This window comes from Siniperca chuatsi, linkage group LG23 (genome assembly GCF_020085105.1).
Source record: "Siniperca chuatsi isolate FFG_IHB_CAS linkage group LG23, ASM2008510v1, whole genome shotgun sequence".
Lineage (NCBI taxonomy): Eukaryota > Metazoa > Chordata > Actinopteri > Centrarchiformes > Sinipercidae > Siniperca > Siniperca chuatsi.
In genome coordinates this window covers 17,474,453-17,618,631 of record NC_058064.1, presented here as the reverse complement: position 1 = coordinate 17,618,631, position 144,179 = coordinate 17,474,453, and the positions used below count along the sequence as shown (strand labels likewise).

The 144,179-nt window shown below is 40.6% G+C and overlaps 4 protein-coding genes across 21 annotated transcripts in view; 3 read left to right on the top strand and 1 right to left on the bottom strand.

Annotated features, from left to right (window-relative positions):
- The window catches only part of ptprz1b (protein tyrosine phosphatase receptor type Z1b), a 62,576-nt gene extending 29,029 nt beyond the window's left edge, over positions 1-33,547 (top strand). Inside the window, exons 3-33 of one of the 4 annotated variants that reach the window (XM_044186818.1) lie at positions 8,086-8,265; positions 11,370-11,521; positions 11,637-11,732; positions 11,875-11,941; positions 12,789-12,946; positions 14,027-14,177; positions 17,287-17,471; positions 19,260-19,386; positions 19,508-19,560; positions 20,132-20,635; positions 20,830-21,016; positions 21,968-22,195; positions 23,103-24,767; positions 26,136-26,280; positions 26,375-26,466; positions 26,594-26,679; positions 27,792-27,812; positions 28,775-28,871; positions 28,960-29,042; positions 29,241-29,375; positions 30,217-30,348; positions 30,511-30,668; positions 30,762-30,897; positions 31,062-31,208; positions 31,369-31,462; positions 32,045-32,118; positions 32,239-32,367; positions 32,475-32,627; positions 32,780-32,922; positions 33,024-33,159; positions 33,378-33,547. In XM_044186818.1, the coding sequence (XP_044042753.1) occupies positions 8,086-8,265; positions 11,370-11,521; positions 11,637-11,732; positions 11,875-11,941; positions 12,789-12,946; positions 14,027-14,177; positions 17,287-17,471; positions 19,260-19,386; positions 19,508-19,560; positions 20,132-20,635; positions 20,830-21,016; positions 21,968-22,195; positions 23,103-24,767; positions 26,136-26,280; positions 26,375-26,466; positions 26,594-26,679; positions 27,792-27,812; positions 28,775-28,871; positions 28,960-29,042; positions 29,241-29,375; positions 30,217-30,348; positions 30,511-30,668; positions 30,762-30,897; positions 31,062-31,208; positions 31,369-31,462; positions 32,045-32,118; positions 32,239-32,367; positions 32,475-32,627; positions 32,780-32,922; positions 33,024-33,159; positions 33,378-33,521 (5,858 nt within the window). In that variant the 3' untranslated portion in view covers positions 33,522-33,547. The remainder of the gene's footprint in view (positions 1-8,085; positions 8,266-11,369; positions 11,522-11,636; positions 11,733-11,874; positions 11,942-12,788; positions 12,947-14,026; positions 14,178-17,286; positions 17,472-19,259; positions 19,387-19,507; positions 19,561-20,131; positions 20,636-20,829; positions 21,017-21,967; positions 22,196-23,102; positions 24,768-26,135; positions 26,281-26,374; positions 26,467-26,593; positions 26,680-27,791; positions 27,813-28,774; positions 28,872-28,959; positions 29,043-29,240; positions 29,376-30,216; positions 30,349-30,510; positions 30,669-30,761; positions 30,898-31,061; positions 31,209-31,368; positions 31,463-32,044; positions 32,119-32,238; positions 32,368-32,474; positions 32,628-32,779; positions 32,923-33,023; positions 33,160-33,377) is intronic. The other 3 variants (XM_044186819.1, XM_044186820.1, XM_044186821.1) reach the window with 3 other exon arrangements.
- A 2,273-nt stretch (positions 33,548-35,820) lies between these two features.
- Positions 35,821-45,384, bottom strand: LOC122871564 (HMG box-containing protein 1-like). 6 transcript variants are annotated; one of them, XM_044186839.1, is made up of 13 exons: positions 45,296-45,384; positions 44,089-44,193; positions 43,090-43,194; positions 42,766-42,961; positions 41,817-41,922; positions 41,421-41,532; positions 41,078-41,187; positions 40,604-40,760; positions 40,378-40,522; positions 40,048-40,166; positions 39,711-39,894; positions 39,464-39,605; positions 35,821-39,163 (listed from the first exon to the last, which is right to left on the bottom strand). In XM_044186839.1, the coding sequence occupies exons 2-13, from the start codon at positions 44,177-44,179 to the stop codon at positions 39,146-39,148; spliced, it is 1,485 nt and encodes a 494-aa protein (XP_044042774.1). In that variant the 5' UTR covers positions 44,180-44,193; positions 45,296-45,384; the 3' UTR covers positions 35,821-39,145. The 6 variants fall into 6 exon arrangements, with proteins under 6 accessions (XP_044042774.1, XP_044042772.1, XP_044042771.1 ...); XM_044186837.1 differs by having other exon boundaries at positions 43,090-43,197; positions 45,296-45,382; XM_044186836.1 differs by lacking the exon at positions 45,296-45,384 and adding an exon at positions 44,523-44,759.
- A 1,342-nt stretch (positions 45,385-46,726) lies between these two features.
- On the top strand, positions 46,727-64,393 carry pik3cg (phosphatidylinositol-4,5-bisphosphate 3-kinase, catalytic subunit gamma). 4 transcript variants are annotated; one of them, XM_044186550.1, is made up of 24 exons: positions 46,727-46,748; positions 48,516-48,735; positions 48,844-49,015; positions 49,100-49,362; positions 50,021-50,107; positions 50,195-50,295; positions 50,496-50,665; positions 50,819-51,006; positions 54,399-54,506; positions 54,710-54,797; positions 54,887-55,316; positions 55,440-55,538; positions 55,761-55,896; positions 57,986-58,051; positions 58,417-58,560; positions 59,025-59,106; positions 59,589-59,692; positions 59,838-59,984; positions 60,087-60,177; positions 60,283-60,413; positions 61,194-61,305; positions 61,797-61,954; positions 62,270-62,351; positions 62,491-64,393. In XM_044186550.1, exons 2-24 carry the CDS (start codon positions 48,523-48,525, stop codon positions 62,688-62,690), a joined length of 3,372 nt encoding a protein of 1,123 aa, XP_044042485.1. In that variant the 5' UTR covers positions 46,727-46,748; positions 48,516-48,522; the 3' UTR covers positions 62,691-64,393. The 4 variants fall into 4 exon arrangements, with proteins under 4 accessions (XP_044042485.1, XP_044042484.1, XP_044042483.1 ...); XM_044186549.1 differs by lacking the exon at positions 46,727-46,748 and adding an exon at positions 46,835-47,020 and having other exon boundaries at positions 48,520-48,735; XM_044186548.1 differs by lacking the exon at positions 46,727-46,748 and adding an exon at positions 46,835-47,020.
- Positions 64,394-77,710: 13,317 nt separating this feature from the next.
- On the top strand, positions 77,711-143,848 carry ano2b (anoctamin 2b). Of its 7 annotated transcripts, none has more exons than XM_044186532.1 (25): positions 77,711-78,210; positions 81,057-81,440; positions 93,439-93,537; positions 93,960-94,108; positions 94,988-95,042; positions 95,143-95,194; positions 97,946-98,001; positions 98,580-98,627; positions 99,525-99,589; positions 100,721-100,855; positions 101,565-101,725; positions 102,246-102,328; positions 102,617-102,703; positions 103,990-104,073; positions 114,287-114,361; positions 114,616-114,817; positions 115,753-115,864; positions 116,271-116,328; positions 116,436-116,536; positions 120,537-120,679; positions 127,216-127,368; positions 128,428-128,480; positions 130,995-131,173; positions 140,276-140,381; positions 141,777-143,848. In XM_044186532.1, the coding sequence occupies exons 1-25, from the start codon at positions 78,178-78,180 to the stop codon at positions 142,161-142,163; spliced, it is 3,060 nt and encodes a 1,019-aa protein (XP_044042467.1). In that variant the 5' UTR covers positions 77,711-78,177; the 3' UTR covers positions 142,164-143,848. The 7 variants fall into 7 exon arrangements, with proteins under 7 accessions (XP_044042467.1, XP_044042466.1, XP_044042468.1 ...); XM_044186531.1 differs by lacking the exon at positions 77,711-78,210 and adding an exon at positions 79,344-79,490; XM_044186533.1 differs by lacking the exons at positions 77,711-78,210; positions 103,990-104,073 and adding an exon at positions 79,344-79,490.
- Positions 143,849-144,179: the final 331 nt, after the last annotated feature.

Here is a 144,179-nt window from a genome sequence, read left to right as displayed (position 1 = left end):
GTGATGTGTGTATGTGTAGTCCTTTCTCTGCCATTCATAATAGATTCATTTAGTAGCTTAGATCTTGTCAGCCTCAGGCTCACTCCTTTATGTCAGTCAGTCTGTGTGTGTGTGTGTGTGTGTGTACCCATAAATGCATTCATAGACATTGATTCTGCAGAATAAAAATGACTGAATTCTCCTCTCACACAAAGGAACGATTCTTATTTCTCTGCTCAGGCTTCTGCTGTGTTATAATCAAAGAGTTTTACTGCAAACTGAGATACTGATTGAAACACATGACACCAGCTAAGATAGAACAATTGCTCTCAAATCGTAAATCCACCATTGAATATTGAGGTTTCAGAGAATAGGGAGATTTATTTTTTGTGCGAAGTAACAAACTGTGTCTATATACTGTGTGTATGTATATATCAGTTTTATTTGAGTTGAGCTGAAGAAAATTTATCGACATCCAATATTTTATGTCAGACAGGCAGTCCTGCAGAGAACTCAGCGTACTAAGGTCAGTGGGCTTGACAGAGAGGTACAACTGTGTGTCATACACATAACAATGAAAAGAAATACCATGTCTGCGGATTACATCACCCAGAGGAAGCATGTATAAGGAGAACAGTATTGGTCCCAGAATTGAACCTTGAGGCACACCTTACTTGATATGGGAAAAGGATGAAATGAAGTTATTAATGATGACACAGAATTTCCTATTGGACAGATTTGATGAGAACCAGTCTAGTGCAGTGCCAGATATGCCCACCCAGTGCCTCAGTCTATCTAAAAGAATGCCATGATCAATTGTGTCAAAGGCAGTGCTTAAGTCCAACAGCACAAGAATTGAACACATGCCTGCGTCTGCATTCATTAAAAGGTCATTAGTGACTTTGAGAAGGGCTGTCTCAGTGCTGTGGTGTTGATGAAAGCCAGATTGGAACCTTTGAAAGGTATTATTCTTTTCCACAGCAGCAAGAAGCTGCTTAGATACAAGTTTTTCGAGAATCTTTGAAATAAAAGGCAATTTGGAGATTGGGCGATAATTATCCAGGAGGGTGGGATCAAGCCCAGGTTTTTTTAGGACTGGCTGGACACAAGCAGTTTTAAAGTAATCAGGGCGCAGCCAGTAGACAGCGAACTGTTAAAAATTATTTGTAAAAGGGGCGCAATACTATCCATAACTTCCAATAGAAACCTAGTTGGGATTATGTCCAGAGGGCTGGCGGATACTCTCATGATCGACATGATGTCTGCGAGTTCAGGCAGAGTAACAGCCGAAAAATTGCTAAAAGAATCCCTGAGCAGGTGATCCACATCTAAAATGTCTGAATTGGGGGTGATATCAGATCTTATTAACTCCACCTTTCCAGCAATATGCAAAAGAAACTTTTCACAATCAGCATCACAATCAGCAGTAGCACAAAGAGAGGCAGGGTTAACTAACTGATCCACAGTCTTAAATAGGAATCTGGGGTTGTGCTGATGGGCAGAAATAAGTGCAGAGAAATGACATGTTCTTGCATCCTTCACCATCCTATTATAAAGGCGTAATAACTCTTTCATGGCCATGAAGTGGACCTGGAGACCTGATTTCTTCCATCTGCATTTCTTTTTACAGCTTTGAATACTGTCATTTAACCATGGCTGTTTACTAGTCTTTGAGTTTGGTCTATTTTTCAGAGGAGCTATGAGATCTAAGGTTGAAGAACACAGGTAGTTAAAATAATCAATCAAATCGTTGGTGTTGGAGATATGCTGGAGGGAGGTTTCTCTCATAATCGTTTTTTCATTTGAAATCATTCGAATCACAGTGATTAACAAGCTTTAGTGTGTTTTCCCACTTGCTACAGAGAATTGTACCACTTTTGAAAGGACAGTTGTGTTTTGTGCTTCATCACTGATTAGCTTCTTACAGTACAAGTAGACAAGCTTAGCTAGCTAGGATACCGAAAAGTAGCCTACTGACACCTTCATCTGTCTCTACTGGTCACATGACCCTGGCGTTGCAGGTCATAGCAGTCCCTCGAAAATCTCCCAAATCTGACCCGGTGACTAACAAAATACCTTTTTGGCTCCATTCCACCAGTAGCCATACCACTGAGCGAGCAAGCACAATAGAGCCCCGGGACTAGGACAACTAAATGGCACACAGCTTTAATTAAGATTATTAATTACACCTGTGATTTTTCAATATGTCTGCTGTGAAAATGGTCTATTATAGAGGCTGCTAGAGGCTTCCTGATTTGTGTTTACAATAATTAAACAAATTAGTGCTGTAATAATATGTCGAATAGTGATTTATTAAGAAAAAATTCCAAACATTCATTGGTTCCAGCTACTCAAATGTGGGGTGATTTGGTTAAATTCCCCTTTTTTATGTCATTATAAATTGAACATCTTTGGGTTTTGGACTGTTGATGGATCATTCTATATACTAAATGATTGCTCAGTTAATTGAAAAATAATCAAGAGATTAATGTATAATTCAAATAATCAGTAGTTCTAAAGTAATGTATCTAAATTCACAAAATACTACATCTAAAACCTTTTAGGAAATGGAGGTCCCCTCGATGCATGAATTAAGGTTAAACTATTCAACCGCTTCTGGTTTATCCTGCCAGCCAGACAATAATGCAGATTCAGATGCTGGGCTAAACTAACCCAGCAGACATTTTTTGCTTTTAATATTTGATACATATTCAGCTATTTTTGCCAGCAGTGATGCAAACAGGAGCAGACAGTCCCCCAAAAAAGTCAAGCCCTACATTATTCAATTTAACAATCCTGCATGTTTTCTGAACAGTTAGCTCGCTCAGCAGTGCAGAACCTTTTCACAGAGGGTGAAATCAGCTCTCTCTGTGTGTGTGTGTGTGTGTGTGTGTGTGTGTGTGTGTGTGTGTGTGTCTGTGTGCCATCCAAGGGAGCTTAATTGGTATAAGCGTAGGCAGAAAGAGAAAGACAGACAGTACACACAGATGTGTGTATATGAGCACTTCTTTGTATATCTGAATGAAACACACATCTACAGTATATCAGTGTGTGTACACATAAAAAACACTTCCACTCTCCTTCTTTTTGTCTCCTTTCTGTCCTCTCTCTGTCTTCCTTCGTCCTCCCCATCTTGTCTCCTACACTCTTGTATCTTCTCTTCAGTCTTTTCTTGATCAACCTTCTCTCTGCTCCTCTTTGCACTCTTACCTTTGTGTCCTCTGCTGCTGTATCTCCTTCCTCCTCTTTGTCCTTCATGCACACTCCTCCTCTCTTGTCTCACCTCTCCTCCCTCAAGAGTGTGGGGTGAGCTGAAATGATCGGGGTGTTCAGCATCAGGTGTAAATGGTTTCTGCCTTGACCACTTTAACAGCTGATTGCTCTTTGAGCTGCTGCAGAGCAGCAACGTTTCTTCAGAAAGTTTCCAGACATCTTTACTTTTTTCTGTCTTTTGCTGTCTTTTTAATCCATAGATCAAAATGAGATTTTTAAACAAATCATAATGTCAAATTGGGTTATCTGCGACGAGTTGGCCACTGTCCAGGGTGTGCCCTGCCTAAGGCCCGAAGTCACTGGGATAGGCTCCAGTCACCCGCGACCCCCTAACGGGGACCAAGCGGTAGAAAATGGATGGATGGATGGAAATTGGGTTATTTTCATCTTGACCGCTTTATGAATAAATAAATTAAACCCCAGACAGCTAAACATGAGAGTACAGATTTTGAGCAAATTATTGAGCAAATATCTTCCTATCCTTCCTATAGATCTTGGTTTGTGATATATATTTGTGACGTGATGTGTTCTTTTAGTTTAAAATAGTTTTCAATATAGTAATGATTTTTTATCTGAATTGCAGACTCTCTTTAAAAGTCTCCCATATGAATTTGACAACAATAGGTACACTGGCAGCATCAGCAGACTTTATTCTGGGACTACTGTGAAAAAGCAAGTGGTACTCAGAGATATGAAATGTAATTTCCATATTTAATCATCTAAATTTTACTACTTGTCTGTGAATGCCAGTGGGTGTGTGTGCATGTGTGTGTTTATGGATTTATTTATATTTAAGACAGGAAAGTCTAGCTTCAGGGAATTTTTTTATATTCCTTTCTCCAACCTGTAAGCTACTTGTTGCCATGGTAGCGTTACGTCAGAAGAGTAACTCGGTGTGTGTGTTTTTGTGTGTGTTATGATGCTGACGGATGCGGCTGCAGGGGCCAGATGTGGTCATTGACACGCTGACAACCCCCTGTCATTTCTCAGTCACACACATATGCACACATGTACAGTACTAGCACTTTCATACAAAATGTAGGTCACAATGGAACTGACAAGATGTTCAATAATACGTACAGTGATCAAATATAAAACTAAATAACCCAACAGAAGAGTGGAACCAAAATCACACATGACATGATAATTTTGTTGGGATCTTTAATTTCAACATTCCCCTTCAATCACCTTCAGTCACTGTATTCTTAATAAAATAATAAAATGCCGAGCATTAGCGTGTTGAAGTGGTATCAGTGGCAGATACTGTATGTGTATACCTTGGCTAATGAAACTAAAACTCTGTATGGCCAATCAATATCAATACCACAATCAATACCAATTAATACCACAAGGGGTAACTGAGCAAATACTGGTATGTATGAGTGTATATATATATATGCATCTACTGTATATGTATATATTGGGTGAACTGACCCTTTAAGCGAGAGGAGCTGTCTGAACGTTAGAAGAGAAGATTGATACCGCTCTTATGTCGTTGCGTTAACTGTGGAGTTAGAGCCAGGAGTCAATTAGCATAGCTTAGCATAAAGACTGGAAGCAGTGGGAAACAGCTAGCCTGGCTCACTCCAGTGTTCACAAACTAAAATGTAAAAATGACAAGTTGTGTGTGCTGTAACTATTTCTTGGTTACTAGGACATGACAAGTCATTGGCCATCAGTCACCAAGAAATAGTTACAAGTAACTATTTAGTAACTATAGCAAGTAACTCCTCGTCTAACCACAGCGTGTCGTTTTTACTTTTGAGTGAGCCAGGCTAGCTGTTTCCCCCTAGCCTGGCTCCAGACTACTGAATCTGTGCATACATCTCCAATTTGCAGACAACATGAGAGTGGCATCAATCCTCTCATCTAACTCTCTGCAAGACAGCTAATAAGTTTATTTCCCACAATGCCAAATTATTGCTTTAACATATGTTTCTTCTATCTTCTGTCGTTCCAACAAAATCAAACATGTTCAATATCAGTATAAATAACTTAAAATGCGGGTAATGGTCAGTGATGCAATTAAATCAACATGGTTGACAGCCAACAGATGTGCTCTCTTTGGTTGACTTCAAAACACTGTAACTGACAGGAGGCTGCAGTAAACATGGCAATACCACTGTGTACTGTAAATGTATTTGGTGACTGTTGAAATGTGACAGCTGACAAAACGGCTGAAAAAAGTTAGAAATGGTTCTGATCAAGTTTTGTGTGTCTCCAGTCAGACATTTCTTCACAGCAAACAAAGGTAGCCCATCTCCATTTTTACTTTGTGTTTGGCTACCTAACAATAGCTACATTTCAGCTGCAGTTGCCGTCTCTTCCTCACTCTCTGTTGTGTCTGTGTGATCTGTTATTTGTGTGCAGGATTATACAAGACTACTGGAATTCTAGACTAGGTGTAGTGTAATTTTATGGTTGCTATGTAACCTGTCTGTCTGTTGTTTGGGTTTCTGGGTGGCTAAGAAAAATAATCTCAGCAAAACTCCTACTGCAGTCTTATATGTGCACCTTCTGGATAAGCCATGACTTATGACAGTTTGGTTGTTGATTGTTGTGTGAATGCCCTCCAATGGTTGACATTAGGATTGTTAACATGCTGTAATGTTGAAATTGTGCCGTTTTCATTTTCATATCAGACAAACAGCCCAACAGCAGACCGAACCTCACTTCAGCTGTGTACAGAAGCCACAGTGTTACAGGAGGAAATTACTACTCGTACACATTGCATATGTGACTAGTAAACAAATTCTCTAAATATAATACAGCTGGCTGTTGCTGAACCAGTGAATTCACTACTATTCACATTTTCACCATAATCCTCAGTCTGTTTCCACAGGTTCAACTGTAGCTGCCAAACCAGGCAGCAATACAACAAACATCTAATTGATTTAGTTGAACTTGGGTGAAACAAGTGCTCTCTCTCTCTCTCTCTCTCTCTCTCTCTCTCTCTCTCTCTCTCTCTCTCTCTCTCTCTCTCTCACTCACACTCACACACCCACACACACACACACAACACACACAACAAGGAATGTAAAGCCAATACCTGTTAAGTCATGTGTGATCAGTTACAGTTAAACCATCTGCTCTGACCTCATTAGACCCATTGTCTTTACTGTATGCTTTAAAACACACACACACACACACACACACACACACACACACACACACACACACACACCATTGACAAAGCACTGGACACGAAGCGTCCAATGATGCATTTCCATTATCCAATTATTCAAATTTATTTGTGTGGCATTGCGTTAGACAGAATGGTCCTTGTGCATCGAAGTAAAACTCAGCTGCACAGGGTTTTGTTAAATAACTATCCTGTGACTTACTTATGATGACATGTATTAACTGTTTCTTCAAATATTGAGCAATGAGCATAGCTTTTTTTTCTTTTTTCCCCCCCTGAAATCAAACCAAATTCTTAATTATGTTGCTGAGTAGTATAGCCTAATCTTTATGATGGTCTTTTTTTTGTACATTCATACATTGCATCATTTAGTCAGGTTTTCAATCTTCTCTACTATGATTCTAACTATTAGTCAATATGTAAATATTAGTCAGCGTAATAAATGCAGATAAGACAGGTTTACTCTCTGAGACTTCCCTGACTGTGCCTGGAGGAAATGACTGAATGTTACGAGCGGATGACTGGATGCACAGTAAATTAACACATTTACTCATTCAAAGACAAGGAGCTGTGCATGCTTGCACGCAATATATATACAGCAGTTCAGTGTGTGCACAGGTAACTTGGACATGTGAGTTAATATTTTACGCACATGCACACTCTGCATGTAAATCAAAATGAAGGTACTGTATATACTCTAAAATAATCAATAAAAGCATACACACATCATGTTAGTAGATGTAAATGCAGATAGTGTGACATGCAGTCATGAATTAATTCACACACACTGCGTGTCCTTTAAACACCAATTATAAATTCAGACATGCGCTCATAAATAAACAATTCACAACAACTTTGAGGCAAAGCTTGTGATATTTAGCAGGACCTTTGTGTTAAATGAGAGTCTTATGAGCACTGAAATAGAAGAAATAATCTTTTTCTTTTGTGTTGTTTTGATTGGGTTTTTTGTGTTGCATGTTTGGCTGCAAATTTTGCTTGTCCTCATGCTGTTCATATTCTTTTACATTATTCATGTGAAAAGCACAGCCTTGTTAAAAGACACAAATACACACCCACACCACATCAATACGTTTAAACAGAATCCATCCTGGGCACTCTCCCCCAAAACAATTCACAGAATAAATGTACACAGAACATGAGACATGCACTCATGCATTAACAATGCACACTCACACACACACACACACACACACACACACACACACACATACACACAGGATGAAGTGTGACCTGGGGCCAACCCCTCGTGTTTCACCTACAGTTTGACCATCTGCCCTCATTAGAGCTGTACTCATTTAACAGTTGCCATGCTGTTTGTAAGCAGCAACACACATTTCTAAATGTACTGTACAGGTATATTAAAGGCGCTATGTGAAGCATTTCGACATCCATAAAATATGACTGCATTTAAGTTATTTTGAGACACTTGGGTAATTGGTAGACTCTCTCAGTCTGAGTATCACCCTCAGAATTGGGAGGGAAATCTTCTTGATTGCTTTTTGTCACAAAGCAGCAAGGGGCCGCTGTTTTTCTCAAACACAGCTGAGCTTCCAGATCAAAAAGAAAAAGGTTTTATAACGAGTTTTCAGGGAGTTTGACATTTTTTGATCAGTAGCCCTTGAACAAGTTTGCCTCTTCATTTATCTGCCACTTTCTCTCTCATATATCAGGTACCCTGAACCAGCACAACTGGGGTAAGAAGTACCTGTCCTGTAACAGCGCCAGGCAGTCTCCTGTGGACATCGACGAGACGTTTACCCAAGTAAGGCTGCAGTACCAGAATCTACAGCTCGAAGGCTGGGACGTACTGACAGCAGAGTCCAGCACCATCCACAACAACGGGAAGACTGGTATGTTGATGTCCCCTCCTCTTTATGTACCTTTCCTGCAGAGCCTCGTTTTCTTATTTGAGAAATAAATCTCAACAATCCATAAGAATACCAAGCATAATTTGGCCATAACCAAAACCTTTACCCAAGCATAGCTTTTTTACATGTCCAGTTCAAGCTGTGGAAGCCATGTTTGCAATGTCATCCTGCAGGGAATCAAACCACAAGCTGTTTCACTTGTACTGATGGGTAACATATAGGTTTTTTTTTTCTATTTTCAATCCCAGACAAGCGCATATTAAAGCAGCAGCCAGAGGAGGAAGATACAGTATGTAGTAGATTCAATCTATGGAAATGATTTTGACATTATTCTGGTGCTGTAAAACATGACATCTTAATCCCTAGATGTGGAAAGAAGCTTAACTTTCCAGAAGCAGAAGAAAATGATTCATAACTCAGAGGTTAATGAGCGAAAGAAGCGGCGAGGATTTAAAGGAGAAAGAGTCAGACAATGAAAGAGATGGAGGGAGAGACCAAGTAATTGAGAGAGAGGCAACCAGAGGGACAGCAGTACAGAGATCATGTGGAGAAAGAAGGAAGATCGATGATGAGAGGCAGAGATGAAACTGAGCAACTGAAAAGAGGCAACAAAAGAGCAAGAGGAAAAAATGTATATAGAGAGCGAAAGAGCAGGGGGGAGAAATGAGGACGATGTGAAGAGAGAGTGAGAGGAAAGGCAGCATGTGGAGTGATGTCTGGCCTGATAAACAAATGAAAGCTGTCTCAGCTATCGACACCATCTTTCCAATACAGCCTGGGCTGTGTGTATGTCTGTGTGCATGTGTGTGTGTGTGTGTGTGTGTGCCCTCTATAGTCAGAAGTCAGAGAGGAAATTGCATATTAAAACAGATATTGCATAGCTGCCATGATATTATGAGAGAAATATGTATGGCCTGCATAGTCTCACTAAACTGAATGTTATATCCTGTTGTGAGTTATCCTTCAACAAAGTAAACTGAGCATCAAATGTGCCTCCAAGAGGTAAAGTGGACTTTATTGTAAATTTTATTGTCTGCCTTGATATGAGAAGGATCATCACATAATTTATATTAAAACCTTTTTAAAAAATTTTTTTAGCTGCTCTCATTATTATTTTTAGGTTCACAGTGGATATGTAATGTGACAAGAGTGGCTCGTACAATTATCAGAGAGAATTATCACCCGACTGCAGTTCCTCTATCCTCTATTTCTTTCAGCATCGTTTTGGTTTTGTGGCCCGCAACTTTACTGTTTTGGTTCAGTCTCACTGCTCTCATCTGTGGTGTTTGTTGACACAGCATCAAAGAAGCTCTAAAACCCACTATACACTACCTGCCCAGCACTAAAAGGCAGACAGACAAAGTTAGCAACTAGTTGGTGAACACAGTGGAGCTAAAGAGCCAAATATTTCCCTTAGGAGTTGGGGGAGACCAAAACAGAGCTAAAAGGAGAGTGAATATTGGACCTACATCCGTCAGGTGGCCAGAAACACGGCTATATATATATGGTAATATTATATTATGTTAATTTTGTGTTTACAACTTGTTTTTGTTTGCTTGAGTGGCCAACAAATCAGTTAATGCAGGTTTAAAGGAGCTGTATGCGACATTCACTGCCACTAAATGTCGCACTAGAGCACCAGCATCTCAGACCAAAACAAATGGGTGCTACGGCCCCCCAGACTCAAAACAATAATTTTACCTTGCTGATCATCTTAAAAACTTTATTCAAATTGGACAGAAACAAAATAAAACTCACCAAAACTGTCTTTGTTCGTCTTTCCACTGTTCCAACAATCACCAACTCTGGTTTGGTCGAAATAAACCCTTAATTCACCGCGTTATATGAGAAAAGAACCAGCTGTTATATCGTTCTCCTCAAAGCCAACAGTTTCACAGGCAGGGACTCACATACACTAACATGCAGAGAAGCTTGGATGACAACATACAGTGGGAGTGTGACGTCATCCTCTGCTTAGGATGCCATTACTCCACTATATGTATGGGATTATTTTCCTATCTTTACTCTAGAGCGTGTTCTTTTAATTTGAGAGCACAATTTATTGATTTCAGTTCAGATTTTGCAATGCTTTCCCTCAAAACCCTGCCCTCGCACTCAAATAGCCCCTGCTTGCACTTAGATGCTCTGCTTCTGCTCAAACTGTGTGCTTGCACTCAGATATAGTGTTGCTTGCAGCAGCCTGAGCACAAGGAGAAGGGCTGAAGCTGGAGCGCAGGAAATCTGTGCAAGCAACACTATATCTGAGTACAAGCACGCAGTTTGAGCAGAAGCAGAGCATCTAAGTGCTATTTGAGTGCGAGGCAGGGTTTTGAGGGAAAGCATTACAAAATCTGAACTGAAATCAATAAGTCATGCTCTAAAATTGAAAGAACACGCTCTTGAATAAATCCCATAATACCATATATATCTTGATATAGCCTATGTTTGTTCACATAGAGCCCGACGATTGCTAGCTGTCACATGGCTAGCGCTAGCTGCAGCAAGCTTCTGTCTGACCAGCATAAGTTAAAAGTTAACTTTAACCCAGCCCGGTTCTATGTGAGAAAACAGCGGCAGAGAGAAACAGACTTACTTGCAGTTCGAGAGTTCCCGGTGAACTCATGGAAGCCTTTGCCGTAGGTTTGCGGTGATGCCAGAGGTTTAGAGCGGACGAGAGGACAGCTCATTCAGGAAGAATGGCGTTCTGTATGCAGACGTAAATCACGCTTTCCTCGCCCCCTCCCCTCAGACCTGACCTCAAGCTTCTCAGCCAATCACAGCGCGATAAATTAGCTGCCATCTGTTTCCACTATAGTCTGTCTCACACATGCACTCAGTCTTCTCTTACATGCATATGTTTTCTTCAGACATACATACATTTTCTTCTTACATGCATATATTATATGTAATGTATACATTGACTGCATGTGCATGAGAGCAGAATGTATTATGGCTTGTACAGCCCCTCATATGCCCCTTGGTCCTTTCACTTCAATGAAACAAATTTTTTGCATTTCCCGTTTCTGCTCTGGAACAACAGGGTGGTTTAAATAAAGGTTCAACTTTAGTGCATGTGTGTGTTTTAGTGGCCATCAGTGTGGAGGGAGAGTTTTTTGTGAGTGGAGGAGGGCTGAGCTCCAGGTTCCGTGTTGGTAGAATCACCTTTCACTGGGGTCGCTGCAATGCAACGTCAGATGGGTCTGAACACAGCCTGAATGGGATGAAATACCCTCTGGAGGTACAGAAATACACAGCATCTGTTTGTCTATCCATCAACACATTTATTGTTCATACATTTGTTTACCAATGAAGCCTGAGTTCAGCTAACCTACCTGTTTCTTGCTCTCGTTCAGATGCAGATTTACTGTTATGATCCAGATGACTTCCAAAGTCTGGATGATGCTATTAGGGAAGGAGGGAGGACCGCTGCCTTGGCTGTGCTCTTTGAGGTAGGTCGACCTGTTGATTGCGCCCCAGAGTTAGAGATCAGTCTGTTTGTCCTCAAATAACTAAAAGCAAAGTGATTACAATAAAAGTGTATATTTGCCTGTCTATGAATTCCACAACAGAAGCTCATGCTCTTTTCCACAGATCAGCTTGGAAGACAACGAGAACTTCAGTCCTGTTATAGAGGCCATCAACACTGTCAGCCGGTTTGGTAGGTCACTTCTGTGTAAAAATAAACACATGTCCTCTACAAAGAAAGTAGCTAAAATCCTGCGTTTTGGCAAAGATAACCTCTGCTGTAGCACTTATGTATGAGCAGCCCAGGGTTGCTATACTGTAGCTGTACCTAAACTCTGACATCTGACCATCCTGGAGTAAGAGAAGTGATACTTGCTTTACACTGAGCAAAAAGGTGGCACACTATTAAGAGGTTCCAGGGACAAATTTAAATAAGTATTTCATTTTCTCTTTACCAGACAAAATCATGTTTATGTTCAGGAGAATATTTGTGTTCAATCACCAGCGAAAGCAGCAGAACAATGGTGTCCCTGACTAAAAGAAAAGCAAAATGTAATGTTTGTTACCAACTGCAGTTGGGATCAAATCTAGTAGAGCAACCAAATAACGAGTTTAAAGGTAAATCAAGAAATTCTACAAAATGACAATAAATTAGAGTCTGAGACAATGTAGTCCTATCCATTAGTGTTCAAAATTTTAATATTATATATTAACAGAATTAGTACTGTAGGTACATTTCATTGACAAAATAAATTTAAATTAATAGAAAATAGATTTAAAATATTTTTACCAGACAAGCAGTGTTGTTTCAGCAAGTGTGAGAACATTATTGCTCAAAAAAATCTGCTTTATTCTCCTAAACGATGAAATTACAAAAGATTGCTGATTGGCTTTTAATGAATATAATGATGCATATCATAGACTTAACATACAGTCAGACATTTTTTAAATGCTTGGTCCCAGGTGCTCTTACAGCTTGGGACAAAATATTTGCTGTTTGTTGTGACATTTTGTTACTGATGGGGCTTTTTTTTTACCAGGTAAGAGCGGGTCGATGGAAGCTTTCACCTTGCGGTCCTTGCTGCCTAATAACACAGATAAATATTACATCTACAATGGCTCACTAACTGCACCTCCCTGCTCTGAAACGGTGGAATGGATCGTCTTTAAACACACTGTGGCCATATCAGAAACACAGGTCAGTAGGTTTTTATCACACTCGCACAAGTGTCCACTGCCACTAACCAATGCTCATTTCTTTCTGAACATCTCAACATACAGAATAATGTTTTACCTTGACTGAAGTCCTGGAATAAAGAGTCAGCTTGAGTAACACTGGTTCTCATTCACTCTTTTAACTTGTCTTTAAATGTACCTTTAAGCATTAGCACTTACTCCAGCACAGCCGACAGTCATGAAGAAAAAGCTTCTTTTCAAATCAATGACAGCGGCTCTAACTACTAAATTGATGTAGCATTGTGTCTGGTTAAAGCCTGCAAGCTTTATGATGCAAATTTTCAGTTAAACGTATGCAGTCATAGTCATGTAGTGCTTCGACATAATGAAAAAAGAAAAGTTTACATTGGGATTTTTTTGGTTATGTAAACGTTGATCTACATTGCTTTAGTATTACGTGTAAAAAGAAGACTTTCTTAAAATGGACAAAGTTGACATCTGCTGCCTGTAGCATCTGGTTTCAGTTTGTGGCTGGTTACAGGTCAGCTGTATTTGACATCTGTGCACAAAATAAGGACAAGATGTCACATTGAAGCATTGCAGTGTGACAGGTTTAGACAAAATGTGAATTTACAGAATAGAGTTTTTGTAGTAGCATGATCTGGTAAAAAAAAGGCCTGTCATGCAGCGACAACACAAGCTGTAACGTTACTGCAGCTTAGTTCCAGGCTGAAGACGTGTAAGGACCTCTGATGAAATCATCTGTGTAATAATCATCAATTATACAGCAGAGTAATGGAGAGTGAATGAGGTCATGAAAGTGGTTGTGTGTATATTCTATGTGCATTTTTTTTGTGTGTGTTTGTCTGTGTTTGCATGATTGAAACGGAGGGTGGCAAGGCATGACACGGGCACATTGTAGCTAACCAAAAATAGAGCAGCTCTGTCTCTCTGCACCCGCTAGGCACCAACACAGGTCTCTTAAACAAAAAAACACAAGCATTAGTGTTGGGTTTATTTTGGCAACTGTAGAGAAACATGGAAGATGCATCTTTCTTTTCTCTCTTTCCTCTGTCTTCTCTCTGTCTCTCTCTGTACGCAGTTGGAGGTGTTTTGTGAGGTGATGACGATGGAGCAGGCTGGATATGTGATGCTGACGGATTACCTGCAGAACAACTTCAGGGAGCAGCAGCAGCAGTTCATGGGTCAGGTGTTTGCCTCGTACACCGGAGTGGAGGACGTGCTCACACCCAGTACGTCATCAAACACCCAAACAAAACGTTTGCTCGTTTGTTTCTTTATCGTTTATTTCTACTTTTAAATCATTTTCAGTCAATTCAGTTCATTATAATCTGTGGATCCATGTTGAATGGGTCTTCAGCAGCTGTCACAGCTTGAAGCTCACTGAAACAAACAGGGAATCACTGCCTTGCACATGGGCACCTTGGTGTTACCCACTAATTTTATGGTGTTTCTGCTTTATTTGCTAAAGTCACAGACTAGGTTTAAACATTATGTTGTGGTGACATGGTACTGTACACACCTTAGCTAACTGAGCCAAATGGAGGTCCAGCACCCACATTTCTATGATTAGAACTTGTTCAGGAAGCATATGGCACAGTCAAAGGGCATCTTGTGGACTTTTAAATAAAATTCTATACTTCTTAGTACCTTGCCGTATCGCTAAGATATGATAATATAGCACCATGTTAAAGAAGTTAAGTTTGTTTTGGCTAGAGAATGATGCTTTTTTTCTGGAGTCAAATTAAGCTTAGGGGAATGTAAATGTTCAAAAACCTTATCATAAATGAAAACAAAAAATTCTGTGAATGGTATTTCCAAAGCATGAACGTAAACCCAAAACCATAAGAACGAAAAATAATAGAGCTGAAACGATTAATTTATTTGACAATTGACTAATAATTATTAATAACTATTTTCTATATCATTCTAAATTGAATATCCGTGGGTTTAGATAAAATAACTGATTTCCGTTCTCTGATCCTTCAGCTGCTTTCATGTGTCTTTTCCACCTGTGCTCTCAGTTCACAGTTTTGCTTTCGTTTCAGTCTTCTCGTTCTCTGTGATGAGCCTGTTTTGACTTGGGAGTGGGCATAATGCCTATAGGCATACACACATTTACAGAATACATTTTTTACAATTACCTTACACTGAGCTTACTTTGATGGCATACTTTTTAGTCTTTGGAGCTGAAAAGTCATGTACCATCACTTGCCTGCTCACACTGAGTTTTAGTTTTAAAACAAGCCAGAAAGAGATCTCAGCAGCCAGCAGGCTGAGCCACTGGTATTGATCAATGGCCCTGTTAACTCCCAGCAGATACAGCATGTTATGATTTTGTACTATTAAAAAATTCTTCCTTATTAGGCTTTAAAGAGTTCAACCCAGAATATCCACTTCTCCAAAGCTCTAAATCTTTTCACTTATCTAATTTATGCCAAATTTTGGGCAGCATGGTGGAGAAAATCAATATAAATATTACAGTATTAATCTTATTTTTTTCCATGCCTATCTTCTAGTTCGTCTGTAGCTGTAATGCTCTCCTCCAAGGTCAGCCTAGTGTTGATCACCAAAAGATAGAATTCACGATGCTCTCCATCTTCATAAAGTAGACCCTCATGTAAAGTGGGTCTTTTGGGTTGCCAGGGAGCTCGACTTTGTAGTTTAGTGCCCCTGCTCTCAGCGCAGGCAATTTATTTTGCTGCTCTTTTTGAAATTGAAATAAAGTATTCAGAAATTCAGAAAAGGGTCTTTTTGCCTTTAACAAATTCATGCAGCCATACACACACATGCAAGCACCTCCCACTCATTGCCACACTCACCTCTTGAGCACGGCTTTTTAAAATGTATTCCTGCTTTCTTCCAATCTCAATACAGTCGATTAACACCAAGTTACCTTCAGCAACACTGAACTTAAAGGTGCCATTGATAACACTGATAACATCCAGCCACTAGATGACTCCCCCTTCCATTCCATTCCAGTGGTTGCCAGTTCGTTGCACAACCTGCATATTTCATGGTCGAGTGGAGTGAGACTCAGACTCTGTTATGTCAAGTGATGAATCTTGATAGAGTAATTAATTCATTGTGCAACATATAGCTATACATTAGCTATAGATTTAGGTTACTTTATGCGGTGGTGTTTCATGTAACGTTATCTATGGTAATCTTAGGATATGGTTAGCTAGCTTTAGGTAACCCTTTTCCCCCCATAATTTAATAATTATAGGGGCTCTATATTCCAACACTTAACTGTAAAATGACATTTCAATCAACTGTCTCATAATAGGGCTAATGTTAGACTGCTATATGAGATGACACCCTCAATAATGTCACGTTTTGGGTCTAAACACTATAATGAGCAGATTTATAGTAGTTCTGAACTTTAATTTACCTTCGACATGACATATTGGTAATATATTGGGATCCCACGTCCACTCCTTTCTTAAAGAAGAGCAACCGTCTTTTTATAAGCAGACCAGTCAACCTCCAGCCCGGACGGACCAGTGAATGGTCAATCAACTTGCCCAACATAAACTTGTACTGGCCCTGGACCGTCGGTTATGTCGGACCCTAGTCCACTTCTAAATCCCCTCTGATATGCATCCTTGTTATAACATTACATTGTTTGAGGGAACTATAACATTAGGTAACTGAACGCAGCCGTCACTAATGCTAACTTAGCTTGTCAGGGATTGAAGCTGTTATTTTTTCGAATTTTGACAATCTAACCGGTGACAACACATTCGTTAAGGTTTTAAGGACTATGACTGCTGGTAGTTGTTGTTTATTTTGTTTAAATATGCAGAACTGTAATTTTATGGGTTATTGTTATTCAGACGATAAAGCTAAGATAGCTAATATGTGCTAGCGTCAGTGTCCTTTTTTCCCACACTAACTGGTAACTATACCACGTGATACCAATATCATTATACTGTTGGCTCACAAGCCTTGTTAGAAGCAGGGACCAAACGTCAGACATCTCACACAGAGATAAACAAAACATTTATTTTGGACCCGTCAAAATTTTTAAAATGATTAATTCACAATCATCTTTTTTTTTTTTTAGGAAAAGTGATACTTTTATTCCACACCTTTCTAAAAGCTCTGTGGATGTTTTTTTTTTTTTTTTTTTAAATATTCTTCTACATAAATATTTTATTAATATAACCTTTAATGTGAGATGTTGCACTGTTTCTGTGCTGTTCAGATTTAGATATTCAGTTGTGCCTGGTCCTTTAATTTTTTTCCCCGTCTCTTTCTTTCAGGCTTTAACGCACTAATCAATATTTAAAATTTTTACCAATCCTGCCCTCTTTTTCCTCTTTCTTCTATCTCTAGCCTGCAGCTCGGAGCCAGAGAACATTCAGGCTGATGCCCAGAACGACACAACCATCATGGTAACGTGGGAGCGCCCCCGCGTGGTTTATGACACAACCATCGACTGGTACACCATCACCTACCAGAGGCTGCAGGGCCAAGACCAGAGCAAGCAGGAGTACAGGACAGACGGCGACCAGGATGTGGTACAAAAATCGCTCCCTAAAACAGAAAAAACATCACCTTACAAACAGCACCCATTGCACTCACCTTTGACTGCATGTAATTTCAACCAATGTTTTGCACCATTATCTACAGTCCACAGAGGTACATTTGACTTATAAATAGATAATAGGTTGAAATTACAGTCATTCCCTTTTCTCCTGCAAGAAATATTAGAACATACTTTGTTAGAATTCTATCAACCATCCATCTACTCTCACTCTCTATCTGTCACTCTCACATTGTGACTGCTGTTGGGATCTGGATTGATCAAAGTCATCAATTTATTGATGGTGACAATCAATCTTGACCTCTTAACGAGTCACCGAGCATCCCTTAATGTGACCAGCAATATCTGTGTATCGTCTTCTTTTCCTTTTGGCTGTTCCCTTTCAGGGGTCGCCACAGCGAATCATGTGCCTCCATCTAACCCTGTCCTCTGCATCCTCTTCATGCATACCTGTGTGTGTATGTGCATGTATGTAGACTCCGAGTCGTCAATATTCAGACCAACCCAATATGGCACAAATGAAGGACTGTTGTAAAATGTAAAGCCCACCTTTTGTTTGTAGCTTTATTTAGTATTTACGTTTTTACATTTGTTTTTCGAGTGGTAGTTATTTTTTAAAGGCTCTTTATGTTGAAGTTTTACAGCCAATATATTTTTTTAATATTATATTTCTGCTTTACAATACATCATATATTATTTAGCAAATTTAAGATAAAAGCTTAACACACCACACATAAAAATGAAAACATCTAATAAAAAACCACAAGGGGCATTATTTATTATTTTAAGATTTGCAAACACTGTGCTAATGCAATTTCGACTACATTATGACTTGATTACCATCAACAGGGATGCACTCAAGTCCATATTGTAAAAATATAGACCATGAGGTGGCTTTTATGCAATTATTATAGGCATATGTGCAACTTGAAAGTATATTCTCATTAAGGATAATGTATTGTAAAGTCAAATACAGCATTGTTAGCAGTGTTTATGGGAAATTTCTTTCCCAAAACTTTTAATAGTCAACAAGTCATCATTAGTGCTATTAATATATGATTTGTACATATGTATTAAAAGTGGAGGGACATTTCACAGCAGAGATATTTAAATCAGTGATTCCGAACCAGGTGACCTTGTACCCAGGAAGTATGTTACCAGGGGGCATGTGGAAAGATTATGGAGATTATGGAGAATCTCATCATATTGATTTTTTTTTAAAGAACATCTACATATTTAAATTTTGTAAGAAAACAACCACAAATATATGATTACAAATTGCCTTACAATTGTCTCAATAAATAGGTGAAAGCACCTATGATAAGCCGCCTGCACAGGACACCCTCCCCGCTGACCGGAGGCCGTTGTAACACCTTAACACCACTGAGTGCATGAAAACTAGTTAGCAAGCGAGGAGAGAAATAGATATAGATAGTTAAAAGTGCTAGAGCACTGGTTGAAACGTCCAGTACTGCCTCTTCAAGTGGTAGAAGTATGAATGCCAACATGACCAAATCTAAAGAAAAAACAGACCAAACCTAAACATCAACAATTCCGGGATCATTATTGCAACAATATCGTCTTTATATAATTAAAAGTGTTCAATAACACCATGTTTAAAATGGATTCAAATGAATACATTTGTAACATGAGGGGTGGTGTTGATGAATGGGTGCAGGAGCTCATCTGATCGGGTTGTGGGTGTACGTCAGACCAAAAACTTTTGGGTGCCACTAATAAACTCACCTCTTTGACTTTATAGGGTGCTATCATCCCCAGCCTGCTGGCCAACAGCAGCTATGTGGTTCAGGTAGTTGCTGTCTGCACCAACGGACTCAGAGGACGATGGAGCGACCAGATTATAGTAGACATGCCGTTAGAAGACCCTGGTACAAAGACACAAACACACACACACACACACACACACACACAAAAAACAAAGTAAGAGCATAAATTTTAACTGTTACATTTACTGCAATTAAAGTAAGTCTTTCTTTCCTCTCTCTCTAGAAAGTGATTCAGATCCCGACGCTGTCACAAAAGATTTGAAAGGCAACAGGGAGGTAGGACAGTCTGTGTGTCTGTGGTTGCACCTGACTTCACTCTGCACGCTGGCATTCATTGTGCCGAATTATTTTGCAGTGCTGAAGTTTGCCCTGTATTCAGTCATATCAGTGAACCTAATTATTATGCAAATGATCGTAATTATATCAGTAGAGGCTTGTCATTTAGTGTTTGGAGAGCAGTACAAAAGGTTATAAGGGACTTTCCAGTATGTTTAGGAGAGATTAAAAAAAAAGAAAGAAGAAAGAAAGACTGTGAGGTTACCATGTTTTTCTCACTGAGAGAACCAGTACAGCCTGTGCTCTTCCACACTGCATTAATGGAGATCACTTGTGTCTTATTATCAGTTCATTTGAATGTTGAAGAAGTAAACAAAATGATTGCACCACCATTGTGCCTTTGGTAGGATGTTTATATTCACTTATTTAAGGAAGAAGCGATGATAGCGTAAAAATCCTTAGATGTTTTTATTACTCCTTCAACAAGGCCTGTTCCTCGTAATCATATACAGTATATAACCAAACATCTTGCGACACAGCTCCACACAGTAGTGCTTTTTTCCTTGTGTAGGTCTCATCTAAAGCCAGATGGGAGAAGCCAGAGAACCAGAATCAGGTATATTTGTCTCCAGAGGACCACAGCCCTGTGGAGGAGATCCCAGTGGAGCAGACCAGGGTTTACCAGAACCAACCTACACACCACCAGAGCCAGGCCAGAGACCAAACCCAAGCGAACCAGAACCTCCCGGTCCAGGTCAGCACCCGTTCAAGCCCAAAGACTCCCTCTGAGTCTGCCGTTCTACCGAAAACTCGACTCAACACGAATGGGAAAAAGAAACCGGGCCGGAACAGGTCTAAACCCGATGATATGGACCAGAACTGGATTGACGAGGACCGGAGGATCCCAACACACCGGCCGTTCACTAAAGTGGGTTTTGACGGCAACGGTGCAATATGGGTAACTGAAGTAACTGAGCAGCCGGGCTTCCTGTTTCCAGTTGCTCGGACAACCACCCTGCCAACGATCCGCCGACAAATCACAGAAGAGGCCTCATTGTCAGTGCTGCCAAATCAGGTAGTTCACAAAACACTTTTTCTCAGTGTTTTTATTTCCTTCATCCTTAATCCTGATTAAATGTAATACCTAATGCTGAAACAAATAGCTAGCACATAAAATGGAAATGCGAAGTTGCTTGTAGTGTTTTTTCCCCCACAATACCAGACTAATATGTTTTAGTTTAAACTGCGCACTGCCTCTTCTACTTGCAGTCAAGGGATCACGGTCCATCAGACCAAGCCGGTGAAAGTGGCCTCCCTTCTTCCCAGTCGGACCTCTACACCCCTCCTGTGGAGGACATCCAAGTCACAGATATCTTCTATGAAGACACAGTCAACAACTCTCCACTAGAAACCACCACCTCTGCCGCAACAGTGCCTGCTGCTGCTGTGGTGCCAGGTCAGATTTGATTGGAAGAGCTTTTTCTTTTATTGGCGCTCGTGTTTACCAAACACATCTCGGGTTGGTGCTGCTACTGCAGTTCTTCGTGCAGGGCCAGGGAGGAATTTCAGCTCATACATATTTAAATGGGTAGCAGGAGAAGACTTTTCATCCACTGGATGCTTGCCACTGATTCTGCTCAGATTCCCCTCGAGGGATCAATAAAGTATTTCTGAACACCAGTATCAACACTGACATGTTTAGATTGTGTGTTGACTTTTTATAGCTTAATTTTAAATTTATAAATTTGATAAATGTTTCAAATAAATGATATGAACGGCTACTGCTGCTTAAGTTGTAATCATTATAACGAATGCCTATTGGATGGCTGTTCACTTGTGTTTGCTAACACTGTCTCAAAAGCCCAGAAAAGACGGCAAGATGGACTATTTAACTAGTATTTACTCGGATTTCTCCAGTAATATTCAGTAAATATTTTGTCAGCAATTTATGAATTTTATATTACATACATTATGAATCTTAAAATCTTAAAATTACTGGAATTGATTTTCTATATTTTTTTTATTGTTTGAAAATGCAGTATTCTGGATCTAGCTTATATGAATTGGTGGTTTCTTGTAAGCCGATGTGAGCTAAGCATAGTTGGATGCATGACACAATAATATAAACTTAATTCATCCATTCATAATATATCATGTGATGGGATGTCTCATTACATCACGTCACATGACATCCTACATTACATTACATCATGGCATGTCAGATCTTCTGTCATTTTTTGTCATGTTGTGACATTATACCATGCCTTTTCATGTGACGTCACATCATGTGGTAACATCATGTTGAGTCACGTTAGGTCATCATGAAAAATCACATCATGTCAGGTCACGTTGTGCCATGTCTCGACGTATCATGTCATATCATCATTATGTACGTTCTGTCCCACAGGTAATAAAGTGGACAAAGTCTCCCCGCCGTCCTCTGAAGACAGCGATGCCCCTGCGAACAAACCTCTACCAGAAACGATCACCTCGGTTTCCTCCACCCCCTCCCCCCTCTGGATCACAGCAAGGGCAGCAACCGCCAGCAACACACTCGCTGAGTCAGTCTACAAGTCATTCACCACCTCCTCTCTTCTCAGGGTGCTGATGCATACAACCCAGCCCATGTTTAACGGTAAAATGAAACACCTAAGAGCACCCTTTCTTGAAATATATATCCTATAAAGAAAATTACTTTTGCTTCCTATTAAAAGTGGCTATGCATTTATAATATGAGGCATTTTACACAACCACAGCATGATATAAATAATAGTCTTTTTGTGGTGGGTACATGGCTGGACTTAATTGCGGTGATTGCGATGATTGCGTGTCTCCTCAAATAAACCCACTGCTGTTTGGCTAATCACTGCTGTACTCTGTGATCTCGGTGGCATGTTGTATAGTGGCATGATGTAGACAATGCTGCTGGTGGTGGTGGTGGTGGTGGTGGTGGTTGAAAAGAATAAGCGGGTGTTGATGATGATTAGAGTGATAATCAGCGGCTGCCTCACTCTCTGAACTGGTTCAGAAATGAAATATGCTTGACTCTTCCTCAGATCTTGCAGCATGTAGCTCCACATGAGGTCATATCTTTCCTGGCTCTGTATAATCTACTTGAGCCCACTCAAGCTCAGTGAAGAGCATCTACTTTTGGGACTCCTCTTCTGGGTCTGCATTCTTTTCTCTCGCTCAATGGCGCACTCTGGTGGATGTTTTTTTCTTCTGTCCTCACAGAATGCAGGATTCACTTCATCTTGAGGGTACTTCATCTGTTCGTCTTCACCAAGTTGATTTATGACATCTCTTCATTCAGGAACTCAATAAATAACTTGAATTCGTGGCTCTCATTTTGCATTTTGGGTACGGTGTGGGCATGATGATGACCGAAAACTCCACCTTTGCTGAGTCAAGTTCAATAATAACCTTTTCTTCCATCTTTCCTGGCATGAGAAATACATTTGGAAAGGACTCGTTTCAATGCTTGTGTCCTGGAAAAGTTTTTTAAATTTTTTTTACTTCTTTTACTTTGGCTTTTCTTGCAGCAAATATACCCACGTCCAAGTTTGAGGACTCAATCATTGAACAGTCCTCTGGCTTAACAAACTCTCCTAACGCTCCTAGTGGAGTTATCGTCAACCCTGAAAGTCCAGACTCTGTCTCAGAAGGGGGATTCTCTGCTGAAGGAGATTTATCCAGTGTCACGCCTCAGTCACTCAACCCTTTTAATGAATACACCAGCGGTTCTCCTGCCCTCCCTGAAGACAAGAGGAGTGGCATTATCTTTCATCAGAATGACAAGTCCTCTGAAGAGCACTCCATTGTCCGTCTACAAATGGATTTAGAACACTCTCAGATCTCCACCACTTTGGGTTCTCAGACGCGCTTAATCACTACATATTACCTTTCAACAAACACAGTTGAAGGAAATATCCCAAAGACTTCTTATAATCAAACTGACGGTAGGATTCAAGATGGTCTGAATGGTCTGAATATCTTGCCATATTCCAAAAATGAAGAGGAAGCCAGGACGGATAGACATAAAAAAGACCACAACTCCACTTCAGTCACATCTTTCTTTGATTCTAAAAGTTTGACTTTGTCTCTTCCTTATAATTCAGAGGAGTCCAACACAGACAGGCCAGCAGAGAGAAGTGGATCAAGCTCTGGCCTTTATAGCAACAGGCTCAATCAAGAATTTGATGCGGTCGCTACAGTCAAAACTGACCTCTCTGCTATTCCAAATTTAACTGTTAGCTTCAAGGTGGATAGTACTGGGACAAAGAGTCGATCAACAGGAATTGACATGGATAGTGAAACAGAAAATTCTATAGATGGGGCAGGACACAAAATAAGTAGCAAGAAAGAGTTTGAAACAGTGGCAGAGACAGAAATGGAGGAGACTGAAAATGAGCTAAGTGGTGAGGAAGAAGTAGAGATAGATGGAGACATTGGGGATCAGAGAGTGAGGAAAGTCGATGGTGAAACAGATGAGAGTGCCAGACAGCTCAATAGCGCAGTAAGCTGGGACATGCTGAAAGAGAAGGAGAGAGAAATTGAAGTTGAGACTGTAGTAGGAAAGACAATATACACTGACACTGGCAGTGGGGATGAAATTGAGTCCAATTTGAAAGTTTTTAGCTGGCCTGAGGACGTCAATGGTTCTGGAGAGGGTGGTGGAGATGGAGGGGAAGATGGAAAGGGAAAACGAAAGAAAGTGAGTGATGACAAAGAAGGTATCAAAGCTGTTGGTGAAAAGGAAAGTGATGACAAAGGTGATGGACGGGAAGACAGCACCAAAGAAGTTGTATTTGGAAGAAGAGATGGACTCCAGCTGTCTGTCAGTCAAGACAAACCTACAGCAGAGTTCCCACTGTTTGGCAGCAGTGAAGAAAATGGCAATGGTGACGGACATGATGAGGGTCAAAACATAAGTGTTGACAGTCAAGTTGTTGGGGGTAACTCTACTCCGGACGACAACAAAGAGGGAGACAATAATGGTAAAAGAAGTGGAGGACTGGAGAATGAGGAACACATCGAAGGAGGTGGTAAAGAGGATAGTGATGTAGCTGTAATTGGAGAGAGTTTGCAGAAGTTCTCACGTGTGGACAGGTTGTTGTTTGATGCTGCAAGAAATCCCGTGTTGGGGCGTCTCGTCCCTCTGCTCAGACTGACAGATGGCAACAAGGACACAGAGGAGCAAATGGAAGGTAAATGTTACTCGATGCCCAGCTTTTCCTCAGCTCTGCCTCTCTGTGACGGACTGCTACAGGGCAGTTTGGTTTTTCCCTCTCACATACATCTTTCCATACACAAGTTAAAGCGCTAACCTACAAAGTTTGAGGTAGGTGGTGCTCTTTGTTTTGTCTATTCAGCCATGATGGTCATGATGGCTGAATAGACATTTATTCCAAACAATGCTGTCATTGCTGGTGGAAACATAAACAAACTTAAAGCTGCAATAATTAATGTCTTTATAGTAACAGAGGATGAAATTACTGTGTAATGTGAAAGGGATTGATAATAGTGACAAACCCTCAGAGAACTATCACCCAACTCTGCAGTTTCCGTCAGCTTTATGGAGCATTTTAGCGTCTCTCAGCTCATTGTTTTGGTTTTCCGGCCTGCAACTTTACTGTTTTGGTTCAGTCTCACGGCTCTCATCAATATCGTTTTCAGCCAAAAAGTTCTGAGAAACCCATTGTATGCTACCTGCCCAGCACCAAATGGTAGACAGACAAAGTTAGCAACTAGCTGCAGAACATAGTGGAGCAGCTAAAAAGCCAGATTTCCCTCAGAGGTTGGTAGAGAACCAAACAGAGCTAAAAGGAGAGTGAATATTCAACTTACATTTGCCAGCGAGCCTAAAACACGACTCTAAAGGAATACAAATGTTGTTCACTTTCTACTGGATTTGTTAATACGTAACTGTTTGCTAACAAGTTCATTGTGTCAACTTCATAAGGTGATTATATGTCAGTGTTTACACCTTGTTGTGCTGTCCCCAAGTGGCCAAAAGAAAAATCAATCGATGCAGTTTTAATGTGTGACAGGTAATTTCTCTTTTTCACTTGAAGGTTTGAGGAGCAGTTTGAAAATAAACTGGACACAGGCTGAATCACTGCTGCTCAAAACTAAGATCTAAACTAAGGTCAAAACAAGTTTGAAATATGTTGTTATGGCTATTTTGTTCAACTCATATCGTTTGTCTCCCTTCTGCAAAGCACTTTTTAACAAATGTTTTAGTGCTATAATATAATATAAATATATTATATAAATACTAAAAATAATATTATAATTGAATTATAAATTATATGTTATAACTATTATAAATACACTTTTTCATTAAATACACAAATTCATTCTTGACCTTGGAAACAGCAGTTGAGGAAACAGTCTGTTCTGGAGCTTTTGATCATCAGTTCTCATGGAATTCCTGATATAGAAACTTCCTTTAAACAAATATTGTAGAGATCATTATACTGACAAGATCTCTCTGTCTCCTTTTCTTCTGTCTCTGTGCTTTCTGACACTCCCACTCTTTCTTTCTCTCCCCCTTTGCCTCTCGTCTCTCTCAGAGGGCAGCAACAGCAGCCATGAGTCTCGGGTCGGGCTGGTCGGCGGTGTGGAGAGGGAGAAGAGGACAGTCGTTCCTCTGGCTGTTGTCTCCACTCTCACCATCCTCTGTCTGCTGGTACTGGTGGGCATACTCATCTACTGGAGGTACACACACACACACACACACACACACACACACACAAGGTCAATATCTACCTGTTTACTTCACCTCACAGATTCTGATTTGTTTGTGTTACAGAAACTGTTTCCAGGCAGCTAATTTCTACCCAGATGACAGTGCATCACCTAAAGTCATATCTGTTCCATCTACACCCCTACTGCTGGCTACAGGTAACACACACACACACACACACACACATACACACTCATAGGACTTTATTACATTAACATTGTGATATCAAACACTACTAAGTTGCAATGTTAAGCACGCAGTTAAACGTTCACCCTTTCGTTGCAGACGGTTACGAGCCACTGACAGTGAAGCAGTTTGTGAAGCATGTCATGGAGCTGCACACCAACAACACCTTCTCCAAGGAGTTTGAGGTAGGTGGAATGTCCATGATTAGAGTATTTGAGTTGAACAAAATGTCTGTGGACTTTTTTCACGTGGGGAACATAAACAGCCACAAGATATTTTGAAAAAATCCCCCAGATTGTTCTTACAAAGGTTTAACAAGCATAAAATAAAGGGATCACTTAGTTTTGGTTCATGTGTGTACAGTAAGTAAACAGTACCTCATTCGTCATAGCTCCTTAATGCTCTTCCATATCTCTATTAACACCATGCTCTTTAGGAATATCATTTAGCACAGTGATAATGTGTAACTTTCATATCAAACATGTTGTGCAACAGTATGCAGGAAGGGTGTTTGGTACTAACAATGGCAGTGCCACTTGGTTCTCATCCCAGACTCCAAATTCAAATATGCAAATGCATCAAACTGAAGACATGACTTCAAATTTGATAGGCGGGTTTTGATTGATAAAAAAACACCTGTTGCAAGCTTTCAGGCTGGTAAAATCTTCATCTCTGTTTTAGAAGTGTCTCATGTGGAGTATTGACATATCTTAAGGTATTTTAGAACAGCTTGTGGGTTAGTTTCAACAATAGGTACATCTTCATGACATGAGTCACCTCTGTTTCCTAGCATGAACCTCCTGAGTAACACACACAGACAGGATTAATTGAAGTATACTTCTCCCGTGTAATTGCCAGTGTATTTGTGTGTTTTCCCCCATTTTTTTGCATTGTTTTTGCTTTTTCTATAGCTGCGGCAACAAACCCACATTTTACATCAATCTGATTTTCATTTAGAAAAAAAAAGAGGCTAAATGTTAAGGAGCAGCCTTGACTTGTAGATCGATACACGCAAGCCTTTTAGGTATTTGCACAATCAAAATGATGCCTTAATATTTCACGGCTAACATGGATGAAAGCCAGAAGTCCACAGCTCAGTTGGGAATATCAGTGTATTTCCCACTTAGCACCGCCTCTCTGTGTGTATCTGAACCCCATATTCCTGTACCTGCACTGACTCCCTGTCTGTCTGTCTGTCTGTCTGTCTGTCATCTTGTCCACCCCCCATCCCCCACTCTCCTTTCACCACCTCCACCACCATCGTCGTGCTTTCTGCATCCCCACCACCCTCCATTAGATTGTCAAAGAATCCTATGAGGTAAGACATCTACAGTATCACCCCTCTCCAGTTGCAGAGGTGTTGTCTTCTTGTTATATTTACAACTCTGGAAAATGTAAGTTTTGTCTAAAATGAACCCAGTAATCCGTTTGTATACTGCATCAACTGTATTTCAGATGTGATATTGAATGTAAACTTGGGGAATAAGTTTTTTTTTTTTTTAATGGATACACATTTGGATATACATGTGTACAAGTTTTCGTTATTAAGAATTGCCTGAGGCAGAACTGATTTTCTCTGCTTCTTCAGATTTCAGTCTGTATTGAAAGCTGATTTACAGACATATTTTCAACCTGAGATGGAGCCAAGGACCCCTTCTAAGTGGCATTTTACATATTTTGTTAATCCATATTTAAAATAATTTAGCATAATGCTAATTAAAGCAAATTAAAATCCTACCGTCCCTACAACTGCCTTTCTAATAATTCACTGTTGTTGTAAGATTGTTGTCCCACATCTTTCTTGAATATGAGGCTTTAATACAGGTCACATACAGTACTGTAGCATCAGTCTCCTTCATAGATCGTGAATTATGCATTTTTCTACTGTATATGATGCCGGCCTTGTCACATGTGTGCACTTTACTTAATGGACCAGGGATTAATGTAGCCCTAATATGCGCTATTCTGTCTCTTTCGCTCTCAAAATTCTTATTTTTTCCTCAATGCACAAATCTTTTTCTTAATTCTAGTTACAAATTAATTCTTGCTTAAGTGCTTATTTATCCGTTGTTTTGTCTTCACTATAGACATTTGACTATTGTATTGTAATATTATAGACAGCTATAGACCAATAAAAGATTAAAAAGATACTCGTCCAGAAGAAAAACAGCCACATTTCATGTTCCGTAGTGCCTGCAGTGCTCACTGTGCTAATTAGCATTTTTAACTTCCTCAGAGCGACTAACCCAAATCTTCTTTGTGTTTTCTATTGTTTTTCAGGAGGTGCAGGCTTGCACAGTGGACATGGGCATCACTGCCGACAGCTCCAATCATCCCGACAACAAAAGCAAGAACAGATATATCAACATACTGGCCTGTACGTCACTGCTCAGTGTGATCGCTGTTCAACATTTATGTTTAATTGTAAAAACCAGCAGGAACTGACGAACCTTTTCCTCTCCCAGATGACCACAGTAGAGTCAAGCTCTCCAGCAGTTTGGACAGAGATGGGAAATGTGGGGACTACATCAACGCTAACTTTGTGGATGTAAGTATGTTTTTGTCAGCCTCAGATGTTAATAGGTAGACTGACACGGCGGTGTGGACCAAACCACCTCAGCTGAGTCCAAGTCAAATCAAAACCAGAAACAGATTGTAGGTCAGATGGGTCTTTTCCACCGTTGTTATAAATTGACTGTACATTACATCCAGTGTTTTCTTGACTGAATAGTGGTTTCCTCTGCAGGGTTATGAGAGAACGAGGGCGTACATCGCAGCTCAGGGGCCTCTCAGAGCGGGCAGGGAAGACTTCTGGAGGATGATCTGGCAGCAGAGTGTTGGCGTTATTGTCATGATCACCAACCTCAAGGAGAAAGGACGGGTAGGAGGTCACTCTGCTCCCGCTTCAACCACCAGTCTCACACAAACAACAGCTTTTCCACAGAGATCAGTAAAATCTTCTAATCTTATACATACACACCTACATTGCCGACATGCATTTATCACGTATCTATCCTGCATTAGTACATGTCGTACAGTTTGAGCTGATTAGAAAGATCTTAAGTTTCAGCTTCATAAAATGGGTTCATTTTGCTGCTCCATATTTTTATAGCAGTATCAATTGATTCTTTGGCCACTTGGAGGCAGCAGAACAAGCTTTAAACAACACTGACATCACCTTTATAAAGTTGATAAGGCGAACGTGTCAGCACACAGCAGCTTATTTACACATGCAGCAGACACAGAGAAACACATCATTCATCTGGAGTGGTGTTTCTGGCCACCTGGCAGATGCAGGTCTAATACTCACTCTCTTGTAGCTCTGTTTTGGTCTCCACCAACTCCTGAGGGAAATATCTGGTTCTTTAGTTGCTAACTGCTCCACGATGTTCACCAGCTAGTCTCTAACCTCGTCTGTCTACCATTTGGTGCTGAGTAGGTAGCATACAGAGGGTTTAGCGTTGTTTTCAGCTGCAGCGGCTGAGTTGGGTGATAATTCTCTGTGGGTTCCTTTTTCAGGACCTAAGCATTATTTGATTACTGACACTTTATGGTTTGGATCGATTATTTTAACAATACTCCATACAATTGTTTTGCAAATTCTGACATGCTGAAAAGAGAATTCATATTTAGTTTCTCCTCACAGGGCCCAAATGACCTCTGAAACAGCTACATCAGTGTCGGCCGTCTGCTCTTGTTTTATCTTTGTCATTTTTCTACAGACAAAATGTGACCAGTACTGGCCGGAGGAGAACCAGGAGGAATACGGTCCATACCAGGTGACCCTGAAAAGCAGCAAGAACCTCGCTTACTACACACTGCGGACGTTCACTGTCAGAGATACCACAAATAAGGTACTTCACACACACACACACACACACACACACACACACTCCTCTCTCTCTGTCCAACACTCACATACACCAACAAACAACGTTGACTGCAGTGGCAGTCCAAAGTGAGTTTAGGGTTCAGTTCCCACTAGGTCTGTTAAAACACCCTTTCTCGTCCGCCAGGCTTCTCAGAAGAAAGTTGAACACACAGTCCTCCATTATCACTACACCCAGTGGCCAGACATGGGTGTCCCAGAATACACTCTGCCCGTCCTGTCCTTCATCAGAGCATCCTCCCGGGCGCGGACACAGGAGATGGGACCTGTACTGGTACACTGCAGGTAGACCGTGTGTGTGTGTGTGTGTGAGAGAGCTACTATTTCAGATATACCACATACTGAATATATGTATTTGACATGTGATGTGTGTCACAGTGCCGGTGTAGGAAGGACAGGAACCTACATAGTGATAGACAGCATGCTACAGCAGATCCAGGATCAGGGCACAGTGAACGTTCTTGGTTTCCTAAAACATGTCCGGACACAGAGGAACTTCCTGGTTCAGACGGAGGTATGTAGTCTGACACAAAGACACACACACACACACACACACACACACACACACACACACACACACACACACACACACACACACACACACACACATTACACACTGACAGTGGTGTTCTCAATGTCAGTCAATCCTTTGTTTCTCCTTCTGTGGCTCTCCTGTAGGAGCAGTACGTGTTCATCCATGATGCTCTGGTGGAGGCCATCTTGAGCCGTGACACCTCTGTGACCTCTGACCTCCTCCACACTTATGTGTCTGACCTCCTGACCCCTGGGGCGTCAGGCAGGACACGCATGGACAAACAGTTCAAAGTATCACATGTTGCCTTTTTTCCCCCACGTTTTATAAACTGCTATTTTGTACTCTTATTTGGCCATTTAGCCAACACTTTGGTTTTTGATCATATCATTATCATGCAAGTGTACACACTGACTGCTGCAAATGTAACCGACTCTTTTTGTTGTGTTTCAGTTGATCAGTCAGCGTCAGGCGAAGCACGCAGACTACAGCACCGCCCTGAGAGACGGCAATGCTGAGAGGAACAGAGCCAGAGCTCTGATGCCTGGTAAGCTGGCAACTGCTCTGGGGCTCCAGACCCCCAAAAGGCCCCCAAAATCCTTATTGGTTTGTGGTAACTTGATGAATTGTAACTTTGTTTGGGAATTTGGGATTATGCACCAACTGAAGCACAATATCAACTGACACGATGAGGGCCCTGCTTTATTACCTGAGTAAAAATCTACTTTTAAGAGCTGATATTGAGTTTACATTGTACATACACCTAAATTAATTTGTGTTTATTCAAATGCTCACACAGCAAACATGGGGCAATGTGATATTCTAGCAAAGGAATTCTGTACACAATGCACAAAGCAGCTAGTTACAATATAGGCAAATAAGCCGATGCAAGATCACGATGTCCCACAAGGAGAGCTTTGATAGTTTTATCATTTCATCCACAGCCTGTCAAAAATGACACATGATCACACCCTTAAATCAGTGGTAGATTGAGGTGCCAACCATGTGACCCTTATTGTGATTGGTTAGCTTATCAGCGTGGTAAAAATGGCTAAGAGGCTCATGAATTATGCAAGGGCTCTATTTTCAGGTGTTGTATTGCTGACTCAGGTCTTTGTGTTTTGTATAGTGGAAAGATCAAGAGTCTGCCTGACCGCTTCAGAAACAAACTCCACAGGGTACATCAACGCCTCCTACGTCATGGTAAGACAACTGGAAACTGTATTTGTTACCATTTTATCTATTAAAGGGCACTTTTGTTTTTGCTTTGCTACATCAACACACGCATTTGCTAGTAGTGTTATGCAGCTCGTGTTTTTACAGGGACACCACCACAGTAAGGAGTTCATAGTGAGCCAGACTCCTCTGAGCAGCACAGTGGCAGATTTCTGGAGAATGATCTGGGAACACAACACATACACTGTTGTCCGTCTGCCAGACACACACTGTCAGGTATAACACACACACACACACACACACACACACACACTGTATAGTACTTATAAAATGACTGTGACTATAAACACACACCCTCTTACATGTTTTCTTGTTTATGTCAGAGTGAAGAGGGGAAGTCTTGTGTTTACTGGCCCAGTAAAGACCAGCCAATGAGCTTTGAGGGTTTCACTGTGTCGTACTCTGGAGAGGAGCACGTATGTCTGTCCAATGACGAGAGACTTTTAGTGCAGGACTTTACATTGGAGTCTCCACAGGTAACACACACGCACACATAGTATACTGTGGGTAACATACACTGTATATACTGTATATGTATATACATTTATAGACAATCATTTGAGACACTTTTACTGTCTGTCTTAAATATCTCAATCCCTCCTTTCTGTTTTTCTCGGCCTCTGTCTAGAACGATTACGTGTTGGCGGTGCGTCAGTACAGCGCCACCTGCTGGCCCAACCCAGACAGTCCCATCAGGAACAGTTTTGAGCTGGTCAACACAGTCAGAGAGCACAGCAGACACTCAGACAGACCTACAGTCATACATGATCCGTGAGTACAACGTAGACAGGGTCACTCTTTCATTTGACATTGTTTTTCTTTCTTTGCAAAGGTAAATCTGTGTGTGTGTGTGTGTGTGTGTGTGTGTGTAGGCTGGGAGGTGCTACATCAGGGCTGTTCTGTGCCCTCACCACCCTGTCCAGTCTGCTAGAGGAGGAGGGAGCAGTAGACGTCTACCAGGTGGCACGGATGACCAACCTCATGAGGCCTGGGGTTTTTAATGATATAGTAAGTACTGGCACGCACACACACTAAATACTCGTAATCCTCCCATTTCTCTCTGCCACCACTTCATTAACTTTAAAATGACAATGAGGTGAGCAACTTCACCTCAGACATTTACTAATGATCCCTTCCTCAGCATCATTTATAAAAAAGTAGCTGGTAAGGGGTATTTTTAAAATAAAATACGGCTTGGTCTTGAAGCTGTGTTTCGCCCCCCACAGGAGCAGTACCAGTATCTGTACCGAGCTGTGCTGAGTCTGGTGAGCAGCCAGGAAGACCAGAGAGCCCTGCAGAGTCCAGAAACCAACGGATCTGTACCACTGGGACAGACTAACATCGCTGAGAGCCTGGAGTCACTCATGTAGACACATGCACACAAACACAGGTCCACACACATTTAACACATACACAGAAAATGCATCATACAAAGCATGCACACACACACACACACACACACACACACACACACACACACACACACACACACACACACACACACACACACACACACACACACACACCAGTGTAGACTGAGGTTTTGTGATAAGAGGATGAATATCATCATTTCGGTGTCTGTGGTTCATAGCTGTGTCCACTGAACATGCTAATGCTTTAATGTACAGTGTTCAACAATTCAGTTCAACAATCAGAGATCATTATTCAAAATATAGAAATAAAACTTCATAATCAAGTAAGTAATCCAAATTTTGAGTCTCTTCCCTTTTAATCAGTGAAGTCCATAACCAGGAGCTCCAAATACTTTAGCTGTCTGATATAGTGACTACACCCAAAAGCTTTTTGCCATTTATGGTATTTCTTTTTGACAAATTCCATGTGTGTTTCACATGCCCACTGTCATTAAAATCGATAACCTTTTACTTGTCATACTGTCAGCGTTAGCATGCACAGCAGACTAAGCTACAGAATCTCTCAGACACAGAGCATTTTTCATTTTTTGACCAACCAGCCGTGATCTGACTCATCCTTTAGAAGAGAAAAAGTACCACTTTCTAATAAGGCATCCTATTTTTAGTTAACTAATGGCTTTATTAATGGTTAATAAATAATTTACCAATGTTTTATAGATCAGTTGTAAGTCTTTAAATAAACAATGCTTGTGTTGCCAGGTTGCTGAAACTCCCATTGACTGGTCAGACTGTTATTTCTGGAAAAGGGCTGCAGGAAACCAAAATCCATTTAGTAACATCTTATTAAAAACTTCAGGACTTGCTGATTATAACCCTTTATTAATGGCTTGTTAACATTAATAACTACAGATTTGATGGCTTATTAGAAAGTGAAAACCCCATGAGAATTTATTATCGAATTACCAAGATTTATTTCACTATTTTTACAGTACAGTACAAAGGATAACTGATCTATAAAGCATTAGTAAATTATTTATTAACCATTGATAAAGCCATTAGTTACAGTTCAGAAGTCCTTTATAACTGGTTCATTATTACATAGTGGTAACAAAAAAAGCTTCACTGCCTTTCCAACAAGAACCTACAAACTCTCCAGCTGTGTGTCTGTTGCTGGTCAGCATGGAGCCTGAAGCAGCAGAACTCCAGCACACTGAGAGATGGCCAAAAAGCTTTTGATGGGTTTCATTAAAAACTACATGAATATGAAATAATAATAAAAAACATCAAAAAGCATTTCTAACTTAAATGATTTGGAATGATTGGAAAAGATGTATGTTCGTAATGGAAGGAGTCAGCTATTTAATTCCAATAACAGACCTACCTTAAATTCATAACCTATTTTAATCTTCCTTTAACATGTATTTCTTTAATTTGTGGTTTCTTCCATTTGATCCTTTATTGTTACTTTTTGCCTTTTTTTCCATCACTCTCATGTATTCCATCTTTCTTCTAAAAAACCTGAAATAACTATTAATAAAATGTTCAATTGGTGAACCGGCAAAACAAACAAAATTAAAGTAAGATTTCCGAAAATACAAATAAACACAAATCAAAGTAGAACAAGATGACTTCAATGTTAAAAAAAAAGAGAAATGGTGCAGGAAATGACATTCTCCTAAACCCTTGTTTTTCCTGCATAATATTTTATGCACTGCACATTAACCAGCAGATTTTGGGGCTCAAACTACCGTGTATCCTTATTTAGAGTAATGTTTTGAATAACCAAAATCTCTTAAGGCCTCACTAGTGACAGTAAAATGACTGCTGGTATTTACTGCTGTTGAATTTCTCTGTTCATGTCTTGTTGCCACTGGCTCCATGGTCTCTGGTACCTCGTGCCTTTTGTAATTCATGTTATTGTACTTTAAACCTGTTTTTATACAACTGTGTGACTAATATGCCAAAATAATGATTGGTGATTTATTTCTATTTTCTTAAAAGTCTTGTTGGGCTCATACTTTGGTATATAAAGATCCGAGAGGAGAGAAAAATGTCATCATCAGGCTCAGATGTTTTGTAAAAGATGCAATCTGGGATTTAAAGTGATATTCCACACAAACACAGTCCCTGTTAGCCTGACAGGTGGCTGTGAAAAGTTGCAGTTGGATTCCAATGATAACTACTTTTCATAATGGACAGAAAATATCTAAACCTCCCTAACCCCTGCAACAGAATAATCAATCAGTATAATCAGCTATAAGAAAATCAGGACATCATCCCGCTGAGACAGTTGTCATATTGTTGCAAACATTTAGTGTTTAGACAATGAGACAAATCAGTGGAAAGAAAGACAAACAGCTGAACTTACTGATGAGACTTTTTATTCTTTTAAACCTCACTGGCACAGACTGATGAAATACTTAAGCTGAGAGATGTGACTTTGGATCCCTGCAGCTCTTTTGCATCCCTGTGCCACTTGCAATGACTGTTTTCATTTTGAGGGAGTTCAAATGTTTCCACCGCGTCAGACACGATCAGTCAACCTCTGAATCACTTTAAAACAATGTTGCAGCTTCTGTTTGTGCCTGTTTTGCGTCCACTCTGTGCCATTTGTTTATCTCCTCTGGGGATGCAAAATGGCACAAATCATATAGAGGCTACTGCAGCAGAACCAGACAATGATTCAAACCAGATCTAACTGTAATGTCTTTCTGTGTAAATATCCCTGAATACATCACAAGGCCAAATTACTGTATGTTTATACTGTACCTCTATATATTTTCTATTTTACTATAAAAAAGTGATTTTCTAGTCATTTACACATATATATAACTGTGTGGATTCTATTTGATAATTTTAGCCTGGAAATATTGATCATGTTTATAGTTTTAATGGAATGTTATCTCTTTTTATCTGTCTGATTACTGTAGCAGCTTAATGTCTATACCTGTATCTCCAGCCATAAACTGGTGCAGTCTGTATATAGCAACATGTTGAAGCAACATGATTTAAGATTTGTCTATGATTTAAACTTTTCTTTTTCTGGGAGGGAAAAAAATAAAATGTTCTAGACCCAAACTTATCCCTTCATTTTCTTAACCAGTCTCATTTAAAGACACAGCACAAATTTGTTTATATATTTATCATGCTTTTATTCATACTATAATACATTGTATTGCATTGTCTCCCCTGATCGACCTGTACATGACATGATAGTAAAGATGAACAAAGGTTAAATAATCAATGCACAACCATGAAAGGTTAACAAAGATTAAGTCAAAACCAAAAATATATATTTCTATATAATCATATTAATATTTTCCATTACACATTATATTGTAGCAGTCACATTAGATAAAGTGTATATAGTGCGTTAATAAAACCTCGTTATGCAGAAAGAATATGAATGCCCACCCCGGGAGTATTTCAGTTATTACTATTTCTGTAAAAATGTGTCTCAAGCACTTAAACCCCAAGCAGATCCCCATCCTGCCTTCACACTGCATGGATATAACTCTATGTGAAGGTTAATACAAGCACTTTCATCCAGTCATGTGATTGTTTCTAAAGCCTCACACACCTGGGTCCCCACAGCCCTATCAATTTCCAAATGACGTTCATCATGTGTGCCCTAATCTGTCTCTTCTCATCCTATCTCTCACAAAATGTTCAGAATTTTCTGAGTATGCACACTACCCGCCTGACAGAAGCTAGAAATGGTTTTTATAACCTTTTCCTATTTTTAACATAAGGTAAAGCCATCAAAACTCATCGGAGGAGATAAACTACAGGGGGTGGGGCCAAACAACCATAGTTTTTCTTGCTTTTCTTGTATATGATTTTATCCGGGAACAAGACAAACACTGAAAAAAATGATCTCCATTTCACTATTTGTGATAGCCAGTGGAAGCCATCTTTCTCTGGAAATATCTTGAGTAACATGAACCCTCATCGACCCTCACCTGTAATGTTTCTTTGATTATACACACACACAAACTATGCTTTGATAAAAAAACAACAAGAAATTGTATTATGGCACATTAAGATGTTAGAATCAAAAGCAATGACATATGAATTCCTGCACTTAGAGTATCTTTTCTGTTGCCCCCTACAGCTGCTGGGGATCCAGTGTCTTGCTCAACGACACTTCAGCAGTGTAGATAATGGCTGACAAATCCAAATCAAGCCCTCGTGTCATCCTGCTGCCTGTGCTACAATGGCAGTTTTCTGTAACATACCCATGTGATTTTATATCCTTTTGACAATGTGTATTAATTACCACAAATTCTCAAATAAATGCCATAAACTAAATAAAGGCCAGGGGAGAATGCTATTACCAGTACCTGTACTACAATGGCCGTCAGCTTAATAAAACCACAGCATTAATTCCATCAGTACACTGTATATTTCTTTGTACTTTCTCAAGCAACTGTCGGGGAAACTCAACACTTCTTCAAAATAAAAGCCCTCCAGAGGAGTGAAGGGATTCTATCCCCTGAACTGCTGGAAATGATTTGAATGTTTAGAAAATAGGGAGGCCTCTTACTAAAAAATGTGGTTGAAGAAATGTATATAAATTGGAGTTAGACATAATGGCCTGTGTTGGATGACGGCCTGGTTCTCTCTCAAGTTGAGGTATATAAAACCCCAGGGCAACTATTTGGGAATTTATGGTGTACATTTGTTTAGTAACTAAATATTACATGATAAATGACACAAAAGCAAAGTTAAAATAACGTAAAACTTCAATTAATAGCCTAGGCTTTAATTTGCTTCAATCACTGAACTCAACCTGCCTAGATTTGAAACTAGACCCGACGTCTAATTGAGACCTGCGTTTATTTGTCAAAATGTGTAGCCACACCCGGCCAGTAAATGGGGCCGGCGTCTAATTAGGGCTCGGCTTTTAATTGAACTGGTACGGTATGTAGTCTTGTGCAATACTCTGAGTGCAAATGCAAGTAATACAGGAAAGAAAATACTCTGTATATATCTTTATATATAATATATAATATATAATTTGGGGAAAATAGCTACATTCTCTACTTTACCTAAAATGCTACAGCACCACAACTTCCACCTGTTTCAAGCTTATGATGAGAAACTGAAAATGATCAGAATCTCTTTTTTTTTTGTCACATTCCTGTAAAATCACTGGTGAAGATGAACTCCAGTCATAGATAAAACCCAGTTGATCTGCTTCTTAATTTAGTTTGGAAATATGTCCTCTCCGAAGGGGAGCGCTACGGTGCTCTGTAGCATTAAAATGTAATGTTCTAGATAATGATTTATACCACTTTAAAAGGTTACATTTAGCACCTTTTTAAAAGCAAGAGAAAGGGAAGTGACGTTTCTTGAGAGCAGCTCAAAATGTCTACAAAAAGTAGACACTGCTTTTCTTTTTAATGTCACAAGATTTGTGAGAATCTTAAAGTCTGAATCAAATCCTCACTTTGGGTGATCAAGGCAAGTATGTTGTTAACAAAATATAATATTGAAGCATAATATTAGGTTACGCATAGCTCTCTTTTCCTTGACACTGCTGAATGTGTGCGTGTGTGTGTGTGTGAGTGTGTTCTCCTACAGGCTGTGCCCATCGTTCTCTCTTCTTGTCTGCAGCCCTAATTTCCCTGACAACCCTGTTGGACACAGAGGAGAAATTAGACAGTAGTACAAAGCACTGGTTTAAGCAATGTATTTGTGCTTGCTACATAGTGAGGACTGAAACACGTTTTTTACCTAAAGATTGAGGACATTTTGTCCAGTCCTCACAACTTCAAAGGGCTGTTTGAAGGTTAAGACTTAGTTTTAAGGGTTAGGTTAGAATTAAGTTATGGTTAGGGTGAGGGTAAGGGGCTAGGGAATGCATTATGTCAATGACAGCCCTCGCAGGACAGAAGTACAAGGATGTGTGTGTGTGTGTGTGTGTGTGTCCTTACAGAGTTGGTTCGTTTGCGTTTCCAGCAGTCTGGGTTAAGTCTTTTCTGTTCGTCTGCGAGGGCTTTGGCCTGTACGGTGAACGCCCGCCGCTCCTCACTTCGCATTTTCTTCCACCGCTCACCGAGGAGGACGCTGATCGCTCTGAAACACACACACACACACACACACACACACACATTACCTTACAATAAACATTGAAACACACTACAGTTTCACAACACACATGTAGACACAGAGCACACCCACCTGTTGTCCTTTCCTGGGTACATCTGTGTGTACTCCACTCTGAACTTCTTGGCAAACAGCATGAAGGCGTTCATTGGCCGCTTGCACTTATTTGGCGTGGCATTATTACTTCCTGCTGTGCTGGCATGCTGGCTTTTGGTTGGCTTTTGACGAGAAGAGTGGGAGTGACCGGGACTGTGGGCGTCTGCAGGTTTTAAACAGATCCACAATTGCCAGGCTTGCCATTTTTCTTTGCTGAAATGCATCCTCAACCTTGTTCGAGTGTTTCTGTGTTTTTGTACGATGCCTGTTCTTAATGTTTCTGCTTATTCACACAAAAAATTTGAAAGTACAATACCTTGTAATGTGTCTCTGTCTGGAGAAACAGCTCCCCTGCTGGACCTGGAGGCGCGCCGCTGTTTAGCCATACTGCTCAACACGTAAACCGCAGAGGAGTCCAGAGGAGTGAAATCGTAACTAAGGAAGACGCACATATAAAAATAGGTGTTTCACACACACACACACACACTAACTAATCTGCTGATCAGCCTTTTACTGCTTTAGGTTTAGGACAGCACACAGAATTAACATTGAATCATCTTCAGTTAAAAATGTACGTGCATTAGATATTTATAAGTATTGTATGTTTACTTGTTCTGGAGCATTATACTGTAAGCGTCTATTTCACCTCCTGAATGTGTCAAAGACCAGTGAGTCGTCGGTGTGTTTGGCATCTCTGTGTCCTGGAGGAAGGCACACACCTCCCACCTCCATTTCATAGCACGGTATCCCATGACGCACCACGGTCAAGCTCGGGTAAAATGACGACCAGCCTAACGGAAAGTAAGACTGAATGTAAAGAAGTCAGTTTAATGTTTAAAACGGTTCCAGTGTTTTCTCATCATCGCTCCTACCTTTGTTTTTGACGTAGAAGGGGTGATCAAGTTGGCACCGAGCGGTCATGGGGGCATGTCCGAATGCCCCGGGGTCAAAGGTCAGCTGTAGGACAGCCTGACCAGACAACACAATCTCTGAATGCTCCACCAGCTGCAGACCCTCAGAGCCATAACTCTGCAAAAGAGCAAGCAGTGTTTACTCATTATGTACCGTTATTGCTTGCTTATTTTTGCATACATATATTTTGCATTTCATTCTCAGTCTTTTCTGTTCATCTCGGATTTTAACTATTGACAGAAAAACTACCTACCTTCTAAGTTGTTCTTTTACTTAAATTATACAGATTGCTGCTGCTGCTATTGTTCATAATACAACACATTAACACTGAACTGAACAGACATAGACCACGTAGCACTAAAAATGGAAAATCAAATCAAAATGTCAGAGGTCTAACAGTCTAAGTACAGCCACAAACGTCTTGCATAATGTACCTTCACAGATCTGGATTGTTCCTCATCACCAGAGTCTTCCTCCGCAGAGTCCAGGTCCTCCGCGTCCTGCCACTCCACATTAGAACCGCTGTGGAAACGCAGATGAGTGCCTGATGACAGAGAATAGCTGCTCTGAGATAAAAACAATAGCCTCAAATAAAATCTCACATTTATGTATTCCCAGTAGAGAAAACAAGTGAGGACCCAGTGTGAGGTGGCAGCAAAAGTAAAAGACACAGATGAGATAACATCTTAACAGAGAAGCTCTTGTACAGCCCTCTGATTGATTCATGTAGTCTCCCAGTTATGCTCAGCGTATGCATGTGCATGTGTGTGTGTCTACCTTTGAGAAAACAGTGCCAGGCGGTGGGTGGCCAGCAGAAGCTCCAGCCCATGTCTTCATCATCAGACAGAGAGGATCTGGTTGACACTGCGGAACCACATTCACTGCTCTTCTGTGGAAACATGAGGCGGCAGCGTTGTTAGGCAATAAACAGCTGCCCACAGAGCCAAGAGCTGTGGGTTTGCACTCTAAACAAACAGCAGCTCATTCTTGACCTGCAGACACACCGCTTTCTATGGCACGTGGTTGGAGGTCAGTTTTAGTAAGTAAAAGATAATTAAAAGACACTCAAATTTAAAAAGGAGTTCAAAACTCTCTTTTGATTTGCTCTTCAGATGCCATGACAGTGAAGTGATGATAAAGCAAAGAGAGGAAGCAGGTAAACATGAGCTGTACCCTGCTGCGCCCACGACGCTCCCTGTCATGACCTCTGGGGGGCGACATGGTGCTGCTGGGTAGAGTGGGAGGAGGCCGAGCGTAGGAATGTAGATTACTGCTGGTGCTGGAGAGGCAGACCGAAGAGAAAATGAAAATGACACAGACTCATAAGTGGCACCTATTGCCAACAACACAGACGATTTCCTGACTTGTAGTAGCTAATGTAGGACAGAATGACACAAGGTACTTTGTAGGGCTGATGCAATAGGGCACATTTAGAAGAAGTGGTGTACCTCTAATATTGAAGCTTATAGTACATATCTTAATACTCCTTAATGTTCATGTTGTTGCTGTGTCAGACAGTCATTTTGATGCAGTGCTGCATACTTGTGAATATTGATTCTAATTTTGGTATCCTTAAAAGCAAGGCCGTAGCTACCACTGAGGATACCGAGGTCATTGCCTCAGTATTGTCTCTGGGACTTTGGGGTTTTTAACAATCTGAGGAGTAGTTTACATTCTACATATACATACAAATGACACATTTCAATCCTGATTCTGTTATTTTTTAGAGTCAAAATAACCGTTATAGGCCAAAAACATAAAATGCAATAAAGCTTTTAGTACTTCACCAGAATGATATTCCTGTCACTGAGGGGCAGGATTTGAAACTGCATCGTGAAACTGAATTGTGTAGAGAAATAAACATCTACAGAACACACATTTAAACTGTTAAATTAATTTAGGAAAGGCTTTTTTTAGTGGCTTGTTAAAGTTCTTAGGGGGCTGGGGATGCACTAGGGGACTCTTGAACTCAGTATTTCTAAAATGCTGGCTACAGCCCTGCTCACAAGATGTGCAACATGGCTGAGGAGACACATTCCAACCATATATACAATGTTACATTCATGCTTTTCAGTCGTAACACTCATGTTTTAGTGCATGGCGAAGAACAAAAAGCACCTACCTGCTGTGAGGAGACTCCTGTAGCAGTGGGCTCTGAGGTCCGGTGGCGATGTGAGCCAGCTGCGTCAGCCAGTGTGTGTCAGGAGGCTGTGTGTGCGCGTGTCGCTCCTGGTGTGACACACCCACGTCCACCTGGTAGACAGGTGGTGCTGTTGGCTCCGCCTCCTCCTGAACCTCCTGCAGGTCTGGGAGGTCGTCTAGGAGGAGAAAACAAACACTAGCTGAAAACTTTGGCTCTCTCTGATTTGAAAAACCGGCAGCCCACATGTTATGCTATTCATCCATCCGCTGCGTTTAACCCGGTGTATGCTCATGCCTTATGTACCGTATTCCACGTAACTGTCGCTGGTGGGGAAGCCGGGTGAGGAGGGGAGGCGTTCCTCACAGCAGAGCAGGTCATGCGATTGGTCTCCATCTGCATCCATCGTCACTGCTGACAGTAAGACCAGACAAACAACAACAGATTAAGGTGTAGGAAGCACACTTGACTAGTTGGGAGTTGTAAAGGGTGTATGTATACATTTTTAAATTTTGTAGATTTATTAGATTAACAAAGTGATTTACTGAGTAGAATAGCAAACTAAGCATTATAGCATGGACAGTAAAAGTAATAGTATAACACATTTGTGAAGGATAGGATAACAAAAACTAACATATAAACACCTTTCTAAAACTCAGTGCAAATCAAATTAAAGAAGTGTATTTTCCAAATAGTGCTGTGGTTTGAGAATCTATTTCAAATCTATTATTAGTCTATTCTTATTCATATATTAATATTATCACTCTATTAATTTATCATCTATTATGAATTATTTGTATAGTCTGGTTACAGGGAAACTCCACCGATTTTACACATGAAGATCAGTTTACTCAGCTGTGTAATGTCATCTGTAGCTCTGGTAGAGCTTTACAAAGTTTAAAAAAATAACCCTAATGATGTCATCACGGTTATTTCGGCCTGGGCTCTGAAACTACAAATTTTCAAGGGAAAGCCTATTTTACAGGTGTTATTGGCAGGCAGGTATTGACCAGGCAGGTAGGGTCTAACACAAGACGCTACAGAGTAGTGTAGGATCCAGTTTTTTCAAATCTAGCCTCATACTAAGGATTAAGTCTGGATAACTCAGCTTCTACTGCTTTGATTTTGACCTTTTTTTTTTTTTTTTTTTTTTTTTTTTTTTTTTTTTTTTTAAATCTGTCTCTTGTGAGTCCCCAAACTTTATGAAAGTGCAATACTAAATCACTAGAGTGAGTATCCCTTTAAGAGTTTTAATTACACAGTACAGATGCAGGTTAACTCTGCAGTCCACTGCTCTGTGGTTACCTGTGTTTTCACCCTGAGGCTCTGAATCTCGCACGTTCTGGTGTTTGGGGTCGCTGGACAGCACAGCTGGGGTCACCACCTCCCACACCATGATGTCCACAGTCACTGAAACATACAGACAGCTGAATAACTACTGTACTCTATAACCAACAGGTGTCACTTTAATAGCATCATAGTTTTTTTATGTAAATGGTCAAATTAAGGGCTAATGGAAATATATTGTAGGTAGAAAATATAACTTACAGGTAACACTTAACTAAACATTACTGGCATCAGTATCAGCATTAGCCATATTGCAGAATCCCATGGGCCAAGCACCCACTAACAAACACACACAGAAACTTTATCCTTCACTGAGCTGTAATGTATAGGCTATAAATGGTTGGGGTGACATAGGGCAACACTGGGCTGGCTGCCATTACCTTATAACATACCTAAGTTTAGACACATTCTCAAAGCTCCAGTGTATTTACCACTTCACTATTTGATGGAAGAATATGGGTATAATTGTATACAATACGTTGAAATATTCCGTTTCGAATATGTAAACATGATAAGAACGAGTTTCAGTCCAATCTATTTCACAATATTCTCGTCATGTGACTCCGCCTTGTTTATAAACTTTGAGATCCTGCACGCATGCGCACAAAAAGCCCATTCATTCAATACTGAGGGCAGCGAGAATACATTTAAAGTAAGTAGTTCAAAATGAGTGAAAAGCACGAAATTAACCATCCAGAATAAACTGACTATTGTGACACTATCGACTGCTATTAAATGCTACTGGCGTCAACGTTTTTTACGCTTCGGAAAACTTCAGACGAAGCAGCGTAATTTGTTGTCACGAAACAAAGGTGCCGTTGAAATACTGAAGTTACGTCGACGAAAACGAGAAAAAGCGTTAGCATCTGTATTTTAACGGTCAAATTAATGAGATTTATGACATTCGGAGTATGAAAATATGATTAAATACGGACGAGCAGTCCTACTGCGCAAAGGCAGTTACAACAAAACAACTAACGTCAACAATGAAGCTTTACGGAGAGAGCAGCGAAACTGCATTTACGGCAAAAAAATAAACGTTGTCAGTTTCACATTATTACTCGTACGTCAAGTTCAGGGGGAAATCATTCAGATGGCGTAATCACTTCTCAAATTCAACGCTTTAAAACCCATAAATGATTTCAATGAACTTTCCTCAACTCACCAAAACAGTCGCCTTGGCTTGGACGGGGAAGGGGGTTGGTATAAACACATTTCCCCCAGGGATCCTATTGGCCAGACCTGATGTCAATCTAAGAGCTTCTCTCATCCTCATTGGTCAGTTCAGGTTCGCTTCATTATCATCGCCACAACAATAAAACATTGGGTGGGTTAAACTGATGAATGATGGCTAAACCAAAAGTATCACAAGTGACATTTACAAAACATGTAATCTCCTGTATAATTTTACATTCTTTTCAACACATTGACAATATTTTGATCACCGGAATCAGGCTGTGAGACAACAAGATAGGTAGAAAGTGTGGCAAGACCATGTAAATGTTATGAATGTTGTTGTTAATTTCCGCAGCAGACAAATCACCTTCAGGCTCAATCGTCGTACATCTAGTGCAACTAGTACAACAGATGGTTTCAGCCAAGTAATCTGGTCAAAGACAGTGACCCTCTCCTGTGTTTCAGATACATGTTTGTAACCCTTGAATAAAACCCTTAATATCCCTGAGCACGCTTGTGTATTCATAGATGTTTCACTGCTGCAAGTAAGAGAGGGTGAAGCATAATCAGAGAAAGCAACATCCTCTCATTTAGCCAGAGGTGGAGTAGCCAGAAACTGTACTCAGGTAAAAAGCACTGTTACTTTATAATAACAAGTACTTGAGAAATAATAAATGATACATATATATATATACAAAAAAAATATGAGTAGTGAGTAACTTTATGAGTAAATGACCTGACAAATCAAGTCTTAAATATTTAATATTCATAAGGGTTTAAGTAAACAGGAGGCTGAATATTGCTGGGTAAACTAGAGATGGTCCAAAGTTCCAGTACCCCTCCAAGACATTGTTATAGCCTATCAATATGTCATATTAAGTCATTATTGGTGTGATTATTACAAATATCAAGAGTAACAAGTTTTATTTTAGTTTTAGTTGTTTTAACAGTTTTCTGGTGTGGAGATCACGCTATCTTGTCTGCCTTGATGGTGGCGGAGCTGAAAGTTGACATACCGGTATGTAAATCGTCAGTGTCACTGCCCTCCAGTGGTCACAGTGAGAAACTGCGTCACGTTTGACATATTTACATAGCAACACTTCCGGTAAATACTTTCGAAATACATCAATAAGAAATAATAAGAAAGTAAATTCTAATAAATAAACGTCAACTGAAGCAACCTGAAATAGATAAACATAAATTACAGATCATTATAACGTATTGGTCATATGAATTGTTTTCTAGTGGTCAGAGACAAGAGTGACCACTGGAGGGCAGTGGAAATTCATGTTTAGATATGACCAAACCTCACTGGCTCAACTGCTTTTTGTTTGAAAATGTGAATACATTCACTTCCTCCATATCTTTGAACAGTTCCATCCCTTCTTTTACATAATTTTTGAAGACCAGCTGATACTCAGAACATTAAAATATGGCTTCAGGTTTGTATGTCTACCCTTCCTAAGAGTTAGTTTTTAAGAGATGTTATAGGGGGTTTATTTTGAAGAAAAAGGCCGGAAGTCTTGTTTTTGTTCTGGCTAGAAGAAGCAGGTAGAATGACAACCTTCCTGAGTAGAAGCGCCTCGTTTCCTTAACTTTGCCTACAAACTTAACAGTTTTTTAAAACTGGTTTGAGGTCTCTTTATTTAGCATAAATGCCGAAACTTTCGCCCAAAGCTCCGGGTTTCGTTGCCGTCTGCGTCCGCGTTCATTGGTGAGTCATATACGGCTTTATGTTTGTGTTTTACAAAGTTGACGCCTCTCCTGCCGATTATTATGGCAGCTGAACCGTTACATTCCCCATAGACTAATTTTAACCCAGTTACGCTATGGTTGCTTTGAAAAGTTTTATGTACTCCTCGCAGGGTTGTCACTGTCAGTTTTAATTGCCGAGAGGCTAGTCATTATATTGTTTATGACACAGTCGTCAAAACAGCAGACACTGTGCAGTTAGAGTTACATCCATGCTGTGTCGACTTTTGCTTCCTGCTTCTCAAAACTTCCTCTGCTGATGCGAAAGAAGCAGAAGGGAAACAACAGCCATTTCATCCTGTGACTTCAGTCAGTTAAGATCATGAGTCTGTTTTACTTTGGCTGTCATCATGTCGTCTTTTTGTAGTATTTATACAATGTATAATTTGTTTGAAAGAAATGACAGATTTCCCGCTACTTTATTCTTCTAAAACTTGTTTTATTGGCTTGTCATAGTTGTTTTTGACAAAAAACAATAAGAAAGCAGTGCTTTGCTGTGGGAAGGTGCTCCACTGGAGGCAGTAAATCACCTTTTTTAGCTAATTCCTCACATTATAATATAAATGTACTCGACATGCCTACAAATTATACATTTCTAAAAAAAAAATACTATTATGTAATAGTATATGAATGTTATTAATAGTAATTATACTATTATAATACAAAATCCCATTGGGCCTTGAACTAACTTTCTTGAAAGCAGTATAGTTGTTAATTCATGCTTGCCAACAGTCACACATCAAATTCACTGCCAAACATACTATCACAGTCCACATCTTCAACTGTCACTGTTGCTCACTGTGTCACAGTGGGACTGCGTTGACAACTGCCGACTGCTGAAACGATTAGTCGATTAATCAACAAGACGACTGACGTACAATTAATGGCTTCGCTTGAGTCATCTTTAAGCAAAAATGTGAATCATTCTCTGGTTCCAGCGTCACGAAATGTGAGGATTTGCTCTCATTAATATCTTTTGGACTGTTGGTCAGACTGGGAAATGATGGGTATCTTTTATTGTTTTCTGACATTTTATAGACATAACGATTGAAAGATTAACTGATTAATCAAGAAAGTGGAAATGAAAATAGTCCTTACTTGCAGCCTTACTGCAGCTTATTCATTTGGAAGAAGGAGTAAATATCCTCAAGACGAAACAAAACTTTCAAAAAGCTGCTTCCTTGTGAATGGAAATAGTAAAATGAATAATGAGTTAACTGATGATAGCCCAGAAGGTCAGAGGTCATAGATCAGTGTTTCCTGATAGATAAGTGACTGGTATTACAAATATCTATCTCTCTATCAATATCATTTTATCTGTTGGTGAATTATTTGCATTACTGGCGCTTCTTCTTTGATGTATCTGCCTCTAAAGGGAGATGAGATGTATACAGGATCCCAGCATAAGAGTGTTCTATCGGTTTTTCTGTTTCTGTCCGTCTCTCGCCCCCCTCAAGCTAGGTGATGGATGGGAAGCAGATCCAGGTGAGCGACGAAGAGCCCAAAGTCCTGCGAGAAGAGCACCGGAGGAGGAGAAGAAAGAAGGCCATCACCTCGTCCTCCTGCACCTCCATGGATCAGATCACCATTGAGTTCGTCCTGCCCACCATGGGGCGGGGCGGAAACAGCCCCGACACTATGGTGCTGGAGGTGGCTGGGAACTGGACGGTGGAACAGGTCAGCTAATTTACTGATTTATTGTCAACACTGTTATGGGTGGTGAAATGGTACTCACAGTGGCTTTAAACATACATTCCATTTTATTCTGTATTTCTTGTCTCCCAGGTGAAAGCTCAGGTGTGGCTGAAGGCGGTGACTTCTAACCTCTGTCCTGACTTCTACCAGAGGTTTTCTCCGGACCACTGCATCCTGCTCTACCAGAAGAAAGGCAACGTGTGTGAGATCTACGACAAGCACCAGGTCTTCCAGACGCTGGACTGCATTCGTTACTGGAGAGGTACCAACCGGTGACAAAATGTGGAGTCAGAAACTGAGCAATTCTGTTGGGATGATATAAAAGACGTCTGTTGTGTTTTAAAAGCCCTGAAGAAAGACGTGGGGCGGATCCAGCTGGTTCCCCGTCCGCAGCCCTCAGACGAGTCCCAGCAGTACCAGCGCTATCTCAACTCCCTGATTGGCTACGACGTCACTGATGTCAGCAACGTGCACGACGATGAGCTGGAGTTCACCCGCAGGAAGCTGCTGACGCCACGTCGCATCGAGCTGTCTGACCGCGACCCAAAACTCTACTCCATGGACCCCTGGGTGACCCGCAAGCCGCTGCCTGAGCACCTGCTCAGCAAGGTGTGTGTGTTTGTTGATTGAGGCAACAGCAGAAAAAAACCTCACACAGATATCTCACCTCAAATCGGTTTTCCTGTGAATTTATCTGAAAGCTGTGGAAGGTGTCTGTGTTCATTAAGCTTCTGAAACATGTCGCTGAAGTTTGCAAGTCTCATGAGGAAGTAATCTGGTGGGAAGGTTTTTTTTTTCTTCTTCCTTGATTCAAATTCCTTCCTGCAGTTCAAACACCCTTCCCATGTTAGAAAATCCAGGCTTTAACTGGTCTTGTTTTGATATCGTTTATTGTGACTTCACACAGTCCTTTCATTTCAGATCAGCCTCTTTCAACGAACTAAATCCATGGCATGAATAAATCTGACGGATGTATCAATAAACAGTCTGTTAGGTGCTTATATCTTGCCAATAAGTCGCTCCTCTATATCATTATATATATTGTAAATGTGCCGATATGATTGTGTTGTTTGACAGAGGGATAGCTTTCAGTTTTCTAGCTATTGCATCATGAATCATGATTGAAACCACATTAATAGCAGTAAGGTGCATTCATTACTTGTTCACTGACTCACACTGATTCAGTTATTCACTGGCTGGCGTGTTTCTTTATTGTCTTTTCATTCACTCTTCTCACCTTGGTTGGTTCATTTGTTCCTCCATCCAGGTCAGCAACAGTCACATCCTGGTGGTGATCCACATCAGCACGGCCAGCCAGACCATCAAGGTCTCCATCGATGACACGCCAGCACAGGTAGACAAGCGTAGTGAAGATGCGTCATTATGTTTACTTTCTGTTCTGTCCATGTACCACGTTCTGACAGTTTTCCACCTTGCTTAGGTGTTGGCGAGCTTTTTCGCCAAGACGGCAAATAAGAGAGTTTTGCTGGGCATTCCTGACAACATGTGTGAGACAGACTTTGTGCTACGTGTGTGTGGAAGGTACAGTATGTCAGATGCTAAAACACATCAGCAAATCACACCTTTACTACTTATACATGGAGCCAGTGGGATCAAGTTTGCATTGAAAGTAAAATAGTCATTCACTGGATTATATTATAAAGGGTAGTTTAAAGCAGATAATCATAAATATTTCATGCTTTACAATTTGAAAGTAACCTTCTCAGCATCTGTTCACACAGGGAGGAGTACCTGTACGGGGATAAACCGCTGCAGAACTTCAATTGGATCCGTCAGTGTCTGAAGAACGGGGAGGAAATCCACCTGGTTTTGAAGACGCCACCTGATCCCGACCTGGATCTGGTCCAGAAGGAGGATTGGGCACAAGTGGATGACTGCACTGGAGTCGCAGGTAACCAGTTAAATTGAGTGGTGTATTGTGTTGTCTGCATGCATATTTGATGATGTATCAACTCCAGTTTATTGAGATATGGCCAACCTTGTACATGTAAACACAGTCCTTCTTTTAGTGGTAACAGTTATCCTCCTAACATTTCTCTGTCAGGTACCCATGAGCAGTTGACCATCGATGAGAAGGACCATGAACGAGTGTTCACCATCTCTATGTGGGACTGTAACAGGAAGTTCAGAGTGAAGGTGCTGGGTATTGACATCCCATCCCTCCCCAAAATCCCGGAGTTTATTGTTTTCATAGAAGCCAGCATCTTTCACGGCCAACAGCTTTTAGCCCAGGTAATCAAAACTTTCAAGCACACAAAAGACAAGAATCCGATGATGGCGGCTGGATGCGTCCAGGAGGCATCCGGATCAGATGCCCTAGCCACCTCAGCTGGCTCCTCTCGACGTGGAGGAGCAGCGGCTCTACTCCGAGCTCCCCCCGTGTGACTGAGCTCCTCACCCTATCTCTAAGGGAGCGCCCAGCCACTCGGCGGAGGAAGCCCATTTCGGCCGCTTGTATCCGCGATCTTGTCCTTTCGGGTCACTACCCAAAGCTCATGACCATAGGTGAGGGCAGGAGCGTGATTGACCGATAAATCGAGAGCTTTGTCTTTCGACTCAGCTCCTTCTTTACCACAACGGTCCGATACAGCGCCCGCATCACTGCAGACGCTGCACCGATCCGCCTGTCAATCTCACGCTCCATCCGTCCCTCACTCGTGAACAAGACCCCGAGATACTTAAACTCCTCCACTTGGGGCAAGGACTCCCCACCCACGCCAAGAGAGCAAACCACCTTTTTCCGGTCAAGAACCATGGCCTCAGATTTGGAAGAGCTGATTCTCATCCCAGCTGCTTCACACTCGGCTGCAAACCGTCCCAGTGCATGCTGCAGGTCCTGGTTTGAAGAAGCCATCAGAACGACATCATCTGCAAACAGCAGAGATGAGATCCTGTGGTTCCCAAACCGGACACCCTCCGCCCCTGACTGCACCTAGAAATTCTGTCCATATAAATTATGAACAGAACCGGTGACAAAGGGCAGCCCTGGCGGAGTCCAACATGCACCGGGAACAGGTCTGACTTACTGCCGGCAATGCGAACACAGCTCCTGCTCCGGTTATACAGGGACCGGACAGCCCTTAGCAAAGGGCCCCGGACCCCATACTCCCAGAGCACTCCCCACAAAGCGCCCGGGGCACACGGTCGAATGCCTTCTCCAGATCCACAAAGCACATGTGGACTGGTTGGGCAAACTCCCATGAACCCTCGAGCACCCGATGGAGAGTATAGAGCTGGTCCAGTGTTCCACGACCGGGACGAAAAACCACTCTGCTCCTCCTGAATCCGAGGTTCGACTATCGGACGAATTCTCCTCTCCAGTACCCTGGAATAGACCTTACCGGGAGGCTGAGAAGTGTGATCCCTCTGTGATTGGAACACACGCTCCGGTCCCCTTCTTATACAGAGGGACCACCACCCCGGTCTGCCAGTCCAGAGGCACTGTCCCAGACCGCCACGCGATGTTGCAGAGACGTGTCAGCCAAGACAGTCCCACAACATCCAGAGACTTAAGATACTCAGGACGGATCTCATCCACCCCGAAGCCTTGCCACCAAGGAGCTTGCCAACAACCTCAGTGACTTCGGCCAGGGTGATGGATGAGTCCGCCTCCGGGTCCCCAGCCTCCGCTTCCTCTTCGGAAGGAAGACGTGACAGCGGGATTGAGGAGATCCTCAAAGTATTCCTTCCACCGTCCGACAACATCCCCAGTCGAGGTCAACAGCTCTCCACCCGCACCGCATAAGGTGTTGGTGAAGAACTGCTTCCCCCTCCTGAGCCGTCGGACGGTTTGCCAGAATTTCTTTGAGGCCGACCGATAGTCCTCCTCCATGGCCTCTCGAACCTCTCCCAGTCCTGAGTTTTTGCCTCTGTGACCGCACGGGCTGCAGCACGCTTAGCCTGCCGGTACCTGTCAGCTGCCTCGGGAGTCCCACGAGCCAACAAGGCCCGATAGGACTCCTTCTTCAGCCTGACGGCATCCCTTACTTCCGGCGTCCACCACCGTGTTCGGGGATTGCCGCGCGACAGGCACCAGAAACCTTGCGACCACAGCTACGAGCCGCCGCATCGACAATGGAGGTGGAAAACATGGTCCACTCGGACTCAATGTCCCCAACCTCCCGGGATCTGGGAGAAGCTCTCCCGGAGGTGTGAGTTGTAGACCCTGCTGACAGAGGGCTCCGCCAGACGCTCCCAGCAGACCCTCACGATACGCTTGGGCCTGCCAAGTCTGTCCGGCTTCCTCCCCGCCAGCGGATCCAACTCACCACCAGGTGGTGATCGGTTGACAGCTCCGCCCCTCTCTTCACCCGAGTGTCCAAGACACGCGCGGAGAGGTCAGATGATACGACAACAAAGTCGATCATCGACCTCCGCCTAGGTGTCCTGGTGCCACGCACGTGCACTGATGGACACCCTTGTGCTTGAACATGGTGTTAGTTATGGACAAACTGTAACTAGCACAGAAGTCCAACAACTGAACACCGCTCGGGTTCAGATCAGGGGCCGTTCCTTCCGATTACCCCTCTCCAGGTGTCACTGTCGTTGCCCACGTGGGCGTTGAAGTCCCCCAGTAGAACAACGGAGTCCCCGGGTGGTGCACTATCTAGTACCCCTCCCAGGGACTCCAAGAAGGCCTGGTACTCTGCACTGCTGTTCGGCCCGTAGGCCGCCACAACGGTGAGAGACCTGTCCCCCACCCGGAGGCGGAGGGACGCGACCCTCTCGTTCACTGGGGTAAACTCCAACACGTGACGGCTGAGCTGTGGGGCTATGAGCAGGCCCACACCAGCCCGCCGCCTCTCCCCGCCGGCAACGCCAGAGAAATGGAGCGACCAGCCCCTCTCGAGGAGACGGGTTCCAGAGCCCAGGCTGTGCGTGGAGGCGAGGCCGACTATATCTAGCCGGTAACGCTCAACCTCCCGCACAAGCTCAGGCTCCTTCCCCCCCAGCGAAGTGACATTCCATGTCCCTAGAGCCAGTTTCTGTGTCCGGAGATCTGGTCGCCGGCCCCCTGCCTTCGACTGCCGCCCAGATCTCTCTGCACCGCCCCTTACGGATCCTCCTGCGGGTGGTGGGTCCACGGGAGGACGGCCCCACGCCGCTCCTTCGGGCTGTGCCCGGCCGGGCCCGTGGGGAAAGGCCCGGCCACCAGGCGCTCGCCGTCGGGCACCCACCCCAGGCCTGGCTCCAGGGTGGGGCCCGGTAGCGCCAATCCGGGCGACGTAACTGGCCTTGATTTTAAATACTCCATAAGGGTCTTCTGAACCGCTCTTGGTCTGACCCGTCACCCTGGACCTGTTTGCCATGGGTGACCCTACCAGGGGCATACAGCCCCAGGCAACATAGCTCCCAGGGTCATTCGGGTACTCAAACCCCTCCACCACGTTAAGGTGGCGGTTCAAGGAGGGGTGGATCAAAGGTGCGGTTTGATTTTATGAAAATCTCTAAAATTATAACTTTAAACTAGATTCAGCAAATCAGAACTGTGAACCACAACGATCTCAGTTGTATGTTGGTTTTATAACCAACAATTTCAGGAAGCATTAATTTTTTTAAACACACAGACAGTAAGTTTTGGACAGCAAAGACAGCAGAGTTTAACCCTGCCTTTACTCTCTCAGGAGAGGACGTCTTCTAAAACCTTCAATGAAGAAGTGCTGTGGAACTGCTGGTTGGAGTTTAACATTAAGATCAAGGACCTGCCTAAAGGAGCGCGCCTCAACCTCCAGGTAAACATTTAATTCAAAGGACAGATTTTGCAATGATTAGTTGTAATAAACATAGTCAATATGTAGTCCAAATATGTATTTTTTTGGCAGAAAACAGATTTTGATGGCAGGAGTTTCTACATGCTCTGATGTAGTGGAGATGGATGAAAGAACTTTGTACTCGGTTACAAACTGTTAAGCTCTGCCATATTTGTCCCACCCAGGTGGTCTGCGGAAAGCAGCCTCTGACACCAAACTCCAAGGGAGGCTCAACCTACCAGGATAATACAGCAGGAACTGGCAGCCATGATGGTAAGGTCTACTAACATCTGTTTGCCTACTGTATGGTGTTGGCAGTCGTTAGAGCGAGGCTTACATCCGTCTGTCTGTCCATCTTTCAGGAAAGACCAAGAGTCGTCTTCTGTACTACGTCAACCTGCTGCTGATCGACCACCGCTCTCTGCTCCGCCAGGGCGAGTTCATCCTCCACATGTGGAAAATGCCAGAGAAGAGCGAGGAGAGCAGCAGCAGCATCAACGCAGACAAGCTCACCTCAGCCACCAACCCAGACAAGGCCTCTACCATGGCCATCGCCATTTTACTGGACAAGTACTGCTACCCCGTGGTGCTGCCCAAGAGCCGTGACGTGGGCCGGGAATTGGGGGCCGGGAGCGAGGAAGCCGAGGGAGGGGAGCGAGGCCAGAGGGAGATGCCGAACCACCTGAAGAAACAGTTTGGAGCTATCGTGGCTACAGACCCACTGCATCCACTGAGTCCTGAGGACAAAGAGCTGCTGTGGCACTTCAGGCATGAGTGTATGCGTGACCCCAGGTACTTATTTTATTTTATTCCAAAGAAAATGGACTGCAAAGTGTTAAATAACTACTATTTCTTTGCTCTTATTGCTTGATATTTAATTTTGTCACCAATCTTGTCATGCCTTTCTGTCTTCAGGGCCTACCCAAAGCTTCTGGGTTCAGTCAGGTGGGGGAAACAGGAAGATGTTTTGGCAACACACCGTCTGTTGGAGCGCAGCAGTGCATGGGACAGCAGGTAAAAGGGCTTTCCCACTGCCACTATATAGGCGCGCTTCCACCCAAAGTACCCGGAACTTTTAGTCCCAGGAACTACTTTTCATGGAACTAAAAGGTTCCTTCAGCTCGTTGTCTTCGTTTCCACCGTGGTCTAAAGACCCGCAAAGATTAGGCAAATTATGCATCTATCCTCAGTAGGTTCAGTGTCCTCATGACCTGTCGTCATGTCATTCCTGTTCAGTGGTCTGGATGTTGGTCTGGCCATGCAGCTGCTGGACTGTCACTACTCAGACGCTCAGGTTCGCTCAATGGCTGTCAGGAAGCTGGAGACTCTGGAGGATGATGATGTGCTCAGATACCTTCTGCAGCTTGTACAGGTACATGTCTTTTTTTATGCTCACCTGTTAAAGGTGACACAGCTGAAACACAGCAATTGCAGTGACAAAAAGTAACTCAGTACTGTACTCAAGTTCAATTTTGAGGTACTTGTATTTCCATTTTCTGCTTTTTCATACTTCTGCTTCTACTAATATTGTACTTTTTACTCCACTGCATTTATTTGACAGCTGTAGTCACTTTGCAAATTATGATTTTATATGCAAGATCATGATCAGCTTATAAAATACGATGCATTGTTTCCTATAAAACTACCCAACAGTATATAAAGTAAAGAGGATTAATACCACTCTCATGTCTGTACGCTAAATATGAAGCTGCCGTGAGCAGGCGGTTAGCTTAGCTTAGCACAAAGACTGGAAACAGGGAGAAACAGCTAGCCAGATAGGTAAGAACACAAATATATGCATTTCCCAACTATTCCTGTCAAACTGTCAAACTATTCCTTTAATTACATTTTGCTGCTAATACTTTTGTACTTCTACTTAAGTAAAATTATGACTGCAGGACTTGTAATGGAACATTTTCACATTGAGATATTGCTACTTTTACTGAAGTAAAACATCTCAATACTTCTTCCACCACTGACAAAATGTCTGTATATATGAATAAAAACAAACAGCACCTAATTCATATTACCTCTGCCAAGTGATGATGTGGCCCCTTTCATATGAGAGACATGTGCTTACTGAACACACATCATCGCCTGTTACAGGTTAACCTCTGATTGTCACTGTTCACAGTAAGTACAGTAATTAAACCACACTATCATTATTTATTTTTCAAATTTCAAAATGCAATACACGGCACATTCAGCTTACAGAACAGAAAGATTACGCTTCCAGTAACGTTCCTGTTCCACGTGATTCACAGCTACACTATTTCACAAGCTCGTGGAAAGAGGCAGCTCAGCGGATACACACTGCATGTTTGTCTCCTGATGTGTTTCCATAGTTGACATGTGCTCAGCTTTGCATGAGCCGTATGAATTATCAGCTGAGGCCAACAAAGGGCCCTGTGGTCTGATAGGAAAATGACTTTTATCTTTGCAGTATACTGTTGTCTCTGTATTCTGTGAACTTTAGTGATATGTGGAGGCTTTTTTTCCAAAATATAGTCCAAGATATGTATATATGGAATGCTATATACTGTATACACAGAGAAATACTCTGCTGTAGTGTTTCAAAGTGAAGTCATTTAATCTGAAAAGAAAGTGAGGATTTCATTGGTACTAAAAATAATTAGCTGTCGCATCCCTAGTCTACAATATATATGTACACATTTCATTCAGGACATCGTGTTACTGTAGGTGCCAAAATTAGTAAAATGTTTTTGTTTCTCATATCGTGTGATGTTACTGCGCTGCTGTTGCATGCTTTACTCTTGTTTGTACTATCTGTCTGTCTTGTTATGCCTCTGACCTGATGAGCCACTCTCTGCTTCCTTCAGTCAATGTTTGAATTACAGTCCAGCGTGAGCACAGTGAGCTCTGTGTTTTCACTGCACTTCCTTTACTGCCACAGTCTGTTAAAGGTACCCTGTGAAGTTTTTTATTCTAAACTTTTTTTGTGTGTGTGTACATTTTGTGTGTCCCTAAGGCCTTGAAACATTTTCACTTCCTACCTCATAAAACATTCACTAAACCTGTTTTTGCAATGTCTCGAATGTGGCATCAGCTTGAGGTACTCTTCGTCTGTTCTGTTGGCACACACATTGCTCTATAGCACCGCTACTTGGTCAAAAACTCCACAGGGTGCCCTTTAAAGCAGAATTTACAAAATGTCAAACCGTCCTCTCCCATATGCCAACTTTTTTTGAAAAAGAAAACCGTCTTATTGTGGTTTGGAGTGCGTACAGATGGGTTTTGAATGGATTTCACATGAAAACGGTAATCATTTCCAGTGTATGTTTTGGTGTGTGTGTGTGTGTGTGTGTGTTTTAAAAAAAATGTGTTTGCATGTACATGCACTGAAACCTGAAAATCCTGTCATTTTAGATGCTTTATAAGAAATAAGATACATTGCTGGGTGTGTGTGTGTGTGTGTGTGTGTGTGTGTGTGTGTCCTGCAGGCAGTCAAGTTTGAGCCTTACCATGACAGCGCCCTGGTCAGGTTCCTGCTGAAGAGAGCTCTGAGGGTAAGCAGGACCAACATCTGTATCTGTTTCTCACACTGTATTACAATGTTTCCAGTGTGTAGTGAGCATGTGTGTGTGTGTGTGTGTTCCAGAGGTTTCTGTCTTTCTGCCCATTCATCTGTTTGCATGCATGTGTTTTTGTCTTCCTCCCAATGATGAAAAGGCTTTTGTTCAACATTTAATTTAGCATCATTTCAGTTTGAACATTTACATGGACTGATGTTATAATAATCATACAGTATTATTGTCTCTGGTTTAGCTGCAGAAAGATACCTGTGCGCATTGTAATTGACATTTACAGCTAATTAAAGACAGTCTTTCCTCTTTTTTTTTGGTTTTAAATGTGTTTTGTTTTCTCTCCACAGAGTAAGCGTATAGGTCATTTTCTCTTCTGGTTCCTGCGCAGTGAGATCGCCCAGTCCATGCATTACCAGCAGAGGTATGCTGTCCTGCTGGAGGCCTACCTCAGAGGCTGCGGTGAAGACATGCTGCAGGACTTCAGGAAACAGGTGAGCAATAAGTCATGTCTGGTACACGGCTCCTTGAATAAAATGATGAGTGTAGATAAAAAAAAACAGAGGTGTAAAACGCTTCAGTCTTGCCTTGTTTTATCCCAACAAATTCCTGATTCCTAATTAGATGGTTGACTGATGGCTGATCACAGAAAGCAAAATTTGGCTTTGACTACGTAGAGTCAACTATATTGGTCAGCATTTGAATGAGAATGAGATGTAGTTAGGGTTGTTGGGTTGATTTGTTAGAATATTCCTCAAAGGTTGAGGCTTTAAAAGTAAAGACCTTTTTGTATGGGTTGGTTTTGATTCCATTTTGAGTGCAGCATACGACACCCTCTGTCCTTAGACCCTAGAGGAGAGGGAGCCGTGTCACCTTTAATCACCTTTTAGTTCAGATTTGCAGCGTGTTCGTGAATCAACTGTTGTAGTATCTGACTTGATGAACTGATGCTCTCCAGGTGGAGATGACTGATGCTCTGCAGAAAGTCACCCGTGAGACCAAGGCCATGTCCGCTGACAAGTACGACATCACTGCACAAGGTGAGACGGAGAAATGAAACTTTCAGGCCATCCTGCAGCTCTTTGAGTTGATGAAAGCACTGAGACTAACCTGCAGTATTCAGTTAGCATGGTAAAATTGTATGTTTTCTAGGTTCTCTTAGGAGTTAAGGCAAAAAGTATGTTTTAATATATTCATAAGCAAAATTTAAAAAGCAGGCACAACTTAAAAAGCAATTGCTTGAGTCTGACATCATCTACTTCAGCATCGGTTACATGTGCTAATTTTCACTACTGCTGCTGCAGCTGCTACATTTCACCAAGCACTTTGGTCGATCTCAGACAATAGGCTCTTTGTTCTACACTCTGTCAAAGTCTATAATGTGCATGAGTTCCAGCTGACATTCAGCAGTAGCACTGTGTGTAACTAGTCAATCTATCATGGTTTAAAGCTAATTCTGATCAAATTTATCTTCAAGTAGTGAGACTAAAGCTGTGTGTGTGTTGTGTTGTGTGCTTGTCAGTTGTGTTTCAGTTGCGTCAGAAGCTGGAGACTCTGCAGTCGTCCGGTCTGCCAGAGAGTTTCAGAGTCCCTTATGATCCTGGACTAAGAGCTGGAGCCCTGCTGGTGAGGGACAAACACACACACACACACACGCACGCACACACACACTGGCAGTGGAGAAAACCATACCCACTTATACGCAGGTGTCTGCAAGTAGAAAACCAATTTTAATCAATGTATAAAATCAGTTTTGTGTATGTACGTTCAGATTGAGCAGTGCAAAGTGATGGCATCTAAGAAGAAGCCACTGTGGCTGCAGTTCAAAAGGGCCGACCCAACCACTCTGTCCAAAGACCCCATCGGCATCATCTTCAAAGATGGCGATGACCTCAGACAGGATATGCTCATCCTGCAGGTGAGTGGCAAACATAGTCTCCAACACAGAAGTTAGCAAATGATTGCATAAAGACTCTTAGAAAGGCTCAGATTCTTTGCACTTCCTCTTGTGTCCCTTCAGATTCTGCTGATCATGGAGTCCATCTGGGAGACAGAATCCCTGGATCTCTGCCTGTTACCGTACGGCTGCATCTCCACTGGAAACAGAATAGGTCGGTTGTTCGACCGGACAGATATGGAAAACAAATGAGTTGAATATTACAGTCCTTCTGTGATATGAACCCCTTCCCTCTGTCTTTATTGTTGTGTCATTGTAGGCATGATTGAGATCGTGAAGGACGCCACCACCATTGCTAACATCCAGCAGAGTGTTGTGGGAAGCACCGGAGCTTTTAAAGATGAAATCCTTTATCAGTGGCTCCGGGACAAGTGTGTCAGCGAGGACAAGGTACACATCACAACCAGCTCAGTCTCATGAGAGATTCAGCATACCAGAAAACATGCAAATAGTTATTTGGTTGATTATATGGGCTGTATCGAGATTCTTTGACCAGAAACAGAAACACCTATTCTCCAGTTACAAAACACCGTGTAATATAGCAAAAAAACCCCAAAACATTCCCTGGTTATTGTCTCAGTAAGTAGTAAACCTGTGTCCATAGTTTTTAGAGCAGAAATGTGTTGTGGATTTAATGTGTTGATGGAACGGTTTTGTCTCCAGCACCTGCTCTGTTTACTGTATAAGACATTAGAGGAAGTAGCAGTGCAACAGACAGGAAGGAAGTAACCCTCAGGGGTGTTCCTGCCACAGCACTTACACACACTCAGTTTCTATAGATTCTTTTTTTAAATGTCCCTGGTCTGTTTTTGAGAATCTATTTTGCAACACTTCATCTTTTAGCTTCAATTAAAAAGGAAAGGTGACAAAAGTATATATATATTTTTTTACATTACTTCTACAGTGAAAGATTTAATGGAAGAGGGCCATTTGTTTCATTGTCGTCCCATTTCACACACTTGCACAGCTGAGAGTTGTCCAGTTCCACAGCACCAAACCACCGTTTCTTATTCTTAGCCACATGGCAGCACTCCTGCAACAACGAGGAATCCGTTAAATGCCTTGCTCAAGGACACATCAGTTGAATCTGACATTTCAAACCAAAAATCAATGGAATTAGCTCGAAAGTTGTTTTATTGTGCGACAAACAGTTTTTCTCTCTCTCTGTAGTTCCAGCAGGCTGTGGAGAGGTTTCTGTATTCCTGTGGTGGCTACTGTGTGGCTACCTACGTCCTGGGTATTGGGGATCGCCACAATGACAACATCATGATCACTGAATCTGGTAATGACATCTTTTGTTTGCATTTTCATCTCACTGTAGGACAAACTGAAAAAATATATAGAAAGTCATGCTATCGCAGCCTGTACTGTTTGCAAAAAAGTCACTAAATTAAAATCTTGTCAAGCGAGTTCTTATTAAATTATTATTAAAAGCTTATCTCTAAGTATTTGTAAAGTATATTAAGTCTCAATAATGTCATCATTTTGTTAACTTACGGCTACATTTTTTGTTAAAAACCCATAAATACACTGGACAGAAATTTGAATCTCAATTTCAGTATTGAACAAAATTCCTGGTCAGTATGTTTCAGCCATAACTTTGAAATGACAGACTTCAATTAAACTGCCATGTTCTGTTTTCTATTTTTGAGATTTGTTTTGCAGTTATTGAAACACACCCCATGTGGCCTCATATGTACGTATTAAACGCAGAGTTCAGGGGGAAAAAACTGAAGGAGACTCTGAAAATGAATCTCCTTTGTGTTTCTGCAGGGAACCTCTTTCACATCGACTTTGGTCACATCCTGGGGAATTATAAGAGTTTCATGGGAATCAGCAAGGAGTGGGTTCCCTTCGTGCTCACGCCAGACTTCCTGTATGTCATGGGAACATCAGGAAAGAAAAGTAGCCCCTACTTCCAGAAATTCCAGGTGCAGAAAATGGGATTTTTTTAAATACACTAAACATACTGCACGTCATACATTCACACATGCACAAACATCCATCTACCATCCACAACATCGGTCTTTAAACACAGGTCAGAAAGGTCATCATAGGTCATCGATATGACATATATTTGCAGAAATCAGCTATTGACCAAGTTAGATTTTGAGAAACACAATCAGCTGAGCTCAGCCAGAGGATGTGTCACATCAGCCCAAATGTCTCGTAGCTCCGTATCTTGTGCATTTATTTGTCTGTATGTACAGTTTGTATGTATTATACGTGCTTTATCTCTGTCTCAGGACGTGTGTGTGAAGGCTTACCTCGCCCTTCGGCACCACACCAACCTGCTCATCATCCTCTTCTCCATGATGCTGATGACCGGTACGACTTCCCTCTTTATAAAACCCCAAAGTTTTTTTGATTTTAAAGAACAACTACAACCAGGTGTATTTTTGAGATAGCGAATGATAAAACAATAGATACTGATGAATGCTCGTACTTCTTCTCTGGCCATTAACAGGCATGCCCCAGCTGACGAGTAAGGAGGATATCGAGTACATCCGTGAGGCGCTGACTGTCGGCCGCAGCGAAGACGAGGCACAGCGCCACCTGCTGGACCAGATAGAGATCTGCAGGGAAAAGGGCTGGATGGTTCAGATCAACTGGTTTGTTCACCTGGTGCTGGGGATCAAGCAGGGTGTGGAGAAGCGGTCCACTTAGGACTAAATTAGGATTTCAAGTTTTTTCCTCTTAAGAGTTCTCCGTAAGGCGTTGCCACTTTTTATTTGATCTAAATAAGAGTCTTACAAGAAGGTTCCAACAGAAAAGTCTACTACAAGACTGCGTATGGTCTGCAAGAGTGACTGAAGAAGAGAAAATGTGTAAGTGAATAAAAATCATGAGGATTTTAACCCGTGACACTGCTTGTATGCAGACTTGGCACCAAGATGCCCAAGTGCCAAATTAAATGTAATTAATTCTATTCTATGGTGAGGAGACTGAGTCAGTTCCACAGGAGTGACTGTTTCCATTACATATCTTAGACCAAGTCAAACATCCATACCAAATTCAAAATAACATGTATAGCTAGTAGTATAGTTTTTTTTCTTTTGCCTACATCAACATCACTATGACATTCGTAAGTCTTTGCCTGCTAACAGAGTTACCTCTCATTTCCACATATTTTAAACTATTTTTCTGTCTGCTTAACCACCTGAAACAGTTAATAGATTTTAGTTAAATAAGAAACCTTTTGAAAATAATAACGCAACTTTGGGGAGTTTCCATGTTTCCATGAGTAAGGAACTGGATCTCTACACCCTCTATTTTCATCCTTTGACAAAGTTAAACTACTTCCTGTTTCTGGTTGTCTCATTCAAAGTCCTTTCCTGCTGAGGAAGCATGTTTTTCTCACATTTCACACTGAAGTAGTGCTGCACTGTCCCTCCGTTCCAAGAGGAGCTGTTAGAGTGAAGATTAAAGGATCAGTCTGTAAAATAGTTAGCAAAATGTTAACTATTCAAAACATTAGTTTTTACTGAATAATATGCAAGGAATTATTGAATTAGTTGGATTCTCCTGGTCAGAGATTGAAAATAATGTTATATTAATGAAGTGTTCAAGGCGAGAGTTTTATTATTTATATGTTAAACAGCCTTTTTATTTGCACTGATCGTTAGAGAATACTTCTCAGATGGCTTGAAAAACTTGGTGCTTGTGAAATTTAAATTCCAAAAATATGTATTAAAAGTCAAATTTAATTATGCTAATTTATGCTGCACATCTGTGGCATTGGAATGCTACAGTGGCCTGTTGGTGACATTTAGCACATGCTGGTCAGTGCTGTGGTCACTTCTTATTGGATGGTGGAAGATGTATTTTTTTGTCTACTGCCTAATGATTTGGAATATTTTTGATAAAACATCATCTCAAACAGTGAGAAGTAAAATGATTCTGTACACCATCTCTATGTGATCTTATTATACTGTGTTGTTGTGACAGGTCGTATTTTCAAGCAAACACCCATACAAACCAGCTTTGACTAAAAGCAACAAGTTCATAGTTCACACATCTCTCCCACGTTTGTGTTGAGATGAATGCTGACAAATGTATGAGACTGAGGCAAGTTAAGAGACAAGGTAAAACAAAAGCCATAGTTAAATAAAATTTCATGAGTACAAGTGACTTCCCAGTTGGAGTTAACAGCGACAATAAGCATCAGCAGTTTGAAAATCACAATTTTTTTTAGAGCTTCAATAAAAACATGTTGGAAAGATCATTTCTTTCAGAAATAACATTTTGTAATAAAACCTTTTGTGACTGTAAATGCTTTCAATAACTGATTCTGGAAATTAAATAACTGGAACATGTTAACTTCTTTAATGTAATGTTAATCAGACAATTAAAGTTATGTACTATAAATACTTTTTTGTGTGTTTTCTCTTCCACAAGTCAGACTTACTGATTGTTTGCATTTCATAGTTCCAATAATTTACATTCCCCTCTCTCATATCTTCTATCTTTACATGCTTGCCTTAAAAAGTCCTCCAATGAGAAGGATTATCCTGATCCCGAGCCGGATCCAATTCGAGACTCTTTTAAAACATCAACTGTGATAATCGGCTTTAACCACAAGATGGTGCAACACCACAACCCTTTTCCCAGAGTTCCAAGTTTCAACACTGATATCGAGCATTCTGATCCTCTCCTTTTCCTCTCACATTTCCTCTCTTCCCTCCTGTCGGTTTCTCATTCATCTCTTGATCTCTCTTCCTCCTTCCTCTCCCTCTTTTCCAGCACTATTTCAAAAGAAAAGTGCCAGTGTAGCCTGCTGCATGAAGAGCAAGTCTCTTTCATGTTGCTGTAGACTGCTCTCTGTGTTTTGCTGTGCAGGGTGTTGAGGGTCTAAATGGATTTGAAAGATAAGCCTCCTCATTCCCCACTACTCTGCTCCCCTACTCTGCTGCTTGTAAGCTTTTAGCATGCCTATGAACTGTATGGAGGCTTATTCTGGAAGTGATGGGAGCGAATGTGAGTGGATCACAGAACCTTTTCTTCCCTTTGTTGCCTGTTTCTCTTTAGCATTCTTATCGTCCCAGATGCATTTGTTTCTGTTTTTACGTGCCGTGCCTCTGAGTGCCAAGTCCACTGATGAAATGACACGGCTGGATTTGAATTTGCTTCCACTGACCCATGCATGGGCTGTGCAAGCTGAATGGGATATAAAAAAAAAATAAGAAAAGACAAAACATCAACAATCAAATAAAAAAATTAAACAAATTACACAAATTACACATTGTACACATTGACTACAGATGTAGTCTGTGAGATTTTGACTTAACTTTAGTTTGGAAGGTCAATTTTTCAGTTTAACACCAAATTCACTGATGCTAAATATTCTGTGCTTGTTAGCCAGGGTCCCTGCGGATCCTTTAAAAGTCTTAAAACTAAAAATGTCTTAAAATGTCTGGAATTGTAGGAGGGGAGGCATTAAATTTGTAACGTTACGTACTAGAGATGAATATGTCCGCTCTGCAGCGGTGGAATGTAAGTACATTTACTCAAGTATTGTACTTAAGCACAAATTCAAATATTGTACTTTTACTCCGCCAGATTTGTCTGACAGCTTTAGTTACTTTTCAGATGACAGTTTTTCATACCCATCCTGTCCAGTGAAAACCATGTATCTCCACATGTGGTGATTTTGAATGTGAATGTTTGTGATACACTGAAGGATGAAGTGTTCCTTTATGGTTTGAGGAAAATTCTGCTACTTCTTAAGCTAAATAAACTATTTAAACCCCCCTTGGATTAGCTGGAAAATGCATCATCACAAAGCTGAAAAGAGGGCTGTTTTTCTGAGCTCATGAAAAGTTGACTTTTTAGACATACTTGGTTCTCGCAGGACAGCGACGCTACAAACATATGATCATCTTATAGACCATGATGCATTGCTGTAGATTAAATTACCCAACAGTATATAAAGTAGTTAAAATGAGCTCACCCTTAAACATTTGCAGCAGTAAAATGCAACATACGCATTAATGCAGCAGAAATATTAATCCAAAAGCATCAGATATAACAGTAAAGTACTTTTGTGAGTACTTTTACTTTGATACTTTAAGTACATTTTGCTCATAATACTTACATACTTTAACTTATGTAAGGTTTTGAATGCAGGACTTTTACTTGTGGAGTATTTTCACCTTATGGTATCAAACTTAAAGGATCTGAATTATTTACAAGGTAATTTTGCAAGTCAAGAAAGTCGCAGTTTTTCATAGGACCATTTAGTTTTGAGTGAAACCGCTCACTGAATCTCTCGCTCGCACAATATACGTCACCAGCACCAACTTGGCCTCCCTTGTAACGTTAGTTTACCTGATGTGTTTTATCCAGCGACTCATGACGCCACTTGCGCAACTTTTGGGTGTGCAGTCTTTCTAATTACGTATTTTTACAGTCTTATACTTCAACAGTTTTACGACAAACTGTGACTTTATCTTTTAAATGGACAAACAAATGTGTAATTCATGGCACAATTCAAACGGGATCAAAATATGATTTGTTTCTCGCTGTTAACTACTGTACATATTTTTTTCTGAAATGAGGTCCCGTGGTGGTCCACCGGAAGGGGAGGGCCTTCACCTCTCTATGCACGATTTCAAATATTTTTAAAAAACCAAGGCTTTACAAATGTTTTTGGAGCGAAGTATTTTGTTTAGCTCTGTCTACACATACACAAGTCTACACATCATGATGGAAGAAATGACTTTTCTCACTAGGGATTCTTGATCTGTAACTTTAATTTGAAGACGTATAATCCAGGCTTTTCTTATAGAAAGGCTGCTGGTAAGGTACTAAAGTACAAGTTACAGATTGCTACCAAGGTTGAAAATCACTTTAAGATCCTTGATACAAAATAATTTTTGCAGGACATACTTAGGCTTTTGAAATAGTGACTGACTGACTTTCAAGAAGCAACGTTTTTTTTTTTTCATGTGCAGTGTAGCTTTTATGGATTAGCGTCCTCGGCTCTGACAGGTGTGTGAGGGTGGTGTGGGAGGAAACTGGAAAAAACTGGAGCGTCGAGAATCGATTCTCTCTCTTTCTCTATTATCTCTAGTTACTCTCCAGGAAGACATGAACCAGATCAGACGACGGGGGAAATCACTCTGCCTGTGTGTGTGTGTGTGTGTGCGTGCGTGCGCACTCATATGTTCTGTATGCGTGAATCTGTGTGTTGCTGTATTTCTGTCTCAGCGAAGAATAATTTGAGTTTTAGATGGTGAGGGCATCTAGCCTGTCATCACTTCTCAGAGGGAGTATTATGGGTCAGGACTTGTGTTGAGGTTAATTAGAGTTAATTAGTACATATTAAGCGATGGGTTCTGGTGATGTGTAGAACTAAAGGTTAAGAGCCAGGGAAGGCATGTAGTCAATGACAGTCCTCACAAGTACTGAAATACTTGTGTAAGAGATTGTGCATGCACATGTCTGCCTATGCACTTCTTTGTAAGTGTACATGTAAATGATTATGATGTGTGGGTGTGATGCACTTCAGTCTATTTATGGCGGCTGCTTTAAGTGGCATGAAGGGTTTAATGCTTTCCCTCTGAATTCACAGTGTGTCTATGGGACCTGTTGAAGCTGTCTCCATTCATGCATTTACTTGTTAGTGTAGCATTATTTTTTTATTCAGTGTTTGCAATGAAAAGAAATCCTAGTGTTACTACTTGTTTGCCTTCCATGATGCTATTTGATGGAGTTGCTAGCAGCACAACTCTGCACCAGGGGTGCATCTCAGGGGTGGCCGCTGTGTTTGCAGTGTGACTGGATTCAGACTGTCTTGCAGTTTGAGCAGTTCCACGGTCCGATTTCCCTCATGGCTGCTGTCAACAGATCTGTAATAAGCTGTAGTGAGCGCATGGATTTAGTATTCTTACTGTCTGCATCTTTCAGCTCCAGCTTAATATTTTTCTCCATATTTTCTTGTTTGAATAAACGTTATCGGAAATGTCACTGGACAAAACCAACCAGGGGTTTCGTGCTTACTTATGCTCAGTGTGAGCTCCATGTCATGGCCGGTCAATTGAGCCGTACAGTGTGAGCAGAAAAGTCAGGCTCTGGTCGAGCAGAAAGACAGATTCAAAGTCGTCAGGCAACCAGCAAAGACTCCAGGAAATTACTGCTCCCAGCCAACCCTGTAAAATGGCGAATTGTTTTTTTTTTTTTTCAGGTTGAGGTCACCGAGATCCATGCCCTCCAGTCAGACCAGAAGGAGACAGACAGCCGGGTTGTGGTCGACCTGCATCATGCCGTCAAGCAGGGCTTCAAGTTGGCTTTTTAGCTTTTTACAGTCAGCTGGGCGATGAGTGGAAGGTGAAGCCGGAAGTGCAGGAGCAGCTGGAGGGCTTCACATGGGTGATGTACAGTCAAGCACGTGAGACATCAGTCAACCTGGTCAAGAAGATTGTGGGAGAAGACGAGACCCTCAACGGCTGCCCTCCTGCCAAGACTCACTCATCCCCCACATCCAGCGGCTGAACTATCTTCTGGAGGCCTAAACCATATGACGAGGGTCAGGGGTGGGAGGAGAACGAGGCAGGGATTTTGGAGCCTGTCTGGTCTTATCGACCAATTCTGCCCCCATGTCTCATTGACCTGTTGGCTGCTGGTGTCATCAGTGACGATGATGAGGGGGAAGAGGATGAGGTGGAGATTGATGATGAGATGGATGACGATGATGATCGGGTTTTGATGACTTTTGCTTTCAATAAGCTAGTATTATCAGATTGCCATCTATGTCAGTTAGAGCGATTGCCATCCATTTGATAGTCTTGCAAATGATATAAGAGAATAAACTAGTTTCATTTGGCTACTGCAGGAAACTATTGCGAAACAAAATTGCAAAAGTTAGTTTTTTATGAGCCTAAAGTTTGTTATTTGCCTGTTTTTCACCAACAGAGTGGTTGTACCATGGCAATGACCTCTCCATTTGACTCCTGGTGTCCACATTATATGACAAAGTGGGTTTGTCTTTGTATGTTGTCTGGTTCAGGAGTTGGCATGGACATAAATTCAAGATGGCCTTCAAACGAACCCCATAGGCCGTTAGTTGATCTTGGCGACATGAAAAATTCTTAACTAGACACCATTAGGATCCTAAAAAAAACAGTTTACAAAAAATGCCACACGGGTACATGTGAACCTATTTCTCCTGATTGATAAAAAACAATTACATGAGAAAATTGTGCAGAAATGGTGCAGAATTAGGTGACATGGTCAATTTGAAATACATATGGTTAAACAGCACTTAACTGAAGTCTTTATCTAAATATCAGTCAAAATGTGAAACACAGCTGCTGTCATTATATGTTGAGACATTAAATCCAACAGGACTAAGTGCTTCATTCTTGAAGGAAAATGAGTGTTAGAGCTTGTGACCGAAGCCAGTGGTAAAATGTGCTTCAGTAAGGCTGGACTGTGCTGCTATAAATGCAAAGTGTGTGAGCAGATGTGTACGAGCCAGAAATAATCCTGCTTTGAACTCAACATCAACATCACACTCTGGAATTTATGCCCTCATTCCTCAAATTAACATTGAACTTGGGTGACTCCTGCAAGTCAACATTTGAGAAGCACCAGTTAAGAAAGCTACATAACCACAGAGCAGCCTGTATTTCGAACTTGACCTTTTAGCAGTTTCCTCAATTACAACACCTAGCCGTTAATATTACAGCCTTTAATATTTAACACCCTGAACATATCTGTACCCGCTGTAACTGGAGACTGAACGTGGAGGTGTGTTTGGGTGCGCGCGTGCGTGTGTGTGTGGGCGCTGCTGGTCAGTGTGCCACATCAGATACCCTTACTGACAGTATACGAGGGTGCATGGGAGTACATGTTGGTATGTGTGCAACCTGACACTGCCTCTCACACTCTATCTGTATTTAGCATCAGTTACCGTCAGGTAGAACAATTAGTCACTGAGGAGTTTGGCCAAACAATTAGACTGGGAGGAAGTAGAATGTGCAACACAACCCTGCAGCAAATGTGATAATTTATTTCATTAATTACTTTCCTTAAAGTGGTAGAAAAAAGCAAGAAGCTGTCTCGAACCAATATCTTGGAGTACCAGTCAGATGGAGAGATTATTGGTATGCAAATGTCACTTTAACCACCTTCTTTATGCTAAATGCTGAATGTTACACTGCAGCACTTCCCATGTGCTCAGTATGTCCTATGTTCATGTCAGGCAAAGAAACTTATACAACACAAACTTATTCAGAGTCCTTTCCATTAGACGGTGAGACAACAACAAAGAAAAACAGAAAAAAGTAAAACGGCATAAAAACTTAAAGAATAAATTCAACAAACAGCAATTCAACTGGGTTAGAAAATATCTGGTTCTTTGATAAAAAGTCGAAGGTACATGCCTGTGTATGCAAATTTCGGCAACAAACATCCAGTCACGGAGCTTGACATCCGTTATGTTCGGCGCTAACGGTGGGCGGATTGGAAAGATGGGTGGAAAGATTATGTCGTTAAGAAAACAGATTTTCAATCTGTGGATTAAATTAGTCCACTTAGAGACAGTTTGGCTGAATTCAACAACTATGACGTCACCTTTTGTTTACAACTGTGATGACTAAGCATTTTGAATTTGATACAACTCTGATGCGTGCCTCTGACTGGCTTCTACTCCATAGCAACAGCAACCAAGGCTCATAGGCATTGTAGTAGGCCTATTTAGAGTAGTCCTCCATGCCAAAATGACGCACACAACATGATTTCTCAGAAACAAAGTTGAAATATATAAAACTAGTGGCCATAACATAAACCTATATGATCGTTACATTAACTGGTTTAGTGTTAAGTAACACTGAGGATATTTTTAAAGAAAAACAGAATAGGGAAAACACACACACACACACACACACATATATATATATATATATATATAACCAGTGATGTGGGGTCCGCCCTATGTTCCCTCATTGTTGGAAACAGCCCTATATTATCTGATTCTCTGCTATCATTTCCAGCTGGTAAACGCCTACCTTTGTTATTGTCTTGATGAGGCTGCTAAATGTGCTGCACTGCAACCTGTCGCTGAAGACATGTCAATTGTCATTAACTCCCTTTCTGGTGAAGCTCCTCATTGTATAACTTTAATTGGCACTAGGATGCCTCTTCCCTGGTATTAAGCTCTATGAAGTAGACCCTTAAGACCCCACAGGTTTGCAGCTAAACCTTAACAGAAGGCACGGTAATTAATGCACATTAGAGGGCCCAATAATCTCTGCTTGTCTCTGCGTGGCTGTAATTCCTTTGCGAAACACCCAATCAGCCAGCTGGTCTGTTACCCACAAGCCCGGTGTGCAGTGTATTAAGAGAGTGTACACAATAAGCTGAGTTGTGGAGTTTCTGCTACCCAGCCAGCCATTTGGAGAAGAGTATTATCACAGCAGAGCTAAGCTTCTACTGAGCTGAGGATTGCACTACTGAGTCAGAGTGTTGCTGTTGTTCCTCTTACCTGCTGCTGACAGCAAACCAGCATGGCTGACTGACGGAAAGAAACAAGGCCTGCCTCTCAGCTTAAGTCACTCAGAGTTGAGGTGAAATGGCTCTCCGCAGATCCCCCTCCTCCACCTGTGCAGGTGAGTGCCACAGTAACGTATAGGAAACCCAGCAGGACCGTCCTTTGTGTGGCCTGTCCTGCCTGTCCCTCCCGTATCCTCACCCAACAAAAAGGACACACTAGACGGGACCACCGTAGAGTAACTACCTATTGTGTCTTCCCGTTTCCCCCAGTGTGTGTTTGTTTGTGTGTGTGTGTCAGCAGGCCGTGTGGGGCAGCCGTCAACAGGCAGCTCTTTACGGCAGGCAGGGTATACAGTTGCATGTGAGGCTGCTGTAGTTTAATTCGATTCCTCATTCAGACCCCTCTGTGCTAATGTAGTCCCCACGTTGTTCTCAGCTTGTCTCCTGGAGGAACTATTGTGCCACATTTGAACAGAATTAATCAGTTTTTAAGGATGACTTTATCTCAGACCTGTGCTCCCTCGCAGTAAACCTCAGGCAGGGCGGTAATCCGAGTTAGTTTACGTGGGTGACTGCTGCTGTGCTTTACTGTAAGTGAGGTGAGGAAGCTGTGAGGGGCTGAATTCAAATGATCCTTTTGTTTCAGCTACCATACTCAGAAACCCTGAAAGGCACAGGCTAAACGAAGCGTCCTCTGCTGTTTGGCAGCAAGCAAGCTGACTTCAGAAGAAGCAACTTGTGCGTTGTAGTGCATTTTATTGGGCTGCTCCAGGGGAAACACTTTGAAACAATGCAGGCGGGCGATATTGACTGCAGCAATGGAATGACTGGGCTGCTCTGGGACATCGGGATTTACTATCGAGCCTCCTGGAGGTTTTACATTCCAAAGTCATTATAATATCGTATCCTTGATGGGAGATGGCCGATTGATAGCCTATAATAACGTTGCAGCTGTTGCACATACTGCCTTCCTTTGGCATCCAAGCCAGGCTTCTACGTAGTTTGTTTACCCAGAACAGCACATGTGGAAAGTTCCAACAGTGCTGTTGTATGGAAAATTATAGACCCCCTCCAGATATGTTTGTAAACATATAAAATACTCTGCTTGGAATAACAGTTTGTGTCTGATATGTTTTTTCATCAAAAACATAAAAATTCTTAAAATGTCATCTACTAATTCTCTGGCATAGAAGTAATCCAGAATCATTGACTATGCAAATGTTTTTCGTTTCAGACGTTTAACTACTAGACAGAAAATGTCTCCTACTTCACTGAAAAGTCCATTTTCAGTTTATGTGCACTCTGACACAATTCAGGTTTCCACATCACACTTACATAATTTGCATTTTGGACCACATTTGGCTTCCAGACTAGTTGTGATGTCACAAAATCCTGCACGTACGTACACGTGTTGAACTCCGATTTAATGGTGGCCTGTAGATTTTTCTTGTAACCAAACAAAACTTAGGTTCACATTCAGTGTTACTCACCATAATACAACGTGTGTATTCAACTAAAAAGTATTTTAAATCATAATATTTCCTGTCTCTCTTCAGCTGTTCCTATTAAATTAAGGCAAAAAGCCCAAAAAATTATCTTAAAAAAAAAAACTCCATAAGGAACCTTTTAGGTGAGTGCAGACAAACTTTTGCCCCTTCAGTAGAGGAATGTGAAAACAGCCCTCTAGTGTCAAACTCTGCACATACATCATTCTGCACAGTAAAGATCAAATTCCAAGTAACAAAAAGCAAAACATATTTTATTTTTAAAGGAGGGAGGGGGACTTTAATGATTTGGACAAAAATGTTGTGAATTGTAGCACAACAATATGCTCTGTTAATGCTTCGAAAACAGGTGTTGCAGATCTTGTGCATCACTTGCTGAAATGTTGAAAATCTTCCCAGCTGTAATACATAAGTATTTTAGTTTAATCAAGATGGTAATAACATGAAAGCAAATAAGACAGGGGTTAGAAATGTATTCAGCTGCGTCCTGGCAGAGGCTCCCATACGATCAGTGAGCCAGAGCTGAGACAACATGTGATAAAAGCTGTGTTGCTGCCCATTAACTGTTCCTTGGAAGATGCCCTTTGTCTCTGCCATTAGAAATGACTGAAAATAGAGTGTTTATCTTACACAATCATTCTGAGGAACAGAGGCTGTGTGAAATTCCAAAAGGTTCTGATAAAGAGCAACATTCTGAGAAAACTGAGGAAGCTTTTTCACTGTTGGGCACAGAAAAGGGGATACAGGTTAAAACCCCAATTTAGAATTATTTGTCTCCAGGAACACCTTGTGAGGGGAAATGCGTTATTGGGTATGATAACAGAACAACATAAATGTGACACAATGCAATGTCTGAGCAAAAATAAACATTCTTCTTTACATATTTTCCCACAAATTACACTAAATTAAGCATTGCGACAGTCTGTTCACTTCTATGAGATAGATTGCCCAAAGATGCAATGAGTAACATTTCCAAATTCAGGGTATGAAATGGTACAGAAATTAAGACATGCCCCCTCAAAACCTCCTTTGGGAATCTCTACTCTAGAATGAATGAATGGCAGTTTCCGATTGGGCAAAATGCATTTGGTTAATCTATTTTATACTTTATTTCAAAATCCAGAAGCATTCGATAGATCCTCGTTTTGGTTTTCTGCGATGCCCTGCTTTATATTTATAGAAGAGGGATTTTCTTATTCATTTCCTCTCCTACCAGATTCAAACTGGCAACCTTCCAGTTTCATGCCTGCCTCTCTAACCTCCAGGCTACCGTGCTGCTGTCAAGTGAGCTGTAAGGAACAGAAACACAACTGTTGCTATAAAATATCTTTCCATATAGCTCAATAGTGCTTAAATATAGACATTATCAAACTGTTTCCCCCTCTTGACCTGGCTGACAGATCTCACGGCCATACAGTATGTTTAAGTGTTGTTCAACTGTGTGTGGATGAGCGAGAGACAGAATGAACTAGAGAGAGAGCTGTCCGTGGTACTGAAATGAGAGCGCAGCGCATGGCCTGTTGCGTTACTATGGCTACAGCTTTCTGTATTCCTAAAATAACCATACACACACATAGTAACCTTATTGCAAAAAACGGCAATCTGTTGTGGTTCCTGACAACACAGCGGTTAGATTGATAAAGATGGAGAAATGTCTCTTTTGTCACCACTCCACTTAAACTCCCTGGAGGGACTGTTTGGAAAAATCAGTCCTCAACACTAAACAGTGGTTGAGCAACAAGTAATCTACTGGTGTTTTTTCTTCCCTGCACAGTGTATAAAATAAAATTGAGACTTACGTCATATTTTTTTTTCTTATGCCTTTTGTTTCCTTGTATTGTATTGTGTTCTTTGTGTTTTGAGACTGATTGTTGAGAAGTTGTTTCTACTTAGGCTTGTCCTTTGTAAAGCGCTTTGAGACAGGGTTTGTGATTGACTGACACACGCATCAATTTGCACAGTGTGAAACAAAGCTTCACTAGGCCACTTTGCATACTTGTGGCTCCAGTAACAATGAGCAGTGACTGAAAATGTTGATTCTCAAAACCCAGAGATTGTGAGACCGCACCATAAAACAAGAGGTCCTAGGTTGGATAAGAAAGCTGCCACATCAAATCTCCACCCTTACTCTGAAAATGTGTGTGAGGAAAGTGGATGAGTAATGCTGTCCACTTTTTTAATGACAGATCTCAAGGCGCTTCTGAGCAAGGGACTTAACCCCTCAATGCTCCAATGGGGCTATTTCGTAACTACAAATGCAGGTTTGTACTGGGCAGCTTACAGGTGTACAGTCTTTCCACTATGATAGTATATTAAGAAGACACACTGGGAAACAAGAGTGTTGTGCAAAGCACTGTTAAAGCAATATATTGACATTTTGGGAAATACATTTTTTTCACTTTCTTGCCGAGAGTTAGATGAGAGGATCAGTACCACTATCATATCTGTCTGTTAAATATAAGGCTACAGCCAGCAGCCGGTTAGCTTAGCTTAGCATAAACACTTTGAAAAGGAGGAAACAGCTAGCCTGGCTCTCTCCAAAGGTAAGATTTCTGGTTTTATGGGAGATTATGTGGCAGATTATTTCTTGGCTGGGAGCAGTGACTTCCACACCACACCACTTTCTTTTCTCTCTCTCTCTCTCTCTCTCTTTTTTTTTTTTACAGATTAAACAAACCAGATATAAGGCGTTAATTAGTGAGTGTTAGAGGTGCTGGTAGGTGGAATTTGGTACCACTGGACAGAGCCGGGCTAGCTGTTTCCCCTTGTTTCCAGTCTTTGTGCTAAGCTAAGCTAACCAGCTAGTGGTTGTAGTCTTATGGGCAGATAAGAGAATGGTACCGATCGTCTCGTCTGACTCTGGGCAAGAAAGTGTAAAAGCTTATTCCCCAAAATGTCAAACTGTTGATGGAGATCAATGGGCCGGTAGCGCAGACATATTTTACCATCAAGTTTCTCCCTGGAAGTTTTTCTTTTGGAGCTTTAAAGTGACCTTAGCGGTTGTTTCAGTAAGTGTTAGTGAACTGACAGCTTGCAAATCTCTTGTGTGAAAATTACATTTATTGTCATGCTGTTATCTCAGTCATTTTATGGTGGAGGACCCTTATCTTTTTATGACAGTTTTAAGATGCAGAAAAGTGAAGCAAGCTTTGAAAGCTCAAGTGTGGCTGACTGACTTTGCCTGGATACATAAAAGAAAGCTGCACAGGACAAGATGTGAAAATACACCTGAATCAATACAGCTGAATCATCCAAGAAGCCCTAGATTCACCCTGTTTCAGTTTTGTGTGTGGTCCCTGGTGGGGAATATTTACCCAGAGTAAACTGGACCCAGTAGCTGTACTTCATCATCACCTCCGTGTCTAAAATGTTGAGTTTTTGTGACTGACATTATCATTAATTTCTGGCTAACAAATTCCTTGAAACCTTAATCATTTTACAGTCATATCTCAGCATGAAGTTGCCTTGTTCAGTCTTAAATGAACAAATGTCTAATCAAGATGCCGAACTCTCTGTTATAATATTTTGTATTCTACTTCATTTCCAAAATAAATGCTTTCCAGAAACATGGACCAATGGTGCAGGCTTCGTCCGAGTGGCCACAGCACTCAGCGAGTCTTCCTCCATCCACAGCGATGCCCTGTACCATCTGACCAGGGACATGTCTGGGACGGGACTGGACCCCATGTCCTATAGCATCCTGGAGCCTTCTTATAAAGAAGAACCCCAGGCTGAGGAATCACAAAGTTTGTTACAGGTGATTAAACCAGACCAGAGAAAGTTTGTGTGTGTGTGTGTATGTAAAAAAAACCCCAACATATTAATCTACTTTTCTTTTCCTCTTTTGGGAACAAGTTCGAGGTTTCCACTGTTGGTGTCTGCTCATACACACTGAGTTGTAACTTAAAATAAGCTAATCATTTTAAATATTTCCTGTGTTGGTGATGTATTTCATAGCGTTGCATCATTTTATGAGTTAGCATAAAATAGAAAAAAATCTCATTAAAATTAGACATTACAATCTGTGATGATGGTGGAAGGAGCTGTTCTCCAACATTTGTCTTTCAAGATCTTTATTCTTGTAGTCTTTCAAAATAAAAGTTGTAACTGAGATATTTGGGTGGTTTAATTTAACCTGACTTTGAGTAAAAAGTGTGAACACATGAGTTCAATGTTAATGTTAGTTTAGGGAAAAGACTTCAGTTGGGGATTAAGGCTGATATTAGAAATAGGCTAATGGTAAAGGCTGGGCTTAGCAGTGCCTCAGAAGGTATCTGCATGCGTGTATCATTGTGTCTGAAGTCTATTGGGTGGGCTGTTGAATGATTTCTTCTAAAATGCACATTCTGAAGCAGACAGAAATATAATCCTGGGACAAAAGCAATGTTTCAAATTGATTTTTAAATATAGTTGCTTCTGTGATTATGGTGTAGCTATTAGGAAAACACAGGCCTCTCTTCAAATTGCATCAGTGAGCTGTCCAAGCAACCAAGGCTGCTCCCTCTCTCCACACTGCAAAAAGTATCGATCTTAACCTGTCATTTCCAAAATAAGAGCATTTTAAGAAGAGACATATATATTTTTTTTATTTAATTAGAGGGGAAACTACAGGAAGGGTGATGTAGTTCCACGATTTATTACAAATCAATTTGTGAAAGAAGGTGAAATTTGAGACGTGGCGTATTTCACAAACAGACCAGACTTCTAAAAAACAGTTGAAACCACTCAGAAAATAATCAGAATTTTCACCAAGCTGGCAAAAATGTGTTGATTTTCTTTCATTAAAACGGCATTCTGAGACTCAGCATCAAGACTAAATAACATATTGAAGACGGACATTTTTTACAGCGTGGCGCGCTCCGTGCCAAAAGCGCCGGTTGGATGGGTATCACCAGCATGTGATCCGGCTGCTGAGTCTGTACGCGCAGCCTCTTAAATCTGACAGATCTTTCTTCACCAAACAATGTAACCCGCTGCAGACGAGCCGTCGCTCCTCTTGGACTGTGGACTAACTGGAGTGACCTCGGGTGTCATTTGGGGATGATGGGGATGAAGATGGTGATGATGAATCCGGCAGTTTTTTCCTGCGGAAACCGCCAACTTTCACTCCCTCTGTCTTTCTTCTACTTATCTGTGTGTCTTTAAAGCGCAACAGCATGCAGATATCCCCGAGTGAAGACAAGGTCCCAGTAAGTACAACAGTATCCATCCGCCGCCACTCTGTTGCTTTTCTCGTTTTTGTCTTGAGTTTAGTTCGCTACACTTGTGACCAATCTGTGTTAATGTTTTTTTTTTTTTTTAAATGTATTTATTTTTTTTACGACCCACTGTAGTTTTCATAGTCCTTTTTCATTTGGCGACACTGTTACAAACTCCGCGATGCTGCTAACCTCACTATTCAGGAAGTGATTCTGTAACTACTAGCTACTGTTGTGTAGGAGACTATTTGACTCAAGATACAGGCAACATAACCGTGATAACCCCTTTTTACCTTAACCAAAGTATTATTATTCTTCTATTTGTTTCAGTGTGACACCATAATTACTACAGGTAAACTGTTTACCACGTTGAAATATTTTATGGTATCAGCAAACAGGTGAGGTTCTGTAAAGGATTTACAACCTTCTGGGAACGTCCCCCAGAGGTTTTGTTAAGCTTTTGCCAACACAGCATCTGGGAACCTTCTTGGAACTAGCTAGGCTAAACCAAATGGGAATATTCCTAGAACGTTCTCCTTCATATATAAAAAAAAAAAGTAAGCAAACAGAATCCCTTAGGGAAAGTTTCAGGAGTTTGAAGGTAGCAGCCATTGTGTGTCCTGTAGAGTACATGTATGTCTCAGCTGGTGAAAAATTTACAAAACTTCCAATGGGTTTAATTATTTTACTTGACAGTGGACTGCTGCTGTTTCCATCCACAGTGAGTGTAGTTCAATAGGTACTAAAAATGATAAATTCCCAAAAGATGTTCAAAACCTCATAATGATTTTTTTGGCATCTTTTCATTATGAAACAGTAAGAATTGCAACAGTAAGACAGAAGAGGAAACAGTTCTTCCTCTTCATAGGTGACAGAAATTGGACATTTTTGAGGGCACTACATAGGGCATGAATTCCACACTGAGAATTTAGACATTCAAATAAAACAGCAGACAGTACATATAGTGGACTATGCAGCAAATATGGCTGGGTTTTGGTCACAGGCCATGTAAAAAAAAAAAGAATGGTAAAGGTAATTGTTCCACCCTACAGTTGCAAGGAAGATGTCAATCAAGCGCAGTCTGTGGACGCCCACATGGCCATTAGAAGAGGTCCAATCAGCCTAGAAAAGTGAAAACACCTGTGTGGGAGGACCAAGGATGCCTAGAGGCTTTTAAATGTTTTAGCTTATCTAGCATTGGAACCAACAAAGCATGTGGGCATAGTTCAATGACTTCTGGGTACAAGCTAAACTTCATGTTGCCAGGACCAGTAAGTGGTTCCCCTTAAGCTACATTTTCACATGTTTCTGACATTCTGAATTCAGAGTTGGGAATTTAAGTTTGCCCACTCAGTGAGCTAGACGAAGGCAGAGTTAATTCAAAAAAACAGCACAAATGTTAGCTATTTGGCTAGTGGGAAATGGTGATCGAGGCATTTAAAAATTGTACATACAAAAACAAAGGCCTAGAGAATCCATCAACTTACACTATAATGGTGATTTTGTGTCATGAACATGGCTTAAAGTTGCAACTGTTTCAAACGTAGTCAGTTACATAGCTACCATGCCGTAGTATTAGGTTACAGCAGCTTGTTTGCTAGCTAGGTTATCTAACATTTTGTAATAACATAATTAGACTATAACCAATATTTTTACATTAACAATGGAACCTATCAAAGGACAATGTGAAAACAATGTGTCTTGTAGTAATGGACTTATAAAGAATTATCACCTGAATCTGCAGCTCCCCTCGGCTTTGTAAAGCTTTATAGCGAGTTTCAGCTCATTGCTTAGCTGTCCGATCCGTAAATGTACTACTCTGTGGGAAACTATAGCTTGACAGTACATTTGTGCCATGTGCGCATCTATTTATCCATCTAATTTCTGGAATTGACCTTGCATTACTTATTGTCTTAACCAAATAAAAACATAATGACTTTCATGCGATATAGCTAAGCTAGCTAGCCTAGCTATATTGCATAGGTTCTTCCTACACTAAAGTGTCATTCCATTATTAGCCTCTTTTTCTGGTTAAATATTGCACTTTAATGAGTAGTCAAGCCAAAGCCCAGAAGACAACACAACAGTTAATCTGGTTTTGAGCCAGAGGGCATTCATTAGGCTATAGTTAAAAAAAAAATGTTTGGCTGAAGTTATTGATAGTCAATTTATTAGTCTAATTCCAACAAATAAATACAGTATGTGATTGTCGTTTGTGTGTTACGACACACACGCACACACAGATGGTTTGCGAATAGAGGAGAATAGAATTTAATAAACAGTAGCATAGATGCACAACACCATATTTTAGAAACCTGTCCTGTTGACAAGAAAGAAACCTGCTTTTAGGAAGTAAAAAAAAAAAAATCTCACATCATGCCCAGAGCCTATAGAGCGTTCCCTCTTGTGCCCTCCATGTTTAGTCTCCCTCTCTACTTTCCCTCTGTCTAAATAAAGAATAAAACTGCCAAAGGTGAGCTGACTGCCCACTCTGCTGCTGAAGGTTCTCACTTCAGTGTTTTTGAGAACCTGCCAAAAGCCACTTCTGTTTGCGTGTGCTGACAGTGCAGTAGATGTTTAAGTTCATTCAAATGGTTATTGCATAACTCCACTGTTGCTTAAAGGTTTTGTGTGTATTGTCTTTGAACAATTTCTATTTGTGAAATTGATTGTGATACCTTGCTATGATTATTATAAACAAATGAGAGGATGATGGAGATGACTGGTTTCCTCCATCTCACAGCAGTTCCAGTGGTTAACGCTACTGTGCTACTGTTTTTACAGAGTACTTACTGTATATTTTGCATTGCCTTTTGATTTGCCTTGACTCCCTACAGGTTGTGGGTTCAACTTCAAACCCTCAGGGCAGTGGAGAAGGCCTTTACTTCTCTGATGGCCGACGAAAGGTTGACTACGTTCTGGTCTTCCATCACCGACGCCACAGCTCCATACGATCTCTTGCCAGCACCTCAGTTTCACATGACAGGTTATCCATTGTTTCCAATGGCAACTTTCCCCCTTCGGTGGGCTCAGATGTGGTGGCAGGAAGAGGTGGCATACTGGGAGGGCAGGCTGCGAGTGTCGGCGAGGTATTCATGGAGCTTGGAGGTGCAGCAGGGAATGATCCAACGGAGCCTGCTGACCATGAGATGCGTCTAATCAGACAGGAATTTGAGGCCAATCTGCTGGAGGCCGGCCTGGAGATAGAGAGAGACAGAGAGGTGAGTGAGCATTTATGGCTATAGCACTGTTCATGTTCCTCTCTTCTCCAACGCGCTGTATTGTCACCTAAAATTGCAGCATATCTTTTACTTTCTAATGTTAAATTATTATGTGGTAATGCAGTTGTGAGTGATGATTTTGGTGAAAACTCTTCCATCTTGGTGGATTCAAAGCCTTGTGGAAAACTTATGACCAGCAACCCTTTAATACAAGAAACAAAACCTATTTCACATTGTCACTATCACCACGCTCCCAACGTACATTTTTTTTTCTTCCAGTTTTTCAGAAAACACAAGTGAAAATTTAGAAATTCAAGTGCTGTTTGTCAGCCGACTGTTAAATCTCACTTAAATGCCCTTAAACACACATTCTAGGAAAGTAGCCCTTAAAACAGCCCTTGCTCTCAACTGCATTGGCATGCTTAGTTGCCTCAGTGTTCACTGTGATGGATTAGCTGTTGTTTTTAATGCGATTCTTGCATGAACTGAAGCCAGTTGTTGTATGGAAGGTAGGAACATTTAATTTATTAATGTAAAAGCCCACTGTACTCAAGGTTCAAGGTGTTTATCGTCATATGTTCCAGTGCAGTGTATACAGCAATGCTTCAGGCAGGCTCCAACTTGTCACAGTCAAATAAAATAGACAATGAACAGAATAAGATTTAAATAAAAATTTGAATAAGAATAAAATATGCAATACAAATAAGCAATATAAGCAAACATCTTGACATCAGGGACCAGACATGTGACTCAAGTCATTTGTCCCAAGTAATTTTTTCTTGGTCAAGTCACAGGTTGTGAAGTCAAGTTGAGTCCTAAGTCAAATCAATCATGATAATGTCAAAATTGACAACGTTGAACATTTTTAATATTTAAACTGAAAACATAAAATGAACACAGACAAGTCATCACATCTCAAATCAAGTCAAGTCACGAGTCTTTAACTTCCAAGTCGAGTCATTTATTTTCTGTCCAGTTGCAAGTCATCAAAACAGTGACTCGAGTCACCTCAAGTCCAAGTCACCAAGACTCAAGTCCACATCTCTATCAGGGACACAAGCTAATAGTCGACAGTTAAACCTGCTGATTTTGATTGTAGTTCCCTTTATGCTACTCAAAAACAAATGTTATGTACAAAAAAATATATATACAATAGTCTATCTGTCTATCTATAATAAGTCATAGAAATAAAAACTATTTTACATGGAGTTCTGAGGATGAATTAAGTAGTCTCACAGCCTGAGGGAAGAAGCTGCTCTGTAGGGGCGGCTGTGGCTTTGTGGTAGAGCGGGTTGTCCACCAATCGAAAGGTCAGCGGTGCGGCTTCTCCCAGCCCACATGCTAAGTGTCCTTGGGCAAGACACTGTGCCTTCAGTGTGTGAGTGTGTGTGATGATTAGTTTCTTTGGACTGATGAGCAGTTAGCATCTGCCATCAGTGAATGAATATGTGTGAATGGGGTGAATGGGGTATGTAGTGTGAAGCGCTTTGAGACTAGAAAGGTGCTATACAAGTACAGACCATTTAGTCTGGTGGTACGACAGCGGATACTTCTGTATCTCTTTCCAGATGGCAGCAGGGTGAACAGGCTGTGGCTGGGTGGGTACTGTCTTAGTATCCTTTGGGCTCTGCGCAGGCACCTTACCGATATTACTGACGCTCGGTAGGTTGGTACCAGTGAACTTCTGAGTGGTTTTAATCACCCACTGCAGAGCCGTCTGGTCCTGGGCTGTGCACATCCCATGCCAGTTTGTGATGTTTCTAGTCAGGATGCTTTCTATTGCTTCTCTGTAAAAGTTAATAAGAACACGTGAATTTTACCTTCTTAAGTTTCCTTAAGAAATACAGCCATTTCTGAGCTTTCTTGACCAGGCTAGAGATGTCAAGTTCTCTGTGATGCTGATTCCCGGGATTCTAAAACTATTCACCTGCCCAGTGCCCAGTAAACATGTGACGCCAGACTTCATCATACACGGAGCAACATTAGCATTCATTTGAAGTTGTGTGTCTTGCCATCTGATGAATGTAAGTCTAATATTCACTTTCCTTCTTTAGCTCTGTTTTGGTCTCCAGCAACTCCTGAGGGAAATATCTGTCTCCTATGTTCACTTGCTAGTTGCTAACTGGTTGGTTGGTAGCATATACTAGGTTTATCAGAGCTTTCTTTGCTGAAAACAGCTGTGTGTTGCTGTTCGAAACAACGCTGGTGAGAGTGAACCAAAATAGTAAAGTTGTGGGCCTTAAAACCAAAACAATGAGCTGAAAGATACTAAAATGCTCCATAGAGCTGAGGGGAACTGCAGAGTCAGGTAATAATTCTCTGTGGGTTCATCCCTCTGAGAGACAATTTTCACATTACAGTAATTTTTTTCCATTAATTGAAAACGCTGATTGGTGCAGCTTTAAGTAAACTATAGAGCATTAGTAGGTAATGGTAAAAAATGTACAAAAACCACTAGCATGTTCCTTTGCTGGTCCTTTTGGTAGATGAAGACTTTGAACTGTTTGGTATTTGGAAAAAGCATTGTTCTTTAAGAAACAATCATGGTTTCTCTTTTTGATCATACCTGGAGAGGTAATTAGGATTGTAATTTCAGACATTTACCAGCAGTCAGTGGTTTGATACACACACTAAATGCTATAGTTTTTACAGACTTTAGAGGATTTTTTAAAGATAAACCTTAACACAGGATCTGATGTAACTGTCTTGAGCTATTTAAAGTGAGCGCCTACATAGGAATCTGGCTCAGATGGAAGAAGAAAGAGGTGGGTGAGACTCAGTGTGTTATGGATGTAAGGTGTCTATTACACCAGCAAGAGCCTTGTTTCATGAGGTTTCCATTAAACTTTTAAATTTATCTTTTATTTCCCTTTTGTGAACCATGTTGTTCTGCCTTCCTTAATCACCTTGCTGCTGTTGGACAAAATAACAAACACTAGAAAAAAAAAACTGAGTAAGTAAGTCACAACCCAGAGGAGTCATTACGTTAATGCCGATGATCACTATGTGTCAGCTTTAGAGCAAACAAAGTGCACGCACAATCATAGCCAAAGGCACGATAAGATATCCACCTATATCTGTACTCCATTACTGTATATCAGTAGAATCTGATACACAGGTAGGCCTACTCAGTTAAAGCATATGAACAAAATATTTCTTCTCAACCACAAAAATAAGATCATATAAATTATATGTTTTTCTGTGGCCACCCACAATATCATCAAACTCTAATTTCTGGGTTAGTTTTTTCACAGTGGACATAAAATAAAGCTCCATTTTACACAAAAAATTCAGTCATCACGTTGTCAATGTGTAAACCCTAACAATAGGCAGTAACCTGCTTCATGGCAGCAGTTTATTCAAATATATACAAAATATATACAAAAAAATACTTCTTTTTTTTTTTTTTTTTTACTTTAGCTGAGTCAGCTAATATATCATGGTGAGCAAAAGGTTTAAACATCCTACAGAAAACCTAAAGGGGATAAACAGTCCCATGAAGGCTTCTTTCTTGCAGCATCCTCAGTGTTTATCTTCACACAAATCCCTTGGTACCTCTTTGTTATTGACATGAATTTGTGAGCCCTTTCACTGTTGTTGTTGTTGTTGTTGTTGTTGTTAACAGTCACTTCACACAGAGGCTCTGGTTTAGAGGCCTCCTGACCCCTTTGGGCTCCTGGGGCAAGGGGTTTAGCCTTAAGGAAATAATAATAATAGTTTTGCGACATTTATAAAGGCAAAACTATCACAAAGTAAAAAAAAAAACATATTAAGGAAGATAATGGCAGCATAGAATGTCAAACTGCATCAGCAAAGACAAACAGTGGAGAAGACAAGTTTAAAAGATTGACGGACACATGACAGGAAGCTTCCTAAAAAAAGTGAATGCACAGAATAATTCCATCAAAAGCCACTGTAACACAGTCTTGATAGAAGATTCTAATACAAACTGGTATTTAAAGAAACAGTCAGTGTGTCAGAAACAGATTGTATCCAGGGCAACACACTAAGATGCCTAACTTGGTGTAAGCTGCACCAAACCTGAGCAATGGGAAAAAATCAGCCTGGTTCCTTCATCCAGAAACACTTGCCGGAAGACAAAGGAAAGCTTTAACCAACAATATTTACTGCCAACATTGTGGATCTGTATTGATGCTATGGCAACAGTGACTGGTGATTGTTCTACATGGTCAAAATAAATCGAAAATGCCATATTACAGGACCAAACTAGACTAAAGTTGTGGAGCTCAGAACATTGAACTGAACTCACAAAAGCATTTTAATTGTATCTTCTCATTAAATATAATTACTTCCTCTCACATAATGGAAATACAGTTTGGTCTCAGTTCTGAGCTCTGAATCTGTTAGATTCACATTCATAGTGATGATTCTCTGACCTCTTTCATAGATGACGCTGCTAAATGGCTGTTTACTGGATATATACTGCTGTTTTCTAATCATGATTTAGTTACTTAAAATTCAAACCTTTGTTTCTCTTCATTTAATGTTTCTGTTATTGTGTGTCTACCACCTCTATATACAACTGGGAATCTGTTTATTTTGGAGTCGGAATCCACACGAGGGCCTGATGGTTTCATGTGAGCTGCCAGACTTTAATTCTAATCGCTGTAGCCAACACAGCTGCTGCGCTGACCTCTTTGTATCGATTTACTAATTTAGCCTGAAACGGGGTAATTTTGTTTTGCTGTCATTGTGTGTTACGTAGCAACCAGTACTTGTGTGTGAGAGTCCTGCTTTTGGTTTGTGTGTGTGTGTAGTAAGCGCTTGGCAGAACAGAGTCTGTGTGCTCTGTGTTCTTGTATTGGGACTGCAGGCTCACTGCCACAGAGTTGTGCAAATGTAGTTATTGTTAAAGTTGCACTTGTTATTAAATAAACTACTGCTGCACTTTATTATAACTTAATTATCTGCACTTTAAATACAGGATAGCAGGACTTTTACAGTGTCATACCAATGTACAGTATTAGGATTTAGTGTGTGTGTGTGTGTGTGTGATACCTATTTTGCTAAATGCACGTGACTGTGTGGATGATGTGTGTGTTGGGTGGCAGCCAGTTGGCAGTGTGTGCGGTCTGCAGGCTAATATTAATCAGATTGTTGACAGTGTGGCCACGGAGCCTAAGCCAGGATGAGATTAGCTGACTGACTCCTTATCTCATCTCATTGATAGAGGGGTAGATCGAATCTGCTGCTGAGAGCAGCCAGTATAAAGAGGAAGACTTGCATTCCAATATCCATCACTTGAATATAGTCACAGGTACTCTTCCAAAATGACTGACAAACATAATTACACTCCTTCCATCCGGGTGTAGCTAGATGTGGTTGTAGGAGGTGCTGGTAGGAACATTGTCTGATAATAACTATAGTTTTGCCGCTCACTTAATCGCTCATATAGACACAAACAGAAAAGAAGTAATAGATTTTGTCACTGTAGTCGTGTGCATAATGGATGTTCATGCAATACCAGCAGTAAAAAAGGAATGTATCCGTACCAGACTGATGCTGTGGAAACAGATTCTCTCATTTACATCACAGAAACAAAACATAAACTATTGACCTGTTGGTTTATAGGGGCATTAAATGTGTGTCAAACGGTTTTAATGGACATTGTAGTACTTTTTGAGGGGTTACGGTTAATATAAGCTTGGTTAACACGGTTTGTGGGCCTGGTATTGAATGAAGAACCTCAAATTTCACTTTACTCCAAATCTGTTATTTAGCATTTTTAAATATTTAGCATATTTGAATAGGACTCAGTTTGGCTTTGTTTCTCACAGCAGGTTGAAAATGTGGCACTAAATGAATGAATCACTGAATGAACCAACCATTCAATAAAGCAACAAAATGGCTATAGCTGTTGCCAGGTCAACAGAGATTGTGACATTGTGATATTGTACATGCACATTGGCCAATGCGGCAGCAATAAATGACTTATTATTCAGACAGTTTGAGGGACTTCATGGCTCAGAAATAATCGAAAATGATCCCTGTAAATTAACATCTTTCTCTGTTTTCATTTTTTGGTGAGTTTAAAAGTGCTAAAGAATTTCAGCCATTTTTGTGGAGTTGAAGTCACTGCTGTTTGGGTGACTCTTAATGTCACAATCACAAAGCACACTGAATAAAGGCAATAAAGTCCTGTTGCACTGTTTTTTATTGTTACAAGACTAATTTAGGCCACACCTCACTCAGTCTTGTCAGAGCAGGTGCTTTGATGGATGTGACATGATTTATTGGGGTTTGGCCCAATACAAAATGCTTTGAATTCAGTCAGTGCTCACTATTTAACTAGAGTTTAGCATTGCAGTACCACTGCAGTATTATGAAGAAATAATGTAGTTACATGGAGATTCAACAAGTTCAACATGTGTTTTTACTGCATAATTAGATGATTTAAGATAATAATCTCATAAAAAGTAAGCCAAATCATGTTAAACACATTAAATATGTTAAACATTTTGAAGTTCTTCTTCCAAATTTTAACCAGTGGTATTTAGATGAAAAACAAACCCAAAGTATTTTTTTAATTAATGTGCGCATTGTACCGAACTCAATTCTGCTTGTGTCCAACCTGTTTGACTTCAGATTAATTGGATGCTAGAAAAAAAAAAAGAGTGGCTTGCATGTCAAACTTGTTGACTGTGTCTGAGGATTATTGAGCTGACCTTCGATCTCTTAGGGACATCCTCTTACAGAACATGTTTAATTAAATCAGAGCAAGATGTTAATTTAAGAAGTGGAGCTGGGACTTTTGAAGAGTTCAGTCTGTGGGGGCTTGGGAAACAGACTGCGCAGGATTAACTGTTTGATAAGACTTCCCTTTGAGAATCATTCTCTCCCCACAAATTGCAAAACAGGCGGCAGAACAGCACACTTGTCTGTACTACACCTGTCTGCTCAAGTCCTGCTTCACCACTGTGTTGTAGAGAAATGCCACTAATCACAAAATATCAAAATCACAATAATAATGATTACTGAATGTGCACATGTTTCTCTTGGAGGGAAAGGCATTTCAGGCAATTAGTGCAACAGTTCTGATGTGGAGACGCCTTGATATGTACCCATGAAAGTGAATATCAGAGATAGTGTTTGAATCCCACATCCCACAACACTGAAGTGATCCTTTAAACAAGAATTAAATCATTCTAAATGTTATGTTAGTATCATGAAACTTTCAGGTGGAGGCAAGGCAAACTCTATTTAGTAAAATCTTAATCTAGCCCATTCAGCCATCCATTTTCTTATTGACTTAGAAGCATGGATGTCTTATAGTACATATTAGTAATGCACATGTACATTAGTGCTTTTCCCGCCTGCGCGTTCCTGCTTGCCCCATAGACTTTACATTGTGATAACGCCACGCACATAAAAATAGCTTAGGCTCTATGAAAGTTTTACAAATATAAAACCTACATGGATTAAAAATTCATAAAACAAAGAGTAAAAATTGACATTGTTTGCAGTCTGAGGTGTCCTGTCAACAGTTTTACAGATGTCTATTTTATAATGATGGTCTGGGGAAAATGTAATAGTACCACAAAAAGTACTAGTACATCCATGCTTAGGGGTGGCTGGAGTCTATCCCAGAATGCACTGGGAGAGAGACCGGGTACTCCCTAGAAATATTTGCGAGTCTGTTATAAGGCTAACACATATAGACAGACTAACGCCGTTTCCAGTTTACCTTACCCACATGTGTTTGGACTTTGCAAGTTACTGAGTTTGCGAGTTACTGAAAGGCAACAGGAATAAAAAGTTTTGAAGTTCCCATTTAAAGGAGAGGATTTCTGAGCACAGCGATTGGAAGCATAAAAGCTCAAGATGAAGTGTAACCATAACTGTTACGTGGCAACTCCAAAGTCCATATATAAAGGATGAGCCCAAAGTGAAAATATCTTTTGATGCTCTTTCTGCAACTGATATTATAGTGCTGCAGCAGAAACCTGTAGCTGCTCCTGGTATCAATGTAAAAAGAAAAGCTTTGCTTAATATTGTGAATTAATCAATCAATAAATTGGAGTTATTTTGTGTAGAAACAAACAGCAGCAGGTTTGAGGCATTGTTGTAAGAAAAACATAGCTAATCAACACAAATGATCAATTAGGATCTGTGAGATGCAACAGATATACTGAGGTTGTAGAATACATTACCAGCCAGTATATCCACATTGATCCCTACATCCGACCACCTGCAGGTCTGGAGGGGATTCTAATGTCAACCCCCCCCATTCAGTTCGACTTCTGCTAATAACCACCTTTCATGCTGTGCTTCTCTTTGTGTTACTTTATATCTCTTTCTGTCTTGGTCTTGTCTTTGTCTTTCTCTGTGTGATCCATTTTATCTCTCTCTCACTCACCCTCTGTGACATATCTTCTTCTCATTCTCACCATCCACGCTTCTCTTGACTCAATTTCTCTCTGCATACCACTTCACGCTCTATCCAGCCATCCCATTGCCCAACCGATCACCCTCTCATACTCGATTGCCCCCCCCATCCAAGGACGCCCCCGGCTGCGTCCTAGTTACCCCCCCTACAGAGATAAAGAGATAATTGGAAATCCCTCTACTAATTAACCTTCTCCAAGCTGAAAGGTATTTATATCCTCTGCTTTTTGATGGAGCGATAGAAAGGGAGGGTGAGCAGGGGGAGAGGAAGGGCAGGAGGAGGAGGATGGAAAAGGGGGCGAGAGAGCTGAGAAATGAATGTGAGCAAGTGGGTGGAATGTAATGGATGTTGGTAGAAGGCGAGTACAAGTAAGTGAAGGAGGAGAGTGAGGTATAGCTGCCAAAGTAAAAGAATGAGGTAGCTGCAACATTTTAACATAACATCAATGAATCATATCTAATTTCTTAATTTTGTGACAGCACAATAAGCACCATGATCAAACAACATCATCACTGAGAAGACTGTCAGCTATCAGTTTTCCACTCTACAAATTTACATTTAGAGACACCAGGTCAGATTTTGAGGGAGTTTTGCAGATGGTGGAAGGTGATAGGCCAATAGAAAAAGAACTTCCAACAAGTTTATGTTCTTCAGGGAGAGGGAAGAGGAAAGGCAAGCAAACGTGCTTAGGGGAAACATAGCCTAATTTGGAGAAACACTTGCTCTAGCAATACCAGTTGTGTGAGATACAGATTAACAGTTGTATTTACCATGATTTTATGTGTTAGCAGTAATTATATTAAGATATAATTAATTTGACATTAATATATTTTTAAATGCTACAGTTAAAGAGTAAGGCCGCATTCAGAGCAACTTGAGCCCTGCATGAAAAAACGCAGTCCACTCATTCATTTGAATGGAGCCAGTCTGGCGGCGCTGCGGGGGTGCCAATGCCAGGGGGCTCCAATGCAATGAGAAGTCTTCCGGCATGGCACTGTGTTGGCCAATGAAATACATGCAAGCTCTCATTCCTGGTAGATGACTTTGTAGTGTGAATGCCGTATTCTTCGGTTTACCTTGCGATCGTTGTGACAAAATCTAGAACAGCTGCTGCTGTCACAACTTTCCAGAGTCCTATCTGTGTGTATTACAAACTGTTGTGTAGTGTTTTGGCATCTAAGCCGTCTGATAACGCATTAATTTGTTTCTCCAACTGGACTTCCTAGATCCTTCCTGGAACACACCTCCACCGACGCAGCCTCCTGTGTTGTTTTAGTGCAGGGCTGTTTTTGGTCTGAATCCCCACTAACTCGACACTAGATTTTGGAAATAGGAAAAACATAGGTGCACTGACCTCTGTTGATTGAAAGGTGTCTCTTGAACCTCTGACCACACCCGACATTACAGCTGGGTGTGGTCTGTCCTACTTGTGACCACACCCATGGTAGTATAGTGCCACGTTACATCACAGCTGCACAGGCTGTGGAAAAAACATGTTGTGACCACTTGTTGGCAGTGCGCGCAGGACTATTAGACTGGGTGCAATTGCTCTTTAATTGAAAACATAAATAGAATTTTTTTCCCGTCCTTAATAGAATCTGTCTTCAAATAACTTCATGTATCTCCAATATTTTCACTTTTTAATTAACTTTTTGCTCAACCCCAATCGCTGCCCACATCTTGGACTTCTTTAGTGATTAAACATTTCTCTGATGAGAGTGAAACAACCAGAGCTTTGAAGGCAAGTTTAAGATATAGGATGTCATCTTCCTGCAAAGACACTGACACAGCTTATACGGCTTGTTGATCGTTATGACAAACATTAAGTTAACTGTTCCTAGCAACCATCTTCCAAGTACGTCACTCTTGCTTAATCAAAAATAACAACCCCCCCCAAACAGAAAACAGCAAACATGAACACAAAGTGATCATCAGGCTACAAACTCCATGCATCATGGAGTTTACCCAGTTGATTTTGAAAGTTGTTTTCCATTTCATACAGATGGCCTTTAGTGCAAGTTAAAACATTAAAACAAACCTACAAGTTACCTACAAACATTTGACTTATGAATATACATAAGTATATTTTGTAACAAATATTTTATTAAAATAGTGTTAAAGCTAAGTGGCTTTATGCTCCACTGTATTCCTGTGTCCCTGACAAAGGACTGCATGGATTTGAGCGAGAGAGAAGATAATGAAATATAAGAGGTGCAAGAGTGACAGTGTGTGAGTCAGCCAGTCAGTCAATCAGTCAGTGAAACAGTGTCTAGTGGGTAGCAGAAGGTACAGTAATATATGTGAGGAGGGAGGGTGATGAGGGGGAGTGAAAGATCTCAGGAGAGTAGGAGTCGAGAGCGGAGAAAGGGAATCGTTTCAGGTTTCCATCATTTGCCATGCCACCTTTCTCTTGTCACTCCCCCCTCTCACAGAAGCTGACGGGGGTCTGAGGAGGGTAAGGTTACCTGGCTTTCGTCCCCTGCTGGCTCTCCTCTCTTTCATTTCTGGTTACACTCTCACTCACACCGCAAACCAGCTCCACAATGTTTTTTTTCTGTTAATTTGTTTCTCCATAGTCAACTACAGAAGGCGAACAGGATTTGTTTATTCACTAAATTCAGTCACATACCTTTTGATGCTATTCAGAGCTGCCAAATATCACATTTTGCTAATGCATCTAAATACTAAATAATAACTACAGTGTGGGCACTGGTCCATGATTCATTAGCAGACCAAGCTAGATGAGTCAGGATTTTATTTGACATACAATACATACATTATTTCTGTTTGGTGGAGATGTTAGGAACAAAAAGCATCCACTGTGTCAGGAACAGGCTGCAACAACAAAGCAGCTCCAGGCTTTGCTTTAGGAACAGAGGCTACATCTATCTTTTATAAATACCAGTAAGGCTGCTGGCCAAACTGGTTAGCCAAAGTGTTTCAGTGGGTCAGACTGATGGCAGGGATTGGTTGTGCCTGGTTCAGATGCAAAGTATAACTTTAATTGTGGAGGGCTGTGTAATCTGAAATGTTGCAGATCTAGAGGCCAGTTTTGAGGTCTGGAGGCAAAAGCAGCTGAGAAGCAATTGATTACAGTGAAGTGCAGCACATACTGAGGTCTCTCCTAAAAAACTCGTCTCTTGGCTATATTGGATTGCAAAGCAGCACTGACAGATGGCCTGGTAAGCAGGTAGTTTCAGCCAAGCAATCTGGTAATGTATTTCCCAAAACAAAAGTTCAGAAAAAGAACAAAAAAGTTACTTTTTTAGTAGAAATCTTTAGCTCATACACTTTAAGCTACATGTGCACGCGGAATAGGGAAACATGGGGAATCAAACCCATAATCCTCCTAATGTTACAGCTGACATCTATGCTTGACACACACATTAATGTAACTGAGTGCCTTGTATCTTGTTAGGAGATCAATTTGAAGAAACAAGAATGATTTACAGCTCTCAAGGATCTAGATAGACATATAGTACTAACTTATTTCCACTGAATCTGACCACATGACTGGGTAGACATGTTTTTTTTTTCTGTTGAAGGTTCCTGACTGCATTCAATTACATAAACATTATATCTGTTTTTCAGTTAAAGACCCACGGCCCCAGCTTCACTCGTCTCCATGCGCCCTGGCCGGTACTGTGTCGAGAGGCTGAGTTTCTCAAGATTAAAGTCCCTACAAAGACGGTGAGATCTCAGTACCAGGTTATATTTATTAGCAGTCAGTGGACACAAACATTGTGTTTCTGGGTCCATCAAGTTGTTGTTTTGTTGTTATTTCTGTGGTCAAAGAGAGACAGCATGGTAACAATGCAGTAACAACAGACCTTTAGCAATCTAAAACATCACTGGTAAACTAACAGTCATACAGAGACAAATTCAGCAAAGAAGAGACAGAGAAGAGATGACAGCAGAGAGTGTCCTACTGTATGTGTTTCAGTTAATCATCCTTATACTGATATTTATACTATTAATGTATTAGGGTTTCATTTCTACAGGGCCACTCAATGTTAGATAAGTATATTTTCTTCAGAACTGTAAGGCACTTTGGACGTCAGTGTCCAACATGTGTAATAAGTTGACTAATTCTGTGTTGTGTGTTTCATCAGAGTTATGAACTTAAAGAGGAAAGTGGTTTCGGGTCCAGCATGAGCACAATGTGGAGGAAACTGAACCAGCCTTTCCAGCCTAAAGTACATGAGAACCACGAACGCACCAAATTTCTCTCTCACTGCTTCTCCAGGGACAAACTCCACCTGTGAGACACACACACACACACAAAACGCACACACACACTACCATGTTTTCCTTAGCTGTTAGAAATCAGAGAACTTTAGTTTTTCACAGATAAGCAGAGCTCAGCCAAATTTTTAAGCGAGACTATGTAACTTAAATAGAATAACTCACATTAATTCTCTTAAACTGAAACTAAGCAATAAAACGCACTGTTGTTGGATTCAATACCCTTAGTGGTTTTGTAGCTACAGCCTTACTTGGTCTGGTACCAGTAGGTTAGGTGGCTAATATTAACTAATGTTAGCAAACTTCAGATTTGTATTGTTCTGTATCTGACATAATTGAGTCATTACGCTGACTCTTCTCTACATGTCCTAATGATACACTACGTCCTAGCATTTACCATTATCCTGTAGTTTTATCCAGGTTTTTGGAAGATTGCACTCTTGGTCAACATACTGTACATTTACATTTTAAGTGATAAGAACAAAATCCCATGTCCCTGTTGCTCCTGTAGTCTGTGCCTCCAACATACTGAGTGATAGTAGGCAACCAGTATTATTCAAGAAAATAAGATCCAATAACAACTCAAGTGAATGTGTAGGAACTCAGAAAAAGTTTTTTAAAAACATGGTTTTAAATAATGTAAACGAAGCTTTAGCATAGAGTTTTAGAGAATATTACTTACTTATTAAATCATCAGACCCAGTGATCTACTTGACATGATAGATTTTGGTGTGCTGATCAATTAACAGGTTGAGTTGAATCCCAGTTCACCTAGTACTTTAAATAAAGTCTGCATGAGATACACTATATAAATTCCAGGATGTAAAGATGTACACACAGAAAATGCACACATGTATGCATACAGTTTTTTATTCATCATTTTTGTTTGTTTCAGGTACAACATCACATCTAAAGACACATTCTTTGACAACGCCACAAGGGGCCGAATAGTAAGTGTTCATTCAGAATTGAATCTATTTCTGCTTTATGTGGTTTGTTTGTTCAGGATTAGGTTGTATCTCCAGTCTAATGTTCTTACATCTTTGTTAGGTATATGAGATCCTGAGACGGACGGTGTGTGTACGAACCTGTCAAACCATAGGTAAGGATAAAAAACACTTAATGGGCAAAACGGTGTGTGTCTGGGAGGAGTTCACTGAACATATGCAGCCTTTTCCAGCCCTATGCATTCTTCACGTTGACATGTACACTGTGACTTGGTCAGTGATTAAACGATTGATGTTAGGTGGACCCATTTTAGATCTAACATGCTTGCTGCAGGCATAAGCATCTGACACATGTCAACGATTTTTCCATTATGTTTTTCCTAATCAAAAATTGTGCACAAAATAATCGATTACTTTATCCACCTCTGTTGGCAAGCAGCAGCAGGAATTGCAGCAACACAATCTGAAATCCTCCTCCCATCCCTTTGAGGTATTATGGCCTATAATTGATTTTGGAGGTAACTCGCTAAAACGAGCAGAAGTCTACCGAAGAGGTCATGAATCATAATACTGGAATAAAAACCTGGTCTGGCAGTTGCTTGTTTTGGCTTAATAAAAAGGCTTTATGAGCCTTTAGTAGTGGATATATTGTGACGGCAATCAAAGGTTCATACTTTAGCGCCTTCCTCCATCAGTTCAAAAGCAGATATAAATACCAGTCAATATGAGGTAGGAGTATCTTGAAGCTTAACTTGGATTGGGAGTTTTTGCTCCAAAATCACTTATAGCCTGTAAAAGGAAAATCCCAGCAACAGATTGGGTAACAGTTGACAATGATCAACCATTTGATCAACCCCCAGCAGACATATTGTGGTCGAGTAAAAAAACATGCGTATTGTCCCTTTTTTAAGGGTGAGATTAAAAAGAAAAGCAGGTGCAGTGGAACACTTGTGTCACATCTTTGGCTGTGACACTGCAGGGTGAAGTCAGCTGTCAGTTGCAGTTCAAGGCTGTGCTGAAACTCTCAAATACAACTGGACTGTGTTTGATAGACTACAGGTGAAGTGGGTGGTGACATTGATATGCCCGCTGGGAGTTCATTGGTGAAGTGGAGTGCAGTTGACAGAAACAAAGAGTGCAATGATTGGATAATTGCATGAGACCAACATCTTTTTAACCCTAATTTGTTTGGGATTCATTTTGTTTGGGCTTTGTAGCAACACCCTGTTCCCACCAGGCTGTTCCTAGAAACTGGCTTCGCTCATTAACACCTCCTTCAACTGCAGGCATCCGCAGGGACAATTAGCAATTAAAATCCAGGCTTACCTCAGCAGCGGTGTCAGTTGTTTATGACTTTTGTAAGCTAAATTGTACAAAGTCTATCGAGCTACAAAAGACTCCAAATATGTAAGAAACAAAAAAAAAAAAAGATTGTGTCAATAAGATCACAAGACTTGAAAAATAGGTCTACCACAGTCTGTAAGAGACAAATAAATCTCCCTGGGGATTTTCTAAATGAACTTCAAGAAATTCAGCACACTCTGCATTCAGGTTGACTCAGGTCTCGCCCTAGTGTTTATGTAGCTAACAGCTGCCTTTGCATTTATGACACCCATCAGTCCCATATAGAAATGAGCTGACACCCGTTTCATTTCCAGTGTCCACCATATGTCTGGTTGGCTTCTCCATCATAGCAGAAGGTCTCAGCCAGCGGGTACAGCACGAGCTTCAGGGGAAGAAGGGGAGAAAAAATAGAGTTGCATCTCTTTAACCTCTATTTCTTCTTCATTATTGGTGTATAAATTTTGTCTCTCACACACACACACACACACACACACACACACACACAGAGCCCACTCCCTGTGTCTCTCTTGCCCTCCATCTTCTCTACAAGTGGGTCATACTTCCTGGGTCAGGCTGGGAGTTGTGGTTGTTTCTAGCTGGTTGAGTGAGCATTCATGCATTTTTGTGTGTGTGCGTGCATGTGTTGGTCATGAGTTTCATTAATAGCACGGCTAATCACTGCATAGTTCCCAGTCCCCTTTGAGGCACTGATAATTAATTGATAAATTACTTTGATGAAACAGCCAGTTGCTTGTGCCAGGTCATCTGATGTGTCCGTGTCGGCCCTGACATTCACAGGTCAGGACATCACTTCCACGTGAAATTTTCCAAAGACTAAAACTGGTACCTACGTAGCCCAATCACAGTCTGCCTGACACTGAAAAACCAAATTAAAGCGGTGCAGGGTGTGGTCTAATGTCTGCACCGCAAACTGCAGACACAGCTAGTGTGCAAAGGCCACTTTTAACACATGGTGTCTGAATTTGAGCCTCCATGGCCAGTGTGAATACGGAAAAAAAAGCTTTATTAAGTTTTCAGATAGAACTGATAAGGAATTGGAATATAATTTGGAGCGTAATGTCAATAACACTGATATGGTCTGAATTCAGTGATGATGTTGTTTGATTTAAGATAGACAGACGGTGCTCTTTTTCCAATGGCTACCACTTTATTTCACGCCACATCTTGGCGCCATTTGGTGTAAACTCACTCCTTAATGCCAGTGACTCAACTATTACTTCACCAGCTGCTCGGATTTCTGGTTTAAAACTCGAATCTTCAGCCCAAACTATTTTGGACGACAAAAAGTCCCACACTACTGAAGTTTCAAGACAAACAAAGGTTAAAATATCATGACTTCTCTCCAGTGGATACAATACATTTTTTCATCTTTACATATAAGATGCATTAAGGATTCAGTGATGATTTGGATGACAGGGCAGGAGGAGAACAGCACCTCAGAGTGACATTCAGATACTCCTTGGGGTTGTCTTGTATGTAAGTATGATGATGAAAATAATAAAAAAAAAAATCTATAAAGAATCTCTCTCTCTCTTTTCCAGGCATCAGCACGCTGATAGCTAAAGGCGTGTATGACGCTGCCTTCCCTCTTCATGATGTAAGTGTGAGGTTTGGAATTCCGACTAGATGGCCATTGGTTTTACTTCATTTCACTACAATATTCAATTTGCAGAGAATAGAAACTTGAAATAAGAACCACAGTCAGTGCTTTGTTGCATCTCATTTTCTTTGTCAAACTCGTTATATCATATTTTTGTAATACAGGTGCTAGCGGGTACTGTGGCATTCTTGTAGCTCTGTGGCCAAGAATAAGAATGGAAGAAAAGACCAAATTCTAATTTTCAGCAGCTGACACTAATATTGTCAAATGTTGAAGCTATGTACAAGCACATTGGAAGCACAAACAAGGAAGGGTTGTCAGGACAAACCCTGCTCTCAGCTGCATTAGCATGTTGTGATAAGATAGCTTTAAAAAAAAGGAAAGGCGAGTAAGTGAGATACACCGTTGTGAAGTCTGATGCAAGTTTGAAGTCTTTCAGAACATTTCTTTTGACACGCTGTGCTGCCTGTGTGTGTGTGTGTTTCTAAATGTTTGAGTAAGTGAATGAGCACAGTGTGTGTGTGTGTTTGCATGCCTGTGTGCACTAATGTTCCCCCTCTCTTCTCGCTGCTCAGGGTGACTATAAGGTTATTGGACACCTTGAGGAGAGGAGCGACAGACAGGTAGGCTGACTCCTCTTTCATTTCTCTCACTCTTCCTCTGCGCTCTCTTCTTCCCTCTGCTTCTCTCCCTCCTCCTCTCCATTTGTCTGTCTAATGAAAAACTACAAAAAGTATAGCTACTGTAGACTACCACTGCTCTAGTACTTGAGAAAGTGACCTTGCTAATATGATACAGTGCTGGGGCTATTTAGTATGCTATCAAAAACCAAAATGTCTTGTCATCTAAAAGTCTACTGTACAACACCTTTTTAAACTTCCAACAGCTGAAAAGCAAGAGAACTTCCATCTTCCAACAGTTCCATCGATTGTAATCTTCATCTCCTATGCTTTCTTCTTTTCTGAGCTTGTTCCTCCTTCCCATCTGTCTAACACTGTCACAGATTGGAGTTTAAGTTCAATAAACATTTCTCAGAGGCAGAGCTGTGCTCAGCGCAGAAAGACCAAGAATCAACATTCATTGATTGATATGAATTTCAAAGGATGGAGCAAAACAAAAATCCTCAGCAAAGTGAAAAAAAAACAACAGCAAACAATGAACACTGGTCAAAATATGAAGGAAAAATACAAATAGCAACTTCTTCTTCTCCATTCAATCATGATCTTGGCATTCATGTTGAACCAGATAATTTATTGTGGCTAGTTGATATTCTTTTAGCATCAAGAGCGCCAGGCGTCATGATATTATCTTTTACCCTTTTTCTCTCGGCTTTATGATAATGTCACTCAAACTTCTTTGGCGTCATCCACTGAGGTTTAACTCGACCAATCAGGTTATTTCAGCCTCAGCTCTGCCTCTGAGGATTGTTTGTTGATTTTCAACTTCCTACAACTGGTAAACATACAACATGACAACATACACCCACGCTGACTCTGTCTCTCTGTCCCATCTGTTGTCAGGTTCTGCATGAAGAATGGGCCAGATACTCAGCCTTTTACAAGTACCAGCCCATTGATCTTGTCAGGTAATGAGATCACAGCAGCAAATGTGGAATCTCATACTTTTTCAGGCCTAAATGTTTTTTTTTCATCTAATTTTCAAGTCAAGATAACTGTCAGACATCTTACATCTGATTTGCGAAAGGCACACTAGAACAGATACAGAAGTTGCAGTGCATTATGGTTATTGTAGTTATTGTATTATGTAGTTCACTGACTGAAAGTTATTGGTAGTAACAGCCAGTCTGTATGTACAATGGATATGTGAGTGTTGTATTAAAATAGACTTGAAAAATCTGAACCTGTCCTTTTTAAATCAAAATTAAGGAGGACCACTTCCCTTGCCCACTCTGAGAATATTAAACCTAGAGCATACAAGAATCAAGTTTAAATCACAAAATGATTAAGCTAGACTTAAATCAGAGCCTGTTAACTTTTAAAGCTTAAACATTTTTGAGTGTCTTTGTTACTGTATTGCTTACTCCCAGATTGTGCCACTAATCAAATGATTATGTTTAGGGAGGGTTAAAGGCCCTGAAAACTTATGTTCGCGATCAGCCTCTCACTATGAGTCACTGGGTCCTGCATGAACACAGAATGTCCTGCCGAAGTTCAAAGATTTTGGATTATTTCATATGAGAGATTTTCTGTTTTTTTTGTTTTTGTTTTTTTTGTTTAGTTTTTGTCTGTGCTCTTCTCATTGACTAAAAGTTGGAAAAAACGTGATGTCACATACTTCTGTCCACCAATCAGGATAAAGCGACATTTAAATCAAAATGTGTTAACAGTTGTGGGGTTGTTGTTGATAAATAACACCTAAGAATGTTTTTTTGACTTTAACTTCGTTGCACATTTTGTAATGGATATTTAATGTTATGGAGAAATACTTAGTCCATGTTTAGGTCTGTCAGTCCTAGCATAGGAGGCGGAGTTTGTACATAAACTTGAAAGAAAGTGCTTCTTAAAAGCTCAGCGTAAAGAATGAAAGCCCTAATAAAACAAACGCAGCCCTTCATTCTATTTTAGCATTTTATTTTTAACACAGCGTTAAGATTCTCACACCCTTGTCGCGTGTAGCTTAATACTTCAGTCTGCTCTGTCATGACCATGAACTCCACTGACACTTTCACCTCAATCCTTGACCTCTGACCCCACAGGAAGTACTTCGGGGAGAAGATCGGTCTGTACTTTGCATGGCTCGGTGTTTACACTCAGCTACTGATGCCAGCCTCCATAGTGGGAATCATTGTGTTTGGCTACGGGGTGGCGACAGTGGATACTAACATACCCAGGTACCATTGCACATTTATTTATTTAAAAAAATGGATGGATGGATGGTAAAATCCCACATTTCAGTAGAATTAAGGTGCAAAAAAGGACAAAACCCATTCAAGACTTGACATTTTTTGATACTCAACTCAGTTCAATGAAATAAATAGGAAATGCTTGGCTGACACAGTACTAACACTAGTCTGTAATAATAAAATACTAACATTTGAAGGATGCAGAAAATTAGGATTTCTTCCTGCCACAATTTAAATGTAGGCACACGCACACGCGCACACACACACACACTAGACAGGGATTGCCCAGATACCTGCTGTATCTGGCTTTAGTCAGGGTTGTGTGGGAGGAACACAGAAGGTACGGCTGGCAGTGTGTGTGTGTGTGTGTGTCATGAAGCACAAGGTTGATAATTCAGCCTACACTGACTTTGAATAGGGTCAAAGCAGAGAAGCTTGTATTGTGGTTATGTGTTAAAAGTTCCATTCATTTCAAATGGTTAAATGTAACAGACACAATGATCTCTGGGTCTTTTTACTGGCGTCCACAAAAATATGTGCACATGCGTCAACGTGCATGCTGTCTGTTACCATTGCTAAAGAATTTCCCCTCGGGAATCAAAGTATTTCTGATTCTGATACTGGGAAAATGCCATTGTATTAATGTTGTTAGATCTAGGTCCTCTGTGACTTAAGTTTTGATTTTCTCCCCCCTCAGTCAGGAGATGTGTGATGAGAGTCTCAATTTCACCATGTGTCCTCTGTGTGACGGAGCCTGTGACTTCTGGCATCTCAGCACTGCCTGCGGCACCGCCAGAGCTTCACACCTCTTCGACAACCCCGCCACCGTCTTCTTCGCCATCTTCATGTCTCTGTGGGGTGAGGTTACGTGTGTGTGTGTGTGTGTGTGTGTGAGAGAGCAGGTGGGCTGAATGTGAAGTTGCTCATTTATATCTTATGACCCCCTTTTCCTCAAGTCTTGCTAAGAACTACAGGCTAAAATATTAAAGGTTAACAAATGTGGAAAATACATTAAAAAAATAATTAAAAAAAGAAATATAAAACTTAAATTTGCAGCACATACAGTCTGCTGTTTTTTCCAAATACTCTGGTGCATAATCAGCAGCTTATTTGCATTTTGTCTAATTTTTGTTGTCTTAAATTGGGCAGTGGAAATATATGCAAATTGTTCTCTGGATGTATTGCAACCACTAGAGGATAGGATAGTTCAACACTTTACCTGTTTACGTGCTGAAATTCTTCATTTTTATCAGCAGTCACATCAGTGATCAGCTGATTACTGCCAAACCATAAACCCTAAAAAAATGCATCTGGTTGTAAGTGGATTTGGACAACCAGATTGCAACCTTATTTGACTTTTTTTGTGTGTTTTGTTTAGCGGTGCTGTTCCTGGAGCACTGGAAGCGCCGTCAAATCAGTTTGAGCTTCAGTTGGGATCTGACAGGCATCGAAGAGGACGAGGTATATACAGTATACGTGTGTGTGTGTGTGTGTGTGTGTGTGTGTGTGTACACACAGACACTAATATTCTTAAAAATGTACATACATGAATGTGCCAGTCTGAATACACACAAATAGTAATGTGTTGATCCATATAAACACACACAGATATAAACGCATCAAATATATCACAAGACAGAACGTTGGACAGTACACGCATGCAGAAAACACACAGATACACACACGAGCATTACTCACACACATACCTACTATACACATATTTGACTCTTTCCCCTGTTTTTCCCTCAGGAACATCCCAGGCCAAAATACGAGACTATCCTCCTTCAGAAGAGACAGAGGAAGCATAAAACTAAGAAAAGGAAGAAAAAGAATGAGGTGGGGAAGATTAGAAACATCTGTCATTTAAGTGCTTAGGACCACGTTTCCCATAAAGCCTGTTTACCTAACTCGTGAGTGTTTGTGTAATAAAATATGAAGAACCTATGAATTCCATCCTCTTAGCTGGACCTGACTGTCAACAAAACTAATGGAAAGGTATTATACAGTAAAACTCATTCATTTATTTCATAACGCCTCAGCAAATTATGGCATTCATTAGAGTAACATCAGGTTTTAAAATACACACTCTATTTTCCCATCATGCATTCTGTGGAAAAGACCAGTGTGATCAGTTGATCACGAAACTGTTCCACCTGGCTGTCTCCACTTTTGGAATCAGATGCTTCTTGATGATCCAGACGGATCCTGATAGTTCGGTCTCCAAAGTGTGCGGCAGACATTAGAGTGATAATCTAATGATTGGGAGCGATCTAGATTCCCTCTGTAAATTGGGTCAATCACATTGAGTCCTGTTGGCCCACATACACTTTGCTGCGGCGCCTGATGGCTTCTTGCCACAGCCAGAGTGAGGCAGGAACTAATGCACATGATGCAGGATCACCGCCACACCATCCCAAAACCTGATTTGGGGATAAAAGCAGGAAACCTGAAGGATCCGACTGCTGTTTTTTTTTTTTTTTTTTAGTTTTTTAGGGAAAGTGTCAACATACGCCATCTGCTGGTTGTGTTTCAAGAAAAAGAAAAAGCACCACACAGTTGCCCCACAAGGAATTGAAATGGTTGATTATATACAGTTATACCATGGCCGCTGAGGATTCTCTCTTCTGACTGGCTTTGCGTTAGGGTGTTCTTTGCCTCACTGTTATCTATTCAAATCATGGAACGTATACCTTGTCGGGTTTCATCCCTTACTGTACACACATTAGATATTTTGCAATAAGATACATTACAAGACAGGTCATTGTATAAACTAATTATAAAATCAGAGTGGACTGTGGTACTGGTCACACAAAGACATAGAAGTTGGAATTTACACTGGCGCTTTACATTTAACTCTATTAGTTTGAATAGGCTGCTGTAATATAGTGATAAATACATCAGTTATAGCTGCTAATGGCTCAGTTTCTGACATTAGTGAGCCATGGTGTAATATTTTGATTATGAATACAATAATGTAACTATATTCATAATAAACCAGATAAAGACAGGGGAGGGTCTGTACAGTGGACAGGAAATGGCATAATGGTGATTGTTCATATGTTTGCATGAATGTGGTTTTTGTGTGTGTGTGTGTGTGTGTAACCTGTCCCTCTGTCTTGCAGCCAGAGAAGCAGGAGGACGGGACAGTGACAGGGAAGGACAGATGGAGACAAAAACTACTGTCTGCCATGGCTGCAGGAATACCGGTAACCCCTCCTCTCCCTTTTCCTTCCTCTTCCTCCTCCTCACCTTCCTTTTCCTCTTTCGTTTCCTCTCCCTCCTCTCCTTCCCCTTTTTTCCTCTCTTCCTCCTCACCTCCCTTTCCCTCTCCTCTCCTCTCTTTTCCTCTCCTGCAGGCTGCTGTCTTATCTGTTCTTCTCTTCCTGTCCCATCCTCTGGCTTCTACAGTCTCAACTCCTCAGGTATTTGTTTGTGCAACTTTCGGTGCATTTTTTTTACGTTAATCCAGATATCTGATGGTCACAACAACAAACTGAGCTTTAATAATCTTTTTGTGTCTTTGTGGGACTAAAAACATGACAGAACAGTTTTTTTCAGGGTCTGTTGCCTAGTTGAAGTTGACAGAAAGATTGCCTTGCATATTACTATCCACATTCCCTGTTCTGTGTGAGCTTCTCTCTTCCACTAAAGGCAAAGACGTACATTTATAAGTGAAGGTTTTCATTCAAAGCAGTCTGCAGGAGATCTGTTTGGAAGTATTTTGCTTTCTAAATTCAACATTTCCAGTGACGGATCACCATTTTGTAAGTTAGTCTTTAATAATGGACCTTACTGCAGCACCACCTGTTTTTGCAAGGGCAAGTGACAGTATTTTCAATGATGGAAATTTCATTTTTGGAATGAAATTTCTCAATTGTTCTAGTCTACTCAAGCTACTGGGGCCGTGGGAAGTTGTTTGTGTACATACCAATGGAACCTGTTTAGTTTAGACATTTATTTGTGCAAAAATAATCTGTATATTTGCCACCAGTGAGGGAACAGAATGTATCTACCTTCAGCAGGAAAGCAGACAAATCTGTTATTTTAGACAAATACAGTCAGTTTCAACGAAAACAGTCTGGGAACTCCAGCAGGTGGAGTGTTCTAGGCGAGGTAAAAAGGTCAAAAAGTGAGTCAGAAAATCCAGAACTTTCACCAGTGTAAAGTCAATTAACCATTTAGTCACTGAGCTTTTTTAAGCCCTGCTGGTAGTTAATGACACGTTTAAGAAGGACTAGATCGACAGAGCTGAGACAGACAGCTGATGCTAATGAGGGATTATCAGTCTCTGTGGTTCCCTTTTCTGGATAGTGTGTTAGTGTGTGTGGGAGAACTCATACATTCACACAAACAAAAACTTACACACACTAGTTTCAAGACGTATTGTCTGTGTAGTTAAAAGCCTGATATAGCTTAAATTCCTCTGTGTCATAGAGATCCATTGTTGTGCTAAAACTATTTAAAACACATCAATGAGCCACAGTGTTGCGCTGGGTGACATGTTCCTGAACACACACTGTAGTTTATTTAGAGCCTTAAATAACCAAATGCGTTTTAATCTGTAGCTGAAAATAGTCCCCAACAAATACACTATTTCCTCCTGTTTGAGCGACGTTTGCTTAAAAATTACAGTGCCCCAGCTGTTTGGGGAAATACTGAGCTTTAAAAAAAAATTAAACTATTTATTTGTGACCTGCTGTTAACTATTCCAGGAAATTACTTGACAGGCATTTTGACTCATCAAACACAGGTGTAACTAATAACATTAATAATAGCTTATTGTGCTTGCTGGCTGACTTATATGGTCTACTGGAACACCTAAATGGAACAGAGTTGTCATTAGTGACACCCGTGCTTTTCCTGCAATGACAAGTCTATATGTCTGCTGTGAAAAATGTCTATTTAACTGCAGTTTTGAATGGTATATTTCTGCACTTGCTGCTTTGGCAACATTGTTTCTCATAACTTTCAAACCAATTTTCTGTAGAACTAAATTAAAAAAAAAAGACTAAGAGCACAAGACATCAAAAGAGACAAGGAGAAAAAGACAATCAGAGACATACAGAGAGAGACTTGGAGAAGTAGAGGGATGGAAAGAAACAGAGGGAGGGCGGCTGAGTGGGAGTGAGGCATGCTGGGCAGGAAGCCAGGGGTAAGATTAGTGAATGTCACTATGGCGACAGAGAACTCTCTCTCTCACACACACTCACTCTCACACACATACACACACACCCCGACACTTGAACCATTTGATTTCTTACCTGAGACAGTGAAATGTGCTGTAGGATCAAGTCTAGAGATTTTCTTTTCAAAACATGACTGAAGTGGTTATTTGTGTGTTGTGAATTCCTCACGTTACAGAAACTGTGCGGATTATATTGTGTAAAGTCAGTGTGTTGCTGTTATTACAAGACATTCTACAATCAATGTACCAAACACAGCTAATGTACAGTAAGTTGAATAGACCAGCCTATTTTTATTCATGACTACTCGACATAATATGATGGATTACAGTTCTTTTTACATTTTTTTTTGGTTTATTTGTAAACTGGAGCCATGTCTGTTCCTCAGTGACAGACAGTTCTCTGTCAAGACTTTTCAAATCATTTCTTAATCTTTCTTAGGAGCTATCAGTGCAAATAATGTGAGACATGTCTGAAGAGCTAAAAATGGATTTTATATACAGGATACTTTTTAAATATTTTACTACTGGAGAGCCAGCACAAGCACTTACAGAGGCTTACTACCATTCTTTGCCAGTTATTACAGAGGCAGCATTAAATGTATATTTGTGTATTTGTTCTCTCAAATAATAGTTATAAATGCCAGCTAAAGCTAGCATTTAGGTAATCCATTTCAGAAGCATTTTCTGTTATTTTTGTTGAAATTCCCTGTGGCTGCTGGCTTGCCTGCCTGTCTACCCACCGACCTGCCTACCTGCGTGCACTCTGCCTGTGCACTCATTGCGCATGAAAATGTGTTTTGGGGGAGTGGCTTTGGAAGGAGGTCTGAAGGGAGGCTGGGATTTTTTTTTTTGGTTGGATACTTTGAAAATCTAGCCGTCTCTTGCTAGTTCTCCAACATTACCTACCCTAGCTTTAAAGACAGCAGTAAGCCAGGAGCAGCTCTTGGACTCTGTCACGGCAGCACTAAACAACTGTGTGAAGCTTCCAAATAGTCATTCACCCAGAGATTTAGCAACTCTACAACCCAGAGCTGCTTTTGATTACATTTCTCAACTGGGTGATTATTATTCAACAATTCTGTCAAGAATCAGAATAGCAAGGAACCACATGAGAGCTCAAAACCTGATTCTGATATGGATTTCAATTATAAAACAGTGAAGCCTGTGTGTCTTTGGAATCATACTGGCATGTCTTTGGCTGTATCCAAAATCACTCCCTCTTTCACTACTCCCTATATAATAGATATTCAGAAGTTTGCTCAACAGTGAGCAGTAAATTGAGATTTCTGACACCTATGAATCATCATCATTTTGCATTATCAGTGACAGGTGTAGAGAGACACAACAGTAACTTTTGCATCTATAAAATGTGACTCATTGTGTGATTGTTAGTAGTATTTTAGTAGTAGTATTTTAGAGGGCACAATATAGAGCATTATTTCATAAGGCAGCATATTGCTGCCACCATGACAAAAAATTGCTGTTTCTCGTAACATGAAAAATGTCTTCTTTTCACTTTTATATATTTTTTTAATTTCAATATCTTGTTATATCACAAAACTTTCTTGTTATTTTATAAAATGAATATTTGTTATAGTGACAAGAAACTTTTCTTGTTTTAATATGATTGGTTTGTTGTATGTCATATGGTTTCTCACTGTAGCCTAGAGAAACCATATGACATGACTGATTAATCATATATCATGATTGATCTACGTGGCAGAATGTTTCTGCCACGTGTTTGTTTCTGTATTAGGCTACCGCTGTGGATTACTTTTGTATCGTTCTGTACAGAAATGTGTAATTGTGTGTTTTGGATTTAGTGTCAGATTAGACAACAGTGATTGGCAACGTTTGAGCTACATCTTGGTACCGCTCCATGCAGTGTTAGCTATCAGACTGCATATATTATCTGACAAGAACGGACATATCCTACCCTCACACCCTCCGCCACCTCCCGACAGTGCTCCAGCCAAGTTAATGTGACATTAGGAATGACGGTTGGGGACTTCGGGTTGAGCAATGTACAGCTAAAGTCACTAAACCCAGTGGCTCCACTATTAAGTATATTCCGATTAAAGCTGCTCTCAGTGTTTCAGAACCTACTAAAGAACACTATGACCTATTATTGTTATCTGCAGATCCTACCCAAAGATGGACCCGAAAATGTGAAAATACCATTGAAAAAGGAGGCCCCCAGAGAGTCATCCCCGCAGGCTTTACAAAACAAAGCAAGAAATACATGCCAGAATCGATTTTGTGAATTGAAAGGTTAAAAGCGATACGTAATCTGGAAACGGACTTTAAGTGGAAAATGAGAGCGAATAGGGCAGCTCCCTCTGCTGAAGCTACAGCTATACAAGAGTTCAAGGTAGCAGTAGTGGCTAACCCTGATGCTACGGCCCACCATGAAGCCGAAGTCAAGCATCACTTAACTCAACTTTTCAAACTCTCAGAAGTGTTTTGATTTGAAAAGTTGGTTTAAGAGACAGAACTTAATGATCGCAGGGGTCAAGGAGGGGAAAGAACACGGCCAAACCACTCAGGACTTTGTGGCTAACATGCTAATGGAGATGCTTGGGCTAAGGGAAAAACCGAGGATCGAGAGAGCTCACAGTGCACTGCAGACTTGTCCAGGGGATAATGAGGCACCATGGCATCTGATTCTCTGTGTCCTGTACATCACAACCATACCCGTTCCAGGGAGAACATGAGTTGTGAGCTGGTCCTGGGATGAGCTTCAGCCTGCCTCGACCTTAGAAAGGATAAGCGGGTATAGATGATGGATGAATGGATGATGCCACTTGTATGGTGTGTGTCAGTGTAGATAAATATCTTGGTCAGTGATCTTGCAACTACAGTATATCCTGAGGGTGAACGTTTGAACGTAGGTAAAAAGTAGGTATACTATAGGACAACCAGGGTTTGGACGAAAGGATAAAAAGACGGAGAGAGGGAGGAGGATGAACAGAGGGAGCGAGTGACAGAAATAAAGGTTGCGAGTGAGTTTCTGTCACGGGATGAGGGCTTTGTTGGACTTTCCTCAACGGAGGTTACAAGCCAAATATAACACCTGACCCATTTACTACTCCCCTTCTCTCTGATGGCTGTCCCCACCAACCACACACACACACACACACACACACTCTTCCACTGTGAAGGTCTTTTTGTCCTTCAATAAGTCGATCCCTCAGGTTCGTCAACCTCTGTGTGTGTGTGTGTGTGTGTGTGTGTGTGTGTAAGATAGAAAAACGCATGACAAGAAAAGCTCTTTAGTATCTTGCTTGAAATTAAAGCTTAGGTCCAAAATGCAGTTCTTAAAGCAATGCTTAATATACAGATTAAATAGGCAAGTGGTTGGACAAATATGGTTCATAAAAAAAAACCTTTGACATCTAGTTATTAACATGTATGAAACAGTCCTGTTGAGAGGCCGATTCATTTGATTCTCTCAGCTTGACTGAGGTACAATTATGGGTCATCAGCATACGAATATAAAGAGATGCTATAGGGGCAAATGTAAATAATGGACTGTTTTTGCAAAAAAAAAAAAATTTCGTGTGAGTAGACATTTCTGATGAGGGAAATTCCAGTTTAAATACTTTAGAGTGTTTATTTGATATCAGTAAAGACAGATAACTTTCTATGTGAAGGAAATGTGGCCTGTATGGAGGACACATTTATCCACACACTGCCCATATATGTTGACTACTGCATCTTTCACTTTGATATATTTATATCTATATATATTTCTATCTCTATCTTTCTATCTGTCTATCCTTATCTATTTCTATCTGAAAGATGCAGTAGTCAACATACATGGGCAGTGTGTGGATAAATGTGTCCTCCATACAGGCCACATTTCCGTCACTGATTTTTCAATACAACTGCATATTTTGCTGCATCTAATAATTCAAGTTTGGACTGTTAGACAAAACAAGCATTGTGAAGGGGTCACTTTGGGCTCTGGGAATTTGTGATGGCATTTCTCACTATTTTCAGAGTTTTTACAAACCAAACAATAAGCGATTTTAATGGAGAATATAATCAGCAGATGATTCCATAATGAAAATAATCATGGGCGCACGGCTGAGTCCTGCCGGGCCCTTTGCTGCATGTCATCCTCTCTCTCCCCCGCCTTTCCTGTCTCTCTCTCTACTACCACCATCAAATAAAAGCAGAAATACCAAAAAGCCCCAATAATAACTGCAAAATAGTTCAAAATGAGCTCCACATCAGCCAATACAATTGTGAAACTTTGCTTTTACATTAATGCCTGAGTAATAATAATCTAATGATATGATATATAATAGCGTAACAGTCACTTTTACTACTTTCAGTACATTTTCCTGATTATACTTTTACTTAACATTTTCGACTTGTAATAGTGTTTTACAGTGTGGTATTAGTACTTTTACATATAAATGAGCGTCTGTTACATGCAAGCCCTTGCCAAAAATGCTGATTAAGCATATCACCGGCAGATAAATCTCTCTGTATTTGGCAGTATACTTAGTTTTTAAATCTGATGTCTGTGGCAAAATTCCCGTGCTGGCGCACTGGTAATGATGCGTTTTACGCCGACCAGCAATGATTTGTTTGCTAGAGCTGACCCAGAGAAAAGAAAAAGGTCAATTGGAGAGAATGTTTATTAAGAATCGTTTGTTTATTCTGTTTGTGTTTGTATACTTTGTGTTAATATGCTTTGGCAAAGTCGTGCCAATAAAGCCACTTGAATTGAAACTGAACAGAGATGACGCAACTCATCTCTGCATGGCTCTGGTGCTACCATAGCAGCGGAGTAGGAAACAGGAACTAGACGTAAAACCTGAGAAGCGTCCAAGAAAAGTTTCTGATGCTCCAGATAAAAAAGAAACTCAGTGTTCAGAGGAAGAAAAAAAGAGAGGCTCTACCTAAATAATGGATTGTCTTGGAACTGTGGAAATTTCTCTTTTTTTTTTTTTTTTTTTTTACACGAGCCTGGGGCAAGCTCACTGTAGGCATACATCCTAAGCACGCATAAGCTCGACAGTGTTTGTGTAATTGCTCTCACTGCCAGAAGGGGGAGACAAAAGTTCCACACTCCAGCTTTAAGTAAAGGATCTGAATACTTCCTCCACTACTGGTAGTCCCGACTGGTGAGTGTGAGGCAGCAATGAATAGGACCCAAATGCAGACAGGCAAGGCAAAATAGAAGGCTTACAGGCAGGTACAGGTACCGGGTACAGGGTCAGGTTTTGGTTTGAAATCAAAGGCATGAGGTAAATGGCAACTTTGGTGGTCTGGCAGGGATTGAATGGAACTGGGCCGGTATATAAACTGAGAGGCAGATGAGGGAATGAGATGCGGATGAGGAAGTGGGCAGGGAAGGCCAGGCGACTGCAGAGCAGATGATGGAAGTGGGAGCAGGTGTGTAGATGGGGCAGTCTGGTGATGGGGAAAGTAGGGAAAGTCTGAGGGCATCTGGTGGATGGATAGAAAATGAGTATGAAGGGGAATGGGGAATGTGGCTGGAGAGGAGGGACAAGAGACAGACTGGCCGTCAAATCTGAAGGTTAGGCAGACATCAGTGAGAGAATTTAAGAGTTTGTGTTTGCATTTTACACATTTTCCATTCAGTTTCTCTATTTTTTGTAAAACAGAGGAAACAACATTTCTGCAGCTCAGATGCAGGAGAATCACTGCACCAGGATGTGGAAAGACTATGACATTACTGTACAATTGTAGTTTTATGCCTGTGATGGATTAAACCAACTGGTAAATAAAGCCACAATATATAACTTCACTTAACCAGTTAAGGGCCTCACTTAGTATAAACATCTCTTTTACAGCAGGATCATGGCCAAGATAGCAGTTACAAAACATAGAAGACTTATAATGAATTTGAGATAATGTGAAGAGAATAATCAAGGATCACAGAACACATCCAATCAAAAGGATAATGTAAGATTGATAAAACAAGAGGAATACCATAACAAGGAACATATAAACAGATAAGCAGTAGATTAAAATTTAAAAAAAATAGATACATAAAATGAATATAAAACAGATACAGTAACAGTGATAATGACAATAGTTCCCTATATTCAAACCAATAGTCAATGTGTGTCCCCCAAACACATGCTGTCACATATTTTATATCTCAGGTACATACTATATATTTACTATTATTTAAAATGTGCTATTTACAGGTTAAACAAAGTGTTAAAGTAAAATGTAGCATGTTAGATTAACTTGAGGTTGTTTTTTTTTCATCTGTGTGAGTAGTGAGGGTGACCTGCAGGTTGCACTGTGTCGGTGTATTCTCTAGATGGTGCTGTTGTCTTGCTAATTAGCATATTGAAGGTCTTCCAACATACAGACTCTCTGTACATTGTTTGAGTGTGTGTGTCTGTGTGTGAAATTCCTGCCTGCCTTTGCCTGTGCCTGCCCATGTAAGTGTGGGTGGGTGAAGGGGGTCACATACCTGAGGATGGAGGGTGGGTGGGTGGCTGGGTGAAGGGGGTCACATACCTGAGGATGGAGATGCAGCATTTGTCTTTGCAGAGATCAAACCATATTTAACCACAGACAGGCCAGCGAAGTGTGGGGTTTCTTTTGTGTCTTTATTATGCAATCAAACAGAATAGATTTGAGAGCAAATCTTTACACACTTCAATCAAAAAATAGATTTCAGAGCAAAGACACAAAAGAAACCCCATAGTGAAGGGTCTTTTCTTCTTGACACAAGTAGGTCAGCTTCTCCCACTGGTTTTAAGGGAACCCTGCCATACATACAAATTTGAGTGGTTATGAGAGTGGAGCCAGCAGGTTAGAGGGCATTAGGGAAATCTGAAGTGCTATTTTCATCCTCCCTGATTTCTACCCCCTTTTTAGCACTAAACCTTCCTGAACTGTCATAATTGCAGCTTTCAGAGTGTTTGTTGACTTTGTCTTGTGTGGATCTTTATTTAAACTGTCGTGTTTATGGCTCTTATTGGATGTTCGGCTTACGAACCTTGTGCAGTGATGAGCTGAATGTTGATAGAATTAGGTTTTAGGCTTACCCTGACAAAGCCAGTCTTTATTTCATGAAGGAGTACAAAATAACAATACAGTCTTCCCTTTCGTCGCTACTCCACCAACATGGTGGAGATACTTCCACTGACCATAGTTACATCTACCACAGGCTTCTGTTTGTGGCAGTGGTGATTGCTGATAATTCTCTTTGAGCTTGCCCTCCTCGTCAGAGGTCAGCTAGTCAACCACAGGCAAGGAGCTGTTAGGGATTCAGTCCCTTGTGGTGGTGATTACCCTCAACAGGCTTGACGATGGTCCCTGATTATGTTTTGGAGCAATTTGTGTTCTAACATTGACTTAATACAAATCTTTAAGTAAGTTTTAAGTAGTTTGACATTTTGGGAAATGTTTGTGTTAGACTAAACCACAACTTGCAATTTTACCTTTCGACAGAGCCCGGCTAGCTGTTTCCCCCCTCTTCTAGTCTTTATGCTAGGCAAAGCTAACTGACTCCTGGCTGTACAGTAGCTTCTATTTCTTTAAGTAGAGAGCAGCAAATTTGTTAAATGTGCCGCACAAAGTTGTCCAGATATATAAGGTGGTCTCAGAGTTCTCACAGTCCAGGCAGTCACAGCAGTTAAAGTAAATCAATTACTAATTTAATTTTACTAATTTAATTTACTACTCTACATATTTTCACAAAAAATGCCTCTACTAATCCACTTCTCCTTATGTACAGTATTGATATTTTTTCATTTCAATACTAAAACAACACTTTAAATACATTTTCCATGTTGGTGCCATGGAAAATGGATAAAGCACATCAACTGGGGGTTGTCTGGGTATTTTAGGGTCCATGGAATGAAAACATTTGTCCCAAGCTGGTCTCTAAATGTAGGATGCAGATTGTAAAACGGCTAATGTGCTCCTTTATATCTCTCTGTTGAGATGTAGTAACACTTCCTGTGGAGGCGGTGAAATACAGATGCTGCTTCAACTGTCCATTCAGCTTTTACAAACCATTTGAAGGGACGAAAGGGAACTGGGACAATGCTTTTCACATCGTGACACAGACTTGTTTTTTAATCAATGCAATGTGAAACACTTATTCTCTTTTGTGACGTCTCAGTGCATCACAGATTTCCCAACAAAAGTTGATGAAGCATTGGCCATTGTATGAGTGACTACCAACTTTTCCTCTTTTCCTCCCCTGTTCCCACCGTCCTTCCTGTCAGGCTGCCATAGACAAGTTGACCTGGAAAGACCGTCTTCCTGGCTACTTCATCAACGTTTCTTCTATCCTCTTTATGGTTAGTACATAAAAATCAGGTTAATGCTTTGCTTAGAATTATACATTTTCTCAGTATGTATGAAAGCACTTTAAATAAAAAAATATGTAAAACATGTATACGACACAGCTAATGTACATAAATGAGTATATGAGTGATCTATGTGTTTTTAGAAATATTAGTTCCAGCCTGCACACTGAGTATCAGAAAAATATGGTTGAGTAAAGACAAATTTATTTTCTTCTTCTTCTTTATTTTTTCCTTCTTGCTTCCAGTTTGGCTTGACGTTTTCAGCAGTGTTCGGCGTCATCGTCTACCGCATCACAGTGTCGGCCCTGATGGCGATGAGCCCCGACCCGGAGACCAAGTCCAATGTTCGGGTGACGGTGACGGCCACTGCAGTCATCATCAACTTAGTGGTTATTCTGATCCTTGATGAAATCTATGGCGCTGTGGCACTGTGGCTGACTGAGCTAGGTACAGAAATACATACAGTCATTCACTCTTACAGTACGGTGGCTTCGGGAACCTAATACAATGCAACTTTTGAAAACATGAACAAACTGAGAAAACACAAAAAAATGGAGCAAATAACAATGTCAGAACAAGCGTTACTAGCTAGCCTCAATAATTTCAGAGGCATGCTATCTGAATTATTAAAGGTATAGTTGGACATTTTTGGAAGAACACTTTTTCACTTTCTTGCCGAGGGTTAGATGAGAAGATTGATACCACTCTAACGTCTCTACATTAAAAATGAAGCTAGTGCCAGGAGATAGTTAGCTTAGCCTCAGCAACTCAATGAACAATTACATTTTTACATGTAATAATTCTGCATCTGCGAGTGAGAGACACGAAGAGTCGTTCTGCCTCTTGGTGGACGATTTGATGAAACTTTGATGTTTTCATGCTCCAGTCATCCCATCACTCATCCCGGGAGGTTTCTACCACATTTACATTCATATTCATATTATATTCATAATGGGAAGCAGAAATGTGAGAGAGAGAGGGAAAGTGTGTGTGTGTGTGTGTGTGTGTGTGTGTGTGTGTGAGCGAGAGAGAGAGAGAGAGAGAGCGAGAGACAGGACATGTGAAAAGTGCCAGTATTTTAACCTACTTCCAGCACAGTGATTTGTTATAACTCCAATTTCCAGAGTCAGACTGACAGAATCACCATCAGTTTTGTCAGAAAAGACACAGAGGTCTCATGTCATCACCATGGACTGGATCTAACACCCATTTATAAAATACTATGTTAGCCAATCCTAAATATACTGTACATACAGTATGTTCCATTTCATTTGTCATTTCACATTCTCTGTTTTTCTCTCAAGCCTCCTTGCTGTCCTCCGACCTCACAAAACAACACCTTGTCAAGTCTTTCTGACAGTTTCACTTGACCTGTTTTTCAGAGATTCCTAAAACAGAAACCAACTTTGAGGAACGTCTCATCCTGAAAGCCTTCTTGCTCAAGTTTATGAACGCATACGCACCCATCTTTTATGTTGCTTTCTTCAAGGGAAGGTAAGTCCCGCTTTTGTGTGTGTGTGTGTAGGAGTGTGTGTGCATCACTGTCCTGTGAAAACCATGTATCTCCAAAATGTCCAAAAGCCTTTTTTCAGCTTTGCGACAATAAATTTTTCAGCTAATCCAATGGGTTTATTTAGCTTAATAAGGAGAATCTTCTCAAACCATAAAGGAACATTTAATCCTTCAGTTTATGTAGAAAAAGTCAAAATCTCCAAAGCTGGAGATACATGGTTTACACAGGACAGCGACAGGGTGCCCTTGCACCTTGCATTAACATGCCATGCATTTCACCTGGATTACACCTGATACCTTAACACAACTGTTTACATCCATTTTAGCAAAAGATACACTACAGGGTGAATCCAGGTAAAATCTCTGTCCTCATTGTGTGTTTTCGCAGGTTTGCTGGTCGACCTGGAAATTACGTGTATGTCTTTAATGATTATCGGATGGAAGAGGTTTGTTATCCAACTTTGTATCTGTGTTTCTTTTCATTTGGCTGAATAAGTAAAACATAAAGTGATGATGAATAAGTGTACAAATGAAGTGTGTTTCCCCCCCTCAGTGTGCGCCAGGAGGCTGTCTCATTGAGTTGTGCATTCAGCTCAGCATCATCATGCTGGGGAAGCAGCTAATCCAGAACAACATCTTTGAGATCGGCATCCCGTAAGTAGACTACGTTCCTTTTTCTGTATGTGCTCACTTTGTATGAAGTTTGGAATTTTCTTTAGAGACATAGAATGCAGAAGAGCAAATAACAAAGTGGTCAAAGGTGGGATATTTTGTCCAATGTCCGAAGAGCCAGTGACTTGCCTCATTCTCTGCCACCTAACACACGGAACATGCTTTCTCTCACTTACAAGATTCTCTCTCCCCTTTCTTGTTCTAATAACATTCCTCCCATATCTGTACAGTGGTACTTAAAATCCCAAAGGTCAGAGGTCATCTCTTTTTATCACAACTGTCACACAACAGAGGTGCCTTTTGACTGCAGGCTGCACTGTTACTGTTGCTGTAAGCAGAGCTTGACCTCCTGACCCACAGGGTGAGTCTCAAACACTGTGGTTTATCCAGGACGTCCTGAGGGATCAGTGAGCAACGGCACATACCATACCATCTACATACCATCTACTCATCTCACATTCATCCACTTAAAAGCTTTCCCACCTGGGAGCCGACCAGTAAAACCACAGTCTTATGCTGTGGGCCAGTGTGCAGTTTCATGGGGAATCTCTGGAGCCGCTGAGTGAAGGAAGTGCTTTATTATAATAATAATAATAATAATAATAATAATAATAATAATAATAATAATAATAATAATAATAATAATATATTTATATATCACCGTTCTTAAGAATGTTACAAAGTGCTTTACAAAAAGAAATAAATCCATGCAAGGCAGATAAAATGAGAAAAAGGCCAAAGGACATTCGCACAGGAAGGGGAAGTAAAAACAATAAAATGAATAAGATAAAATAAATAAATATATTTATAAATACATTCAGAGATTTTCACAGGTTTAAAAAATTGTACCGAAAAACTGTTGAAGTATAAAAATGTGAAAATGCGTAATAAGGACTACACACCCAAAAGTTGTGTGTGTGTGTTTCATACCGGGATGTAATCACAGAACAGGTCTTGCTCGTTCTTTCGCTTCCCGGCTGATAAAAGGACCAGAAGTCGCTGGATAAAACACATCAGGTGAGATAAGCTACATTGGGATGGCCATGTTGGTGTTCAGCGAGAGATGTAGTTCACTAAGCGGTTTCACTCAAAACTAAATGGTACTATGACAAACTGCGACTTTCTTGACTTGAAAAATTATCTTTTAAATTGATAAACGTGTTATTCATGGTACAATTCAAACGGGATAAAAAAAAAGATTTGTCTCTTGCCGTTGACTATGGCAAACCGGAAGGGGAGGGACTTAGCCTCTCTATTTGTTTTATAATCCTATAGTGTTTGTGTCTCATATTATCTAAATATATGACTTCCAAAGTTGCGACAATATCTGGTTAGAAACGACTTAGTAACATTCAACAACTTCAATCACCCAGTTCACTTCTGTAGAAGTTGAAAGATGTTTTTCTTTTGGGAAAGTAGTATTATTTTAATTAGTAAGTGATGCATATAAGAAAGAGCCTGCATTTTAATGTCTTGTTAACTTCACCAGGGCTTCCTAAATCCCAAAAACACACCTTAGCAGGTTCCCAGGGGCTGTATCTGTAGAACGCAAACAACGGAGGTGTATCCTTCAGAGACTGAAGGCTGGTTAGCTGAACGTTCACATCCTTCCAAACAGGATTCGGGTCTATGGAGACTTCACAGCACCGTCACTCTGAGCTCCCACCCATAGAGACCAAACGTGTGACTGGCGCACAACACTCATGGCCTGTTAAATAATAAAAGAAGGGTGTGTTTTTGCTGCATTTGGAGGAGCCTTCATTGACTCATTGTGACGTGTTGAGGTGTGAAATGCGACTTCAAAGTATGCAGCCCCTAAATTGGGGCACAGTTTGTGTTCACAAGGAATTGTATATCACAGGTTTTCAGTGATACTGCGTGAGGTGAAAGAGACATGTTGATGGTACAGGTACATGTTGATGTTCTAAAAACAATGGGAAGTTAGTTATTGTTGTTTGGCCCACTTATCAACACAATCAGCAGTTACAGCAGCAGCAGTGGCTGTGACACACAGCTCATGGAGGAAATTGTCACAGTTTACGTCAAAAATCATACTTCTTCTCCGAGTCATAATTCAGTTAAATCTAAACACACAGACATGGTATATACTTTTAGATTCAGTGTGACTTATATTTCCCCGGGGATATCATTATCTCTGATGTTTATTTCAAATAAACGTCCATAAATCCTCTTGCAGATCATAGAAAAAAGAGACGCCCCTTATACCTCCAGAACAACAGGGCTCAAGTTGTGGCCCACAGCATAACTCGGTTCCAAAGCTCAGAATGTGGGGTGGGTGTTGGGGAGGCACAGGTGTCTCTTTCTCTTTTCCTTAAAAGAAATACTAAATCAAAGCCAAAATTCTGCTTTTTAAAGCTGTATTAAGTAATTTTGACCACTAGGGGGGCAAAAAATAAAATACTAAAACAGATTCAGAAAAAAATTATCCCAAAATACTGAACAAATTATAGTAGTTATGGTTCACCTGGTAAACAATTGCCTACTTACACATCAAGCAGATACTCCTGCAACATGATCATCCCATTTGGAGTAATGTTTCTGGTCACCTGATGACTGTAAGTCCAATATTGATTGTCCTTTAAAACACCAACTCCTGAGAAAATATCTAGGTCTTTAGCTTGTCAGATGGACAATTTAAAACTCAGCTAAAAGTTGCTAGATATTGTTAAATGCAGGTTGAATTAAATAATCAATGTTTTAATATTAAGTGGCACATTATCCAATTGAAAGTCTGGTTACATTTTTGAGGGCTGCCTTGAATTTTTCACAAGATATATATCCAGTCATGACATCACCTGGCAGTAGAGCAGTATAATTGCTACAAAAGGAGAGAAAAGGAACAAGAGGCAAATGAGGTAGAAATATTTATTAACGTTGAGAGAGAGAGAGTAAGAGAGTCCTGACCTACATCAGAAACCTCTAATCTGTGTGTGTGGAGAGTGTGTATGTACTCGTATAGATTGTAAAGCATGTGTGTATGAGTTTGGACATGTGTGTCTACATCTGCTGCATGTGACTGTGTGCTTTTATTATTTTTTTTTTTTTTACAAGCAGTACACACAGTCACGTGCACAACCACATGCATGCAAAGCAATACGTATACACACTGCACACACTGTCAGCACACAAGTGCAGTATGTTTTGTCCATTCACACAGTCATACATGCATCATTTTACAGGTACGACAGTACATATGCACATACAGTAAGTGGGACTTATTTACACCAAGGCTTGTACTTACAGAAACACATAAAACTCTTTTACTCTCTGTGTACCTGGCTCTCTCTGCTCTCCCGCTGTGCTTCCCAGCAGCAGTTTTAGCATCACACAGCTTCAGTTTTCAGTTGAATGCCAGTCTGTTGGTTGCTTTCTTCAGAAACAGTCAGCTTCTGGCTGTTAGTTTAGCATTACTTTACCTGTGTAAATACTTGTTTGTGTGTTAAGTTTCACAAGCAGAGACAGTGTCAATCTATATTCCAGGAAAAGATTACTGAGTACACATACCATACACCAGCACCACCCTGCTTCACATTCACACATTAAAAACATTAAATATGAATGAGAATATGAAAATGTCCAACTCTGACACCTCCTGCAATAATATCAGTAAAGACAATGTGGCGGACAGAAATGCAGCAGAAATTCTGTGTGGCTGAGAATAGAGTGGCTCTCTACTTGATCTAAAAAAAGTTCATTTCAACTGTGTGGGATTAGATTACTTTCTTACTACATTCAGTCAGTAGGATTCCTTTTTAGTCACAGCAACTTTTATTATTCAGTATTTTATGTACATTTCTTTACTTTTTTAAATTAGATTTACAATTTTTATTTCCCGCTTATACACACTAAGCATGTGTACACACACAATACAAAATACACACAATAAATTATTGTCTTACTATTGATCTTTTTTTCTTTCCTCTCCTCACCTTCTCCTCCACCTCTCCCTCCATCCTGACAGGAAGTTGAAGAAATTGGTGCGTGCGATGAAGGATAAAGGATCAGCAGAGAAGGAGAGGGAGGAGGAGAGGCCTCCACAGCAGTGGAACCTGGACTACGCCCTGGCTCCCTTTGAAGGCCTCACACCTGAATACATGGAGATGAGTGAGTCTGCGCACACACACACACACACACACACACACACACACACACACGGAAAAATAGTCTCAGGGACAAAGAGCAGCCATTTAGGCACCAACATACATTTAAAATGAGTACTCTTGTACATCAGTGAGAGGTGTTATGTAATCTGCATCAGCGAGGATCTTCTCAGGCAACAGCGCACACCTGGACTGAAGAGCATACGGATGTAGGATGTATTTGTGTTTGCTTATCGTTCACACAAACTCATCAAGGCCTCCCTTATGAACAGCATTTGTCAGTTGATTAAAATGCCTTATACGACCTAGACTAACGTTGACCTGACAAGGACCTCTACAGGAGACGAGAATCCTGACTCTTGTCTGTCAGGAGCAAATGATGATGTCGGGGTTAATGGGGGTGGGGGCAACAAAGCGTGTGACTTTGTCACAGGAGATTGTTTCCTGTTTTCTTCCGACACTCAGTTGTTTTATTTTACCCTAGCTATGATCTTTTCCTAACCTTAAACATGTAGTTTTTATGCATAAACCTACTCTTACCTTTAACCATAGCATAGCAGGGGCTGATCTGCAAACGATTGATGATTCAGAAAGGTCATTTGTGAAGGACTGACAAACAATGTATTTTGTCATTTAGTTTGGAGGACACAAACCAAAGCATAAACACTGGAGATGCATAGATTAAAGATTTTTCCTCCCTCATGCATAATCAATCTCAGCTGTGTATTTAAATCGACATGGTTGATATTTAACCTTAAGGCCAGCAAGTAATTAGCAAGCGACACATTATTTTGAATGGCTTTCAGTTTCATTCACTATGGCACTCATCTTTCTATTGCCTTTCAGACAGGCTTCTGTAGATTTTTGGGAGGTTGGGTAAGTAGAGAACTACTCATGCTGCAAAGTGAGCGTTTAAAGTTCTTTAATGTGATAAAAGCAAGGTTCCAATCATTTAATTTTGAGAGATATTTACATATTTAACTTAAATGTAACACAATGTCCAACTTGTTTTCACACATTTGTTGCATTAGATGATTGGTCCAACTGGAGAAGACAAGAGTCATTGAAAACCTCTTCATTTTTATGTCAGTTTTACGTTCAGACCCTCGACCACAACACAATCATTTTGTGCAAATTGGATCATCTTTGCCATGGAAGGCTTACTTCCTGTTGCCACTAGGTGGCGCTATGACAATAACTAAATATTGTCATATAGTGTTCAGTGCGGGACTCCTATCATACATGTGCAGTTTGGATCAGAGTTAGAAAGTTACAACCAGTTCCTGTTTCATGGCGAAACATTGAAATTCGCCGCCCCTTAACAGCTTTTGATAACTTTTCATCTGTAACCTGTTTTATGTATGCTGACTAAGTTTGAAGTGGATCAAATTTTTGAAGGCTGACTTCCTGTTGTCAGTAGGTGGCGCTATGACTCTGACTCAGTTTGGGGATGTAGATGTGTTCAGGCCAGGACTCTTATTCAGCATGTGAAATTTGGGACAGCTGGGACAATGTAAAGTTACAACAGCTTTCTGTGTCAAGGCGAAGCATCGGGATTAGCTGCACCCCCACGGCAAGGCCATTTGCTGAAAACTCACGTTCTATCACAGACTGCTGATGACAGTGAGCAGTCCCTCCAGACATGTTTGAAAACATAAAAATACTCTGCTTGGAATAATAATTTGTCTGATAAAGTTTTTATACAAAATAATTTAAATTACTAGTCCTCCCTCATTGAAAAATCCAAAATCTGTGAAATTGCAAATATTGTTAGTTTCAAAGGTTTAACTGCAGGAAACAAGATGTCTCCACTGAAAAGTACATTCTCACTGTGTGTGCATTGGAGGCTTCACGTTTTCACATCACACTTGTTTAAGCAGCATATTGGCCAATGATTGGCTTCCAAACTTGTGATGTCACACAATCATTTCATACGTACGCGTGTTAAACAGAGATTTTAGGTAAACAGAGAAACATTCCCTCCTCAGCAGATGAATGTAAAAACAACCTTCTAGTGTCAATCTCTGCATTCTGCACAGTGAAGGTCATGCATTCAAGGGAAGTAACAATAAGCAAAGCACATTTTTGAGTGGAGGGGGACTTTATGATTTAAACACTTGAAGTATGGGAGAGTCCGACTTTCCCATGAAATTTCTTCAATTTAGTTTATGTTTAAAGACGCAAGAACAACAGGCTGGATTAAATACATGATGGTAAGAATATTAGAACCCACAGTGCTGTGTGTTTAGTAAGTTTGGAGTTAGTCCCTGCATTGAATGTGAAAAAGCAATGAAATATCAAGTAAAAGCAAAATTGTAATTGTAATATTTTACGCTGTGGTGTGACTTTAAGCTTGCTCTCTAGCTGCTTTCACAAAGAGTAAGTGCAGCCACGCTGATACCCAGAAAGGGAAAAAACACACCTGTTCATTCAAAGTTAACATGGCTCCACAACAACAACAACACAGAGTCAACGTCTTGACAACATTTGTAAAACTAGAGTGGAGTGACAGATATGAATTACGAGGATTTCTGCTTTGTAGCCAATATTTGTGATGAAGATGCAGCTCATCAGAACCATGAGTAATCCCTCTATCTCATAATCTGCTTCAGAGCTTTGTGCATCTCTGATTTGAATACACAGGTGCAACAGTCAGGACACATGTTATCTTATGGCTGAGGTGGTCATCAGGTTCATTCATGCCTGACCTTCAAACAGTGAAGGTAGTGACATTTTGACTGGAATGTCCATTAACCAACTAGGGACCCAACAATCCGCTGTGATGATTTATTGGTTGGTTGATGAACCTATTTTACCAGGAAAAACTGGGAACTAAATGTGAAAATAGCTGCTTTAAGGCTCCATTGAATACATTTTTGATGATATGTAATAAAAAGAGCTTGAGAGAGATATATACAGCAGATAAATGTTTAGATGCAATTGAAAATGATTAAAACAAAGAAACAGACAGTGACAGCTGATATGGCCACACAGCTTGATGTTTCTGAGCATTTCCTCCTGGTTGATGAAGTCAAAGTGCAGCAGCAGTTCAGCAAACATGCAGCAACAAGCTTGACTTTAGAAATTTGCAACATCTGTATGTGAAGCATTTTGCTCTGGTCAAAGCCATATAACACAAAGATTTTGGTGAAATTTTAAGCAGCAAGTAAAGTTTTGCTGGTGTAATTTGACGTGTTCTATGTGGGAAATTTTCTTGTAAATGTCGGGTCAAAAACAAGCTTAGAAATCTCGAAAAGATGGACCAGGCTGAGCATATTAGAAATGTCTGTACTACAGGGACAGACACAAGAACTACAACTCTTCACGACTGGAAACATCTGCAGATTTTCGGACATTTTATATTTTGAAATAATTAAATGGCGTTTACTTGTATCATAGCTGCTACCTGTATCGTTTGGTGGAATCAAGACCTATGTGAACTCCTTCCAGAGTGCAGAGCAGTCTTTAGAGAAGTTCTGTTTTGACTTTTGACTGTGCCTTAATACGATAATGTGGAGATTTCATGTGATATGGAGGGAGGAGGGAGAGAAAAACAGAAGACTGAGCTGATGTCGCTGCAGGGCACAGCAAGGAATGTCAGATACGTCTGAGCTCTACGTACAAACACACATAGCTGTTAGTGTGTGAATGGGTAGTTCTTGGTTTGTGTTAACTCATTTATTTATTTCTGTGTCTGTAACTGTGCCTTGTATTTGTGCGACCTGGTGTTAAGGTTTGTGTTTCTTCTTTGTGTGTGTGTGCCTTGGCCAGCCTCGAACCCGTCAACCTCGGCTCGGGTAGATAGCAAGGTTATTCTAAGCTTGCCCTCTAGCGTTCACCCCTCCGCTGTCGTATTTTCTTCCTCGCCGCTCTTTGTCTCAGCGTTGCGTCCCAAGGTGAAGCCGCCAGTCTCCAGCTCGCTGGAAATGCCCATTCCCACACTGCTAAAGTTCCACTGCTCTCATCAGAGCTGAACATCAGCCAAAGTCAGGCAAACTGCCTTGTCTTTCTCATGTTTCCTTTGTGCATTCTTAGGAAGCAGGTGGATGTTGTTTTGATCATTTATTGATCAACCCAAAAGAAAAATTTGTAGCAGCAATACTGTGATACGGCTTATATCTTTAAACCTTGCTCACTGGCCTGGGATCAGCCCTGGGAATAATATGAAAGGCGAACAACTTCAACCCACCTCAAAGGATTTTAACTGAGGATGATAAATCTCTCTTTCTGTCACTGTGCAAGCTACTGTACATTTAATGATGAACCCCTGCTGATTGCATGAACTCAAACACGTTAGTTTAGTTGATTTTTCATTTTGCTTTTATATCTAAGGAAGATTCTACTGTATATCATATAGTTTATAGCCATTCATCTGATAAACTAAGAAGAAAATGTTTTCTTCTTTTTAAGTTTGCAGTTTGAAATTAGTGGTCAAACCTCAAGCCTAGCTCTGTAATCTAACCATTTTCAGTCAAAGAACAAGTAAGCAAGGGCAGCCTGGTGGGTTGAGAGGGCAAACCTAACCAAACTTTCTGTGTATGCAAACTATCTACTTGTCTGGAGTGTCCTCAGACAAAACCCTGATTCCCCACCGGTTCCAGAGCTGCCTTACTGCAGCTGACCTCTGACCTTCCTGTGGCTGAAGGGAAGCTGGTGTGGCAACTGTAAAAAGGCACAAGACCTGGACAAGTCTTTTAAGGCACCCGGTATTCTGGTTTTTGAACTGCTATTTAAGTTGATGCGTAGGTAGGTAGCTCTTTATTTATCCCTGTGGGGATCAGTCTCCCAGCAACAGAGAGATGTAAGGAAAGAAAAGGAATAATAAATAAGCAATAGATAAGGAATACAATAAATAAGAATATTGCATCAATATAGTATTAAATGTATAAAACAGTGCAAACAGTGTCCACGTGTATAGTCAGTACGGCATAGTACAGTCCATGAGGAGTGACCATCCTGCTGTGGGCCTCAGAAACCACCAAGTTGGCTGAGACTAGAAGCATTGCGGCAGGTGGCTTTGTGTCACCGAATGGCTGATGAAACAAAGGAGCGCTACACCTGAGTAGGATGAGACAGTTACTGTGCTTCTTAGGCCGTTCATCTCCTCATCTACCTTATCTAATCAGACTGACTTGCATAACACACACACAGACAAACATACAGCATAGATACACTCACATAGTTCCACACACTACTAAAAGCCCCAGTTTAGCTGGTGCAGTGGAGTGTTTAGCCGTAAAAGGCATAATCTGAACCACAGAGCGAGCCTGGACAGACAGTGTGACTCCCGACCAGACAAATGACCATTCACGAACATCAAGCTGATGTGGCGTCTTAGTGGCGGTTTGAAATGTGTACTTTCGATGTTGTAGGTTTGAGTCCTTTCTCACATGTCAACCTCTCATATGCTGTCAAATAGCAGAAATGGCTGATACAAGTGGTTCTTTTTACAGCAACTTCAACATAGTAGAGCATGTACAAAGATGTTTTCCATGAGAAACCTGCCACCTCATACATTAGCGTTGCTAGTTAGTTTGTATCCTACATAGCATTCGTAATTGAGCAGATCTTTCTCACTGTGGTCATTCTGACTTCCCATAGCATAGCACCATGCATTGCAGTCTGCCACGTTATGGTTGTTTTGTTGGTATAGCTGTAAATGTAGCCAGTGTTAACTACTGCAAGCTAGTATCTGTAGCAAGCTAAAGCAATACACCAAAAAGCAGTCTGTTTTTGTGGAAGCAAGGTGTAAATCATCCATTGATCTTTGTTTCTGCAAGCTCTACAGGCTGGGATTTTTCACCCTCGACACCCTTAATGAACACTGTTGTTGACTGTTACAACATATCTTCCATCAAATGATATCTGCCATTTTGTCAACATTGAGAATGCTGTACATTTCTCTCATTATTATACAATTCTCTCTCATTATGGTTACCTGTCATTACTATTTTAACTATAACAGACAGAGAACTAGACATAAGACGTGACATCAAGTATATACATTATCCAACTTCCAGTGGATGACTCTCACATCTGGTGTGGATCCCACTGGAATTAGCTTAAGATCCAAGATGCTTTTCTGGACCGGGTGGAGGATAGAAAATCGCTGTCTCTCTTTACTGAACAACCTTTTCAGTTTAAAAAAAGTGCTTTGAGATGAAGATGGACAAAGAATGAAGAATGAACCACTGCCACTGTCTATGAACTCTGCTGCAAGACAGTAATGGAAATAAGGAAAATATTTTGTAATGTTTGCAGCAGGACAGTAGTATTTTACATGTCGTGACACCCATTGATACTACTATGACGTAAACTTACATTACAAACATCTGTTATCATCATACTACAGTTTAAAACTTAAGAAACTCTATTTAAACTGTGGCCTGCTGTAGAAAAGTGTAACCTATTTATAACCTATTATACATATTCACTTGGATTCACTAGTTACCAAAATAAATGTAACAGTATATATTGATGTTTAATAACACTACACCTACTGCAGCATTTTGTGATTTATTGTTTATCTCTTTTCTCCAGTCATCCAGTTTGGTTTCGTCTCTCTGTTCGTGGCTTCATTCCCGCTTGCTCCTCTCTTTGCTCTGCTCAACAACATCATTGAGATCAGACTGGATGCCAAGAAGTTTGTTACAGAGCTACGTAGGCCAGTCGCCGTACGTGCTAAAGACATTGGTAAGCTGATGTGACACGTAAAAAGGAAAACACACAGAGACTAACTCATAATTATCACATCCTCCTGTACAACCAGGGTTCTAAACTAAAATATCAAATTTGGCAGTGAATAGCTTTAATATGGTTTTGTAGATACTGACAGTTTAACAGCCAATAACCGCGCAGGATTGGATGGAAGTTGCTAATGGCCAATAGATTATGTAATACATCTTTAAACCATCATTAATATTTCCAAAAGATCCCTGAAAATAACAAGTATTGAATATTTCCTCCATAATTTGTGGAGTGGAAACACAACATTTTAAACATCATGGGACACCAAAACTCTCCACTGAAACCAGACTGATCTTTCAGCGTTAGCAGCACCTTCAGGCAGCGAGCCATGTTTCACTGCTAAGTTTACAAACTGACGCCACTTAGCACTTCAGGATAGTCATGTTGTTGCTGTTGGATGAAAGCTCATATCTCTTCAATGTTGTCTTTTTTTAGCAGAAAATTAGCCTCCATTTCAACTTGACCTCTATGCATTTTTGAGTTTTCCCATATGCTTTAAAAACGCTTTACTAAGCCCAAAGGTTGTGCCATAAGTCAGCTGGATAACATTTTCCTGTATGGCTTTTGTTGTGACCTTTGTGAAAAAAAAAGATCTTTCAATAATCTTAAATAAGCCATTTTTGCCATGCTAGCAGCATGGCTGTAGTGATGGCAATGTCAGTCTATCTGTCTGATGGTCCATTCAGACTGAAATACCCCTATTGGATGGCTTGCCATGAAATTTGGTATGACAGTTTATGACCGAATTCCCATCAGCCTAGGCGTGTGCTAATAAGAAAATGTTAGCATGCCAACACGCTAAACTAAGATGGTGAAGATGGTAAAAATGATACCTGCTAAACATCAGGATGTTAATATTGTCATTGTGAGCATGTTAGCATGCTGATGTTAGCATTCTAAGTACAGCCTCACTGAACCGCCAGCCTGGCTGTAGACCGTCTTGCTTCTTCCATGTTCCTGAAAAGTCTCTCTCCTTGTCTCTCTCTCTTGCTCTTCTTTCTATAGGTATATGGTACAACATACTGAGTGGAATGGGAAAATTCTCAGTCATTATAAATGTAAGTATTAATACAATGTCCCGCTTTTTACTATCTACTCATTGAATTAGTGATGAAGGCAGATATATGCACAATAAATGCATGAAGGCAGGTATTCTATTGTAGGTACTCTACATAATGTGGCTGTTTGAAGGTCCCACTGAAAGCACTTTAACCCTTCAATAAGTCAGAACTTAATTTTGAGACATTGCTGTAGTTAGTGTAAACAAATAGGGCATTCACTGAGGCGACTGTCGGTCTCTAGCAGCCTCTCCAGTGCATTTTAAATTGTCAGACACCAGGTCGGATTTGGAGGGAAATTGGATGGATTACTTTACATCACAAAACAGAAAAAGATTAAAGAAGCACTGATTTTTCACAGGAAGTTCAGTTTATTCGTCATGAGTACTATTCAGCCTTCTGTGGCTCTGGAGGGAGCTTTGTCATGTCTGAAAAATGTAAACCCTGATGTGTCATGGTTTATGTATGTTATTTCCTGTTTTATTTTGTAATATTCTCTCTTCCCTCATGTGTCTTATGGTTTTACTTTCTGCTACTGAATATTTGCCCTGCCCTGATTAGTTTCACCTGTGTCTCGTTGTCTTCCCTACCTGAGTGTATTTAAGTCTGTGTGTTTCCTTTGTCCAGTGTCAGATTGTTGTTGTACCCGTGTGTCAAGCTTTCTAGCCCTTACCCTGTGTACCCTTTGTCTTTCGTTAAGCTTCCCAGCCTTGGTTTCCTGTGTATTCTTTTGGACTTATCTTCTCCCTGCTTCCTGTCTGAATTGTTTTGCCTCTGTTGGCCTGCCCGAAATCCATGTAAGCCTTTTGTTTTCTTATCACTAAATCGTTGAACTGCACCTGCTCTGCCTCATCGTCTGCGTTTGAGTCCAAACCCCTTATTTCACCTATTACCCTGCTTGACTTACTGCAACAGAATGATTTGATCAATCATGGACCCAGCAGACTATTCTGAGGAAGCGTTCAAGGTTATTCATGACCTGATTTGCCTCCAGGACATGCGGAGTAAGGCAAACAATGTCTTCCATAAAGAGGCAATTGTCTCTTTGGCACACGGGAAATTTTTGACGTTGCCTGGGCCGAGGGAGGCCATTCCTCGAATGCCCAGGGACCACAGCACAAGTCCCAGCCTCTAGCCTTCACCTCAGCCTGCACCCCGGTCAGTTAGGCTCAGCATCATGAGCCTGCCTGCCCTGAGCTGGCCCCAACAACGAACCCGTACCTGGGCACCCACCTGGCTTTTGGATGTCCTCGCAGTTTCCACCTTGGCTGCCATCCTCCAGAGAGCTTCTGCTTTGTCGCCGGCATCCTGTTCGACTGCCCCCCGCCTGCCCCAGAGGGGTTCTGCCTTTGTCGCTGGCCTCCTAAGTTGCTCCGCACGTCTGGTTGCCCCCCTGACCTGCTCTTTATTGAACAACCTTTTCAGTTGGCCTAAGATGGACAAAGAATAACTTTTTGTTACTATGTGGTTATAACTGTATTCTCGTCAGTTATTACATTGTTAGGAAGTATTATTACGTGACTAGTTAAAATTTACCTGAGAAATACTGTAAATGACTAATCCATTTTATGGAAATGTATAAAAATAAAAGCTTTTATTGCACATTTGACTCATTTAGAATAACAGCTACATTTCCAAGTTATTACATTATACTCTAGTCACAATATTCAGTTGTTATGGAAACAAGGACAGTTAACTTAAGACATCACAGACAGGAATAGAGGTCAAAGGTTAACAAAGACGTCTCTGCTGGAACATTTCGACACGTAATCGAGCTTTCATCAAGTCTGGTGTGTGTGTGTGTGTGTGTGCCCTGCATATACCTTAAATTATCCATTGCTGACAATAAAACAACAGTTGAATAGAGATTTAACCTCTCTGTTTACTCTGAGATGTCATATGTCATGACCTTGTGAGATCCCAGAATCATGTCTGAAACATCGTAACATGATGAACTACGGAGGTCAAGGTGTGTGTGTGTGTTGGTGGAGTAAGGAAAGTTCTGTTTGGGATTTGTCCTTGGCCAGCTAACTAAATCCTATTCCGTTTACTTTTAATACTAAGCAGATTTGTGGAGGATTCAGAAAAACAAGCAGCAGGAGTTTTTATTTATTTTAGAGCTACGGGGCACTGGACACACATACACACACTTAAGCTGCCCCGGGAGCTTCAGCACAATGGAAAACTTTTTTGGCTTTTTGTGCATGTATCTTGCATGCATGTATTACTTCTACAGACCTAATTTAATGTTACTAAATTAATACATTTCAATACATTACTCAAATATCTTTAAAGTATGTAGATTGTGAGAACTGTGCTTTTAAACTTCTGAAAATAAACTGTTTGACACCCTGCACTTTTCACTATAAAGTGAAGAAAGAGATTTGACAAACCCTAAATTGTACAGGATAAAGCTTCTTGTCTTACGGTGTTTGTGCATTTATTTATTTTTTAATGAATGCTTATGGCAGAAAAAATGTTTCACTCTGTCTCTCTCTCTCTTTCTCTCTGGAGGCCTTTGTGATCTCCTTCACATCAGACTTCATCCCTCGGCTCGTCTACCAGTACATGTTCAGTCAGACCGGCACCATGCACGGCTTCATTGACCATACGCTCTCCTACTTCAATGTGTCCAATTTTAAACCTGGTACCGTGCCGCAGAACTCCCAGCTAGGAGACATCACCGTCTGCCGGTAATAACGCACACGCAAACACTCCTGCACACACTTAAAGGTTAGAGATATTGGAAGCAATACTTTTTTTAAAATTATAATTTGCTTACCTTTGTGACAGGCTTTGTTAAATACAAAGAACACATCAAGGAGTCTTATAAAAACTATATTGTGATTATTTCATTTAGCAAAAACAAACACCCGGTCAATAAATATAGATACATATTCACATACTTATATTTTCCTTTTACTACCCATGGAGAACTTGGTAAGCGTTCAAGAAAACAGCCAGTCACTAAATAACTAAAACTTACCAAACTAAGTAACTCAGTCAGAGTTATTTAGTTTGGGGGATTTTGTCTTAAGTGGATAACATAGCATTACTCTGACTTGTCATGGCTTATAACTTTTACCTTAACAAATACATAAACACTCCCCTTCAGTCTCTGTGTCAACAACAAGTAACTACCAATTTCATGCTCATTTCAAGGCAAGTATCCATTTAATTTGACAGAAGGATTTCTGTTTCTTCTGTGGTTCATGGAGCTGATGTCCATCTCCAACTGGATTTTCTCGTTCCTTTCAAACCTTTATTCATACCGGAAAACCTTTTTGAATAACCTCTTACATTCACATTGGAAGCTATACAGAACAATGGCAGCCCTTTACTGTGCACCATTTGATGTGACCACAAACTCTGAAAGCTTTTGCACTTAAAGAACAGCACACTTTTGTGCCATAAAGAAATCCAGGAGATTCTGTTTTTGTGATAGCAGAGTAAGTAATAAAGTAGCCAAGGCAGCAGAATAACCGGCATAGCTGGCTTTGTATTGTGACAAGGTACCAAAAAGCTCAATTAATGTGAGTGTAATTGGAATTAATATATCAGCATTTGATGCATATAATAATATATCATCTGCATAAAGCAATATATAGTGTTTACATTCAATTCAATTCAATTCAGATGAGCTTTATTGGCATGGGAAACAGACATTTACATTTCCAAAGCAAGTGTGAAATAAAAACAACAAAAAATGTAAAAATGTACATAAACAGAAAAATTGTGATTTTACTGTTAGAAATATGTGTAAAAAATAATTTAACATAAAATAGCAACAAAATGGAAACTTGCAGTTAAAACGATACAAATAAGTGAGAACTATATAAACAATGCAACAATTTTGTATGTATGTGTGTGTGAATGCATGCGTGTGCTGTGTGTGTCTAGGTCATTCACTGTCCCTCAGGTTGTGGCATGTTCATACATAGTGGGCAGCAAGATCTGCCCTGTCTCCTCCTCCCAGGAGTCATTTAGTTCTTTGAAATCTGAGATTACAGAGTTGAACTTGTTAATTGTAGGTGGAAGTGCATCTCTATCTCAGCCTCACCTGTCAAACAGTGACCACATATTCTGTTTTCTTTTGGTTGCCATGATTTCTTGTCTTCCTTTTTTGATTGCCAGTTTGTGGTCACTGAGCCTGTACTTGGTTAGGATCTGTCTCTGCTTTCTGTCTCTGACAGTAGAGAGAGATTCTGCCAATTCATAATCTCTTTTTAGGGCCAGATAACATTCTGATCCACTTTGGCTTGAGAGTGTATCTGAGAGGGGGCAGTCTCTCAGCTCTTGGGTTTGGAGGGCTTTGATATGGAGAGTGTCTAGGGGGCTGGATTTAAGGTGATTTAAAAAAAAATAAATAATTCGAATGCTCTCTTTTGAATGTTCAATGATACAGTAGGACTGATGCATTATATGAGTGATTTCTAATTGCTTGAGCAAGGGCGTCCAAAGATAAACAAAGTGGGGAATAGTGGACAAACTTGTAATGTGGACCTGGATTACACTAATTCAGGCAAACCTGTATGGCTAGGCTGTAGGTGATAAAGAATAAACTATTTAAAGAATAGATAAACTATTTGCACCATGTGTATACTTTAAACATATACTCAAAATTAAAGCACGTAATTCCCACAGGTAATCCCTGCATCTAGAGAATAAACTGCACACGTTTGAGTCTAAGATTCTTCTTTGATAAGACATGTTGTTACTGAGGTTTGTTGCAGGTGAAGGAACAAAGCTTTCTGCTGCCATCTTGGTCCCCATTGCAATTACCACATGATACAATTAACATTTTCTATTAGCCACAAACTTGGTGTACGCCCACTGAATGTGAGAATTATACAGCTAGAGACAGCGTAACAGTTTTTAATTGGAGATGCAGATGGGGTTAAGGCTCACACACACACCTTCACGCAGTAATACATCAATTTGAATCCTAAGACAACAAGAACGAATGTGAAAGATATTGTCACAACACCAATGAAGCTCAATGTTATTAGCCCCAAAATACAGTGCACTATTGTATCTGCTGTGCATTTTCACTCATGCCAGTGGCAAGCATCTCTTTCATAATATCAATATAAAGCGCTGTAGAAGAAAAGGTCATGGATGCCGGCGCCCACAGAGGCCAACCTGCTGTTACATAAGACAGCAAAGAATTACAATGCAAGAATACAGTCTTTGTGTCAATGTAGTATGGTACGTCACGTCTCAAACAGACGAGCCTTGAAGCTTATGGGCATGAAATAGGCTGGAAGATGTTCTCATAAGGGTGTGTGTGTCTGCAGTGTGTAGTGCTGTATAGTGTATGTACAGACTTATGTTGTGGGCAATGCCTCCGGGCTCAAGGCAAATGATCCAACGCTGTACATAATTCAGATTATGTCAGATGCTCCAGACCATTCATTTCTTTCTTTCTTTCTGACTCCAGTTGTATAGATGAATATATGCAGGAGGGAGGAAAAGAGGTCAAGAATGGATAAATGGATGGATGATGTGTCAAACAGGGAATGGAAAGTGGCAGATAATATCACTGAAGATAAGATAAAGCTAGGGATAAGGAAGCAAGGAAAAATGTAGAAATAACACAGAAGAAAGGAAGGAATGGGAGAAGCACTGTAGTTGGTTGGATGGATAAATAGATGGATGGTGTGATAGAGGCCAACTGCTAAGGTATTAAATTTTTAATTACATTTATAAACGGCAATGTGAGAAACTTGAAGACAGTTTCTGCTTCAGTGGGCAGAGCATCACTGTGCATCTCTGCAGTCATGGTCTTTCTACTGTATTCCCAGTGCTAAATGAGTGCTAAATAAAAATGTGGGTAAACTATAAATTCTGCTTGGTGGTTTAAATTTAGAATAGTTGCCAATGTCAGGAAAACTTTGTTTAAGACTATTTCCTGAGAAGAATGAGCTTTTACTCTTAAAAGACAAATACAACCTAAATCAGTTTTACACTTGATTAATATCAGCCAGTAATGGAGGTTAACCATGTCTTTGGTAAGATCGGGATGTTGCAGTAGCAAATAGTAAACAGAGAGCAACTAAAGGATTTAAATAAAAACAGTGCAGGCGTAGGGTAAGATAAGATAGAACTTGTATCCCGAGAGAAATTGTTGTGCAGCAGTTGCAGTACAAAGTAGGAAGAATGCAAGTATAAAATATCAATAAGGTACAATGCCAATCGATATAGACAGTAAAAATAAAAAGTATGAAGTACAGCAGTAAAAAAATAGCACTAGTATAGTTTGAGTAATGTTTAAAGTAAAACTCCTTTTGGTCCCGGTGATATTCTGTCGGTCACCTCCCAGAGCTTCACTACAATGCTCAATTCCCTGTCCTCCATGACACCATGACCATCATTGATTTTTAACACATTACATTTCATATTACTACCAGTAAATAAGACCATCACTCAGATATTTTGTAACCTTTAGTGGCCTCTAGTATTGTAAGCCACCTGATAGGATACAAAGGGATTTAGAAACCATGTTAACTCTGCAAAAAACATTCAACTTTATCCCAGCGTCACTTTAACATACTTGAGAGAATGAGATCAAGAATAATTGTAAATGTGAAAATATCTAACACCTGGTCTGTTATCTGCTGCTGCTATCTTCCTCATGGTTTTAAAAACAAACCTTTTTAATGGTGGGGTATAATAAGCAGGCAAGGATTTTTGGTCTTAATTTTAAGAAACACTACAAATAACTCCCTATTTAAAGTAAGTTCTGTTGCGTGCTTGTTGCCTTTTTTTGCTGAGTGGCTTAGCTGCACAGACTTGTTAGGAAATCAACCCATTGTTCAAAGTGGCTGTTACATGACATGATGACTGAAAGATAAAAACGCCAACTGTATATTATTGAAATGTTCTACTTGCACAGTTCCTAGTTGTAAAGGGTATTACACAACAGATTTGTGATGATTTTAGTAAATTACAAATTGACCAGAAACTTATTCTCATAAAATGTTTTGCTTTAAAGGTGATTCAGGTCGATGACCCTGCTGAGTTACTACTGAGTGAATGTTAAATCCTTACCAGCCCCTACTGTCATTTGGCTGACATCTGACCTCCATGTGGAGGGGGCAAGAGAAAAGGGAATTTCCCTACAGGGATACACTTTTTCACTGCATTCCTGACATGTTCTGACGTCAATTAGTTTTACATCAAATTATATTTAGCCAGAAAGCTTCAGTGATTCATAGAAAACAAATACACACACACACACACAACACAAACAGATAAATTAAGGATAATGAAAACAAGAGACAGGACAAGTTAACCACAAACTCTTGCGAGTAGTTGGCTTTATGTTACATTGTCTCAACTTGGATAAGACATTAAAAAGTATTATGATAACGGGACTTTTAGGGTTCTGCCTGCTTCATGTCAAGACAAGACTATGTAAGACTTGTTCCCTGAGCTGACAGGAAGTTGGCTGTGGTTAAACTCTTATCATCAGGAAGTCAAGTGAGGGCCAAGGAGTTATGTCATGGATTATCATGTCATTTCTGATACGATGCTTCCTGTAGGTGCATCTATAGAAAATATTTGTTCTTTATTCAGTGTACTTGGTTCAGAAATAAACTGTCAGGAAGTAAGGATTCATGCTTTTCATGGTCAGCCGTGGAACATCGAAGTCAGAACGTCAGAAACAATTACCAAACATTGCAACTGAGCTACCATGGTGTAATAACATGAGCATCTGTGAGACAGCTGTGTTTTTGTTTGGTTGCACACAGAAATGTCTAAATGTAAAGCAGCTAAGGTTAAGCTATTGATGCCTCTTGCCTAGGTTGTCCAACTTAAGGAATTTATTTAATTTCTCCCAAATTGAAGCTGTGAAATGACAGATGGAGATGCATGCTAGTGACCCTTTATCTGTCAAAAACTAATCTGGAACATGTTGGGTGGGGATTTTCGACCTCAGTGTTTTTCTCCTCTTGTTCCTCTCTCTCTATCTCTCACTGTAGACAGGCAGGAGGAAGTAATAAACTGCAGAAGGATTTGAAGTGGTTTTGGATCAAAGTAAGCAGGATGCCCGGCCTGTCACTACTATCTGCTATTAACAATTCTGGGGAAAGAGAGACAGAGAGAGCAATTAGAGGGGAAAACTAAATAGTAGCAAATAACAGTGTCTGGGGGAAAAGATCACAGAAAACTGAAAGGCAGATGCATAGACATATGAAATCCACATATTATTGTGCACAACAGATAGACAGATACTATTGTTTTAGGTCATTGATCTCTACCATAGTGCTACCTGACAGCAACCACGTTCTGTGATGTGGGGTTAGTGTGTGTTTGTGTGTTTTAAGGATGGGAATGATCTGACCCTTGTTTGTCTGTAAATGTATTCCTGGATCCCAGGAGGGTCTGTATTGGCAGCAGGAACTCTCAGGAACACACACACACACACACACACACATTCTCAAGTCTCTCACATACTAACCATAATCTCATTGAGGTCTTATGAAAGAATATTGAGTTAGATGCTCCAGTCGTTGCCGAGCTCATTATTATAACCAAACATGGAGCGTCTAGAAAATACACACAGACACACACACAGGAAGAGAGAGAAAAATGTTCTTTGATAACAACATTTTCGATTTCATTCCAACCAGGCAAGTTAAGTTAAACTGACTGGAGCATTTTGTTTTACAGTTTAGTTCACATTGGAAGTTGATCCACAACAAAAAACTGTAAAATAGTGCCGAACGAGTGAGACAAAGATGAATAGATCAAAGAATAAAGAGACAAGAGCTGACTCTCACAGGCAGCATTCCTCACTCATGACTGTATAAGGAGAAGGAATCAGACACCATAAGACCCTGCTAACACACACACACAATACACGCACACATATCGCCCTCCCTCTCTATTATTTCTATACTGCTAGTCAAGTACTTAGATGAAATGGCCTGATTGAGCTGTCTCACTATTTTGGCTTCAGAGGAATTTCATGACCGTATGTGTGGATGTCAGTTGTGTCGATTTAAAACTTAGATATGAGCCATCACATTAACCTGACATGTGTAACTGCTGTGTGTTTACTGTAAAAGAGAGTTTCCAGTGTGATTCGAGTTTCCTGCATTCCTTTTCTGTTCTAATTCATCTTTTAACAACTTTTATCAAGCTAGGAGATATTTTAAATTCAGTTTTAAGCTTAGCTGTAGACAATCTAACTTGAAATTATAGTTGTCATTTTAGCAGCTCTAGTAAGTGGAAGACTCTTGGTTTGGTTTTTCTGATAGGCCTTTTTCACAGCAGACATTTTGACTTGTCATAGTAGGAAAAGCACAGGTGTTACTAATAACATTAGCTATGGCTCTGAGTGTCCCAGTAAGCCGTGACAGTGAGCCAGCATGCATAATACCAGGACCCGGAAACTGAAGCGGCTAAATGGTATTCAGCCATAGTTCATTGTATTATTTACACCTGTGCTTTTCCTACTGTGACATGTCAAAATGTTTTCTGTAAAGGGCTTATTTCTTGACAGGGTTATGATTGGCAGGAGGCAGAGACAATAAAATCAGACACGTGGACAGTACGTACTTTACGAGCAGAAAGTATATGGGCAAATTTGTGATTTGTGATATTGGGCTATATAAATAAAATTGACTTGACTTATTTATAGCCTGATATTACAGTTCTGATGGAAAATATCATTGTCATTATCACTGACATAGTAATAGATTATGTTTATTAGCTGATTTGAATTGTGTGGGAAGGAATGAGAGATCTGGCAAAAGTGATTTTGACGTGAGAAACAACATTAAACGTGGAAAACGCAACATTTAATTATTTTTTTAAAAAGACCAAAAACCTGATCACTTTGAAACTATCCTTTTTAAAGCAACAGGTTGACATTTTGGGAAGTATGCTTATTTGCTTTCTTACTGAGAGTTAGATGAGAAAATTGATACCACTCTAATGTCTGTCCATTAAATATACACCTATAGCCAGCAGGCAGTTAACTTAGCTTAGTGTAAAGACAGGAAACAGGTGGATCATCTAGCCTGGCTCTGTCCGAAGGTAATAAAATCTGCCTATCAGCACCTCTAAAGCTCACTAATCAACAAATTATGTCTCATTTGTTTAATTCATTAAAAAAAAAAAGAAACTTGTGTAAGAAGGTTGGAGTTTTATGGGGGGTTATATGCCAGAATATTTCTTGGCTGGGAGTAGGGACTTTCTGAAGTCTTCGATGGTTGCCTGGCAACCACACAGTGACAATAAAACTTCAGGAAGTCCCTGCTCCCGGCCAGAAATAGTCTTTGCACATAACCCCCCATAAAACCACATCATTTGCCCTTGCGTGGCATGTCAATGTATGCATGGCATATAAAAAATGGTGGCAAGTCCATCAGCTTTTACCTTCTTGCTAGATTTATGCCATATTTTTGTTTGGTTATGGTCCAAAGTCCTTATTAAAAATCTCTATTCATTGACAATGGATGACATGAAACAAAGCCAAATATATCATAATTTAAAGTCAACAGTCCACACCACTATGCAGTTGTATCTTTGCAAAGGGAATGGTTGATATTCTTGTTTCCTTATTATTGCAACAAAGGTACAGTTTACTTTTGAGGCAGACTGACAAACAGATATAAAGCAGTTTCCAGACACTTACTTTGCTGGGGTCAATAACACTTTGGACCTCTGACATCGACTCGATATAGGCTGAATCTCTGCATGGCTTCTCTTTATGTTGACCATGCAGTAAAAACAATAAGCAGGCAGCTACAGTGGAAATAGATTTGTGTATGTTGTTTGCTAATGTTTGCCAATTCAGTATCTCCCTATGCTTCACGCATTCAATGGTTCATCATGAGGTACAAGGACCAGCATGATGTGCAGAACTGTCCTGCAGAAAACATGTCATGGCTTAACTTGATTTCTTTCATGTTTGGAACAGAATATTTCATCTTGATTCTCTTGTTTACTCTTATTATTTTACTTGATTTTGACTCTGCCTGATGTCTATCTTAATGTCCTAAATGCACTAACGGACAGTCCTGCTATAAACAAAACACATCTTCTCCTCTGTCTGTCTCTCTTTTTTGTCATTCCTTCTGTAATTTCTCGCTGTGTCTTTCTCCATTTCCTTTTATTCTCTCTCTCTCTCTCTCGATTACTATGACTGAAACCTTTTCTACGATGGAACATTCCTGGACGAATGAGGGACTATACCGACTCTCTCTCGATCTTTTTCCCTCTTCTGCCTCTGTTCCTTTCCTCTCTCTTGCTTTCTTATTCTCCTCTCTTGTCTCTCTTTGATTCCTTGTCCTCATTTTAAGCCATCAGCCGTTAGCTCAACATGTGCTTCGTGTTTTCTGCTGTTTGTTTTGACAGCACAATAAAGAATGTTTACTACAAAGAAAACAAAGGAAAGAAATTCCATTTGAGTCTATCCTAAAAAAGTTTATTGCACTTTGGGTCGGGTCCCAAGATGAGTGGAGGAGTAGTATGTTTTAATGAGGTTAGGTCTCAGCCAGGTAAAGGTAAATCAGTTTGGGTCACAGGATGAAAACATTAGTGGAGGAGGAAAGTTTGTCTAAACAGTGTGGGCCTTCCTTGGATTATCTGTTGATTAAGTTTTTGTTTCTGTTGGTGGTGCTCTTTTGCTTTAGTGTTTAACCATGTTACTGCTCAACGACCCGCTTGATTCCAAACCAAGCTCATGTCGATTTTTTTTCCACCGGAAACAATGAAACACAAGAAGTCTGACTTACTCCATTTTTAGCATCCACACTGTATTCATGTGTGTTTTGTTCTAGGTATAAAGACTACAGGGAACCCCCCTGGTCCCCAGATGCGTACACGTTTTCCAAACAGTACTGGTGTGTCCTGGCTGCAAGACTGGCTTTCGTCATACTGTTCCAGGTATGAGCTCATTGTGTTTTGTTTATAAGCTGATCAATCAGCTCATGTTTCTGGGGTCCAGACATTTAAGACCATTTAAAAACACAACAACACACACAATATGAAGAGAAAAGCAATCTAATTACATATGTGAATTAGTCAGACGTCTTTAACAGGTGCAAACACATTCAGAATATTTCCAATACATCAGCTACTCGGCGGAATAGTTTAAAGCACACACTGTGCTTTGATAGGTTACATGTGTGTTGGTGTTCGTGGTATTCTGCAGTAGAATTTAATGGATTTGTATAATAAAAAGACAAAGTAAAATGTGTGGGCCAGTCTTTCCTAATTAGGCGGATACGCTGTACTCTCATCATGATCAGGAATATTACCAGATGCCTCAGTCAGTTATTGACCAGCTCATTTGATAAACAGCTCTTTCCGTCTGTCCGCCTGCATGGCTTACTAACATATGTCTACCAAATGTCTTCAGAATTCATGACATTCCCTACAATACTCTCAAGTTTCATGATCAGAGGTTTTCAAACTGTGAGACACTCCTCCCGAGGGGAGCGTGGGAGGGTTGTGGGGAGGACATAGAGCGAGAGACGTGAGGCAAAGATGCTGCGTTAGGTGAAAGGGGCCGGTGCATTCCGGTGGTCTAAAAACAACGGAAAGTTAGTTGTTAAAGTTTATTGTAGTTTGGCCTGCTGATTTTGCCCAATTATCAACATGGTCAGCTGCAATGGCTGTTATGGTACATTAAAACCATCAGCGCCCAATTACCACCATTTGCAACAGATTTCATACTCCTTTTGGAGTCTCAGTCAAATCTGAACACTTCCAAAGTGTAATTCACACTGATTCTAAAAATGTGTGTATTATGTCTGAGGATATAATTCTATAATAATCTCCAATGTCCATCGCCAATTAACTTCCATAAATCCACATAGAGATAATAGAAAGGAGACACTCCTTATAACTGCAGAACTTGCCTGAGAATCATCACGTTTTTAAGTTTTTTTATCAAGTAATCCAGTGATTGAAATTATGATTGAAATTGTGATGAAATTATGGGAGCTGTAGTTCCAAAACTTAGAGCATGATTATCCCCCAAACAGAAGTAAGATACAGAATAATAAGAATAATAGATGTGGCAAAATACATAATATTAATACTTTTTTATGTTGCACTATCAATGTATTTTTTGACATTAAGGTTCAGAATCAACATGGTTCATGTACAGATATTTGTTTTGAAAACTTATACATGCAGATGCTGTTCTAGATCCTAGATTCCTTGTCACGTCCTTGTAATGTCACTTTTGTTGTTCATCTCTCTTTATTTATCTTCATATCCATCCATCTTTCCCTCCCTCACACATCCCTTTCTCCTCTTCTCTCCCTCGTCCAGAATCTGGTGATGTTCCTCAGCCTCTTGGTCGCCTGGGTTATCCCTGACGTTCCCAAAACCATCATGGAGCAGCTCAAACGGGAGAAGAAGCTCCTGGTCGACGTCTTCTTACGGGAAGAGAAGGAAAAATTCCAGCTCATCCAGAACCTCTTCTCCAAGGACACCACCCTCCACCCGGGCAGCCACGTGCTCCACCCGGGCCAGGGCCTCCCCATCCCGGGCCGCTACAGTACTCTACCCTCAGGTCAAACGCAGGGCTTGGCTGGAGATGTAGGTGGAGGAGGACCAAGGGCGAGGTGTAGGGCCGCCAGCTTCAGCCAGTTCACCAGGAATATTCCCCCGTCGCCAAGAAATGAAAATGAGAATTCGAGACACACGGCGGTGTGACATGTAACACACACCTCTGTAGGGGTGCTTCAGCTGGGCCTCAGGACTGCAGAACATGTTGCTCGGGTGATTCGGTCCGTGAATGTCTTTGCCTGTGTCTTTTGTGTCCTGGTGTGTGTGACGCAGTAATGCTGCGATTAAAAAAAAAAAAAATCACAGGATAGTTTGGAACAAATTTGAATTCATTGGTCAGTGTGGTTGAATGTGCAATGTCCACACTGGTTGAATGGGTGTCTCCGTGTTGTTCCTCCTTGCACCGACTGTTCACCTGATAAAGTGTTATAATTTTACTTTTTGGTAAAAATTAATTATTTAGCGAGGCACACTTGCTTCATAGCGTAGACAAGCAATAATTACTGTATTAGGCTGAACAAATGAATATTACAAGAACCTGGAAGAGACTGGAGATAAAGAACTATTAACAAATGGACAGATTCAGTGATGAACATTTAACACAAACGGATTGATGGAAATTGTGGCTCATTACTAGGGCTGGGGACTGTGAGAATTTTCCTGCTTTATATGCTTATGCTCTTTATGTATTTTAGTTTTTAACAGAATTTGTAGCAACTACGACATTCCACATTTTCTGTAGTTTTCAATACATGGCACTGAAAACACACTGAAAACATGAGCCTCCTAGAAGAAAAAATCACTTTCTTTACACCATGTACTGTGTTCCAGCTGATTTTTCTCCATAGAATTCAGGAATCACTTTGAATGAAATTGTATTTTTAGTCATTACACAGCTGCTGGTCATTGTTTCTCTACACCCTACCCTACGTATTCGATGGAAGGATGCACATGCCAATGTGGCACATTGTTGTATGCCACTCATAGATTCTAGTCCAAGCTATAGTTTTAGAAATAGATGATCTGCTAATTGTTTCTGTTAGCCATACAGACTTTTACAGCTGTCCACTTAGTACAGAATGACTTAATAACTACACTTAATCACTTCTGAATGCGAAGAGAGAGCCAACTCTTTTGCAAACTGTGAATGGGAGTGAGCTAGAATTATTTCCCTGTTTTTATTGTCAAGGGAACAAAAACTTCATCAGCATTCCTTCATTATGAAATACCAGACTGTATACTCTGACACTGCTGTAGGTAAGTAATAAATCTGGGTTCCTAATGCCCAAATAAAAGAGCTTCTCGCATAAAAGAACTTACTGGTGTCACGAAAAGTCTGGCAGCCATGTTGGAAGTCTTCAGCTGAGAAACAGACTAGAATTGCAGTTGTTTCTGACTGCGAACCATTTCATCACTAATACATCTGACTGATTTTATGTTTAGATAATTTCAATTTGTTAGTACGTTAGCTAGCTATCTGGTATAACTATACGCTGTATAGTTGTTAACTTCTTAGCATACTTATTAAATTAGCTTTTGCATGTTAAACTGAAATTTGAATTCTCACTTTTTGTGTAAGGAAATATAAGCTGATTGATGATGCTGCTGCTAATGTGCATACTTTTCCATTTTTCAAGAAAAGGATTAAAAAAAAAACTTTATTAGTGGAAAGTGTCCAAGCTTCTGGGTGGGTGGTTCTTTTGGAAGGATTGACTGACATTTGGGGGCCAGCATTACTAGGAGCCACGACTTCCGTGGTGTGCTACTTATTGGAACACATCATAACCTGTAGACTACAGACTTAATAAAAGACGTATTTCCTCACTTTCTCAGTAAGCCCACATAGTGTTGATTAACTGTTAGTGATTTAAGACATCTGTCCTTTACAACATTCAATATTTTGGAGGACCCATCGTGCTGTTAAATGTGTTTCCCTCACAAGTGGAAGCCAGCAAGCTAAGCTGACTAGCTTTTTATTCGGGATGTGGAAGCTAATTAACCTAGCCTGCTAACATTAGCACTGATCCCCACTCGACGCTTATGTTCATGGTATTTCAACACCCACAGCACGCTCATTGCTGTGTTAGTCCTGCATTATAGAAAGAAGGGGGTCTAGCTAGCGTTAGCTGTCCCTCTTTTATGGGTCCAGATAAGGTTATGGTA

Coding starts and splice junctions, on each gene's coding strand:
- LOC122871564 (XM_044186835.1), bottom strand. Junction 41,188..41,420: donor CTGGCACTGTTTTCTCAAAG/GTAGACACACAC, acceptor CTCTGTCATCAG/GCACTCATCTGCGTTTCCAC. Junction 39,895..40,047: donor AGACAGAGACACATTACAAG/GTATTGTACTTT, acceptor TAAAACCTGCAG/ACGCCCACAGTCCCGGTCAC.
- pik3cg (XM_044186546.1), top strand. CDS start 47,942: ATGGCTTCGCTTGAGTCATCTTTAAGCAAAAATGTGAATCATTCTCTG. Junction 50,666..50,818: donor TGACTGCACTGGAGTCGCAG/GTAACCAGTTAA, acceptor TTTCTCTGTCAG/GTACCCATGAGCAGTTGACC. Junction 54,507..54,709: donor GAGCGCGCCTCAACCTCCAG/GTAAACATTTAA, acceptor TGTCCCACCCAG/GTGGTCTGCGGAAAGCAGCC.
- ano2b (XM_044186531.1), top strand. CDS start 79,449: ATGACTTCTGGGTACAAGCTAAACTTCATGTTGCCAGGACCA. Junction 98,628..99,524: donor AGGAGAGGAGCGACAGACAG/GTAGGCTGACTC, acceptor ATCTGTTGTCAG/GTTCTGCATGAAGAATGGGC. Junction 127,369..128,427: donor CGTACGTGCTAAAGACATTG/GTAAGCTGATGT, acceptor TTCTTTCTATAG/GTATATGGTACAACATACTG.